Raw genomic sequence first — 144,179 nt, 5'->3', positions numbered from 1 at the left:
ACAAAGGTTACAACTACAACAATAGTGCAAAGATATCAAAGTAAGTAATCAGTTTAAATGACATATCCCTTCAGACAGGATTTCAGCTTAATAAATAAAATGCAAAATGTAGTAAACAAATGATAAAATTTGTATTATATGTTCTAAAATTTAAAATGTTTGCAAAGGCGACTCCTGCAATTGTATTTGAAAGAATAACTGCCAGGTCACAAGGGCTCACGAACATTAATCTTTCTTATACACAACACACTAAGTGTGACAAGTTGGTAGTCATAAAACTTCCATAACATCATAAACAACCAGGAAGAGTCTCCTCATGACGATATAATCCATATACCCATACATTCCTGGAACTTGACATACATATTTGACCTCTTCACATATACTGTATTCAGCATATCCATCAGAATGTATGCAATAGTTTCTTTCACGCCCACATACACACGGTAATCTGTGAACACTCTGAAGTGTAAGAAAAGATACATCGGATAAGCAAAGGTGACACAATGACACACAATCAGCCAGGCAAAAACATTTTAGCAACTTTGTACTCCTTAAAGTCATTTCACCCTGAAAGACTTCTTCTATCCGATAAGCCCAAAAAGGTTCTTGAAGAAAGTTACAAATTTAAAAATATGCCAATTAACCTCCCATTTTCAAATCTATGCCATAGTAAAGCTTGAGATGAACAATAGGAAGGTTTGTGGCTTTTGCCTTGGTTACCAGGGAACAAATCATTTGACAACACTAACCAGACATCTGTTTTAAGTCTTGTTCAGAACTCTGACTAAGTGTGTGTGTCTTCTTGCCACCATAGAAGTCAAGGGTGGCCCAGTTGTTTAAAGCGCCGCAATTCGCTGTGCAGAAACGTTAGATTGTGGGTTCGAATCCCGGTTCATCCCGATTATGTTTCTAGGTTGTCAGCACCATACATGTGCTAGTGGGTGTCACCAAAGTGGTATACATCGAAGACCTGCATTACTTCGGGCGTTCCTCTCACATTAAGCTGACACGCCGTGATGTAACTGGAATACTGTTAAAGGCGACGTTGAACCAAACTCTCTCACTCATTCAGTCGTACCACCTCAATACTGTTTATTAATTTGTCCAGTTTATACTATACATTTCTCGACTAGATGATTAAAAGTTGAATTTATTTTAAATCCATACCAAACTCAAATCCACAATAATACTGCATATCATAAACTATCATAGACATATAGGTAAAATTCAACTTGGAACTTGAACAGGCTTTATTGCCCCCGAGCATATCCTCCTGTATCAACAGAGAAATAGTTTTAAGATATATGTCAGTTGTGGTTTACTTTATTGGCAACAGACATCAAGTTAAGAGGAATCCATAAAAATAGTGCCACAACACTGTAGATCACTTTAAAGGTAGTTTTTAAAATAGCTTCATATGTCAGCAAAGACAACCACATAAAAGCGAGTGAGTGAGTGGGTTTGGGTTTATTGGCTGCTTGGTTAAGTGGGTGGTTGGTTGAGTGCTTGAGCGGCTGGTTGGTTGAGTGGGTGGTTGCCTGAATGGACGGTTGGATGAGTGGGTGGTTGACTGATTGGCTGAGTGGTTGTTTGCGTGGCTTGTTGGTTGGTTGTGTGTGGGGTTGGTAAAGTAGTTGAGTGGGTGGTTAAGTGGTTAAGTGGTTGGGTGGTTGAGTGAGTCGATGGAGCAATATACCAACAATATCATGTTGAGGACACCAATAATGGGCCCACAGATTGTGCCTGTGTCGGGAATCGAACCCGAGCCTTCGGTGTGACGGGCTAATGGTGTAACCACTGGGCTACCTCGCCGTCCCACTGTTGATCTTCCCACTGTTCCCACTCGCCGTCCCACTGTTGATATCAAGTATCACATTTCAACAATACTGCTTCATCTGCAACAATGAATGTCAAATGAAATATCGTGTAACATTGTTGCAATACAGAACAGTTGAATTGCGTTACACGAGGTTTCACTCTGATCCTGCATACATCTTCTCATATATATCTCATGCCACACAATGTTTTCAATTTTTTTAATAAAAAGAAAAACGTTTCATGTCTTCCATGAAAAATCCCACTATGGTTACAAACATGGACATAAAGCATTCAGGTCTGCTGCATCTGAGAACAAGAGTCATCAGTGGATGACATGTCACAGCTTTTCCCCTGGTCCCAAATTGTTCTCTTAGATCAACACAAAATGAAGTTCTAAAGACCAAAAGGTACAGTATTTGCTGGACCTTAAACAATATATGAATGCAGAACTCATTTAGATGTGGTTGTTATTCTCACCGCAAGGGCCAAATCCTATATCTTATATATGTATATAGAAACAGTTCTAAAGGAATAAATAAGTAGAATATGTTTTTGCAAATTTAACACACAAAAAATAATAGCAAAAAATACTTGTACAGATTAATGCATAGATGAAGCAGAATTACAGAGGATCATGTTGATGTCAGAAAGTGATATAATGATATTTTCCATGGTCAAAGGGAAGTAACTCTTTGGATGGGTGCGCTACCACCGCAAGGTCAACTGACTAATTCAGGGCCGTTTGAAATTCTCTCTCTCTCTCTCTCTCTCTCTCTCTCTCTCTCTCTCTCTCTCTCTCTCTTGCCAATATTGTTTTGCTCCAACAAAAAGCAATCAGTTCAGTAAATTGTTTACATCTCAACCAGTAGCCATTAGTATATGGCACCATATGACTCCACACTACTGTAGTGAGTGCGAGAGATTGGTTTTACGCCGCTTTTAGCAATATTGCAGCAATATCACGGCGGGGGACACCAAAAATGGGCTTCATGTATTGTACTCATATCGGGATTCGAACCCGGGTCTTCGGCGTGACGAGCGAACGCTTTGCCCACTAGGCTACCCGACCCACCCCCACACTAATGCCTGTTTGTAAAATAAATAATTAAAAGTATTACAGCTTACACTGTTTTACACTGGAACACAATGCATCTAAAATATCTCCTATTTTTTCCCTTCAAACAGACAGACACAGACACAAACACACAGATATAATGATTCCACTACCTTGGTCACTTGGTTTCTAGAAACAGGTGGTTAAAATATGTGTATTGTTAACTTTTTCTAAATACATTCTTGTGAAAAAAATTAACTTATCAATTGTGTTGATTTAATGATGCTTCTATCTAAAATGTTGACCAGCATCAATGTTGATTATCAGAAAAAAAATGTTTTCATCATTGTTTATGATACCGAGGTTTCACTGTCGGTTGTGATGTATTGAAAGTGTACCAACTTGTAAACAAATGGCCATTTTAGTTCATTAGAAAAAGTGTCAGCTTTCTATGCCCTAAGATTCATGAGATAACACTTTAAACCTATTCTACATAATATGACTTTATAAATATTGTAACAAACAAACTTGAAATAAAATCAAAACGATTTATAAAAAAATAAGTGGTCTTCATCATGAGGAGCACACGTGTCAAATTTCAGCAAGTAAAAGAGAAGATAACTTAGAGCAGGTGTCAGATCACAATTAGATTCCTTCTCTGCAACAGTGACACACCAACCAACAGAGTAGCTATACTGGCCAGCTGTGAAGGTCAACTGGCCATTCACTGTTTTGACCTACCGAAAGAGCTGCCCATTTGTGCTGAAATTTGAGAGAGAGTGAATGAAATTTTAAGTCTAGATGGGGATGTGCATGGTGGAAGGGGTGAAGAGGGGCCTCTGCACCAGTCCATGACATCCTGGGGGGTCCAGGAAGGAGCGCTTAATTGTGCACTTAAAGGGCAAGTTCACACGAACATGAAGATATTTTTCTTGTACTTTTTCAACATGAAAATTATTTACCTAGTTGTTTCATAGCTAAAACAATACAAATATCACAACTAACTTATTTATTTTATTAGTTAAATCGGTTCATATTTTTCACATTTAACGAGAGTTCTATTTCCATCATAAAAACACCATGGCTCATGCCCCTTGCAATATGATATCATTGGTCCCAAATGATACAGGAATGACGTCATAAGACTTTTCACTTGGTGTAGGTACAAGTGTGTATCTCTAGCGTCTCAGATACACAGCATACAGTTTAGTTCGGTGCCGCGCTGTTCAGAATACAACTCTAAGCACAATTACTCTAAATAAAAATATTTCGTTTTCCAAAATCGCGACTGAGAAGACAACAATGCATGGATAACATACTGTAAGATTCGTGATGATATCTGGAAGGGTCCGTTGTATGAATTGGCTTATTCGTTCATTTGTGTACATGTTATCTTGACAAAATTATAAAAGAAATTGCTTTATTTTCAGTTCCCTCAATGATCATATGGAAAAGAATTAAGCGACATAACCCTTTCCATATTCATAAGAAATCTCTGTCAAAAACAGAATTGACTGTACGATTCTGACTTTTTCATGAGCATGTGTTGAATCACAATCAAACAGGTGTGAGCATATCCTGCCCCACCGGTGTCAGAACAAGTTTCTAGTGTTGAGATCCATTTTCATTGTGTGCAAATTATGTTTGTTTATATGCAGAGCCACAATGTATAAAATATGTGTGTCTTGTGAGGCAGTGCTGCAGACACAGAGCGAACTGTACTTCTGAAATAGTCAACCAATGCACTAACAAGTTGCCAATGACCAGTTTGCCAGTGCTTGTGCTATTTTCTTCAGGTCCCCCCTCCACCCCACCAAAAAGCCGTTGACGTCAGGAGACACCAGCCAGTCATAGACTACCTGCCTTGTGCTTGGGACTTACTGCTTTGATCTTTGTCGGTGCCTATTATCTGGCTGGTCGCCATTTTCCCATTGCTATTCCTTTTACCTATCAGTGCTAATTAACCCCGGCTTCCCGTTTGCCCATTGTCAATTACCAATCATGTGATAATTTAGACCTGGCTTCCAGTTGTCCATAACTATCAGCGCTAATTACTGTAAAGCGTTGGCTTCCAGTGCCTATTGCTAATCGCCTATTATCTTTTGGCTTCCCTTGGAAGGTTTCCATCTTTTGTTATCTAAGTTAATTGTGTTGTTCTCACCTGTACATATATATGCTCTCTTCCGCGAGGTATGATAGCAACTCATTTTGGACTAAGCGCCGGCTACAAGCTCCACAGCTCTCGCCGTGAGGGAGAACTCATTTCTCTACTGTAAACCCTAAACTTTTCAATAAAAGAAAAAGGATTGAAGCACAATATCTTCATATTGTAATCGATTTTCTCACACAAACGCAAAGGGTAATAAAAAGTATAGAGTCACGTGTTGTTGGTTTTTATTTGAAACAACTTGAACATGAAACAAACACATATTTATATTTGGGAAATGATAACTATATTTCTGGGACAACATAAGACTCCCCACCACACACACACACACTCTAAATGCATTGCTGCTCAATCCTTTGAATCATATATATTTTAAAGGGGGAATGTCTTGCCGACATGTGATTGTACTCTTTCTTTGCATTTTTTCATCAGGGATTCTGAAAAGCGATAATTGAAATTACCTACTTTTTCCATACGCAGATATTGCTTTGATCTTGCATATGACAAATAACTGTTTCAAAAACTGTTTTCTTGATTAAAGCACCTCCCCCTCCGGGCCCCATCTTGGCTCGCTCGTATATACACGTACAATACAAAGAAGATTTGTGAGCATCTTATGAGTAAGGGTTTTTAAGTGATTCTAACATATGCATGTCATGGCTATAGGCTAATTAGCCTTTTGGATGAAAAGTTCAATCAGACAGAGGTATACCAAAATCGATCGCTGTGACAGAGGCATGGGACTTGATACTTTAACGCTTCCTTGCTTTAGACATATGTCTAGCGTAGATAACAACTATGAAGTGTATAGAATTTTCTTATCAAAGTTTATGGGGGAACACGACTTTCTGTGTTAAAGGTATCGTGCATTAGACACGTGTTACTATAACAATGAAGTGAACTCATTTAATGTTATGGGCAAATAATTTTCTAACTGAGGTAATTGGAGATTTAAGATATTCTTTTTCAAAATGTGTATAGGGCAAAGTTTCCCCAAACTGGAAGTGATATGATTAAGCCACAAGGGCATGTACATTGTTATGAAGGAAACTAGGTCTTACTGCGAGAGATCCAGTAGGGATCAAAGATGTAAAAGAGAGAGATACTGTTGTGGTCAACTGTTACCTGATTTAGTAAAGTCAAAATAGTTCATGATACTCATGAAAATATTCAGGAATCGGTAGGGATAAGGCTGTGTTTGTCTGCATACTCTTTCCGAGTTTACACCTTATCCATAATCTTTTGGAGAAAGATAACCATTACCCAAACTCAGTTTCAAAAGCACTAGTCAGCCAGACCAGCTAGCGATGATCTGTTTCAAGCAAACTTCACAATTAATTGCCAATTTTTCACATCCAAGGAGAAAACTAGTAGTATAGTGAGAATAATTATTTCAGTTTTTAACTGGAATCCCTGCTGTTATGTTACATGTTTTTTGAATATTATGACGGCTCTAGACAAACAAAAGATAACAGGTAAATCAGTTTGTTTGTTGCTTTTAACTATTACAACATGTATGATACATGTACTACAGTTGGCAAGTATAAACAACAAGACTCAACGACTGAGAGAAATATATCCCACTTCAGATGGACACATGTTTCTGGAGATGGGAGCAAGCAGACTGTAGTGTACCTGGTGTTTTCTAGTTTATTTTGTGGGTTTAGTATTGCTTCTAGAATGAGAGCCTTGTTTAGATTGAGGGTGGTTTGTAATGCGGTTCGATGTGTTAGGTAGTGTGTGCAGTGGATGGGTGCGTGTTCTGGGGTTTCTGGTTGTTTGCAGCGTGGGCAGTTACCTGTAGTGTGTTTTTTAATTTTTTGTAGGTGGTTATTTAGGTTGGTGTGTCCTGTTTGGAGTTTAGTGATTACTCTGTCGATATTGTTTGATGGATGGAGAATTTTTGGTTTGGTTAGTGGTTTGCTGAGCACTTTTTTGATTTGGCTATTTGAGTTTAGATATAAGTTATGCCATTTTTTGTTATTCTTTGCTTGTTTACACTTTTAATTTCTGATTTTGAGATTGGTAAGTTTAAGCTTATTTCTGGGATTTTGAGGGATAGTTTAGCTGCTTTGTCGGCGTTTTCATTACCTACGTGGGCGGGTATCCACAAGAAGGTTATTTGTTTGCCTGCCTTAGTTAGGTCGTTGAAGCTTTTAAGTATTTGATTTATTAATTTAGGTCGGTTTTGGGTATTTTTGTTTTGGAGGGCTTGCAGTCCACTTAGGGAGTCGGTAAGTATTAGGATTTTTTTTGGTGGTTTTTGGATTCTTGATTATGGAGGGCTGAGGCCATGCCCATTAGTTCTGCCGTGAATATTGATTGGTTATTTTGGAGTCGGAAGGATTGTGTGGTTTTAGTTGGTTGTGTGGTATGGACTCCGAAACCTGTGTGTTTGGAGGTCGGATCTGAGGATCCGTCTGTGTAAATGTGACACCAATTTGGCCAATTTTCGTGTATGTATGCTAGTGTGGTAGTTTTAGCTATGTTTGGGTCGGTTTGTTTATTTATTTGGCTAGCTAGTGTTGTGTCTATTTTGGGTATTTTAAGTTTAGGGGTGAAGATATTTTATTGTTTGCAGTTTTGTTTAAGATTTTTAATTTGGTGTTCATTTAGGTAGTTTGTTATTCTTTGGGATATTGGGGTAAGTAAGGGGTGTTTACGAGCTAAAGCTTGGTTTTTGGGGCTGATGTTTTGGTTTATTAAGTTTTGGATGAGAGGGTTTGATTGGGACGCGGCCCAGAAATTTATGCTTAGCTGTTCCCTGCGTAGACTTAGTGGCATTTCTCCTGTTAAGGCCTGAAGTGAGGTGTAGGAGGTGCCATGTTGGGTGCGTGTAATTAGTTTGAGAGCCTGATATTGTATTGAGTCAAGTTTTTTAGATAGAGAGTTGTTTAGGGTGTTGTATATGGCGCAGCCGCAGTCTAGTTTTGATCTAATTAGTGATATGTAGAGAGAGAGGAGGGTATCTTTGGAGGCTCCCCAGTTAGAGCCAGTTAGGCATCTTAGGGTGTTTAGGTCTTTACTGCATTTAGTTGTTAGGTTTTGGATGTGAGCATCCCAGGTGAGATGTTTATCGAAAATAAGTCCTAAGAATTTGGTTTGTTTTTGAAATTTGATTGTTTGATTGTTTAGCTGGAGGATTGGGGAGGCGGGTTTCATGTTTTTATGTTTGAATACTATTCCTGTTATTTTTTCTGAGTTAAGGGAGAAGCCCCATTGTCAGCCCATTGTTGTATTTTATTAAGAGGTTTTGGGAGTAAATTTTGGACCATTTTCATGCTTTTAGTGCGGATCAAGATGGCTCCATCATCCGCAAATTTTGATGTGTTTACTTTAGGGGATAGGCCCTCGAATAGATCGTTTATCATTATATTGAAGAGGGTGGGGCTGAGGATACTGCCCTGTGGAGTGCCATTTTCTAGGGGACATTGGTCTGATAGAGTTTATTTTACGATTGTTTAGGGAGTCCTAGATGTAGTTTATTATCTGACCTTTGAGTCCTATTTTTTAAAGTTTTTGTATTAGCCCATCGTGCCATACCATGTCGAAAGCTTTAGAGAAATCTAAGAAGATGCCTGTGGTATATTGTTTATTTAGTTGTCCTGTCTTAATATCTTGTTCTAGTCGGGCGAGGTTATCTAGGGTTGAGCGGCCAGGAGTAAAAACCGGTTTGATCTGGTTTTATGATGTTATTTTGGGTTAAGTAATGTTGTAATCTATTTTTAGCCATTGATTCCATTACTTTACATAAGATTGAAGTTAGGGATATTGGTCTATATGAGTTAGCTTGATTAGCTGGTTTATTAGGTTTAGGTATTGGTATGACTAGGGCCTGTTTCCAGGGAGTAGGAACCTGTCTGTTTAGGTAGATGAGATTGTATATTTTGAGTAGTGCCTGGAGTAGTTTCAGGGGGAGTTTTTTAATTATTTGGCAAGAAGTCTAATCCTGGGGCTGTGCCCTTTTCCTGTTTTGGATTACGTAGAGGAGCTCCTCCATTGTGTAGGGTTGATTTATTTCTAGATTGTTATTGTTAGGTTCTTTTGTGGGTTTGTTTTCTGTTTTAAGTTTATCTTGGAATTTTTGACTGAAGTTGGTGTTACTGCTAACGGCCGAAAAGTGGTTGGCGAGATTATTTGCTTTTTGGGCGGGGTTGGTTGAGTTGTCAATGTAAGTTTTTTTTATGTCGTTTTAAGCCTCTAATGGCGTAGATTTTGCGCCAGACCATTCTGGCATCTGTTCGGTTATTTATACCTTCGCAGAATCTTTTCCAGTCTCTACTTTTGGCTATTTGGACTAGTTTTTGAACCTGGTGGTTTAGTTCGTGGGCTATGTTTAAATATTTGTAGTCGCGTTTTGCTTTATTGAAGGCTGATTTACGTTTTCGTCTAGTCTGTTCTATTTCCTCATTCCACCATGGTACCGTCGGTTTGCCTGTCTTAGATGTTTAGAAGGGGATGGAGGTTTTGGCTGCGTTTATTATATAGTCTGTTAGGTTTTTACAATAGGTTTCTGGATCATTATTTTCTATTTCGTTTATGTTAGCTTCGTTGCAGATATCTTGGAATTGGTCCCAGTTAGCTTAAGTGTAATGGAATTTTGGTTCTTGGTTTTCTGTTTGGATTGGTACGTTTGTATTTCCTATGGTTATGTTTATGGGGAAGTGGTCACTACCTAGCGGGACGTCGTGCACTTCCCATTGAGTACTTTGGGCTAGATCTGCGGTGCATATGGTTAGGTCGATAGCCGACATTTTTTGGTTTATCTTATCGTACCTCGTGGGTTGGTTGCTATTAAGGAGTACTAGGTCGTTTGTTTCTATCCATTCGGAGATTAATTTGCCATGACGGGTATATAAATTCCCAATACATTAATATGACAGTCAACCAATAATGAACAAAAGGCATGGAATGCTCATGTATCATTGGACTAGAGTAATAGGAGGAGTAATTGAGGAAATACTTATAGTAGCCAGTATTGAGAAAACTATGAGGCGGTGACATAACAATGGCGCGCCCCCAACATCAAAGAAAACGTGAGCGAGAATGGCAAACCACTGGAGGCACAGTCGTCGTGTATGCTGAACAATCAATGACCAGTTATGTCGACCTTAATTGGTCGAACACCTTAATTGTCAAAATACGACAAAACTGATATATTTTGAGATTGTAGTTTATGCGACGTTGTAAGATGATCAATCCAAATGTTGTATTATTGATATTATTTATGATGTTTATTATCGATAACTATTTATATCATTTACAGACTGACTCTGTTGCATGTTGAGGTTACAATTCTCGCAGGTTGAGGTGATGGAGACAGCCAAAGTTTTCAATGAGACGGCACTCAATGTTCAGCGAAACCGAAAACTTGTTATGTGAATGCACATACTCACCAGTACCGTCAGTGTGAATTAAATCCAATTATGAATAAAGTCAGTCCCTTATATAAAAAGTTCACGAGAAACCGTTATGCGTTGTCAGACGTTTGACCATGCTCCCAAGTAGTCCGTAGCCCATGTAATAAGTAACCGTCTTCTCGCTATAGAACCGAGGAGTTTACACCCCTAGACCGTGTTTAGACACACGCACGTGGGCTTGTATCTGGCTCTAATAATGAGAGGCGGTGCACTGGTGGGACTTGGTGGGTATTGCCTCCATATGGTGTGCCAGCTAAGGCTGCTGCTTTGGGAGACTTGTTCACGATGTGGGTCAGCCGTGTTGAAAAAATGTTTTATCATTTTGGAAATTTTCGTTTATAAATATCACTGCGGTTTAATATTTCGCATAAAAAAATTCATGTTTGATTAATCCCAATAACATTTTTCACGTAAACAAATAAAGAGATATAGTGTAGTTTCAAGAAATATTTTATCAACATTATTCATACCGTTCTAATTTTCAGTGAAACTATTCCGTCTCATATTATTTTCGATAAAATAAATAAATCCTGACATTACATATGAACTATATTTCATAAATAATTTTTGTACTGAAAATTGATTGTATCAAATTAACGTAGTTAAAATAACAACAACAACAACAACAACAATAACAACAACAACAACAACAACAACAACAATAATAATAATAATAATAATAATAATAATAATAATAATAATAATAATAATAATAATACCCTCGCTCTTCCCTCAATCGAATTATATTTACCAATCATTACGGGAGGACGTGGTTTGATTAACGTTGGTGCTTTTCATGATAGAATTATTTTGTGCACTTTTGCACGCATTTATTTGTCTGATTATCTTCTTGTGAAGCATGTCAAGACTCATGATGAAAACAAGGCATTCCACAGTTTTCTAAAACGGGACATAATCTCAATGTCGGTGTTGATTTTGTTGATGGTTCTGTACTGCTGGACGGTACAGAAATGAGTGTCAGCCAAGCGAAGTGCCATATCAAGCCGGCCCAGACTTTAAAGGAGAGGCTTTCTGAACGACCACTGCATTGAGTTTATGGGTAGTGTGTTGAGAAGATCAACAATCCTGCAGAGTCCTTCGCTTGGAAGACTCTGGCATGAAAAGTGAAACAGAAGGCTTTCTGTTTGCTGCTCGGGACCAGTCACTTCCAACTCGAAACCTTCAATGTGTGATTTTGCATCAAAATGTAAATATGAAATGTAGATTTTTTAATGAATTTAATGAGACTGTCCAACACATTGTCAGTGTTTTTGCACAAACAAAGTATCTTGACATGATGGAGTGGCTCGATTATTTTGTTACCGTCTTCTTCATGCTTGTGGTTTTGACACAGGGGTCCATCCAAGGTACGACCCAGAATATGTAGAGGGCGTCATGGAAAAACATAAATACAAAAGTCTTTGAAATAGCCCAGTATACAGCCTCGGGCGTATCCAGGCCATCAAACCTGATCTTCTCCTTTTTGATAAATCAAATTAAATCTTTCAAAGGATTTGCTGCTCAGGACCAGTCACTTCACACTCGAAACCGTCAATGTGTGATTTTGCATCAAAATATTGATAAGAAATGTCGATTATGTGATAAATATATTAAGACTGTCCATCACATTGTCAGTGAATGCCCTGTTTTGGCACAAACACAGTATATTTCACACCCGTCACACCGGTCTCCGGCCGTTGCAACTGCTATCCCATCAGAAATCGTTTTTATGTAGAAGGATGGCAAAGACTCCTCGAAGTTCTGTCGTTTTGTCGAAGCTCCTTGGGCACTGTTGCACCAGGCAATGGAAGAGAGAATCCCAGACGATATATCTGTATTTGATATGAGCCCTCGTTGTCGGGGAATCTCGGTGGACACACCAAACTTTCCACCGCTCTAGGGCAAGCCGTCCTTGACCTATACATTCTTTTCCAATTATTTAATGTGAAGTGGTATCTCTGTGTTGTGGACATGACTGAAAAGATGATACACCTCTCACAGAATCAGCACACGTCTGTGATGATGTCACAAAGAGAAAAAGTGAGGTGGCACTTTGAGGATGTGTTGAAGGAACTAAACCACGAAGGCATTGTAACTGACTGTCAGCCATAGTTGCATTATAACATTGAGTGTCGTGAGATACACCCTCTGAAATTTGAAGACATTGACTGGTCAATAGAACATTTACTCACATTTGAAAAGAATCAATTTTGGAAATGCTTTAAAAATAATCTACTAAAACGAGACATGTATTTATTTACTATCAATGTTTTTTTAGACAAAAAGCCAAGCCGAATGTGGAAGATGTTGATATGCCCGTATGTGTACACCCAATGAGGGTGGTATTGCATATATAAATAATAATAAAACATGATTTGATATTGTCTGCACGTCAGAGATATAAACCTTTACCTCACTATATAAGCTTTTATCTGCACTCACTCTCAACCTATATATATCTTCATCACGCAGAGGGAGTCTATTGGTGTAAATAAACATACAACTCAGTTTTCACATTAACGGACAAAGGGGAGTAACTCGTCCTCAACTTTTACAGGTTTGTTCACTGTCATACATAAGAGTTGCATGGTCGTGGGAGCGCATTATCTTTAGTGAAGCAGGCATTCTGGTAGTCCAGGGGAGATAATTCGCCTTCAGCGCTTTCATGATTTTCAGAGGTTCAAAGAACAAAAAATAAAAACAAGATGAAGTTCATGATGACTTTAATTGATTCATTTATTAGTCTACAAATGGACATATTTCAATAATCTTCCAGTTGTTTCAATGTCTTTACAACAGCGACTCAAAACTTCAGTTTCTTTTGAACAGCTTTTGAGCTTTGTGCTGTTGAATGTTTTCTCTTCTCTGGAGTAAACAGGATAATCCAAGGAGAATGGATACGTTTGTTCTAGATTATTTGTAAGCCAAAGGCACAGAAGTCGATTCTTCAGTGTTCAGGATAGAGGATCAAACGTGATAGACTCAATTAGATATTCTAAGAACTTTGTTGTGATCATCAGAGAGTCTTTAGCGTTCCACGAGATGGATCCTAATTTTTGTTGATGATTTAGAAATAACCTTAATAAGTGTCCAGTGACTCTACGGGATTTGACATCGTGTAATAGTTCGAGTAGTCTATAGTGGTCGCTCACTTGAATCGTTGTCCATCATCCGGGGATGACTCCGGTCAGTGTCATAGGGGGATTTGCCAATACCGTCATCACGAAAAACATAACAAGGCGAATGAGTGGATGAGTAGGGATTTACGCCATGGTCACTGGGCGGTTGAGTCCTGTTCGCTTCTAAAGGTGATTGATTCTTGTCGTGTTAATGAGATTCATCGGTCGCTGATGGAGCATGGTCATTTGTTGATATTGCGTCGATGTTATCCACGTGATCACACTGACGAGAAGTATCATGACTGAACTGTAACTGGAGGACTGGTGTCATTCTTCCGCATCAAACGTTGATAGGCATTTCGTGATAATAGTATCATTGCGTTCGTCATCTGTCAGGTTCTCTTCAGTACTATTGTTGTCTTGTGAATAGACAAGTAGAGCGCTAGTGCATGGTTTCGGGACGTAATGGTGGGATATGATGAGTCTTCTTTTGTCCTTGTAACTTGTGGCTTTGCTAGTCATTGAACGAATAATATGTCTGTAACGATGTAATCTCTCTTCCTTTGTAGATATATGTAAATGGGCCCGACAATCTGTTGGGCATATCTACCTATTATTTGCCCGTGAAGAGATCACCTGTTTAATAAACATACAGCTGTATTACACATTGTATAATACCAAAGAAGAAGAAGAAGAAGAAGAAGAAAATTATTTTAACATAGTGCCACCTGGTGTTTAAAGACCGAAAAAAAAAATATATTTTACAAAAACATACGTATGATATATAAAAACATCAGCCGACCCCTGAAGGATCTATGAGGCACTTAAAATCATTAAATTATTTATTATATAAAATGGCAAGAATAATATACGAACATACTCGAAAGTACACACGCACGCACGCACGCACGCACGCACGCACGCACGCACACACACACACACAAATATTACACACATTTGATTTTCAATCACACATGGCAGTTCACCACATGCACTCAATATCACGTGCGCATACATCACAACATCACATACAAACACTGCCCACATACTCATCTGTCCATCACAAAAACATACACATTATATACATCACTGCCCGGCACGTGGTCGCCGGAGAAACATTGACGTCACTGTTTCGGCCAGAGGTTTACACAAGCTGACACACTGCATAAGGAAGCGAAGTTGATCACAAGGGTGGAAACTTAGAAACTGTGAATTGGCAATGCAGGCTTTCCTCCATAGGTCGTAGTGGATATCAGAGAAAAGGGTACAGTTGATCAGGAAATGGGTCTCGTCTTCAACTTGATTAAGTGGGGTAATCGGTCGCCGGAATCTGCCGAGCTCAATTTCTAAAGGTAAAGTCGCACATCTCAATTTGCAAGAACACTACGCTGTTGTCTGTTCAGAATATTCCGGACATAAGACTCGACGTGCGCGGATGCCTTGAATAGCCTGTAGGTCCGCAGTTTGTTCCCACTGGCTAATCCCCTGTCATTCCATAGATCCATCCATCAAGAGTCAACGTCGGCGGCAATGATACGGTCCTTAAGAACTTTGAAATCATTTTCAGCAATATTTTACATGTCCAGATTACTTAAATCAAACCTTTTCAACAAAGACACATCAGAATTTACCCATGATTTCCGGAAGCGTTTAGACCAGTTCACTATCACAGTGATCTTTCGATCAGATTCAAGAGATATTATTTTCTTCCACAGTCGTAATGTTTCTAAGTTTTGAAGAGTTATCGACGAAAGCCAGCCCATCTCGCCATGAACAGCTAGGTTGGGAGTTTTATTTCCAACGCCCAAGAAAAATCTGCAGGCGCGGTGTAAAACGTTATTAATGCATCTAAAATCTCTTAAACCCCAGATCACAGAGCCGTAAGATAAAATTGGTTGCACCAAATTACTGTACAATGTGTTGAAGACATCATACGCCATGCCTCCTACCGCTTTGAATTTACAAATGAGAACTCCCAAAGCACTATTAGCCGACTTCGCAAGTTCCTTAGCACAATAATTTAGATCCAAGAGTTCTTGAAACCACAATCCCAAATATTTATAAGCGTGGGCAAAGCTGATCTTTTCCGTGCCAATAACAAACGACGCGCTCGACTTTTCCACAGCTGTTGGTCGGAAGTGAACCACCTTCGTCTTGTCGATGTTTATCAGCAGACGCCACTTCGAGCACCACCTTGCGACGACGTCCATCATACGTTGTAAACTGGCTTCGTTTGGAGCAATCAAAGCAATATCGTCTGCGTAGAGGAGTATACTTAGCATCAAGTCGCCAACACTGACGCCACACTGAAGAGAGTTAATTGCACTGGCCAGGTCGTTAATAAAAACTGCAAAGAGCGTAGGTGACAGGACACAACCTTGTCTCATCTTGTTAACATTAAACAGGTCTGTTAAATATCCATTGACGCGGACTTGTCCTGTAGTGTTTTCATACATGGACGTAACAGCTTCATAGAATTTTCCGTCTATTCCTAGTTTACGGAGTTTGTACCATAGGCAGTTTCTGTTCACTTTGTCGAACGCTTTCATGGCATCTATAAAACAGACGAATGTGGATTGTTTGGACAATTTCCTGTTATGCAAGGATGAATACAGCGTTAATAAATGCTCTTGAGTACCTCTCTTTTTACGGAAGCCATTCTGTTCCTCTGCCAAGACGTTGTTTTCTTCTAACCAACTGGAAAGTCGATTGTTAAGTATATCAGCGTAGATCTTGCATGGTACCGACAAAAGCGAAATACCTCGGTAGCCTAACGGATCCCTGGGATCGTTATTCGGTTTCTTCAACGGCTGAATTATACTACGCTTCCACAGGTCAGGACAGGTTCCATTTTCAAAACAGTACCTGAATAGCTTCAGAAGAATCTCGATGCCACGCCACTCCAATCTTCCCAATAGTTCTCCAGAAATCCCTTGAATTTTTACTGTTGTACTTATCAAGTAGTCGCTGTTGTTCGGTAGCCCGGTAAGAGCGCTTAAGTTTCCGTAGTGTTCGGTCATAAGATTTTCGCGCTGCTACAAATGATTTTTTCAAGTCTTTTTTTCGAACAGGCGATTTACATCTCAACCACTGACGTTGTTAACCGGACTGACAGTGGAGGGCAGTGATATTTGCCAAGTTAAAACAGAATGATCTGGGACAAGATCACAGAGAGGAGGATAGATCACAGAGAGGAGTTTATGCACACTCAATGACCCAAGCAACCTTGTTGCTAGGCTGACGTCACATTGCATTGTTTCGCCGTTGGATCGTGTATGCACTAATTACGTCATCGGGTATTGTGACGGAATTGTAAACTTTGTGGTGCAGGGCCCCGTTCCACAAGGCGATCGTACTGAAGAGCAATGACAGTCGAAAGGTTCTGTTAAAGTATGTGAGTGACGACAACCTAAGCGCTACAATAACTTTGGGGAACTGACGCCTAAAGTCTTAAGGTGGGCGGTTGTAAGGTATTAAATTAATATGTGTAAACGTTTTACTTGTTTGAAGTCTTATTCTGTTAAACTCAATTGGACTACGTTGTGGATCGTGTAGGTGTCTGCCTTTTCATACACGACAGTGAAATTCTAAAAAAGTTACAAATAGCTTGTAATAAATAAAATATTAAATGAGCTCCAAAAAAAGTTAACTATGGCCTTGAGCACCACTGTAACCAATTTTTATGAAACTCGTGAATAGTTCTGGTATCTCGCTTTCGCTCGTCAAATACCTCAACTATTCACTCGTTTCACAAAATTGGTATTACACGGGAGCTCGTTTAGTAATCTATATTGGCAAAAGGCCACTTTTAAAGATGTTATGCACCCTTCTTTTGTAACAAAGTCTTGTTCACTCTCGTTGATAAGTATTTGTTCCTGTGGACAGAGGTGACCCCTGACTTATATTGAATGAGGAACAGAAGCGACTATCTTCCAGAAATAGACTATACTCATCCCGCAGTCGTAACATCACTTCGACGTTGACAGTGACCTTTATCTAAAAACAACAACTGTTCTTCACTCATTAGGTAGATACTCAGTACACATTTCACTGGGAAATAGTCCCGCGCGCAGTCGTCCATACTGAGGGTCGCTGTAGGGACCGACGTCCATGACGACATATCCATATTTCCTACCTTCCACAGCATAGCGTAATGACTCCGAGCAAATATTTGGCTTGTCCTGTAAACATTTGAGAAGCAAAGATTTTATACTCGTACGCTTAACAAGGGTTAGACAATAAAATAAACAGATGAGTGTTTAACGAAATGCTCCTGTTACACTCGCCTTTAGGAAAGGCAGACTGTTGTATGTTGATGACAGTGATGCCAAGATGTTAGGATAAGGTTTTGTATACATTTAGAATGAGACGGTTTTTACATACTTCCATCTTTAAGTCATCCAACACAAGGATCATGTGTATATCAGATTGTTCAAACCACAAGTACAGTTCTGTGTCTGTTTTGAATATGAGGAATAACCTCTGGCATGTCGGCATACATGTCTTGCCATACTGCGTAGCAATACACAACCAAATTCGGAGACTTATTCCTCATCACACTGGCATTCTGCAATAGTCCTTTAGCGAGATAGGTTTTTTCCACTACATGTGCCACTAATCACTTCAATAGTAGCGGGTGTTTGTATGCGTAACAGACATTCTGCTTGGTTGGGAGTGTCACTCGCTGAGCCCCTGTGTTCATATGTCATCGTTCCACTGGACGGTCTGGACATGTTATATATTGAATCATTCGACAAGCACTGAACACACAGGACTCTATGCATACTTATTAAGCCGTAGCACGAGCTAGAAGCCTTGTGCGTCTGATCCCTCATCTCTGACGGCATGGGTGTGGTCTGGTGTTTTGATGAAATGTATGAGAGGCGTATGACGAATTAACAAACGTTTGCGTCTAGGGTCGGATGTACCGACTCAGGACTGATAAATACTGATTGTTGGGATTGCTTTGAAGAAACCTTCGTCTATCATTTCTAGTCACGGCTACCCGGGTCTCTAGTAACCGTCGGACAATGGCTACAATTCCTAACATCTGTTCTCTAGTCATGCATATAATATCTTCTAAAATCTGGCCTCTGTCATCGCAAGATAATATATATGTGTCATAAAAAGTCGAGTCACAGGTTTCTTGATTTTGAGCAAATTGTGGTAATTGTCGCCGACGGACAGGGGCCGAATGTTAAAGACGAACAGAGCGTTGCCGACTTGAAACTCCGTTATTTCAATATCGTTGCCTCTGTACTCGGATTTTGAGTGTAGGAACCGCTCACCCCTTCTCCATTAACAAAGCCTACAACATCTCTGGTCTGGACAGTTGTCTTGAAATAATTGATCGAAGGTGAATCCCATATGTGATGCAATAATACTGGCTTGTCTGATGCTAGTTTGCATGTAAGGATACAGTGCATTGGTCTTCTCAAACTGCTTTGCATGGGCCAGAACCAGAATATTATTCATTCTCAGCTTGCATACTTTCAGGAACACGTCTTGTAGTTCCGACAATGAAAGGTACTCGATTGATGAGACCATCATTTCCTCCAGCCATTAGATCTGTAGAATCAAAGTCAGCAGTAGCGTCACAGGTATCTTTGTAAAACAACTGCGATATGAGTTGACTCGACCTAGCTTCCTCTCTCAATAACTGAGCAAAGTTTGAATCATGGCTTTGTATGGATAATCTCCATTACTTGAAATGACCAGTTGGCCTTGAAAGTACCTTAATACTTGGGACCATAGCGATTGTAGAAACAGATGCACTGGACCTACTTGCTCTTTATCTTCTAAAACACTTCCATCGTCATGAGTGACTCTCGGTTTGACATGGAGACTTGACGTTTTCGATCCAGGTAATCACTGTCACCACTACAGATGAGGACTTCAACGGGGCTGGTATCAATAATGGCTGAGATTGGACGCACGTTCACGTAGTGGTGTTGTAAGATACTCGTCTGGTAGGAAGGCATTAGTAAGGCTGGATAGTAAGGCCTCGCTAAAGTCTTTGTCTGATGGACATGGTTAATTAGTAGGACATAGTCTATCCTTTGACAAATATGTCCCTTGCTAACTGCAGGTGTATCCATGAATAGGAGAGCTGATGGTTCGAACTTACCCTCCCGACACACTTTCTTGGTTGTGACAATCTTGTCACCAGACTTGCGTTTTATGGCCTTAGTTCCGTTTTGTGAGGTCACAGCTCTCTCGACTACATCCTGATTGTGTGACGTCACTTCTAATTTAGCTATATTAGATGTCTGTTGTGATGGGGTCTCCTGTTTGGGAATAAATCGACGAACGATGGAGACCTTTATTTGTGGAGGAATTAAATGGTTTTCTGGTGTGGTTCTCAAAATACTGAATGAATTTTTTAGGGTCCATTTTAGTGTATAATATCCGTTCCATCTTTTGTTAGTCTAGGAATGGGTAGTGACGCAACACAAGTGACACGTTCGTGTTCTCCTTGAGAAATGAAAGAGGAGTCACTGTGGCACACCTGACATAGATTTCGATACAGGCTGTATCTTTCCGAGGCATATACCACATTGGATTAAAGCCATAGTTCGGTCCACCTCTCGCATATACACGTCTTAGTAAAGAAACGTAACCTTCACCCACAAACGAACTATCACAAACGGTGCACATTACGTTTATATGGTGATTATTGACACCTGTTTGCTCGACTCGGTCTGAGCTATCAACCACACTCCATCCAATTTCAACCGTTGTGTTAATTTGACACGACAACGATGAGGCGTATTGGGGAAGTAATCTGCTGCACCTGAACTGTTGAACACCACGTACTTATCCATAGTCACTTGCTTTGAATGTCTTCCTTCTCTACCCAAGAGTTAAAACAAGCTGGTCATCCAGACCATTTTAACAGATGTATTATCTTTCCCTTTCGCGTTTATTCTTCAATAGTTTTTGAATGTTCCAAATATGTCTGAGTCCTCGTTTACTTTCTGAAGCTCTTTGTCGTACACCCATCCCTTTAGTGGCTCATCAAGGACATCTGTCTATGAGTAACTACGTATCCCCTGTCGTCGTGAACAACTCTTCAGTCCAACGTATGCTGTGTTCCTTACTGAAAGTTTTCTTCAACAACATTATTCTCACTACATCTCCAACTTTATAATTAAATTCAGGGGATCGCTTCTTACTTCGCACACAAGCCAGGCCGGGTTTCATATACAAATGTGACCACACTTTCAATTCATTCTTCTTCGTGACGTCAGCAGGGGTCCATCGGGCGAGACTTTCTGTGCAATGTGTGATTATAGTTAGACAACAAATCAAATGTATTTGTCTGTGTTGTTGTGTGTCAGGTATTTAGACATGAGTGATCCCAAAGTCCTGGTGACTCTCTCTCTCTCTCTCTCTCTCTCTCTCTCTCTCTCTCTCTCTCTCTCTCTCTCTCTCTCTCTGTGTGCATAATTGACCTTTATATATTCGTATTTAGTAACAATTAATTATTGATCTTTTGACTGTTCACATACTCTTCAAACCTTGATGCAAACACCTTGGCCTTATCAACTCTGATGTTTTTAGGGATAGGCCCCTCACCAAAGATATGTTTTAGCCCTGCTGTCACAGTTATGGGCGTTTTGTATTTCAGTGGCGTTAGCCACAAATACAGGGATAGAATATCAATGACTACCAGTAAATAACGTACTCCACCGTTTGCCTGCGCATAACGACTTACGTCAGCTAGGTCAATGTCCCACATGTCATCTAGCTCACTCACGCGAACACGCAGCCGTGGGAACTTGTACCTCACAGCTTTATGTAAAGAATAGCCATTAGATGAAATTATTTCACTTTCTTATAAATGATTCTTTTGCCACAAGATTTCAAAACAATCTGAATTTTTTCACACCGTACAACGATCCAGGTTCGCGTGGGTCAAAATACTCTTTTAAACGTTTGCAGTGTTCACCCGTCTCCACCTTTGACATGATGATCATTGAAAACAACATTGTTTGACAAGGAGTTATATTTGTATCAAAACACCACGCACACAGATACCCAAACAGTGATGATATGTTATTCCAAACGCGATTTGCTCCTTAAGATTGACTTTCCATTGTTCTGTCTAGATGTTGGTATTTCAAAAAAATATCACACATTGAAACTGACAACGTAAGAGAGTACTCTGTGTTTCAGTTGTGTGCCGTTGAGCGCTAAGTCACGCGATCCATCAGACACTCCAGTTTCATTCAAACATCACAAAACAATCATAAAGTGATAAAAAGAGGAACTTATTTATCTAAGAACACATGATCTAATTGCATCCTTTTTACTCGTTTCTTTAACTCGTCGATCCACTGACCTGTCTAAAAGTGTGCATCACGATAATCTGTGCATTGATATTGACACAAGGTGTACGCAGACACGTGTATTAGAGAGGTGTTATCTCGAACAAGTTGAATCCACTTTTCAATCACGTGATCATCGTCAAGTACTGATTGACTTTGTCTTGTTCAGACGCGTCACGACAAGTGTGAACTTGTTCGCATTCTCCGTCAAACATACAACCAAACCAGGGGCGGTCGGGTAGCCCCGTGGTTAAAGCGTTTGCTCATCACGCCGAAGACCCGGGTTCGATTCCCGACATGGGTACAATGTGTGAAGCCCATTTCTGCTGTCCCACGCCGTAATATTGCTGGAATATTGCTAAAAGCGGCGTGAAAGCATACTCAATCACTCACTCACTCACAACCAAACCATGTTCAACACTGAGACGTTTTATGATTTTACTTCCAAACTGTTCCAGAGTTCCAAACTGTAACATAATGGCAGCAAGGATTCAATATCCTGGGTCATGTGGACAGTTTCAACTTCATCCACTGTAACCTTCTGTGGGTGTATCTTCTTCACAAAAGGGGCGGTCAGGTAGCCTAGTGGTTTAAGCGTTCGCTCGTCACGCCGAAGACCCGGGTTCGATGCCCCACATGGGTACAATGTGTGAAGCCCATTTCTGGTGTCCCCCGCCGTGATATTGATGGAATATTGCTAAAAGCGGCGTAAAACCATACTCACTCACTCACTCACTCACTCTTCACTCGCTTGTTTTTTTCACAACGTCTTGAAATCTCATGTTTGCATCTTGCACACATTGGTCTCGGTCTTGAAGCCACTGTGGGGATTGTACAACGACTGTTTCGGTGAGATGATCCGCTGCTCGCATTACATATTTCCATCTGTAGAAAGTGGCCCTTTCATCCCTCATCCTTTTGTAAATAGAACAAAAGTCATGTGAATGTCTCTAACTTCCATCAATATTTTCAACATGTCTTTCAAGTAAGCAGACTAACGATATTTAGCAAGTGATGCTTTTCGTACCACATCACAGCTTACGCTGTTCCACTGGTTAAACTGTCTCACACGTTTACCCAATCTTTTCTGCTTTACGGGTGAGAAACATTTTAAAATTTCCTCGGCTGTGTCCCAATCTCCAAATGTCACCGCCTTTCTATATATGTAATATTGTTCAGCATAGTTAAATGTCTTGTCTTCTATGTGAATAACTGTAGGATAATGTTGACTGAATGGTGAGAACCTATCTGTAATCTGTGTTGAAATGGTGGAAGATTCACACGCACAAATGACTTCACAACCTGTCTATCCGAGGAAGCTCGGTTGAATGGACAGGTAAATGGATTTATGTATTCATTATGTCTATAAATATCATTTAAATTCATTGTCTGTTGAAATGGTAAAGGATCAGTGATTGGTAAGCACACCTTTTGTCATCATGTCTATACTTCACACTTAAAATGATTTGCTAGAAACAACAGAGAAGGGCATTTACACATTCTTTCACGAAGACCCGTGAAGATTCCGGGGTAGAATAGGTCTTCAACAACCCATGCTTGTTGTAAAAGGCGACTAACGGGATCGGGTGGTCACTGGATTGTCTATTCCAGACTCGATTATTTACAGACCCCCGTCATATAGCTTCAATATTGCTGAGTGCGGCGTTAAACAACAAACCAACCAACCAATCTTTCACGAAAAGGTGACATTCCATTGGATGATGATCATTGTAGTTTGTATCTGAAGGAATCTACCAGGCTATGTAACTGAGTAATTCAATGACATTCCTAAACAATTCCGAGGCTAAGTTATATTTACGCATTCTTCTAATTGTTGACATTCAAGAAAATGATATAATGATAATTTCCATGGTCAAAGGGAAGTAACTCTTTGGATGGGTGCGCTACCACCGAAAGGTCAATTGGCCAATCAGAATTGCCTGCTTACTTTGGGCTGTTTGCTGTTTGAAATAAACTCTCTCTCTCTCTCTCTCTCTCTCTCTCTCTCTCTCTCTCTCTCTCTCTCTCTCTCTCTCTCTCTCTCGTTGAGCGACGCCTGACGACCTCACCAGAATGGAATCCGGGGGACTTGCTCCTCACGTTTAGCGTATATGACAACTACGCCTCCAGTGGTTGGCCATTATTCTCGCTCACGTTTTCTTTGATGTTGGGGGGCGCACCATTGATATGTCACCATCTCATACTTTTCTCACTACTGGCGACAGGTTTCAATTTTGCAAAATCTCCCTGAATAGGGCTGAATTATTTGAAACAAGTTACAGTTTTTATCTAAATAATTAATCGGGTTAACTGTATGTCTTGATGATTAGAGAGTGGTGAATAATAAACTGACAAAATTTCATGTCTAGATGGTAATATTCTGACACTAATAAAACACATCTGAAGGCATTTGTGTCACTGATGCGTCAAATTTGGAAATTATACTTACTTACTTACTTTGAAGATTTAACGTGCGCTTTCCGACTGATGCGTATAATATTATCGTATTATACATTTATATACCGCAGGTATTCGGGTACTAGTATCTTCTCAATTGCGTTTTTATTTGTTCCCCGATCAGTGGATCCGTTTGCATACCAGTTATCTTCTCAACTCCATGAGGAGTATACAACCCAAGCAGGGTGACACCACACGTTTTGACACTTATGTTTTGGGTGTACGTAGGTATCCGTGTTTCCACGGTCTGGCCATCTACCATCGGACGAGTGGGTTCTTTTGAGTGCATAGGGTGTATAGAAGTAGTGTAAACACTATAAGGACCTGTAAAACTTGTTGGTCGCAAGGCTGAATAAATACCAGGTAACTAGCGGGATACGATCTCACTACCTGGCGCTTTTGACCGTTATAAATCATTTTGAAAGCCATACTGATGCTTGAATGTTGTAACCTTGATCAAACAACTTTTGAGCAAGAGTTGTATGACCCTCTTACTTGACCCTCATGGTGCCTGGCCGTCAGCTGGATTTGTATGCCGCTGTGCCGCACTGTGATGACGTGGTGTCTAGCCGGGAGAGCCACATTTCAGAAATGGCTATTGCCGGTAGAGCCACATTTTCAGCTGAGTGCATTTCACCTATTCTACCGGGTAATTAATTAATCCGATTACCGATACCTGTATATGAGTGTCCCACATTTTAATTATACTCCTAATTTAATACTCCCAGACTGAGGGAGGCGACCAGTTCCTACACCGTGTTAGTGACGACATCCTCATCTTCACTACAGAAAAGAACATTGAACATTTGTGTACTGCAGACATTGTATTTTGTGATTTTGCCTGTCCCAAGTTGTTTGATCAGATTTATTGTTTACATGCTGAGGTATTTGGCCATATGTTTCCATTAGTTTACTGATTGTTGTCCAATCGAACAAAAGAGTATTATGTCAAGATGTTTCAGTACCTATGCGATTTTGCTAGTAGAGGAGGTCTAGAGTTTGCACCACTTACAATTCAGTTGGACTTGGAACGTGCAGCTCACAATGCCGTGACTGATGTATTTCCTGGGACATTAGTTAGAGGGTGTTTCTTTCACTTCACCCAATGTATCTGGAGGAGGGTGCAGAAAGAAGGTCTGGTGATGGACTATAAGGAAGATGAGGAGGTGAAGAAGCTGGTGAGAAGAGCTGCTGCCCTCCCTCTAGTACCTCGTGACAAAGTGGATGGTGTGTGGCTTGATGCCATTGCTGACTCTCCTGCTGGCCCTAAAGTGACTGCCTTCATGGACTACGTGACAACCAGTTGGGTTCAAGGAGGGGCCTTCATGCCAGAGATTTGGAACCATTTCGAAAACCAAGGCCACCGTACCAACAATCCCTTGGAAGGGTGGCACAACAAGATAAAGAAACTTGCCAAGAAGTGCCACCCAAACATCTACGAGGTAGTGAAGCTATTTCAGCGAGAGCTGTCACTCTAAGAGGTTGCAGTCCTGAGACTCTCTCACCAGCGGTGAGAACCTTCACGAAGAAAGAAGTACAAGGCAATCGATGCATGTATTGCAGTAATGCAGTAATGACATTAAATCCATTATGATATTCATATGCTATTCATATTCATCAATGTAAAGTTTTGATGAATATGTTATCCTTGTTGAATAATAAATGAGAAAACAATACTTGTTTTGTTATATACGGTAACCTGTTAGAATCACAAAGCATGTTTTGACAGCATAGCCGCGAGAGCCACATTATACAATCACGCAACCATAACCATTGCCGCGAGAGCCACATCAATTTGGGCTATCTATTTTCGAAATGTGGCTTTGCCGGCCTGTAACCGATGACGTCTAGGATTAAAAACAAAGTGTATTACAACGTTCTTATTTCTGCACACAGTGTAAACAAATTGTCTAACATTCAACCAGAGTTGATGGTCTCTCCAACAGTCATGACAGTATCTACATTCAGCCAGAGTTGATGGTCTCTCCAACAGTCATGACAGTATCTACATTCAGCAAATCCAAAACGTGCTCACTGCCTCGCCCTGGATGAAAGTACCGGTATTCTTAGTTTGCTACTTTTTTATGTTAATTGTAACATTGAAGCAAGTAAAGTCGCGCAAGCACCCTTGTTTGAAATCTAGATCTCGAATAATTCATATCATTGTAGAAAGTACATATCCTAACCTGGACATATGACATTTAGTCAAAGTATACATTCACTGAAAATATCCGTGAGTTTTATTTACCGATAAAAAGTTGAAATTGTTTAGTTTTTTGTTTGTTTCTTTTTTTTATATGTAAAAATAAGATTAGTTCATACGCAAACTGTTTCAAAGATTATGTGATGATACGAATGACATCATGGATGATATATCTTAATGAAAGCCCATTTACGTCCATGTATGTTCAAGTGTCAGTGGGGCGGTCGTGTAGCCTAGTGGTTAAAGCGTTCGCTCGTCACGCCGAATACCCGGGTTCGATTCCCCATTCCCAATTCCCCATTCCCCATTACAATGTGTCAAGCCCCTTTTCTGCCCCCCGCCGTGATAGTGCGGGAATATTGCTAAAACCATACTCACTCACTCCAGTGTCAGTCTCCTTCCATCTGTAATTGTGTTACTTGTTAGACACACACAAGCTTTCTATCTATGTTCACTTTGTATTTGTATTTGATGTAATATGTACAACCATATTATTTAAATAATGTCTATATCGATGACGTCACATCCTTCATTTCAATATGTAATATATGTTGTATGGGAGCTGTGTTAACATAAGCTGTAAAGCTTGTTCACCAATCCCAACTCATTCCAATGAATAAAATTATGTTTAAACCATGTGTAATTTTGTTATGAATGGTATAACCTCTCTTGAAAACTGCATCAATGTTCGCCTCTTTCTTTAAGAGTTTCTTGATTTTGTGGCTAACTGTTCCAAAGTATGGGAGGCTGATCACAAAGGGTACAGATTGTTGAGAGAGAAATTTCTGAGATTTTTTCAATCATTTTACATTTATTTGATAAAATGTGACATTCCAGTACATAGTTGATTAATCATCTAAATAGATGATGGCAAGTTGACAAAAATTTATAGAATAGGCCAATGTCACACTCAATAATCGCTGAACATATAGTAAGGTTGTAGTAGTTTCTTATTTCTTTCTGAAAGACTTGAAATGACGGGAGTCTCTTATTTAACTTACTTTTAGATATAAGGTCGTTTGTTATCAAAAAGATGATATTTAGAGGGTCATTGCGCTTTTCTGGAAAACCAATCATCACATGTTTCTTTGTAATTTCGATTTTGATGTTAGCCTTTTGAAGTAGCCAAACTTCAAGTTGACGCCAGATTTGCTGAACCATATTACAGGACCAAAAAAGATGGATTGGGGTCTCGATATCAACTGAACAAAAACTGCACTTTCGACTTTCAACATAACCTAATTTACACAAGAAAACATTAGTCGGAAGTATATGATGAAGTATTTTGTATTGGAGCCATTACAGTTTAGTGTCTCTCGTACATCGCAAAGGCATTCTATTGTATTGGGACCAGTTATCAATTGAGTCATCCTTTAGAATACTCTTTTCCCATTCCGTACAGTGTACATTTTTTGTAGTGATATCTGAAATTAGTAAGTTGTAGAAGCATTTCGATCCATTTGCAAATTTAAGCACATTTTCGATATTTGGGGGTATAATTGGATTTTGCAACTTGTTCAATTCTTCTAGTTCAACATTACTTGCCTTGAAATAGTGTTTAATGGCCACGATAAGGCCGTTATATAGTAAGAAGTTCGTTTTTATCTCGAAAGATTTTGAAAAGTTGTCAAACGACAGACATTTTCCATCTTTGTCAAGGAGTTCATTTATGAAACGTACCCCCTTTTGATTCCAGGTGCTTTAAAAGACGGGCTTACGCCCAATACATATATTACTGTTAAACCAAATATTATCGGCCTGTAATTGATTTGCGTTATGTTCCAGTTGAGCGTTTAAATCCCACCAGGCAGTCAAAATATCTTTGTAGTAATTGTTAGGGGTAAGTGGTAGTAATTTATTTCTTAAGTAGTTACAGTTATGTTCTAATATATTGCCTGCACCTACCGGTAACTTGGGAAGATTGAGATTAAATAGATAACTCCACTTGGTTTTCGAAGTAAGAAGTATCTTATCATTGATATTTTTTTAGCCTGGATTGTTGCTTTAATGTTAGGGACATTGAACCCTCCATCCTTTTTTTTCACAAATGATTTGGCTTCTCTTAATTTTGTAAGGCTTATTCTTCCAGATAAACTTAAAACAATTTCTTTGAAACACATTAACAACATCAGTGTTTGGATTTGGTTGTGAGCTGAATACATAATGTAGCTTAGGACTAATTAACGATTTTAAAATCGTGTTTCTGCCAAGGGAGTAAGGTTGAGGGCTGACAAAATAGACATTAACCGTTCACCTATTCTAATCTTTTCTTTATAATTTGTTACTATCATATCATCAAGATCCTGTGTAAATATAATTCCTAGAAGGTCAAAGTCACTTTGGTCCCAAATGAGATTAAGTTGGGGGCATAATTTCATTTTTGAGCGTTTTTTTTATCTAATCCATATGAGACGCGTTTTTTCAATGTTGACTTTTAGACCTGAAAATCTGGCAAAGATGTTTAATACATTAAACACAGCAAAGAGACATTGTTCGGAAGCGTCTAAAATACATGTTGTATCGTCTGCAAACTGACTGATTAGAAATTCTACATTGTCTATCGTTACCCCTTTGATATTTTTTGTTGTTGTCATTGTGGCATGAATCTCTGCACAGAGAATAAATATGTATGGAGAGAGTGTTTCACCCTGACGACATCCCCTTTGTATATCAAACATAGGCGAACCATAACCATTTACAAGTACACTGGATTCTATCTCGTTATATAATGTCATGAACCACGAACGTATTGATCGTCCAAAATTGAAAAAAGCTAGTGTCTTATCTATGTAGGACCGGTCAACTGTATTGAATGCCTTTTCAAAGTCGATTAGTAGAAGTAGTCCAGGAATTTGGTGTGATTCTGTGTATTCCATAAGGTCATAAATTAATCTCGTTATCTCGCCGATGTACCTACCAGACATAAAGCCTATTTTGGTCGTCGCTAATTAATATGTGGAACACAGATTTAATTCTCTTGATTCTGAGATTTCTTGGTGATGTTCTGTATTGTCTGTTGTACTAGGTTTTCAGGGTATTGGTTGTAGGGGTGGTTTCGTTCGTTTACAACTGCCGTCACGAACGGACGCCATTTTTTACTTCTTGATTGCTATAACCAAACAAATATCAACAAATTCAATCGCATCAGCCCACATCAACCTACACAGCCAGCCAGCATCAGAAGAGGGATCGAACAAGCACTAGTGTTATTGGACAATTAGTCTGTAGCCGGTGTAGTAGGCTTAAACGACTCCCCCTAAATGTGACTCTAGAGTCATAAGAACCTAGGCTCACATGACTCCCCTAGCCAGGCTTAAAACTCTCCCTCTAGGCTCACATGACTCCCCTAGCCAGGCTTAAAACCCTCCCTCTAGGCTCACATGACTCCTCTAGCCAGGCTTAAAACACTCCCTCTAGGCTCACATGACTCCTCTAGCCAGGCTTAAAACACTCCCTCTAGGCTCACATGACTCTCCTAGCCAGGCTTAAAACTCTCCCTCTAGGCTCAGCTAACTCCCCTAGCCAGGCTTAAAACTCTCCCTCTAGGCTCACATGAATCTCCTAGCCAGGCTTAAAACTCTCCCTCTAGGCTCACATGACTCCTCTAGCCAGGCTTAAATCTCTCCCTCTAGGATCACATGACTCCTCTAGCCAGGCTTAAAACTCTCCCTCTAGGCTCACATGACTCCTCTAGCCAGGCTTAAAACTCTCCCTCTAGGCTCACATGACTCCCCTAGCCGGGCTTAAATCTCTCCCTCTAGGCTCACATGACTCCCCAAGCCAGGCTTAAAACTCTCCCTCTAGGCTCACATGACTCCTCTAGCCAGGCTTAAAACTCTCCCTCTAGGCTCACATGACTCCCCTAGCCAGGCTTAAATCTCTCCCTCTAGGCTCACATGACTCCCCTAGCCAGGCTTAAAACTCTCCCTCTAGGCTCACATGACTCCCCTAGCCAGGCTTAAAACTCTCCCTCTAGGCTCACATGACTCCTCTAGCCAGGCTTAAAACTCTCCCTCTAGGCTGACATGACTCCCCTAGCCAGGCTTAAAACTCTCCCTCTGGGCTCACATGACTACCCTAGGCAGGCTTAAAACCCTCCCTCTAGGCTCACATGACTCCCCTAGCCAGGCTTAAAACTCTCCCTCTAGGCTCACATGACTCCCCTAGCCAGGCTTAAAACTCTCCCTCTAGGCTCAACTAACTCCCCTAGCCAGGTTTAAATCTCTCCCTCTAGGCTCAGCTAACTTCCCTACTGGGCCCAAATGACTCCCATTGTTTTGAATTAAAATGATTACAGAAAAGATCAAACATATCTTGTGTCTTAAGGTTTTCAACCCCTCTTCCTCATTTTCTATTTAGAAATGTCAGGTTAAGAACAATCCCCAATATTGTGTGCCAGATGTTTTAGTACCAGTTATTTTATTACAGTTTTATATTTAACTTTATAAGGGAAAAAGAACTCAAGGTGCCTCTCGTAAATCACTATACTCTTCTTAACCTATAATTTATTTTCAGAATACTACCTGTGACCTACATCCAATTCTTTCATATCGGGCTCAAACTACGTCCCCTATTCTATATCCGATTCTTGAGTATCAGGCTCAAACTACTCCCTCTATTCTATATCAAATTCTTGAGTATCAGGCTCAAACTACTTCCCCTAATCTATATCAAATTCTTGAGTATCAGGCGCAAACTACTCCCTCTATTCTATATCAAATTCTTGAGTATCAGGCTCAAACTACTTCCCCTAATCTATATCAAATTCTTGAGTATCAGGCTCAAACTACTCCCTCTGTTCTACATTCGATTCTGAAACTAGAAGACACTGTTATTAGCTCTACTCTATTCTATTCTCGTGACAGATTTTAGTGTACAGAGCAATTCATCTGTTTGGGGGAGACAGTTAAAACACATGGTACTGCATAGCAATCATAAAATGCTGAATATACTGATTTGTAAAGATATGATTTCTGAGTCGACTTTCGTAAAATCAGTAAGACAACATTGCAGGTCATTATGCGAATTTCCTGCTCCAAATCCCAGTAGACGACCCTACTTGTATATTTAAAACAACATTGGTCGATGAGGCAACATTCGTCTATGCGATCTAGTCAATTACAGGTAAAGGGTTGAGATTGAAAGAACAGGGCAAATGTTTATACAGTGCATAGTGGTTGTGAGATTATGACTGCCATTTGTTAGATTTGTCAAACAGACTATCCACTGACACTTCCTTTTAAAATCATAGACAAGCATGTATTATATGACCTCTTCCGGTCAGGTAAAACACATTCCTTAAATACTTGGTAAATTTTGATTCACAAACAACAAATGCCCCGTTATACAGCTTATTATAAAATAAACCTGGTAGGTAAATATATCTGATTTTATTTACTCACAGATTATAATTCGCAGTTACCGAGATTTAGTGTATTGTAATTGGCGAGTCGCTGCATTAAAAACAATAGGTAACTTTAATAAAACCCATAATATATAATTATAAATTTACAAGACGATTAGTTTTTGTGTATAAAGAGACATAAGTGTATCAACCACCTATTACCTGATAAAACAATGACAGCGCCGACTACATTGCATATCACCATATTACATGAAGAAATAAGATTGAAAAACATGTCATAGTACCAATAGAATTATCTTTCTCAAAAATGTTAATATTTATATTTTCTAAGTTAACAAATATTGCAGTAAAGCATCATATCATGGCCAGCCATTATGTCAGAAAATAAAGTTGCTGATGTGTATGGAGAAAACACCATCATCAGGTTAGCGCATTCGCTACGAGGTGACTGCATCCGAGTCGGACATTGATATCAAGTCCAGACCTGGATATCTCGGACACATCTCTCACAATGCAAGACTCAAGCAGTGACGATATATTTCACGATAAACTACTCAACGTTCTGAAGAGTAAAGACGTTATGTCAGGGATCTGCAGTACAGTTGCCGAGGTTATCAGGCCCAGGTCCTGGCAGGGAATGGTGACGCTAATCTCGAACAGTAAAGAAATGGAAAGTAACATTCAATCACTGAACAATAAACTGGACGAGAAGAACCTAATAATCCAAAATCTAAATGATCGCCTAGATCGAAGCGAACAATACTCCCGCCGCATGTTCTCGCATTACAGGCATCACCGAACAAGAGGGAGAGAGTACTGATGATATCGTAATCGATATCTCGAAATCAATAGCAGTGGATGTATCCCCAGGATATATCGACAACAGTCACAGGTTACCCAGGCGACGGGCTGCCCCCCAGGAGAGACCCCGCCCGATCATCGTCAGGTCGGTGAGTAACGCGACAAAACGCTCGCTTCTTCAATCCAGAGCAAAACTAAAACTTGTGAAACGCGACCCAAATACGCCCAGAATTTTTATCAATGAAGATCTGACGAAACCAAGGGCTGATATTGCCATACAAGCACGACGATTAGTTTCCGAGGTAAGGTTCGAATCTACAAGGGTCACCGGTGGAGTAATCCTCACTAATCTAAGGACAGGAGCGTGAAAAGTTGCTAATAACGCTCAGTTTGAGGAAGTGATCGGAGCAACAGAGCTTAAAATGGTTATCTCCCTTAGCCAAGACAAAATGATTTACCATTCATAGTGAAATATATGTGACAATGGAACTAAAACTATTACATGCACCATTTAACTGTTTCCTTAAGTTGTGATGTACTGAATGTAAGTCTATGTACTGAACTTCACAATTGTTTACTCATCCAGTGGGACTCTATCTATGACGTGATTATAGCCAGTCAAAAACTACTGAGATATCATGTTCCGTTGTGAATTCTTCCTGTGATTTTACCAAATCAGAGGTATTATATCAATGTATTGATAAGGATACATACATTGAAATCTACAATTTCTCACAAAACATTAATGCAATGTGTGTCTTCAGATTATGTCTTCTTATTGTCATGAGTAAATTGTCACGTAAATTCAACAAGTAAAAAAACTTGGAACTATTGAACCATAACTACTCAACATCAATGTATGTGGTTTGATCGTTATCATTTAGTACTTCATGATGTTACCTTCACAAGTGATGTGAGCACACCCAGGGATTAAAGCTTTGAAGTTGTTCAGTCATGCGTGCTCAACATACGTGTATGTTATGTTATGTTTGTTATATTCCATTTAATGTGAATTTAAATGTTGAACCCACTTATTTAGATGTATAACGGACTTAAGTTATTTTGTTTTGTTTGCTGAAGGTTATGCAAACTGAGATATATTTTCTCTTATTCAACTAAGCACTATTTTTGTATGATCTACCTAGAAGTGGATCAGACCAAACAGAGTAGAAGATTTTGCACACACTTGGATTTTGTTTTATTTTTTGTTTATTTAGTTTAATACACTGTGGCTACTCGAATATTATTTCTTAAAAATAAAGATCGATAAAAAAACAAGAGGAAAAAGAAAATGAATTAAAAAAATTGTGCAGGTAAAGGTAAAAGGGGTGCATGTGTGCGCTTGTATAAATATGTGTGTAGGTATGTAGACATGTATGATAGTGGGGCAGGCAATGTGTGTATGTATGCCGTAATTCAACATAGTATTTTAGATCTTCCACATATTCAATGAGTATTATCACCTTAACGAGGGTCAGAAGCCAGTGTGTGTTCGGGGATCCATAGCCCTTGTTCGTATCACGTGTCAACAAGCACATATCCACGCGCTGTCCTGTTGTACCCTCGTCGGTTCATGCACGTGCATCTCGGTATACACGGACGGACCTCAATCATTACCGTCAGGTAACACCTGATCTGTTACCAGTTGGATTGTCCACAAAAGTACTTTAATGCAGATTACCCAATTAATCTTCTTTATTAATTTTTTTTCAATATGATTCTTCAACCGACAATTTCGGTTGATGTATAAAGATTTTGTTTATGTTTCAAATGTTCATTTTGTGTTTGTCATGATTTGTCTGTGAGTGTTGTGACATTCTTTCTCTCTGTAGTGTTCACTCAGTTTTCTGTTGTCAGTATTTGGTTATATCTAGTGCACTTCAGCATTGCAAACTTATACTTCGAGCGTAACCTCCCCGCCTGCCTCTGAAGAAAACAAACATATTCTCTAACAAATGATGCCAGTTGATACAGCGCATTATAGACAGGCGGTGTGGTTATTTGCTTCTAATCTTTACAGCAAAGCACCTTGCAAATTTACTAATTACTTTTCTGTTTCTCTCTTCCTGTTGTATCCATAAGCTAAGGACGTCTATTATAGTAGTTGCAGCGATGTTCACCCAAACCATGGGCCAGTAATATATGGTAATTCAAAGGACAAGGTATATCTACTTTGCACTGAATTTCATTCATACGATATTATTTGCTTAACCGAAACTTGGCTGGATGACGGCATACCTACTGTTGATATTTCAATTTCAGGCTTCCATTCGTCAATTAGAAAAGATGGACAATGTCGAGGCGGGGGTGTAGCTATATATGTAAAAAAACAATTTATATGTTATAAACATGGATCATCTGTGCGCAAATGGACTTGAAGCATTATGGGTACAGGTAAGATGCAAGGCCAGTAAATACGTAGTAGGGACATTCTATATGGCAGACAAAATCAAGGCTTACTGGGAGTTGATAGATCAGTCAATATGTAATGCAATAGATTTGAATATATCAACTATTATAACTGGGGACTGTAATCTAGATATTCTTAGAGAAAGTAAGAACAAATCAGATCACTTACAAGCAATTTTTTTTTACAAGAACATTTTTTCATCCAGAAATGTCGTTATGGCAGAATGTTTTACCCGGACAATTATTGACGTATTTAATAATCATATTCCTAAAAAAATGTGTAACAATTAGACCTAATGATCCACTATGGATCACTAGTGAGATACGTCGACTGATCAGGAAACGTAACAGAAATCATAAGGTTGCTAAAAAGCTAACTTAGATTCTGACTGGACTAATTTTCGTCAAATAAGAAACCGTGTTATCTCCTATGTTCGCACTGTAAAGTGAAATATGTACTCAAGATTGATAGTAAGATTAATGATGCGTACGGTGAAAAAGTATGGTGGCGGCTAGTGAAAAACTATTTAAGGGGCACAAGAAATACACAATTCCCTCCCATTAATTACCACGATATACTATATGATGATACAAGAAATATTGCAAATGTGATGAACAATTATTTCTCTGACCAGTCATCTGTTAAATATCCTGATACAATTCTCCCTAATATTAAGCTTTAAACAGAATAATCGCTCTCTACTATCATTCTAACAACAAAGGAAGTTCAGGACGTTGTTGATGTAACTAAAGCAACAGGGCCCGACGGTATCGGCAGTAGATTATTGAAATTAAGTGATTCGGCGATATCATATCCACTGGTTAAATTGTTTAACGTATCCCTGGATAAGTCTACTTTTCCGGTAAGTTGGAAAGAAGCTTCAGTGGTACCTGTTCAACAGAAAGGTACTGAATGTAGTAAATATAGACCTATAATTGTGTGGCTAAAATATTCGAAAAATGCGTTTTTAAAAAATGTTTTTAATTACTTAAGAGATGATAATTTGCTTACAAATCTTCAATCGGGTTTCATGCCAGGAGATTCTATTGCATTTTATTTTATTTTTAATTGCCAGAGAATTGGATAAAGGCAAAGAAATCAGAGCAGTCTTTTGCATTAGTAGGACCTTTGATAAAGTTTGGCATAAAGGCATTATCCATACACTCAAATCCTAAAGGTATTGAAGGGAAATTGTTGAGATGGTTTGAAAGCTCCTTAAAACATAGATGTCAACAGGTTGTTATCAATGGGTACATTTCAGACTTACGACCAGTTACGGCCGGAGTTCCACAAGGGTCAGTTTTAGGACCGCTACTGTTTCTAATTTTCATAAACTACATTATAGACGGTATTGATAGTAATATTAGATTATTTGCCGATGACACATCCCTATATGTCGTGGTAAATTATCCGAATACAGCAGCACATTGTCAGAATAACGTAAAATATCCTCTTGGATAGAAAACTTACAGGTCGATTTCAACCCTAATAAAACAGTATCTATTCAATCTTCCCGGTAGATTCTTCCTAATGTAAAACCACTTTTGAAAATGAGTAACACTACTGTTCAGGAAGTTCTTTCTCATAAACATCTAGGACTTACTCTTTAAGAAGATTGTATGTGGAACGATCACATTGATAGCCTGGTCAAGAAAGTCAGTCCATTGAGTCACTGTCTCAGGAGTTTCAAGTATCGTTTAAATAGAAAAAGCACTGGAAACTATGTATAAATCTTTCATATTACCGATAGTTGATTATTGTTGCCACATATGGGACAACTTCACAAAAGAACAGGCGTTACTACTTAAAAGACTGAATCTAGATGTACTCAACACTATTTGTGGGGCTGGTCGTGATACGAGTTACGGTAAACTATTTAAAGAAACATATCTTACGTCATTAGAAGAAAGAAGGCAAGTTTAAATCTTTTATAAAATGATTAACAATCTAGTACCAGATTATCTCTCATTCTTAGTTACAAAAAGAGTATCGGATTCAAGTGATTATTACTTGAGAAACTGCTCACAGCTGCGAAACATAAAGTGTAAAACAAATAATTATGCCAAATCATTTATTCCAGATACAGTTAATATTTGGAACTCACTACCTATTGAATACACCAATGCCAGTATCTTAGGAAGTTCTATAAGTTTTATAAAAATCAATGATAAGAAATGTAAAGTATGGATCAAGATTCTGTCAGGTTATACGCTCCCGTCTCAGGCTTGGCTGCAGTGATCTTTACGCTGACAAAGTTGCCACATTTATATCTGACAGATCGAGATGTTGTTGTGGCTATCATATGGAAGATGCACTTCATTTCTTTTTTACGTGTCCCTTAAACAGTACAGTAAGGCAACATATGTAATGATTCGTAAAACGCTACGATTTAAATTCAATTCTAAATGGTAAATAAATTCCCAATTCACAGTAACAAATCTTGAAATTTTGAAATCAGTGCACAGTTTTATTCTATCTTTAGAGATTTTGTCTGAGATGTTGGCTTTGCTATATGAAACTGTGTTATTGTTGTTCTGGATGTAAATAATAACGTAACTGTAATTACGAAAGATAACCGAGTAATTAAAAACTTACAGAACAATACTCATCTTTAGTGCCAATTATACAATGTATGCTATTTCTCATGTCACTTTCAATACATTGTAATTTGTATATGTATCATGTTTAGGAGAGGCATTCAGATAAGCAAAATTGACTTCGGCCAATCCCTATACTTTATGGAGATAAATATGTTTATATCACAGTATTAAAAAGTCTCTGTACAGCAACGAAGAGCGACCTTTCTAGCTAAGTTCATCTACCTATCTCCGCTTACCCCTTAATACATACTTTTTCTCTCATTGGTCAACGCCCCCCCCCCCCCCCCCCCCCCACACACACACATCACCCCACTCACCCACACACACACACACACACACACATCACCCCACTCACCCTCACGCTTCACCAGACCCATCAATAGAAAAAAACACTTCCCAGGTCCCACTCCACACACAATACAAACTCCGACCCCTTGGAATTCGGCAAAGACTTGGAAGACCTCATCTCCCCCCACCCCCCGTTCACAACAACCACCCCCTACAACAACAACAACCAAACCAAAACACATTCTTCTAACCTTCTCTACCACATCCACGCCACTCAATGACACATACTCAACTAATAAATCCACACCCTACAAATACGTAAACAACTGCGGCAGAAGTTTTCCCCTCACAAGACACGCTAAATCATGCACGCAAACACCCAAGCATCGACAGACTCAACATAACATGGCAGACACCAAAATGGCTAACACAGATCCAAGGTGTCCTACATAGAGACCACAGGGACACACAAGAAGGCATGACAGAGTACATCCATGCGCGTTGCAAACAAACTCACAACCCAACCACAGATCACAGATTTCAAGTACATAAACAGCAGAACACCAATCCCAGACAGGCCAACCACACAAACAGTATTCTTAACCTTCAAATCTACCACATTACCAACTCACATAGTTTTCGGTGCATTAGGAAACATCCAACATAATGCAACATATGTCACGCATTTACACACACAACAGCAACATACACACAACCGCCCATGTGCCAGAAATGTGGACCGTTTAGACCTGAAGCCATTGAGTGCACATGGGCCCCATCCTGCATTCACTGCGACTCAGAGGGTCATACTGCTACCCAAAACACCTGCTGAATCAAACCTCGCATAAACAAACATATCAACAAACCAGCCAAACACCATCACGTACAACACCAACCATACCTGAATACGGTGACACATCACATCATCCTGCTCCCACCATCCCCTGACCCCCCCCCCCCCCCCCCACCACCACCACCACCACCCCCAAAAAGCTAGCAACTTTTCTCCATCCCATACCAACTGCAAAACTTATCGTCCAACCCATCCACTACGTGGGGCACTAAAAACTATTCGGAGAAATATGGCAAATTAACAATAATCAGCCTACTAGATGCCCCACTCGCCACATCCAAACACCAACAGCAGTTGACCTATCCATACCAACTACTAATCTATACCAAACACTTAGCTGGGGCGGACATTCAGATACATGGGGCAGCGACCTAAACCCCTCTAAATAATATTACCCAGCAAACAAAATTCAATAAAATTCAATAAATCAACATCCATGACATACACAGTCTTGACAACGACATCTTCAACACAAATTCCACGCATACAACACCTGACAAAGCATCCAAATGCATCCACACAACAACAACAACAAAACTGGCACACACACCTGTACTATAGTTGAGCACAGAGATTATTAAATCAAGAAAACTAAGGGAAAAGGCATTAAATAAAGCTAAACGTGACATCACTAAAATCCCTTTGGCAAGAAAACTTAGAAACTCAACGGAAGAACTCAAAAGAGCAGTCAAAAGTAAACGTTGGGAAACGTTCACCTGCACTTTGAAAATGGGCAAACAAAACACTTAAATGCTATGGAAAAAAATGAAAGCCATCAAAGGATTTTCACAAACATTCTCTGCCCCAAATATTCTGAGCCTCAACACTAATGAGGAAAATGGTAATGCCATGGCTGCTCAATTTTCGGCGTCGAGCAGCTCCGCCAACCACACTAAACATATGCAAAACACAATAAAAAAATCAACCCAATTACACCGCCAGACCACCCCACATCCACCTACCATTCAACACATTTATAAATCTACATGAATTACTGTCTGCATTAAAACACAAGAACACAGCCCCCAGCTACAGGCTCAGACAAAATATGTGACATAATACAAAATCATCCGATAGTCAAAATTCAACAATTACTCCTACAACTATACAATCAGATTTGAACCTCCGGAACAATACCTAAAACCTGGAAATCTGCTTTAACAGTAACGGTTCTTAAACCAGGGACCCCCAATTTACCACCCAAACTTACACTAAAAAATGAAATTATCACTATCCAAGAAGAAGCAAAGTTTCTAGGAATCACTCTTGAACAACAACTCACATGGGCTCCACCACATTGGTAACTTGGTCAACTCATGTCAAAAAGAAATTAACCTTATGAGAGCCGGTGCTATGGTGCTCCGGCCCTCCATTCTGTCACTGGAAAACTTGACAAAAAACTAAATTCTATTCAGTATAAAGCAGTAAAAAGAGCACTGGCTGTCAGAGGCGGTACTTCACTCAACGCATTATTAATACTGTCAGGCATCATATCAACACAACTCAGACGCAATCAAACCACACTCAACTACTGGGCCGGAGCACAACAAACCCCAATCTACAAACACATCAGCTACAAATATCACAACTTAAGACCTGCAATGCTGAAAAAAAATAAGGATAATAAAACCCATTTTTTTCTTATTATTTCTGACTCTTTAGGCTCGATAAAACAAATTCGAAATTAACACTCGAAATAACGCCCAGACATTATAAACAATATCGTAGACATAAATTCCATTCACATCAAACAACAAAACAATAACATTACTATGGATACCCGGTCACACAGGCATACAGGGGAATAACCTTGCAGATCTGGCAGCAAAATCAGTAACCACACACCCATCCCCCATAATAAACTTCAGCACCAGTAAATCCGATATTAAATCACTTACATGTATCACAAAAAAAACCCCACATAGTCAAAAGTCAAAATTTCCAAATTAATACTAAAAATCGTAAATCCACATGGACAAAGTCCCTTTTCAAATAAGCCAGTTACAAAATGCCGCAAGTTTACGAAGTCGGTTCTTTCAGATAAAGTAATAAATAGAATCCATAGCACTATAGCTAGATTCCTTAAATATACTAATCTAGAAGACATGCCAATCCCAAACAATTTACCAGCCTTGACACTAGAGCTATAAATCTTCACTTTTTAAGATTCGGATCAGGATCGAAATTCTAAGCCGCAAAATTGCTCCATACCCATACACGAATAGTAAGACTCTCTTAACCAGCCTCCCAGCCAAGGCCAAGGCCACTGCTAGCCGGCCACCGACACACACACTCACGCCTGACCCCCCGCAACTAGTCCCCAGGTTTGTAAGTTTAGGTTACTCAGTCATCGCCTTTTTCTTTTGCTATAGATTATATATATAGATTAGATTAATCTACATATATAATCTATATAACGACATTACTCCATACTTAGTACTTATGTATTTTATGTTACAGATTAGGCCTCCTCACAGCTCTCCATTGCCTTTAACTCCTCTTATGCCCCAAAATCCTCTTTATTATTTTCATTTTTCTAAACTTTACAGTTTTTGTGGCCAGTTTTCTTCCCATTATTCATGATTAACTTAAAACCCGACTGGCCCTGACTGCCACATAGCCAATGGCTGCAGCGGTCGTAAAATCCCCCAAACCGACGTGTCTATTCAGTATTTCGGCCGTGGCCCAGCAAACAGTTGAATGAACAAAATAATGGTAGTGGTCACGTGACTGACAGGACATTTGCTAAATTAACAACTCTTAGAAATTCTACAGGAAATGTGTTTGATAAAGACAGCTGCTACTACATCGCATCGTAGTATTTACATCATATGAGTAGAGTAAACTGTACATTACTTGGTGATTAACGAGTGTATTGTCTAAATGTGGCATCTATTTCTTTCTTGGGTCAGCTAAGCTTCGCAGATAACAGAACATGGAACTCGCCTTCAATTAACCCATATTAACAACATGTACAAATATGATATGAATAGTCCATGTCTTTGTTCTTTCCTATGTGTATTTTTAAAACAAGGTATAGAGATTCTAAACTTACATTTCACGCGGAGATGGGATTTATCTTTTAATGTTAAATATTTCCCAGGTTCAAACAGATTTAAAGGAAGCATGATGTGAAATAAAGCGAGGAGATTTAATACTTTCCCATCGATCCCAAACGGGAATATCAACGAGTCTTTTTTTTTAAAGGTAGAAACAAATGATAACTCCTCCCCAACATCTTGGGCAATCCAAAGAGGAAAAGCCACAAGAAAATAATAATATTCTGACATCGGATGCACCTGTATCTTTGCCTTTATCATCTAAAGATACCAGCAATAGGCAACTCTGGTACGGATAACGACAATGTGATATACAAGCAAGTTTATTCTTGTAAATTACTTTCATCTAGGTTTCCTCTATTATAGCCTTATTTGAAGCCAACTTTCCAACAGCAAGAAATCTTTAAAACATGAGCAGCAAGCGTTTTACAGGCCACTGACCAATTTAACCGAGAGGAAAACATTAAAGCTACATATTTACGATAGGAAACAACTCTTATATTTACAAATATATACCGACCGACCCGTGAAGATCCGAGATAGAATAGGTCTTCAGCAACCCATGCTAGCTGTAAAAGGCGACTATGCTGGTCGTAAGAGGCGGCTACTGGGATCGGGTGGTCAGGCTCGCTGACTTGGTTGATGCAGGACATCGTATCCCAATGAGGGGATCAATGCTCATGATGTCAATCACTAGATTGTCTGGTCCAAACTCGATTATATACAGACCGCCGTCATATAGCTGGAATAATGCTGGGTGCACCGTTAAAAACAAAACAAAAAAACCCAAAACGATCACTTTTCCTTTTGTGCAACTATACCACCATTTCTAAATACAACTTTATTTTTTAAAAATGACAATGTCTAGGTTAAGATCTAGCCCCAAGTGTCATAAAACTGCTGTAGAGCGCGCAATTTCTTTTGTAGACCAGTCACTGTATAAGAAAACATAACTATATCATCAATAAATAAAAGTAAAAATAGATCCTTAATTCCTTGAATTACAAATATCCCATTACTACATTTGTCGATGACATTCTTTAGCATGTAACATATATAAAAGCGTTTTCCTCTCTAAACGGTCGAATGTCACCTTATCGTCTATTAAGGCCCAGTGAAAACGGCCTACTCACCTACAGAGATATTCAGATCACAGAGCTTTTTAAAACGATTTTCTAAAATGCTTGTAAATAGTTTACCCGAGATATCTATAAAAGAAATGTTTCTGTAGTTAGATTGTTCACTCAATTTACCGGATTTAAACAAAGGAACGACCATACCTATGTTCCATACTGTAGGGGATATATAATGCCGAGTTAAAATAGATCTCTCAAATAATAAGCTAGGAAAGCAGCAAAAAAATCAGGAGGAATACCGCCTTCACCCGCCGCCTGTTCCATTTTAACTCATTACTACACTTTAACACTTCTTCATCAGTAATATCACAAGACAACATCTCCAAGCAGAAGGTTTTGGTTGATTGTTTTGTTGTTTGACGCCGCACTCAACAATTTTCCAACTATATGACGGCGGTCTGTAAATAATCGAGTCTGGACCATACAATCCTGTGATTAATATCGTGAGCATCGATCCACGCAATTGGGGTCGATGACATGCATCAACCAAGTCAGCAGGCCTGACCACCCGATGCCGTTAGTCGCCTCTTACGACAAGCATAGTCGCCTTTTACGGCAAGCATGGGTTGCTGAAGAAATATCTTATCCACTGTTACAGATGTTAGAATTACTATAATTATATACTGTTGTATCGAAGCTGGAAAGTAACATTTTGTCTTTACAAATTAATTCCTTATAGTAACCAGACCATTGTTGAGGCCTTATATAGCATCGTCCCTCCCCTAGATTTTGACATATAGGCTTGAGAGCGCTCCAGAATGATTTGCAGTCTGATTTCATTGCCGCTTCCATAATATCCTCTGCCTCATCAAATTCATAATTTTCACTTTTTAACTGGCAAACGAGGTTTTATTCCCAGGGGAAAGGTTTTAAATATCATAAGACCCCGAGGATAAGTGACTTGTCTAACTTATAAACAGAGAAAAAGAATCTTAAAACAACATTTATCAACAGTTTTATGTTCCAAATATACTTTCCATTTACCTTAGGATACAGGCGTAAAATATCTGTTGCTGGCGTACTGTTCTTGAAAAAGGCCTTGTAAAACGCATTGTGATTTATCGACGCCTCTGTGGCCTGGAGGTACACTCACTGTGCTACAGACACAAGGGCTGCTTGTCCGATCCTCGGGACATGTTATGGGACTCAGAACCCAACCACATAGGTTTTGCTTTTACCGTGTCAATGGAATGGAGGCCTCTGATTGCTCCTTTAAATCCCCTATTTCATATAATCTTCAGATGAAAAACAGAAGATTATGTCTTCCAATGCGATTGCAGAGGGACGTTTGGGTACTCATGTTGACATTATCATACGACTGCGGGAGGTATTTAATTCCCCATAGGACAGTTCTAGTTAGCTTATGGCTAGTTAGAAAGGCATATGTGACGTATTGCCACCAGTCTTTGTATGGCGTGCGTCATCCGTCATCTATTTACAATCTAATACGATTTATTCAAAAATATTTTGAAAGATAGCACTTATAGCTCACCTGGTACGAAGTCCCGCGGTGGGCTCATGGCGCTGCATCCGTCGAAAGTCATCAACATTAACTAAAACAAATATCTCCTCTTATCCTACCCGGTAAGTTCAACCAAACTTGGCAGGAAGTTTCCACAAGGAGTGAGGGATCCAACAGCTGCAAATGGAGTGCCTGGGCTGGCCAAATGGATTTCAATTACTACAAAATATTTACATAACATTTCCACTAATATATGCATTCTATTGTAATAAAAGCTATCGTAGAGCTGGAGTATTGCTGAGTTTACGGCGTTAAACAACACACAAACAAAAATATTGTAATAAAAAATAACTTTTCATCGACACTGTTCTTGTGAAACCGACGGGGTTTTTAAAACAAAAACATCATTGTATTCGAATTCGAGTCGTTTTTAATATCATAACTTAACTGTCATAAGCGTGATACTGCTTCAAAGTTTCCATTATTTTATGCCCAAAACTCTGTTAATGAACTATTCTAACAAACCACCACCATCTACGACTTGGTCTGGCCTGCTCCAAACTGACGCCACCGAAAAGTCGCATCCACCGAAGCAGTTATAGGTTCACGGGCATTGTGGTAGAGTTTCCATAACACATATACATATTAAACGAAATAACTACATCTGAATCAAGCAGAGTCCTCCTTTCCGTCGCTGTGGTATTAGGATAGTAATGGAAATGCGGTTGCCTTGTAAAGTATCGTGAGATAACCAGGAAGTTTGATACAAATCGGTTAAAAAGCTCAGGGGTCATAACTCTTTCATGAATGTCCGATAAGTTGGTTGGTTGGTTGGTTTTTTGTTTAACGCCGCACCCAGCAATATTCCAGCTATAAATAATCGAGTCTGGACCAGACAATCCAGTGATTAATATCATGAGCATCGATCCGCGCAATTGAGATCGATGACATGCATATCAACCAAGTCAGCGAGCCTGACCCCCCGATCCCGTTAGTCGCCTTGTACGACAAGCATAGTCACCTTTTACGGCAAGCATGGGTTGCTGAAGACCTATTCTACCCCGTAATCTTCACGGGTATGTCCGATAAGTATTATTTCATAGTGAATACCCTAAATGTAAAAAACATAGTATCTGTCACTTCAACCCTTAATGTACATTTTTATGCATTAAGAGTAGCGGCATGGGTTTGAGTCCAACGTTTTCAGGGTGTTGTCGATGTGATTTTCGGAATCCCCGACAACATCCTTTTAGAAACATTATTGCATTGTACATACTCAAGCAATTTGTTTACGCCCTAATACTTCACCCGAACATATGACAGGCATTGAAAGCATATAAGCACGGTAGCTTGGTAAGATAACTGTTAGGCACCCCTAAAGAAAACTGGGCAAGCTTTGCAAAACTTTTGTTTTACACAGCACGTCACCATTATGACGTCATATCGCTCGATGTTCTCCCAAAAACTTTAAATACATTGACAATGAAACACGATAGAAATCTGCAAAGGTTGGTTGGTTGGTTTGTTGTTTAACGCCGCCCTAGCAATATTCCAGCTGTATGACGGCGGCCTGTAAATAATCAAGTCTGGACCAGACAATCCAGTGATTAATATCATGAGCATCGATCCACGCAATTTGGATCGATGACATGCATCAACCAAGTCAGCTAGTCTGACCACCCGATCCCGTTAGTCGCCTTTCATGACAAACATAGTCACCTTTTACGGCACGCATGGGTTGCTGAAGACCTATTCTAACCCGGAATCTTCACGGGCTAAATCTACAAAGGGAACGTCATATCGTTCATTGTGACGCAAAATATATGAATAAGCTCTCTGTTGTCCACAAAATCTTAAAATACATTCCCTTTAAATCTACAAAGGGAGTGTATTTTAAGATTTTGTGGACAACAGAGAGCTTTTTTCATATATTTTGCCTCACAATGAACGATATGACGTCATAATAGTGACGTGCGTAAATGGCAACATTTGAAACCTCGCGGTGCGCGTTCGGTTCCAAATTTAATTTAGCGCGGTTAAATCTACAGGTAACCTAGAGGTACACTGAAATCACAGTATGTTTGTCTCCTAATTCTCTCTGTTGATTTCTATCGTGTTTTCTGTATGAAATGTATTGCCACACATCCTTTGAATATTGTAGTAACCGCAACATTGCATTCTGAAACCTATAATTGTAGATATATTTATTTAAATATGCCTACCGACAATGACTAAAAGTACTATTCTATGAATATTAGCTTCCATGGTAATCTGGTCGTCAAATCGTCCGTTTCAATCAGAGGGGGTTCATTGGGATTACATCTGCTTGACCAAACAGAATCGAGTAATTTCCAAATTCATGGTAGAATGATTAATACCCATAGTGTAATTTATTGTGTGGAAAAATATGTGAAACTTAAAACTTAATTCACCTCAAAGAAATTACCAAATATGTAAAGCAATGTTTGGCTTACGTTATGGACATCACCCGGCCTATCGTGACCGACGTTTACAAAATGACGTGTTCACTAACAACAGTACGCGGGGTTCTCAGAGGAAAATTTTCGTTGATTCAGGGTTCGAATATATACACATAAGTGTCAGGTAAATAATCAGAAACCACGACCATTTGTCATTTGATTCTAACATGCCAGAGGAATTCAGGTATTTATGTATCGCATCGGGGCATGAAGATGTATTTTGTAAACACTATCCAATCTGGTGGAAATGAATACACAATGCCATTTAGAAAGTGGTCAAATGTAACAAATGTTATATTTGGGATAACGCTTCCTTAGGAAAGTACAAATTCTAGTACTGTTTATGGTTAAGTCCCAACCGAGATTCGACTCGTAGAGTGAGGCACACGAAGTCAGCGATCTAACCCACTTAGACACCGAGGCTTTCACAAAAAATAAAATATGTAATATGAAAAATGAAGTAATATGTCAATAATGGCGAGATTTCCGATGTACCTAATTTTCAGAGTTCGTGTTCAGTAATTTTGTTTTGTCTAAAAAGGTAAAATATACAATTTACGTTCGATATAACACGTAGTCCAGCCAGCAATGTTCCAGAAAACGGGACAAAAGTTGAAATGTTGTGTACAGGGGAAGACCAGAAGATTACACGATCAGTTCATCAAAACAAAAATAAAAATAAAAAGTCAACCTTTCCTTCTTTCACAAACAGCGAATATCTTACTAAAACAGACACTGTATCCTAACTTGTGCAAACAATTTGAAATATTGAATTTGTTTCAAGTTTAATTTTTAGAAAGCATCAGGAAGCCTTTGGGGCCCATCTCCAGAAAAAGTAAACATCCTGTATATATTCAAAGACAGGAGACGATACATAAGAACATGATCATCGTTTCTTTTATCTTTGAGTATACATCGTTTGGGTTCAGTGGTTGTCGTTGACATGAAACAAAGAATTAATTCTTTTTAAGCATATGCTGCATGAGAATATATCGATCATAATTACAAGCTGCTTTGTTCCAAGTGCAGGAGATGCACAATGTACAATCAAATAATTGTCTAAGTTTCCAATATTACTTGAACGTACTACAGGAAAACGTTTGACGAGTCTTACTTCAGGTTATAACTATAACCGAACTTTAGAAACTGAGAGATGGAGACAAATAGCTTAACACCGAAAGAAAGTGTCCACTTTGCAAACTATCTAACGTAGGTGATGAATTCCATTCTTTCTTTCCTTCTGCATATTTAAAACCCCCGAAAGAAAACAATGTTTTACACATACTTCACTGCATTAGACCAAATATGTATACAATGGACTTGCTTTTCAATAATCCACGACATTGAGAAAAGTTCCCAAATTTGGTAAAATCATCATGCCATTGTTTAAACCTATCAAGTTACTCTCTCCCTATTTAAGTGTTCATATATAGTTACCTCAGTGAATCTGTATATCTATCAGACATTCAGTAGGAAAAACTGTATTAAATACTTCTATCAAAATTAGAGTAGTAGATGCTATCTTATCGATTATGGTCTGAATATATGTGGAGCGATCTGATGGGGGATTAGATTTTTTACATTGTCATCAAATTCCTGTCCTTTTTTTAACAAAGAGGGAGTAACTGTTGTTTTACACAGGCAGCCTCAGGTCCACCAATGGCTGTTGGCCTTTGTTATCATCCAAGCCATCGAAGCAGGGTGGGGACGCAGCCATAAAATGTCACACATCACTCCACAAGAGGATCAATGACCACCAAAGGGTTTCCATAGAGTACACATACACCAAAGTGTCTCCCGGCCCTTCCCCTAAACATCCAAGTGTCTCGCCAGAAACATCCATGAAAACTCATATCAGCGCACTGACTCGTTTATTAATTTATGAACACTGTAACATGCGTAAGGCATTGCAAAGTTTTATTACTGACAAGACCAACATCTGTGTTCATGAGGAGATCCCATCATCTGCTGGAAGCGTCTTTCAGGAATGGGTGTCGTGAAGTCTGTATCAATGAATTATAGGAAAAATTATGTTTCTGTAATCAATTACATGTTGATGAGAAAGTATAACAAAAAACCTCCTCCAGAATTTGTTCATCAACAGTTGCTCAAGTGATCTGTGAAAACCTGTTAAAGGCGCTAGAATCTTTTATGATAAATAAATATGAAATGAATATAATCTTAAACTTTGTGATAATGGCAATCAATTTTTGACTGAGTTAAATTGGAAAAAAATATACATACTGTTTATAGATGTAAACTGAAGCATGTAAAACTTTTTCAATACAGATACATGGAATTATCCACACAAAGAAGGAACTATTAACAATGAATCCTGTAGACGTTATTGTATGTATCTTTTGTAATGCTTTCAATGAGGACATCGGCCATGTCTTTTGGAAATGTAATGAAACTTATTGATCTCGAACTTTGGCTTAATAATTACCTTTCACAAAAAATGAATTGACAAAATATGTAATTTGGCGTGGTTCCAACTACTTTAATACTTTAATCAATGATACACTTTTATTGGGGAAAAAGGCTTGTCTCTGGCTTCAAAGGAATCAAACGGAAAATAGATATACTTAAACATGTATTTTTAATCGAAAAATGTATTGCTATATAAAATTATGACAAAATTAACTTTAACAATAAATGGTCAATTATATTCTCAGCATTTGATTCTTAACTCTCTGTTGATACATGCTATGGCTGGGTCTGATTGTGTGTTATGATTTGACGGAATACTGTATTACTCCACACCTCAGGGAACAAAAACAGATTTTGAAATTAAAAGAAAAATAGAAAACTCGGCCAACAAGGCGGGCGGAAGTAACGAACAGGGTTGAATTTCCCTCCATACACTCTATAGGGAGATAAAAAAGAAGCGCGATGCTCAAACAGATCTGAAAAGAGACATGCATGCTACAACGGAAACCGTTTCAAATAGTCGTTTATCCAGCCTTGAAGGTGAGATGCTAGAGTAATACGAGTTCAAAACCTACATTGAGGACTGCCATAGACGCGGACGGCCATCGACGTCACCTCTAACTAAACCTCGACCTATCATCGCCAGGTTTTATTTAGGTCAAAGAGGCTCCATATGCTAATTGAAGCATGAAAAATTCTGAAGGAAGATCTTTTTGTGTCAGAGAAGATCTTCCAAATAGTACCTCGAGGCCAAAAACACTCCTATGGCACAGGCTTGGCAGGACAAGAAGAAAGTTCGGTTTATCAAGGGTTGTTCACAAACTGGATTCAGTACCGGCCGTAATGGGACAATCCTCGTGACTGCATGGAATAAAGGGCTATACTTGATGGGACCCGTGAAGATCCGGGGAAGAATAGGTCTTCAGCAACCCATGTTTGCCATAAAAGGCGACTATGCTTCTCGTAAAAGGCGACTAACGGGTGGTCAGGCGCACTGACTTGGTTGATGCATGTCATTTCTGAGCTGAAAAAAGTCTGCAATAATCGAGTTTGGACCAGACAATCCAGTGTTTGACATCATGAGCATCGATCCACGCAGTTGGGATAGGATGACATGCATCAACCAAGTCAGCGAGCCTGACCACCCGGCAAGCATTGGTTGCAGAAGACCTATTTTTATGTCTATGTATTTATGTTTTTTCAAAATGATCAATCATTTGTGTGCGTTGCATGTTTGTTGTTTAAAGCCGCACTCAGCAAAATTACAGCTATATGACGGCGGTCTCTAAATAATCGAGTGTGGACCAAACAAGCCAGTGATTGACATCAAGAGCATCGATCTACGCAATTGTGATACGAGTACACGCATCAACCAAGTCAGCGAGCCTGACCACCTAATTCCGTTAGTCGCCTTTTACAGCAATCGTGGGTTGCTAAAGACCTATTCTAACCCGGATCTTCACGGGACCAGAAATTGGGTGCTGGATTATTGACTGTAATATTTTATGGCTGACATGAGCTTTGAGTATAAGCTTTATGCCCCTAATCAGTTAAATACACTCAGCTGAAACGTTCACGTTAGGGTCTTAGAGGAAGAAATGAACTTGCCTAGCTTGTTTCCATTTGTCTGATGCTCTATTTTCGTACACATTTGTGATTAATTTTAGTCCCAAAAATAACAATTATTACATTTGACCACTTTCTAAATGGGACTGTGTGTTCATGTTGCACCTTATTGTTGGAAATGAATAATCAATATTTAGCAGATGGGAAACAAATTTGACATATTTTAAATATGTTTTGTCAAAATTTATGAATAAAGTGTGCCAATCCACATAGAGATTGAGAATATTTATTATTATTGGATTAAATATAATATAATACAGATCACAAAGAATATTCTAAAAAGAGAATTTTGGAGAGTAATAACTATGAACGAGCAATGATTGACAATTTTAGACAGTCAGATGTTGGATAACAGGAATGATAACTTAGAACAGCAATACGGTTTGAGAAGGGGGAAAAGAGAACAAATAAGTTTTACCGTTTAGAAAAAGCACATTCGAGGAGATAAAAAATTAAGGATTGTCACAGCAAATAATGAAGTAATTACCGATGAAAAAAGAATGTTACAACAATTAGAAATGATTATGAAGATTTATATTCACGGAAGATAGGCCCCTAGAATCTGATTTTGATTTTAAAAAATTGGGGGTTGAAGAAAAAATTCAGAAAGAATCATTTGAAGAGGACGTAGCAGCACAAGAACTGTAACCAAGCTTGATGCAAATGACAAGTAACAAAATCTCCTGGGTGTGATGCCATGCCAACAGAGTTCTATCAGCAATTCTGGCATTAAGTGCCTTGTATGAGAAGTTTACAGTATACACTTCAAACAGGAACTATGCCACTATCTCAGTAGCGTGGAATAATGACATTGTTGGATATACAAGGCAATGATCCTTTGCTATTTGAGAACGCCAATAACTGTACGTAATATGAATTACAAGAAAACATTGATGCAGAGCATTAAAGTTCCCCGCCATATGTGATGCCTCACAAACGCATAATTATGATGTTACTGAAAGGCATGATGGAGCATAATTATATTAACCAAAAATAAATAACACAACGCTGTTGTGGAAATTTTATTTTGAGTATATCAACACAGTTGATACATTTGCATAGGGTAGGTCTATTTAAAAATAGTTTCTTGTTTAACGCCGCACTAAGCAGTATTCCAGCCATATAACGGCGGTCTGTAAATAATCAAGTACGGACCAGATCATCCAGTGATTGACACCAAGAGCATCGAACTACGCAATTTCAATATGATGTTATGCATCGACCAAATCGGCGAGCCTGACTACCCAATCCTGCTCGTCGCCTCTTACGGCAAGCATAGGTTGCTGAAGACCTATTCTAACCTCGGACTTTCTTTAAAAAGTAGATCTAAGGAAATGGAAGCAATTTCTGGCACAAATGTAAACATGTGAAAATAGTATCAAAACTGCCAACAACATTGGCAGATGCTTATACTCAAATAATAGACCACATTCTTTTTACACTTGGCATTTGGTTATAATAAAATACTAAGGGCTCCATATGGCAAAAAAGTCATAATAGACTTTTTGTCACAACCACAGATGCACATAATCAAAATATTATCACGTAGTTGGAGAACATTTCAATACCAGGACTAATCAATAACGGAGATTCCTCGTCTCTTGTTTTACGTTTTTTGGTCAGTTTCCTTTTTGTATTTCTTTCTTTCAAAGAATAGTAATTGTGATCATGATGAGTTGAGTTACTTGTTTTTTACTATGTACTGTTTTTTATCCAGTGTCAGTAACTGTTGTGGAATGTGGTTTACTTGTAACAATGACTGGTTTGAGTTCATATGATGATGATTGATTGGTTTGTCGTTTAACGCCGCACTCAGCAATATCCCAGCTATATGACGGCGTTCTGTAAATAATCGAGTCTGGACCAGACAATCCAGTGCCTAATATCATGAGCATCGAATCAACGCAATTGGGATCGATGCCATGCATCAACCAAAGCCTGGCCATCCGATCCCGTTTGTCGCCTCTTACTGTTAGGATGTAACATAACAATTCATCCATACTACTAAACAGAAGTAAAACCGCTTGTCCATTCGGATCAATCTGACCCAAACCATTCCGCTGATGAGAGTCAAATAATGCATACGGATCAAAATCCGTACAAATTGCAATGGAGACATCATTAAAATTTACCAAAAGTGACGGGGATATCAGTATTGCTTTTAGAAACGATTCTATGAAATTTGTTTTCCCTGCATCAATATTTGGAGCACCTGTGACGGAACCATAAAACTGATTATGACCTAAATACCCCTCATAGCCTTCGGTGTTAACTATGTGACTGTAGAGAGCTGTGCCTTCACCGAACAGATTATCGAGGTCAGTTGAACACGGTACAGACGCAAATAGATTTGAGCCATGGGACACAAAATATATGAGTGACCAGAGCTACGGCTGTAAATTGAATTCCATTAAACAGTTGAAAAATACTACAGCCTTGACACACTACTCCGATTTTGCTTTGACTTAGCTACCAAACGTTTCACATGTGGCTATGTGCGGTGCACTGATTAAAACACCGGGGGACTGGTTTAATTCAAAATACGAAATATAACTATTCCAAATATTTCCAGTGAACATGAGCATCCAAACAATCAAAAGTGTGGTATGTAGAATGTGGAATTCAGCCATATTACATTTAAATTGAGATGTCGTTGTTGTTCATGAATAAGCATATTCAGAACATATTTTTTATTATGCTGTTATTTACGATCACCGGAGCACAGTTCTTCTTTTGTATACACCGTGAAAATCAGAAAATTAGTCCTTGATGAAAAAAGGACATCGGTTTACACATGAATGGTTTAATAATGTCAGCTAATGACCAGAAACGGTCAGATGCGTCAATCAACTACATAAAGACGATTTTGAAGTATCTCCTGTTGCTGGAAAAGAACAGCATCAACATTCCACGCACATGATTTGTATGTTTCGTTACCGTAAATGCGTGGCTTGAAATTTCAAATAAACCAACATGTCGACCACATCCATGCTACAAAATTAACGTTTCCCGTATACTTCCCCGCCCTTATCAAGAATAAGATAAAACAAAGGCTATAGCTAATGTATTGAAAAATGTGCTGCCCGATATTATTCACCCTGCCCAGACAGGATTTGTAAAAGGTACATGTAGATATTGGTGAGAATATTAGATTTTTATTGGTCCTGTTAGAGTCGTATGATGATTCAGATATTAGTTTCTCTAGATTTTCAAAAAGCTTTTGACTCCATTGAATGGGATTAAATGCTGTAATGTTTTGAAAAGATATATTTTGGGGTCACAATGTATACATGGGGATAAGGAAGTGAAAGGAGTTTATTTTGCAGGTGATACAAATTTGAGCTCAGAAATTAAAGCAGTTTAATAATTTAATAACTCGCAACGATCTACAGGCTTAAAGATCAATGTGAAAAAGAGTAGTATTACGCCCATTCAGAATCAACAGGAGTAAATGGAATTGAGGTAGTATAACAGTGTGAATGGAATTCAGCTATTTAGAGATAATAGTAGACTGGCAACTGAAAATATTAGACCACAAATTCTAAAAATAAAGAAGATTCCAAATGTGGTCATCAAGAAATTTATCACATTTTGGAAGAATTTTGCTATTCAAAGGGGTAGGTTGCTCAAGAATAGTTTACCAAAGTAGCATGATGCAAGTACCATCAAAATTATGTAAAATATCAATTTTGAATTGTTTAAATTTATTTGGAATTAGAAAAAGGAAAATGTGAAACGAACAACTATAATAAATTCAAAGGAATATGGTGGAGCTTCGGCTTTAGATGTTACATGAAGTGAAGCACTATATTTAGCATGGATACCAAGATTCTATTCTTCAAGCGGCTGTTGAAAAGTTTATACCAGATTTGTGTTTTAATCAAGTAGGAGCAATTCCATTTCTTTCAAGATGTAATAATGATGTGAATATGCTAAATATTTCTTTACCATCTTTTTATAAAGAACATGTCGAATTGCTGGTTGAAATTGCAGAGATAGAAAACGATATTTTCAACCAAATAATATGGAACAATTAATATGTCACAATAAACAAAAATCCATTTGTAATGTGTGTTGGGTAGAATCTGTAATTGATATTGTAAGAGATTTGATGGATGATAGTGGAAGGATAATGACCCAACAGGAACTGCAACACACATATAATCTGAATATTACCAATAGATATGATAATAATATTACAAACTGTTAAAGGAGCAATAGTGTGCAATATATATTACCCTTATAGACAACGAATTCAGTTTTCGTTTGAAGCACCCCCAGGGCTGCAGGAAAAGATCATAAACCAACATATATAAAGTAAAAACAGTTTTATTAATTTTTGATTAAAAGGAAAATGACTGTGCCTTATAAGTTTGTAGACTCATCACAGAAGGGCAAGATATATGCTTTTATTATAGACCTTCCACTACCCAATACGCTGAAGAAATTGTAGTTTAAAATTATACATAACATTGGGCCTTGTAAAAAAGTGCCTTTTAAGCTCAACATAGTAAAACACCAGATTGTGATGTTTGTGAAACAGAAGATGACATAAACCTTTACCTTTGTGGCTGCAGTAATGTTGCTGAAATAGTGAAAAAAATATGAAACATTTCTTAATAAGTAAACAAAACAACCTCTTTCAATCAATTCATTACTGTATGGTTCATTAGATAATACTCACCCTGTATTCATATTTCTGAACCTTTATGTAGAATATTTTATATTTTAGTCTCAATAGGCAAATATTAAGTTGTAGGTAGAAAATAATATTATATATATATATATATATATATATATATATATATATATATATATATATATATATCACTACCTTGCAGTGTTATTAACTGATCTGCACATTTGAACATTGTTTACTGTATAATTTGGAAAAGCGGCGTTAAACCCAACTCACTCACTCTAAATTATTGTCTTCGGCATGTCAGGTACAAGCTATGACATCCTCAATGAATGAAAGCAATCTGAATAATTTCATTTAATTATAGTGATAAGTAAAGACTTACATGTGCCTCAAAACGAAAGGTGTCTGTGATACGTGTATGACTACCTAACTGAATCAGACGTACCCGAATACATTAGTGCCTGTCAATATAGAAGACAAATAACATACCTTAATCTTCCGTTGTCTGCAATGCTGACTGTGCGACGGTAGAACTCCAAGGGTAGGGTGATGAAGTGCCGAGGACTGTATGACGAACCCGAAAGCCACGGAATTGTGTTTTTTACTCCGTTACTCCCGAGCTCGTCATACCGACATCGGCTTTTCGACCCTGCTACGACGGTAGAACTCTGAGAGTAGCCTTCTGTGACATCCTGTGGGTAGGGTGATGAAGTGCCGAGGACTGTATGACGAACCCGAAAGCCACGGAATTGTGTTTTTTACTCCGTTACTCCCGAGCTCGTCATACCGACATCGGCTTTTCGACCCTGCTATGACGGTAGAACTCCAAGAGTAGCCTTCTGTTACATCCTGTGGGTAGGGTGATGAAGTGCCGAGGACTGTATGACGAACCCGGCAGCCACGGAATTGGTTTTCACTCCGTAGCTACCGACCTCGGCATACCGACATCAGCTTTATGACACTGCCGTCTGTTACATCCTGTGGGTAGGGTGTGGAATCGCCGAGACCTGTATGGCCCACCCAGCAGCCACGGAATTGGTTTTCACTCTGCGGCTGGTGTGCAGGCCATACCGACATCGGCATTAAGTCCAACAACGACGGTAGAACTTTCATTAAGAACCTATATAAACTTTCACAGGAAGTACAATTCACCATGAAATTATTCATTTGCTCATGTTTTAGATGAAGTAGAATAAGTACCCAAAGACAGCAGAGATCAGCAATTCAAGATAGATTGTAGTGTCTGTAATTCTGATCAGTTAAAAAGATTTGCATGCTTTAAAATATTCATGAAATACCTGTCTATAGCGGTGTCGGCTGGTGCACTGGACATCCCAGCCTCGGCTATTCAACGTAGTGGTGTGCTGAACTTTTCCCTTTGATCACTGGAACCTTCAGACAGCGGAATGACGCGAGGAGGCCAGTCACTTCGTGGTCCTGTCAACAACTCACATGCAGTAGGCCTTGTGATTGGTCAGCTCTCAACAAGGATTGTCTGGGTATAAGAGGCTCCACCCCCTTTCTCGTGCCACGACAATCTCCAGTGTCAGTGAAAGCGTGTCTTGGTATAAATAGAAACAATCACTGGCCTGGCTTGGCCTGTCTGAAATTGTAGACAAAACATTTCATCATGCTTTTTTTAGAATCAGTCTGCTGAAATTAAAACATATATCTCCTGGATTGTCAGGATGCTCTGCTGCAATAATAATAATAATAATAATAATAATAATAATAATAATAATATCAACAAACACTACCAAAAAAAATACAAAACTTAAGTTTAAGCGTAATATCTAAATAAAAAAAGATTTTAAGAAGCTCTGGGCAACAAAAACATAAACCCGTTTATGAGTATATCATAACTTTACGATTTGTTGAAAAGGCAGATACCATTGTGAATACAAGATGTATTTAAGAGTGATATAAAAAGTAAGAGGATAACAAGAAATTTAGGAAGCACTGGGCAACAAAAACATAAATCTGCATATAATAACTTTACGATTTGTTGAAAAGGGAGATACTAGTTGGGATGAAAGATGTACGAGCTCTTCTAGTTTTTACAACTGGATTTTGGTAGGGGCGGCCTGAAGTCAAAAGTGAAGATACGCTTTAAGTTTGTACAGGTTATACAGTGACATGACCAAACCCCTCACACTTTAGGTTTGAGGATTTTGATAAAGTTTTGGCCGTAAAATGGATTGAACAATTTACTAAACATTGACATAGTTGAGGTCCTGATTTAACTTCTGGATTGTGGCCGCTCACAGTATGCCAGGGCAATGTCTGACGGCGACTGACGGAGAGGTTTGGGCCACATACGACGTGCCGTCCTGCACTGTGACTAGAACAGTCGGGTGTTGTGAATATAACCTGCATACAGCCATTACTGCATGCATTGTTAGCAATACTTTTAGGCGTGTTTTGATGTTCAACGAGCCCTGATTTTATAGTGTTATGCATGTTCGAAATCACCCCTCAGGCTACAAGGCATAAGAAACTGAAACTGTGTATGAATGATATGGTCTCTCTAAAACATACTCACCGAATTCCGTCTCGACTTTAACTATGACTGCCATTATTTCAACAGAGCTTTAGCGCCTTCTTCCAATTGAAATTCCTTGCAAATATGATAAACAAATAATTATTCGTTGTTGCGAAAAAAGTAACATGTTAGGTCCAAAGAAACAAATGTTACAATTGTTAATAGCGTCTGTATTTTTTCATAATGTGCAGAAACTTCGGCATATCGTCTTGGTCAGTGTCTCCGAAGTTACTGTTAATCTCATGTCGCGGCGAAGAATGCATGCCGCACGTGCGACACGAGCAAAGCCCGTTGTAACCCTTCAAGCTTACTGGTTTGATAATTCTCAACAACAGTTACTGTGACCATTTCAATGTATTAATAACTGCACTGTATATTCACTGTGACTTTATGGTTTTTCAAAACGATCAATTATCTGTGTACATAACAACCGTTTGCTAAAACTGATAATTTCGCCTGATGTTGCAGTTTGTTTGTTTGTTTAAGGCCGCACTCAGCAATATTCCAGCTACATGGCGGTGGTCTGTAAGTTATCGAATCTGGACCAGACAACACAGTGATTGACGTCATGAGCATCTATATACGCAATTGTGATACCACCTGATCCCGTTAGTCGCCTCGTACGACAGGAATGGTTCATTGAAGACCAATTCTCACTCGCATAATCACGGGTCTAGTTGGTTGGTTGGTTTGTTGTTTAACGCCGCACTCAGCAATATACCAGCTATATGACGGCGGTCTGTAAATAATCGAGTCTGGACCAGACAATCCAGTGATTGATATCATGAGCATCGATCCACGCACTTGGGATCGGTGACCAAGTCAGCGAGCCTGACCACCCGACCCTGTCTGGCGCTCGGCATTAAGGGGCTAAAACAATGACTGGTCGGCTCGGAGTCAGTATACTGTGTCTGAGTGGGGTATTCATGTTAAACTGCGGCTTGGTATCTCAGTGTGGTAGCAATATAAATCGGCATCAGTCCGGACTAGTGCCAGCAGCTACACACACACACACGTGCATGCACATCGCTATATAAGTGCAATAATCTTGGACGCGACGTTAAACCGCATTTCACCTCACCTCACCTCACCTGCACAACAAGCCACATCCATTTCTCTGGTGGAGCACTGGAATTATGAATGCCAGGAAACTAAGAAAAAAGGCTCTCAATAAATCCAAGAGAGACGGCTCCAAATTACCCTTATTAATAAATTTTAGAAACAAAACTAAACAACTTATCACGACAGCAAAAAAAACAAAAAAACCTGCCAGTCCTTTTGTAATACCTTAAATATTGGCAAAAGAGATACTAGGAAAATGTGGATCAAATTTAAAGCCTTAAAAGGTAATTAAAAAACTGTTTACCCAAACATAAAGAACCTTACCACAAATAAAGAGAAGGCCAATGCTAATGCTGCCCACTTTTCTAAAACCAGTAGCTCCACCAACTACTACATTCATAGAGATCAGTAAAGCATTTGACATGGTTTGGCACAATGGCCTAATTAAAAAAAACTAGAAAATAAAGCCTATAAACGGGTGAATTCTAAATTTCATGCACTATTCTCTAACATACCGAAATATAACAGTAAAATACCACATTACACTCTCTGATACCCACCCATTACAAAATGGCAGCCCACAAGGTAGCATATTCTCGCCGACATTATTTAACTTTATGATCGACAACATTTTCCCACACTCTTTTAAAAGTAATAACATTTCAACAGCAAAAACTGCAGACGATATCTCATTCAACCTAGTAAAAACCAAAATTCAGTCTGCATTGAACAGTATTCAGAAATAGTCTTCCACGAAATAACACGAAAAAAACTATTGGCTTGCTTTTTAAAAACAACACATATGTCAAATTTAACACCCAAACTGCACCTAAATAATGAAGAAATTATATTCCAAAAGAGGCCAAATTTACGGGCGTCACATTTGACCACCCTGGACACCCCTTATTACAAAATTGGTCAACTCTTGTGAAAAAGATTTTAATCTAACGAGGGCCATAAGAGGCACCAATTGGGGTTCAGACAAAGAAACACTTCTTAATATACCTAAAACACTAATACAATCCAAACTGGATAATGCCGCTCCGGTTTTAAATGCCACATCTATCCTAAATAATAACAAATGTAAATCAGTACAATATAAAGCCCTTAAATTAGCCCTAGTACCAGGACTGCTACTGCTCACAACACTCTATCTCTCATGACAGGTATACTGTTAATCACACAAAGGCGCCAACAAATCAGCTGAGCTGGCGCCGAAAACACCTACAAGAAAATGTGACCATAAAAAAATCTACAAAAAAAAACATTCAAAACAAATCGAGAAAAAGCCTCCAAACCTCCAAACCCACAATCGTCAAACATCAAACTCCCTTGGCTCAATAGAACAAATTCAAAACAAAAGTACAAAAACCCGATCCGACTTAATAAACAACATCATACAAACTATTCGTGAATTAAATGCAGTTAATAAAGTATAAGTCTACCTATACTTCGTCACACCAACGGGAAAGACACAGCAGACATTGCAGCAAAGCTTGCGACCGACCACCCCTCACCAGAAATAAACGTTAGTACTTCTGAGGCCGACACTAAATTAAACAATGCATAAAAATTCAAAATTTCCAATCACTTATTCAAAATTCTAATTCCATGTGGATCAAAACTCTTTTTATTTAACCCATTTTTAAATGCCGAAACTTTAACATTTCGGCCCTTTAGGATAGTCGCTACAGCAATCGAAATCTTCAGCGCGGACTGTCTGCTTCCATGTCCGCGCTACTAATTTCTAGTATCCATAACACTGACGAGAACACCAGTTATCCAGCCAGCTCTAAATGAGAAGGGCATATACCCAGCAACACTGGTCCACTGCCATTCAACGGAAACTGGTCTTTTATAGTCAGTTAACTCTCTTGCCTCGGGAAGATGTCAACAGCCGCCTCACTTGGCCACCACGATCCCCAGCCCAGCGCTTTTAGACATAGGCGAGGCTCTTAACCCCTTTTTCTATATTTATTAGGACCCTATATTACACTACAGCTTAACTGTAATCCATGATTTCCAAACAAACTTATTACTATACATAGAATACTACCTAGGTAAGTGTTGGCTATATTTAATGTTCTCTTTAAAAACACAATACAGGTATTATCTACTTACTCTCTACTATATTCCTGGTATATTAATCAACGCTAGTAAGTTATTTTTTAAATTTTATATTATCACTTCCATATTAAGAATCTATAATAATATTAATAATTATATATAATATCTCTAGTTAATATATTATGGGTTTTTTTACTCCCTAAAGTTACAGTTTTATGGGTATAGTGTTTTATCTTTATTAAACATTATTTATATTTACTCAAATATTTGTTTTGATTTTTTTAATTGTGGATGTTTTTATGTTGTTATATTTAGTTGTAAGTGTTTTATATAATGCAGGCTGATTGGTGTCTTCCGTAATTTATAGCTGAGCTGCCTGACATTAATAGTAGTATATAAAGTGCAGCGCCAGTACCCAGGGATGTTGTAGGGGCTTTACATTGCAGTTAGTTTAAGTCATCGTTATTTTTGTGTGTTATGCTGTTAAAGACTGGAGCGGCGTTATCAAGTTTGGATTGAATTAGTCTTTTGTATATGTTGGAAGTGTTTGTTTGTCTGCATCCTAGTTGGTACCACTTTTTCACATGAGTTGACCAGATTTTGAATATGGGGTTCTCATGTTAGATGCTGGTCAAATATGACTCCTAAGAATTTTGCCTCTTTTTGGAAAGTAGTTTCTTCGTTATGTAAGTGCAGTTTGGGTGCATAATTTGCCATATAGAGATTGCTTAAAATCATGCCAATTGTTTTCTTAGTATTGATTTGCAATCCCCATTTGTATAGACCATTTTTGAATGCTGTTTGATATAGAATGTAAGTTAGTTTTAACTTGAATCATTGAGGTGGGGGAAGTCCAGAAGGAAATGTCTTCTGCATATTTTGCTGTTGAAATATTGTGGAGCGGTGGGGGTGAATTCGGAAAAGATGTCGTCGATCATGAAGTGAAAAGAGAGTCGGCGACAGTAAGCAACATTGAGGGGTGCCATTTTGTAATGGGTGGGTGTATGATAGTGTGTCATGTGATTTGACTGTTATATTTTAGTCAGTTAGAAAGAGCGAATGAAATTTAGCCTGCGCCCATTAATGGCTTTATTTTCTAATTTTTGGATGAGGCCATTGTACCAAACCACGTCGAAAGCTTTGATAAAATGTATGAATATGGCAAGTGTGCATTGTTTTTGTGCTTGTGCTGTTCGAATATCTTGTTCTAAATGTAAAATATGGTCTAAATGTTGTCTGTTTGGCTTGAAGCCACTCTGGCCAGGACTAATTAGTTTGTTGAGAAATTATGGATTAATAATGGATTCCGTGATTTTACAAATGTGGGAAGTAAGAGAGATTGGGCGGTATGAATCAGGCTCATTTTGGGGGTTCCCGGTTTGAGGACTGGTACTAAGTTACCATGTTTCCATTGTGTTGGCGTAGTGCCTGTTGTCCATATTTGATTATTAAGTTGTAGCAGTAGTTGTTGTATTTTAATTGGGATTTGTTACAATTAATGTAACTAAAGTTATCTGGTCCTTTGGCTTAGGATGTGTTTTTGTTTTTAATTGCTGTTTGTAACTCAAGTATGTTTATTATTTTGTTTATTGGGAGATGTGGGTGGTTTGGTCTTTTTGTGCATTTTGTATGTTTATAAATGGTGTTTGATTGGTGTTTGTTATAGCTTCTTGTTTTCGAAAAGTGGGCAGCAATTGCAAAAGCTTTTACTTTGTTTGTGGTAAGGTTCCTGATACTTGGATAAAGAGCGTTTTGGAAGTGACCTTTTATGGCTGGAAATTTGTTCCACAGTTTCCTAGTATTTTATTTGCCAGTTTTTAAGGTAATACAGAAATTTTGCAAGTGATTTGTCTTTGCTGCTGTGACTAGTTGTTTAGTTTATTTCTGAGGAAAAAGGTGTTTGGGTAAATGCGGTTAGCTGTAATGTCTAGGTCTTCTTTAGTGAAAGGTTTTGTTTTAGAATGGTATTAATTAATCATAGTAAGTTTATTTTTTTCGATGATGGTGTTTATTGTCAGGACTTCTTGATTAGGTGTGGGTATTTCAATGATGTCATAGTCTGGTAGGTTTTTAATGTATATGCCCTGGTTAGTTGGGCGGGCTTTACCTTTGCGAATGTAGTTGTAGCATGGTATGTGGAAGGCATTTTGGGGGGATAAATGGAGAATCTCACCCAAGTGTCGTTGATATCACATATATCTACACGAGTCGATATAAGTTTAAAACTACGAGGCTTGCCGAGGGGTTGTAAAGTTTTATCAACGAGTGTTGATATATCTGATATCAAACGACACCAGGGTGAGATTCTATGTATCATCCAACATCATTCTTCCAACTTTTTCGGTTTGTAGACAGTAATAAGCAGTGTCTTAAGCGTAAAAAGTACTGCCAACAGCTTCAGTAGCAGAGCCATTGGTGATGTCAATTGATTGTGACGTCATGGTAACAGTGACGTCAAGAAGCTTGACAAATACAAAACAAAAAGTGGAGTGTGGGGAAATGGGGCATATTCCCTTTAGTAGTGGTGACTTCACTACCATAAGTGTACCATCTCAAGGCGACCGAACATCGACAGTTGACAGCTGGTTGTTTACTTGGTTGTTCTCACGACTGCTTTTGTAAAGTTTGCTGAAAACAAAGCATAGGGTCCTTTATGGCTGACTCTCAAAAACTGATTTTCTTTGGTGTTGTATGTAAAACCAGGACATGCCGAAGATTGATTTTGTGCAATAATTGGGTTGGTATCAAGATGTCTAGGTTCGTTAATCAACGGGCCAATTTCTAGTGTACTAGGTGGGCTTTAAACTGCGAGACGGCAGATTTCATAGATAGAATACGTTTTACTTTAAGGTATTCATAGCTTCAATCAAAATCGTTCAAAACCTTTTTCATCGACAGCAAATATGTCCGACAACATTAATTTCGATTGCTCGGGCACCAGAATACAAGCTTCGCTTTCTACTTCGGATGTTATGGAGGGGCGACCCCGTGAACAATGGCTATTGCGCAAGAATGTTTTTTTCTGGCCTGAGGAATCCCGTTCGAGTCTTGCCTGATGACCTAAAGACGATTTTGCTACTAGAAAGTAAAGATGCTCTAGTTCCGTACAGGGGTGGTTCCGACCCCCTTGGGTAGCGGTTTATGATTTGCCGTGAGAATCCCCTAGGGTGTGGCACATGGAAATGAGAGCTTGATGTGCTGTGGATGGAGTGTAAGCTGCCATGTCAATGGACGAGAGAACACCCAGTGGAAGGGTAACAGGGTGGCGTGACATGCGTTCAACAGAAGGTCATTGAATACTATACGACATTTAGTGATATTTGTTATGCATTTTCGTGGAAAATGTATTATGTGTTGTTTTCGTAGAATTTAAATCCGAAGATGTCAAACAGCTCTGATTAAATGCATCTGATAATATAATTCATTAGTGTAGCACTTACTCATTAACTCGCTCTCACTGGTTGACACAGTACTTGGATAGATGACCACTCACTCACTCACCTGACGGTTCACAACACATGTTTGCCTCTTTTTGACTGTTTTTGTTCTGTGTGTAGGGGCATGTTGTCTGACCAATGTTTCACTCACCTGGCGAGTTCCTCTCACATCATTCACCGAACGGTCGTCTATTGTGTAATTAATTACCGTTTGGCTGAGATAAGACATTCGGTTTATTAACTCACTCATCCGTCCATCCCAAGCTCCACGGTCGATAAGTGGAACCTGTGAGGATCCGGGTTAGAATTGGTCTTCAGCAACCTATGCTAGTTGTAATAGGCGACTAACGGGGTCGGGTGGTCATGTTGACTTAGTTGAGGTATGTCATTGTATCCCAATGGCGTAGATCGATGCTCGTGATATGAATCAAGAGGGTGGCTGGTCCAGTGCGACATTAAACAACAAACAAGGAAAACAAACAAACGATAAGTGGCCCACTTGAAGACAGCATCATTGTTATTCTTTGTTTGTACGATCGATGTTTGGATCGAAGTCGTATTTTAATGTGTTTATCAATCAACTCGTTCTGGAGTTGGAACAACATATAACAAATGTTATATTTGGGACACCACTTTCTCAGTAAAGTACAGATTCTAATACTTTTGGGGGTTGAGTTCCCACGGCCAGCGCTCCAACTACCAGGATTGCCTAGGATTTCTCCCCAGACAGTGACGAACCCATTATGCAACAAGCGAACGTCATTATCCAACAAGACATCGCCCAACCTCACACAGCAAGACGTGGGTCATGACAAGGGTGTGTGTAAATTTGGAACAATCGATTACCATCTGTAGATTATTGATATGATATATCAAATACACATCTAAAATACCTGTCCTAGAGTATACATGAGAAGGCAGACACTACGTACATTACAACGACGTCCCTGGTCCGTATAATAGTGGCTTTACATCACGTGCCTGTTCATGTTTACAAACTCCATGCCAGAAATAAACAGGTCACCCAAGATTGTGTTGTTTGCAAACATCAAGGCTGCATCCTTTACGAATGTAAATCTGGACTCTGCATTTTGTATATTGAATGCATATACACCTGAAGAAGTCACTAATATAGAATCTTTATATATCATCAGGCCATAGCCCGCTGGATGCCGAGTGTTTCCGAAGCACATTTTCCTAAGATGTGAACAGTGAAAGTTGTGCGAGAATTTAGTTAGCGCGGCTCTGGATCTACCTCCGGCTATAAAATAAGACAGAGAGGTAGATTACCACATTTACTATCTAATGGTGTAAATTTAACTGCAAATATTAAACCAGTTTGTTTGAAAAAGACACTGCTAAGTGTTGTCCGAGATTCTGCCCTGATTTGAAAAACATCAAAATTCTCCGCTTTTTATTGTAACTTCCTGATAAGTACACCGAGATAAGTTCTATGTGACGATTGTTTTTATTTAGCAGCTTCACCGAAACTGAACGAACAAAATACTACCTAAGACCTGAACGACATAAATGAATATGAAATGGATTTGTATGCCTATGTTTAACGTTATATACATTCGATACAAAAATAGCTTGCCGTAAATGCTGAAAAACTGTTATTCTTCTATGGCGTCAAAAGACGACAGAGAGGTTAGACACGTACGAAGAGAAGGGGGTATAACTCCGCTATTCTTAGGACTAGTTCATTGTAACGCATGTCACTTAGTGAGATTTTTTATGTTGATGAGGACAATATATTTTCGTTATGTTTTGTTCACGAGGAACCAAACTATTCCAACACAAATATCGTGTTCACTCTGTATACGTTAGGTGTAAAACAAAACATAAGAAATGATATCATAAAGTAGTCCTTAGATCTCCCTGATTGTGTTAATATATTTTGACTTATGTTTCACCATTATTAATGGAATACTAGCTTTATCACCAAATGTAATGAATTACTAAAAAATGACACCTTTTTATTCAACGTCATGGCTGGTTTTATGTCTCTTGGCGACGTCAGAGAAATTGGTATTTTGATTAATTTATATCTCATCTATACTGAACAACAAAAGTTCCTGTGACATTGAATAAGATTTTAATGCAAAGTTATTTTTTTTTTACCAAGTCTGAAACAATTACGGGTTGCAACAGATAAAAGACTCCTGTAAGTGTTCAAATGGTGTAATTAGCCATACTGACTTCAGAAAATGCGTGATTACATAAAAAGCATGAACATGCCAAAATGTCGATTTACAAATCAATAGCGTGTGTGTCCACCTCTGGTTGCGATGCAAGCAGCACATCTTCGTCTCATGGAATGGACCAGGCGTCGCACGAAGTCCAGTGGGATATCTGTCTATATCCCCTGGAGCATGTTTCGAAGATCCTGGAGTGTCTGTGGAACACGTGGTTGTCGTCGAAGGCGCCGATCCATCTCATCCCAAATGTGCTCGATTGGTGAGAGATCAGGGGAGGGAGTCGGACAGGGAATGACATTCACGTTGTTTTGTTGAAGAGATTCCTGAACAAGTCGAGCAATATGAGGCCGGGCGTTGTCACGTTGAAAAGTAATGCCTGGGCCATGACGACGCAAAAACGGTAGAACAACAGGGCCGATGATCTCGTCGTGGTAGCGCTGTTCATTCAGATTTCCCTCTACCACTATCAAACGGGTCCTTTCTCTTGCTGTAATCCAACCCCATACCATAACGCTGCCGCCCCCGAACCGATCTTCTTCCATGACACAATGTAACGTTCAGCTCGAAGTCGGTACACTCGTCTCCGTCCATCGCTGTGGCTGAGGTGAAAACGAGACTCGTCAGTGAATAGTACTTGTCCCCACTGCATGGCCGTCCAGCGTAGACGCTGTCTGCACCACTGTAGACGTGCTTGACGGTTGTTTCCTGTCAAAATGGGACGTCTGGCGGGTCTTCTGGCGACAATCCCTGCACATGTGAGGCGACGACGTACGGTTTGTGAGGATATTCGTCGAAGGCCAGGGATGCTTCTTGCAGTCACTGTTGCTGGCTGGAATCAATTTCGTAGGTGTGTTGTTCGAATCCAGTTGTCTTGTCGATTATTGGTTACGCATGGCCTGCCACTCCGAGCATGGTCTCTTACTGCATTCGTATGTTGCCAGCGTTGCCATAAACACCAAATGGTGTTTCTGTGGACGTTAAATTGTCTTGCAACATCACGTTGACTCGATCCTGCTTCAAGCATACCATAGGCTCGCAGACGCTCATTTTCGGACAGGCGTGTCATTTCGTAATGTTGAGCTATTGCGTAATTTTGTTGTTTTTCTGAGTGGTTGTTGTCAGCACGATGCTAAACAATGCATATGGAATCCCGTTAACGCACACGTTTTTATACCCATTCTTGGGTAGTGAAATGCATGGGGCTTGCATAAAAGTCAACTTTTGCATGGAATGCATGCTTTTCTGTAACAGTTGCGTTTTTGTTACCTTGATTCCATACATGTACTACAACATTGAAAACCAAACTTTACTTGTTTGAAAAATACACTAAAATATTGGTGTCACGGGAACTTTTGTTGTTGAGTATAATTTTCGTTAATAGCACGGAAAATCTCTATGTGTAAAACGGAATAGAGCTTTTCCCACACAACATTAAATGACTGCTTTTACCATGTAAATTGTATCTTGAATAGATAAACAATTAGATAGTTTTAGTGTGTATCTTAATTGGACAAGACACGTACGCACCTATTTGGCATCAATTTTATGTAATCAAATACCCAAAAGACTATAAAAAAGAAACAAACATATTTTCAATTTTGGACCTGTATTTGTGCGTTATCATGTGATTATTTCTCTTCATCTCGTCACAGAATAATACAAAAAATATAATTATCAGGATAATAAAAATGTTTCGATAAACAGGGTAGACGGCACAGTTTGTATTGTTCATACTTTATACAATTCTTGGAGAGAGAAAGTAAATAGTATAATATCCTTTGATCACAATATTTCTAAAATGGTGAACCCACTGATTATAAATTAATAATACAAAATGAGAGGAGACATTCGTAAATTGCTTGTGACTAACGCGCACCTGGCGAATCGTTAGACATCACCGTTCTGTCTATCAAACTACATAAACAACTATTCCAAGACAAGATAAATTCTTCTCAGAATGTGTTGATATATTTTTTATCCATTTTGTTAAAGTAATATATTCAGTTTTAGTTTTAATATAAAATGAAAAGGCTATTCAATATCCTTTTTATATGAAATTACAATATTGGAATTACAAACCAACGAAATACGTACACATTGCAGTAACATTTACATTTCATCTTCTAATACTTGTCTAAAGAAAAGAAATATCGTATGCAACACTAAACTTGTCAATTTCTTATGTAAACAATGTTCAAACAAACAGGAGATTATCAAAGGCTCGTATAGTTTGTGGCCCATATCTACGTATGAGATCATAATTGAACACACAAATGTATAAAATGTATGCAAAATCTACATCATTATTGAAACTGTAAACAGGAAGTTACAATGATCGTGTGTACTTTCATTCAAGGACCTTCACCTCAAAGAAATTGCCAAATATGTACAACAATGTTGGCATATGACATAACTAACGGTGACATTGTGGCGTGTTTACTGACATCAGACGCGGGATTTTAGAAGGAAAAATTTCGTTGATTCAGAGATCGCCTCCACATAACTCAAATAAAGTTCTCGTTTCACGTGATTTTGCGTCAGTAACAGCGTCCCGCAGGACGAAACTTTGACAAATTCTATTGAATTTACCTGATCATTGCATTGCATCTAATTTTAATTCCCTGATCCTTGCTACGATTCTCTTCCCGTGCATATTCTGAAAATGTTGAACCAATGTATGCAATGAAAAGATGAATGGATACCCCAAAATGTGAGAAAGTTATACACATCGTAAAATCTTAATTTTGCTTAGTTTACATTTCAAACAAGTGCCGCTTTCAGAGCACAGCGTTCGTTTTCACACTTCATATATTTCACTTGATTTCATCTGGACACTATGTATTGGTGACAAAGACTATTAGTCAATCTTGGGCGACAAATAAGATTGACCATTTGAATTATCTACAGTCATTTCCAACTTCATCTTAAAACAACAAAATCTTGTTTGGTAAGGTGAAATGAGGTTAAACATCGTGTATAATTAAGAGTATTTCACTCCTGTGGAGAGTGCACTTGTCGGAAGTATGCAAACCCACTGAGTTAGCAATGCCGCAGTTTAACACGGATATCCCAGACAGTATCTGACACAGTATGTCGACCCTTTACCTTGATCTGACCCCTAAATGCCAAGGGCCAGGCAGGGAAACAACAAGTACCATCAAGTGCGTCTTTTGTGTATAACGTGACCGGGGCTCGAACCACTGATCTTCCGCTCACCGGAAAGACGTTCTATCCATCTATTTGTTGATTTACTATTACGTTTTCAACAAGTTTCGAAACGTTTCCATATGGTTACATATAAAGTTGTGCAGCTGTTTTTGCTTTTAAAACGTTTCGAAAAACGTTGGCGAGACACATTATCTGAACCTAAATAGAATCTTCATGGTTGACAGCATCTGGCGATTGTGGAGACATCATAAATGGAGGGCATTTGTCATCGTTGTAAGGTTCGTTTGTAAACACGCTGTGTTTGGAATTCATACACACATGCATGTCTATTAGCAAATCATTTCAGTCAGGTTACGGAAGACAATTTCCTATAGGGAATGTCCTCTGAGGTGGTACCTCGAGCTCTCAACGCTACAAACAGCAACAATGTGACGGAGGGGGCAAGTGAGTCTATGACATGCATCAAACGTTTTAGTACATTATTATGGCATGCATGCATGTTGACTAAAATGCTGATCAAAACAAAGAGTATATCACTTGAACTACTTATAAAAAGAAAACGAGAAAAGGTATACATGTCATTGGAAATGTATTTTGGAGTTAAAAATATAATGATACAAGATGCCAAAAGACAATTTCTTGGAACAATGATCGCCGACCTATCTAGTTGTGTCCCAAAAACCGTTCTCCCCGATGCTCGATGTTCAGTGTAGTTATTTCCCCAACTTCCCCACACCACATATACAGATTAATTAACTTGACGTCATATACCTTATATATACCCGATTACTTTTAAATACATTGAAATGTAACAGTTTATAATTTGAATGGTCAAAGGGAAGTAACTCTTTGGATGGGTGCGCTACCACCCAAGGTCAACTGACCAATCAGAATTGCCCGCTTACGATTGTGACCTGACATCTCTCTCTGTAATGGGGTATATTGCTGTGTGGCTAAAACTTCTCTGCTCATTAATTATTAATTATATAAACATTACCGAGAGTATAACTCCTGATTACCCAGATCCAGTCCTTTACCTCTCTATCGATACACCCGTATCCCACCATCAGGGTGGAACAAGTTGAACCTGCTCTCGTCGTTGTTCCCTTGATCTCGTCGAGGCCGACTTTACACAGTTAGAGACCATCGATTTCGCCGATGTTAACGAATCAAGACCATTCCGAGGTAGGGTCTGTTGGTAGGTGTTGACAACATATAGCCAGTGGCAACGTTCGCCGTGTACACGTTGTTACGGGTATGACCAGCGCAGGTTTCACCCATGTCACCTCAGATAATGTATACATATTCTATCCTCCGTGATTTGTAATTCTTACCAAAATTACATACAGTATGTTCGTTATCACTTAATTATCATATTAATATATTTTGTATCTGTGAATTGATGTATTGATGAATTTGTACGGATACGTGTGATGATTTACTGTAAAAGTGATATCTATATTTTAGAAATGCAAAGAGTAATTACAACAGATTGACTATGTATTTATTAGATTCTAAGTTATTTTTGCTTATGTTGATATTTCATCGTTTCAGGCTGACGTACATGCGTCAATATAAATTCACAATAAACATCATCAGCGTCACCCGTGAGCACCGTGTGATACGCAACGCAACTGAGCGTGACAAGAGACTGGGCTACCGTCTGCAAGGACAGCTAAATAAACTTGGAGGCAATATTTGTTTTACGCATTTTTTAACACTGGTTAACCGTATCTTTAAAGATTTCGACAAAGGACGCGTGTTAATTAATTTCTTCAGCCGAAACAAACAGACAATTACTACTCCCTTGTTGTCATCCACTTTTTGATGGTATAAACCCTACATTTGTATATTTGTCGTCATTCACTTGATGCCCAGTTAATGAATTTATTACAGGTATAGTTAGTGGTAGCACCACTCAGATTACCTGACAAAGGTTCCCATTCGGCATTTATATAAAAGATGAATGATCAGTTGATTTACTTTATTGCAATTCAACGGATCGTTCCTAGTCATCAAAGGATTAACAGAAAATACGTTGATTGATTAATCACAGTAGATATGTCAAAAGTGAGTGTTTACATGCCTAGGTTTACTAAAACAAAGGGAATACACTCATATCATGGTGTGAAGTGCCGATGTAAAAACAACATACTTTGTTCAAAGGGTTAACCGATAATACGTTGATTGATTGATTGATCATTGTTATCTAACGCAATGGATTATTTAGGAACCGTGGACGTTAGGAAAAGTTGTCACGTGGGTTTTCTCAGCCGACCTTTGAGACGTGACACCTATATGAAACACCTGAAACAATCTAAGTGAGAGGTTGAGAAACGAACACGGGTTATAATATAACGAAACGATATATATATTTTAAAATATTTGATTGTTACAGAGACACTTGACATCGAATAAGTTTCTTTGTACAGCTGCAGACGTGTGGGATATTGTTCCTTTGTACGGATATTCACGGATTCATTCCTCGAACAAGGAAGCTGCGTAAAATTATACATATAAATTTGGTAGGTTGTAATTATGATTTTTGCATTTTGTTTTCCTTCATTTTCTGTAGCATTGAACAGAATCATTCTTGTTCCTCTACGTCTTTGGTTTGGAAATTCTTCGATGCGCGATAGACGTGGTTTTCATGTCCTTTCCTTTGAAAAACGTGTATATCTATTAAAGTCAATTTGTAAAATGTGATTCTCTCAGGCAATTTATAAAATGTATAAATATTTCAGTCATTTTGACTGAAAAAAATCTGTCCATTTCTTTACCAGACTGACTAAAAGGGTCTAAAAACATCACAATATATTATTATATAGGATTAGAAGCCAAACAATATAGAAATGTACTTTTCATCATAATATTTGCAGTCTCTTGGTGATGATATTAAACATAAAAATGTTTAAAAATCATAATGTTACAGATGAACATATTTTTCAGTCAATTTGTAAAATAACTGAATATTTTGGCGGTTAATACATTTTCTAAGTGAAAAATTTGCACTTTTTGACTGTTAGAATATAAACACGATAAAATAAGCAATGCTCAGGAGAAATTACTTTGCAAGCCAAAAAATGTGAACGAAAATCGCACAATTACCAAGCAAGTGACTTATCAAAACTTCGTCACCATTACCGATGATGCCCACAAAGCTACCTACATTTCCTTATTATTTCAAAAATTGTATTTCATTTTGTTGATCAATGTGACCATACGCCCATACACTATCAATAAATGTGACAAATGCGCTTACAAATTGCACAGGTCGCGAACTAGGCTAGAATTTTTGCTATATCATCCGGGTACTCACTGGAAAAAACGATAACAAAGGCAACAACCAGTCTCGGGGAATTGCTTTAGATTAGTGCCCCTTTAATTACCTCGTCTTATTAAACATGCTCCCAACATGACTTTCTTGGGTGAACGGGTAGTCCAGTTTTGCCTCCGCTGACCACGGTTCTCAGCACCTAACTCGTGCTGTGATCTTCTCCAAACTGGGTGACACGCCAGGCAGGACAATATCTGAAATACTGTTTAAACGTAGTTATTAAATAAACCCTGAAGGTCACACAATGCATATGTAATTGTCTTATCCAGTGGGGAACTCCAGGTTAGATTTGCGTATCATCGGTCCCTACGCATTTTGCTCATTATATCTGTCACCGGCTTGTCTAGTCTGAGGGGTTGTCGGGTAGCCTAGTTGTTCAAGCCTTCCTCCTCAGGCCGAATGTCCGGGTTCGATTGCCCGCATGGGTGCACGAAGCTCATTTCAGGTGTGTCCCTGCTGTGATAGTGCTTGAATATTGCTAAAAAGCGGCGTCAAACAATACTCACTCACAGTATTGTCTGGATTCGTTCATTTTACATGTCGCCGGTTGGGGGGGGGCGATTTCTATAACGTGTAAGGATCTTATTAACGTGACTGTTTATTTTCTTAACGACAAAGCGTATTTATACTGTATTCCTCACCGGTCGCTAATGCACGTTTTAGGATCCGAGAAGAAAAATCACCATGCTCAGATTTATTATCTTCTCGTATGAAAACTGAACAGAAATCCGGAATCCGAAATCGCTAACTAAGGACCCCCATATCGCATAAGCGCGAGTGAGCTAGAAACAAAGCAGGATGTCATGACAAAATGGCGTCCCAGCTGTTAAATTCGGATCTATTTGGCTTCTCCACACGCTCAATCTGTAATTTCGGATTTATAAATGAAATTGCGGATCGTAAAATGAAATTGCGGATCGTAAAGGTACTACCTATTGCCCGGCATGAAGATCAACTGTTGGCAGACATCTATCGTATATGACACCGCTGAGGTTGGGCGATATGCGTGCAGTGTCATTGAACGTTCCGTGTGTATATTTCGCTCGTATATAATCTGATCCGAAGCCATTAAATGAAATGCCGCGTCAGTCGGATCGGATCTGGTTGATATCGTCTTTGTTCGTTTGTGGGCTGGGATTATGTCCATGTAAAATAGTTCTCTGAATGTAGGACCATCTTCCTGAGACAATGATGTTAATCACTGAACTGTCTTGCCGAGACTCGATTATTTTGCTCACCACCGCCATATAGCTGGACTATTGGCGAGCGCGGCGTTAAACAACAAACAAAAACTCACTCACATATCGGGGCCTGCAAGTGCAGCGTTTCAAAACAGTTGACGTGCCCATGGCGTCTCGAGGAAAGTTGGGTGTCGCCATTACACAGTACACAGTAACAAGCAGCGTAAAGGGTGGTGGCACTTGGTCCTGTGCACAGCGCACATATCGCAAATCATATGAAGTAGAGCAACGTTGGTTTCGGATGGTGACCTCGTTTCGGCAGCTCGTCAGAGGTTCTAGAGCTTCGGTTCTGCCCTTAGCTGGGCAAGTGACGTTGTTCGAAACGTGCCTCTGTTCACCCAGCAGTGAATGGGTACCCGGTAGGATGAGATGGTTGATAACCTTCTAGCGCTAACAGGCAGCTTGGGTTGTAACCCCCATCCCCCATCCCCCAACCCCCACCCACCCGTGCTCATGGAGTAACTGTAAAAGTCCAGTTACCTCCCTTTCTGAACTAGCCTGGAATTATGGAGTTTCGTTTTGGCTGGACTAACGAGTCTATGCATAGTCCAATCAATATCTCACAACGTCCGGTTCGTGAACAACATTGATTTTAACGTGCGGATTTCGATCGACTGCAGGGTTTGCAAAGGATTATACTTTCAACTGAGTGTCGACCAAATATTCCCAAACTTTTAATCAAGATACTCAAAATACCCGTTTTATTAGAATACAGATCTTGATTATCGATCAGCTCGTCTTGACTGGGTGCAGTCATTTTGTTTGAAGCAATTAAGAGTGATATATGAAAGGTGGAATCTGATTGGACACTGAAGAGACTGGTGGCGCTACGATCGAGCCCAGTTCAGCAAGTGTGAAAACCTTGACATGTAAGATGTCCGAAACCATTTAATTTGAGGATATACATGCAGAAACAGTTGGGGGCAAAAATGACATTTGGACCGCCGTGGTCGGCATAATTTAAGTTGAATCAGAATTATACCAGCATTTTAGAGACACCATTGCTGGGATTAGTCACGCAAAGATTCAACTTCATTGGCCTTGTAGTTTCATCGGAGATGTCAAAAATGAATTAACACGAGAAAGATTTAGGTACATGACAGTTAAAGGTAGTAGCTTAATCCAAAGTAAACACCAAAATATGTATTATATGTTATTCCACACACCTCAAATAGATGGCATTTCCAATATGGCCGCCATGTCGTCCACATTCATAATATAATCGGTACTATGTGAACAAATTTTAGAGACATCATACCCCCCTAAGGCCCCTAAGGCCTGGAGAATATCGGGAAAAATCCAAAGTTGGACTGCCAACGTGGTGGGAAGGTCCAGGCCGACCCGCCTGTCGAGTGTCAAGACCTTATCACATGTTTGAAATTTCGGCTTACATACGTATTTTGGCTAGTTATGTTGAGAATGGAGAGGGAAAAGAGCATCACTTTGAGCACCTTGTTTTCGTTAAATACCGCGACCTGAGACACTATAAAGTAGTATATAGGTGGATATAACACTAGTCTATAGATGTAAACACATTTGATCATACATCTTTAGTTTAAAATTGATTTTGACAACCCGGGCCAAGTCGGACCTAGCACAGACCAATCATTTCCAATAAAGTACCGGGTAGGGATAGGGGACTCACAGTTTAGGGAGTATATATGTTATAATTTCGTTTAATTAACCTAAATTATCTTACTCTCAGCACAGGTTCAATAGGCATGAGATTTCCTATGTAAACTATGGAGTAGCTTGATTGTCTTACTGTATGATCAGTTGAAGGAGTTGAGTTTAGATTATCTACTCATCAAACAAATAAAAATGATCTTGGGGTACGTATCATTATCAGTATCGATATGGCTGGTTTCAGGAGAGAAGAGTTCCTCACCTCTCGGCGTGGAAGTGAGCAGTTGATATTAGATGTATCGTCAAGACGTGCAATGGGAAATGTACGACTGTCGGTGACTTTCTTTGCAATCAGTCGGAACATAACCATTCGCCTGAAGATGAAACCAGAGTGAACTTTGTCAGCAACCTTTGTAAAAGAGCGCGAGAAGAAACCACACAGATGCAGGCATTGTACGAGAAGCAAGTCACGAGCACGGGTATGGTGCTGACAAACCTAGAAACATAATCGGGGCGAACCGGGATTCGAACCCACAATCATAGGTTTCTGGCGTGCCCAAGGGACACTGAAATATGTATGATCGTGTGGATACGCAATACATACATGTGACTTCAATTCATTCCACGTTAATACATGGACACATATGTATGATCGTGTGGATAGTCAAGATATTGCTGGGATATTGCAAAAGCAGTGTTAAACCATAATCACTCACTCACTCATAATGCCCTGTAGCACATAGGCCGAAGATAAACTAGTAGAATACCAGTAGAATACCAGTACTACATAGAAATATCCCGAAATAAAGCAAGACATTTCCATGCATTTCCAACTAGTTGTATTTCAATAGATTTGTTATACTTTGTGGGTTTACATTGGAGTTATTACAAGCAAAATATTTTGCATTTATAAACTATTACATATTATTCATCAATCTTAAAATATCATTCTTCTTATAAACATTTTCCTTTCGGCTTACAAATCACTCAGCCTCTCTTCTCTTCAAAAATAAATATTTCGATAATACATACATACATACATACATACATACATACATACATACATACATGGGTACAATGAGTGAAGCCCATTTCTATCTGATGTTGCTGGCATATTGCTAAAAGCGGCGTTAAACCTTACTCATTCATATCATTCAAGCGTGAGGCTTTTTTGGTCGCTGGTTCAATGGAACTAAATATATTTTAGGTACGCTTCAGTGATGCGGAAGAAATTATCTCCCTTGACCGGAAATGGGTTTGGACAAAAATGGCTGTCAAATGTTGAGGAAGTGATCGATTATTTGACACAAGGAAGGATATTACCCGTAAACGACGCTCCAAAATGTCGCGAGCAATGATTCCAAGCCAGCAGAAGTTGGCTGAAAAGCTAACTATCCTCAACGATCGAGGGATAGGCATGCTCACACGAATATACAACATAAAAAAGGTAAGAATGATCAAAATGATAATGCCATAATAATTACCGAGTAATCTGCAACTTCTCTAAAACTAGCAGCCTTGTTGACAGCTTGGAACATGCACCAGCAATACTTTGACATGTGATTCATTTCCGGGATTAAAGTAAAAAATAATATTAAGTTCAACTTTGGTAGCATTTGTTATTATTTAATACTGAAGAGAATGGCTGAATGTAGTTTACTAATTGTAATCGGAATCGCTGGACAAATTGTACAGTTTTGCTCACATACGTACATGCATTTGTACAGCATGTATTGCATGAGAACACTCATATATTCTTTACCAGGATCAGTGAAATGCATTTCAATTAGCATGCACAGACGATTAGTCACAGTGTCACCAGGTCACACCCAAACCTGATAATAAGAGAAAAAGGTATATATTAGCCAAATTAACCTGTTTGATTACGTGATTAATTTCAGGCATCCTTCAGCCAAATGGAGGTAAAAATGCAATTTACTGGTTTACTTTCGCAAATTGGCTCAGGCTCTTTATTTCACAGATTTTGCGTGCCTCTTCTATCCTTAGGGCATGTAGGGTTAGGTTATGTTACCCTCAAGTCTATCCTTAGCCTTTGGATCCCTTTTCCAATGAAACACCCCTTCATGATTATTAGGGTTGGGCACCACTTGCCCATCAAACACCTCTTGCCCATCAAACACCTCTTAGTCTTTAGTAAAGGCTTTACCATCCTTACGGTTAGGCACCCCTTTACGATCCTGAAATCTGGAAAAGTACACTACACCCTGAATGTAAACTACATTACTTTAATAATATGCTGATATGTCATAATAATTGCTGCAAAATTAAAGCAGTGTTGTAGTACCAGACTTAGAGCTGCCTCTTGTCATGCTAATTGACTCAATGTTGAGCGTGTTTAGTTTGTTATCGTAGGCCTCATCCTGCTTCCTTTGGACTTCTTGTTGCATTGTGCACATGTTGTCGAAGTTTACATTTTATTTAATCACTATTAAATTTACTATCAGCATGATAAACATGAAAGGAGAGTTATGGTTATTCAAACATCATGAACACACAGTTAGGCCTTGGTGGTTGTTTGAAATATACATGATGAGCCCTGTACACATAGTTATATCAGGTGTTAGGCCCATGTGATGATGTACCCCGGTATGCACTAGTTATATCAGGTGTAATGTCCATGTGATGATGTACCCCGGTATGCACTAGTTATATCAGGTGTAATGTCCATGTGATGATGTACCCCGGTATGCACTAGTTATATCAGGTGTAATGTCCATGTGATGATGTACCCCGGTATGCACTAGTTATATCAGGTGTAATGCCCATGTGATGATGTACCCCGGTATGCACTAGTTATATCAGGTGTAATGTCCATGTGATGATGTACCCCGGTATGCACTAGTTATATCAGGTATAATGTCCATGTGATGATGTACCCCGGTATGCACTAGTTATATCAGGTGTAATGTCCATGTGATGATGTACCACGGTATGCACTAGTTATATCAGGTGTAATGTCCATGTGATGATGTACCCCGGTATGCACTAGTTATATCAGGTATAATGTCCATGTGATGATGTACCCCGGTATGCACTAGTTATATCAGGTGTAATGTCCATGTGATGATGTACCCCGGTATGCACTAGTTATATCAGGTGTAATGTCCATGTGATGATGTACCCCGGTATGCATTAGTTATATCAGGTATAATGTCCATGTGATGATGTACCCCAGTATGCACTAGTTATATCAGGTATAATGTCCATGTGATGATGTACCCCGGTATGCACAAGTTATATCAGGTGTAATGTCCATGTGATGATGTACCCCGGTATGCACAAGTTATATCAGGTGTAATGTCCATGTGATGATGTACCCCGGTATGCACTAGTTATATCAGGTATAATGTCCATGTGATGATGTACCCCGGTATGCACTAGTTATATCAGGTGTAATGTCCATGTGATGATGTACCCCGGTATGCACTAGTTATATCAGGTGTAATGTCCATGTGATGATATACCCCGGTATGCACTAGTGATATCAGGTGTAATGTCCATGTGATGATAAACCCCGGTATGCACTAGTTATATCAGGTGTAATGTCCATGTGATGATGTACCCCGGTATGCACTAGTTATATCAGGTGTAATGTCCATGTGATGATGTACCCCGGTATGCATTAGTTATATCAGGTATAATGTCCATGTGATGATGTACCCCGGGATGCACTAGTTATATCAGGTATAATGTCCATGTGATGATGTACCCCGGTATGCACAAGTTATATCAGGTGTAATGTCCATGTGATGATGTACCCCGGTATGCACTAGTTATATCAGGTATAATGTCCATGTGATGATGTACCCCGGTATGCACTAGTTATATCAGGTGTAATGTCCATGTGATGATGTACCCTGGTATGCACTAGTTATATCAGGTGTAATGTCCATGTGATGATGTACCCCGGTATGCACTAGTTATATCAGGTGTAATGTCCATGTGATTATGTACCCCGGTATGCACTAGTTATATCAGGTATAATGTCCATGTGATGATGTACCCCGGTATGCACTAGTTATATCAGGTATAATGTCCATGTGATTATGTACCCTGGAATGCACTAGTTATATCAGGTGTAATGCCAATGTGATGATATACCCCGGTATGCACTAGTGATATCAGGTGTAATGTCCATGTGATGATGTACCCCGGTATGCACTAGTTATATCAGGTATAATGTCCATGTGATGATGTACCCCGGTATGCACTAGTTATATCAGGTATAATGTCCATGTGATGATGTACCCCGGTATTGACTAGTTATATCAGGTGTAACATCCATGTGATGATGTACCCCGGTATGCACTAGTTATATCAGGTGTAACATCCATGTGATGATGTACCCCGGTATGCACTAATTATATCGGATATAATGTCCATGTGATGATGTACCCCGGTATGCACTAGTTATATCGGATATAATGTCCATGTGATGATGTACCCCGGTATGCATTAGTTATATCAGGTGTAATGTCCATGTGATGATGTACCCCGGTATGCACTAGTTATATCAGGTGTAATGTCCATGTGATGATGTACCCCGGTATGCACTAGTTATATCAGGTGTAATGTCCATGTGATGATGTACCCCGGTATGCACTAGTTATATCAGGTGTAATGTCCATGTGATGATGTACCCTGGAATGCACTAGTTATATCAGGTGTAATGTCCATGTGATGATGTACCCCGGTATGCACTAGTTATATCAGGTATAATGTCCATGTGATGATGTACCCCGGTATGCACTAGTTATATCAGGTGTAATGTCCATGTGATGATGTACCCCGGTATGCACTAGTTATATCAGGTATAATGTCCATGTGATGATGTACCCCGGTATGCACTAGTTATATCAGGTGTAATGTCCATGTGATGATGTACCCCGGTATGCACTAGTTATATCAGGTATAATGTCCATGTGATGATGTACCCCGGTATGCACTAGTTATATCAGGTGTAATGTCCATGTGATGATGTACCCCGGTATGCACTAGTTATATCAGGTGTAATGTCCATGTGATGATGTACCCCGGTATGCACTAGTTTTATCAGGTGTAATGTCTATGTGATGATGTACCCCGGAATGCACTTGTTATATCAGGTGTAATGTCCATGTGATGATGTACCCCGGTATGCACTAGTTATATCAGGTATAATGTCCATGTGATGATGTACCCTGGTATGCATTAGTTATATCAGGTGTAATGTCCATGTGATGATGTACCCTGGTATGCATTAGTTATATCAGGTATAATGTCCATGTGATGATGTACCCCGGTATGCATTAGTTATATCAGGTATAATGTCCATGTGATGATGTACCCCGGTATGCACTAGTTATATCAGGTATAATGTCCATGTGATGATGTACCCCGGTATGCACTAGTTATATCAGGTGTAATGTCCATGTGATGATGTACCACGGTATGCACTAGTTATATCAGGTGTAATGTCCATGTGATGATGTACCCCGGTATGCACTAGTTATATCAGGTGTAATGTCCATGTGATGATGTACCCCGGTATGCACTAGTTATATCAGGTGTTATGTCCATGTGAGCAATGCATCATGATACGTATCAGATCGTGAGCATGGTGAGCAATGTATCATGATACGTATCAGATCGTGAGCATGGTGAGCAATGTATCGTGATACGTATCAGATCGTGAGCATGGTGAGCAATGTATCATGATACGTATCAGATCGTGAGCATGGTGAGCAATGTATCATGATACGTATCAGATCATGAGCATGGTGAGCAATGTATCATGATACGTATCAGATCGTGAGCATGGTGAGCAATGTATCATGATACGTATCAGATCGTGAGCATGGTGAGCAATGTATCATGATACGTATCAGATCGTGAGCATAGTGAGCAATGTATCATGATACGTATCAGATCGTGAGCATGGTGAGCAATGTATCATGATACGTATCAGATCGTGAGCATAGTGAGCGATGTATCATGATACGTATCAGATCGTGAGCATGGTGAGCAATGTATCATGATACGTATCAGATCGTGAGCATGGTGAGCAATGTATCATGATACGTATCAGATCATGAGCATGGTGAGCAATGTATCATGATACGTATCAGATCGTGAGCATGGTGAGCAATGTATCATGATACGTATCAGATCATGAGCATGGTGAGCAATGTATCATGATACGTATCAGATCGTGAGCATGGTGAGCAATGTATCATGATACGTATCAGATCGTGAGCATGGTGAGCAATGCATCATGTTACAGAATGTTAACTTTTGTTCCTTGTGCAGATGCTGGGCAACAATGACAACAAGCCACCGTTCCTGTCTGACAAGACCATGGACTCAGCCATCAAGAGTATTCTGAGGAAGTTCCCCCAGTATGACATCAAACAGGGGCAGGTAACTCTAACACTTGACAATATTCATAATGCTATAACATGTATAAAACTACACCATGGTCTAGTGGTATCCCAGATAGTCAAAGGTAGGTGGTTTGATCCACAGTCGCGTCATACCAAAGACGTGAGTACTTGTTACCCTGCATGGCTCTCAGCATTAGGGCATAAAGCAAGGCCTGGTCGACTCCGAGTCAGTATACTGTGTCTGATTGGGTGATGCATGTTCAACTGCGACATGGGATCTCAGTGGGCTAGTACTAAAATACAAGGTTAGTAGTTTGATACACATGTGTACATTAGTACACGCACAAGTGCATGGACGATGCTATCTACTGATCTAAGTGCAACAACAATATTCATGATATTGGTCCTCAGCAACCTATGCTTGTTGTCCCCCACCGCACGAAAGCGCAAAGCGGGGGATATAGTATTCACGACCCTAGTCCGTACGTCCATCCGTACGTCCCACCTGTTTGTTGCCGCGATATCTCAAGAACTAAACACTGGATTGTCTTCATATTTGAAACTATGGTGTATATACAGATTCCGCAGACACCAGTCGGTTTTGGTGACCTTGACCCCATTTTCAAGGTCACAGCAGGCAAATCTGCTTTTGGAGTTGGAAAACAGTGTTGCCGCGATATCTCAAGAACTAAACACTGGATTGTCTTCATATTTGGAACTATGGTGTATATACAGATTCCGCAGACACCAGTTGGTTTTGGTGACCTTGACCTCATTTTAAAGGTCACAGCAGGCAAATCTGCTTTTGGAGTTGGAAAACAGTGTTGCCGCAATATCTCAAGAACTAAACACTGGATTGTCTTCATATTTGGTACTCTGGGGTATATACAGGCGGGGGACATTTCGTCACTTTGTGACAAATACTTGTTAATGTTATAAGTGGATTGTGTAGCAACCTTATTGGCCTATTCATGACCATTACTCCTCCATTTTTTTATAATATGTTATTTGATTTGGTAAAAAGATTTCGAGATGTGGGTTTCAACTCATTCATACTGGTTTTCTGACCTTATTTTAAACATACTGTGAAATGTTACAAAAATGAATATTGCCTCTGAAAACTTCTTCCTCTGAAATTGCCAGACGGAGGGAGCTGAACTTTAATGTACAATGATGTATGATTTTCCTTATGATGTCATGCTGTGGCTGTCTTTGTTTGTTCACTATTGACATTTTTGCAGTTGAGCTACTGTGCAATGGCACTGTTTGTATCACACTGACACCAATGATGTCTACTGTTGTTGGTTTCAGCTGAATGTCGTCAACACAATGAAAAGTGAGGTGACCAAGTCCCTCTCTCTGTACTACTACACGTTTGTGGACATCCTGGACTTCAAGGTAGGCGACCTTTACACATGGGAGTGAGTCAGTCAGTTTGGTTTTACATCGCTTTCAGCAATATTCCCGCAATATCAAGGCAGGGGACACCAAAAATGGGCTTCACACATTATACCCATGTTGGGAATCGAACCCGGGTCATGGGCGTGACGAGCCAATGCTTTTACCACTAGGCTACCCGACCTCCCCTTTACAAATGGCAGTAGAAGGTATGGCCTTATTAAGGATATAGCGATTGGTATACGAGCATGTGTGTCATACTGATTTAGTAATTGAGTGTCACTATTCTTGTATTTCGTGAACAAGAGCGCTGGTAGAATGCTCACACAAGTTTTGTAAAGTCAGTATGACACACATGTGAGTGGAAACATTTCTTTATTACCCTTTAGTTATTAATATTTTTGAGCTCCCTTTTAGAAAAATGCACTTATCACAACCACTGTCTTTCAAAACCACAGTTGTCGAATGACTTCAATAATCTTCAGCTATGACATTGTTTCTTATCTAGCATGTCTAGTGTGATGTCGTTCCGACCATTTGTCACAATAGCAATCAATTGGCGTCAACAATGCTGTTCGGATTACGTAAACAATACACTGGTGTGTGTGTGAAGTTATAATTGCCCCAGTGCACATACAATTTTTATGTACTCACTTATTTCTAACACTGTGTGTAATAATTAAGAATATTGAACTATGATTTTCTCTTCATTTGGGATGACACTTTGAACACTAACATAACATGTGTGACAGTAACATGTCTTTAAGTGTGTTTTGGTTTCCCTCGCCTGTCTTCCCGAAAGAAGGGCGTTAACTGACTGTGAAACACCACCTTAATTATAGACATAAAAAGATTTTGAAATGATCTGTCAACGCCCAGTTGATGGTACACTTCCTTTGCAAATCCTGCCATTGATCGAAATCATGTTGTTTATGAACAGAATGGCAATTTTGTTTAGCTATTTTGATTGGACTATGCATAGGCTAGTTAGTCCAGCCAAAACATATCTCCACAATTCCAGCCTAGTTCAGCAAGGGTGGAAACTGGACTTTTACAGTCAGTTATCTCCCTTGCCTCTGGAAGATGTTCGTCCCCCAGTTCAATGTTCTGTGACCATGGTAATAAAAAGATATGTTCAAGTATGTTCTGTTTCTCCTAGGACCATGTTGTGGACCTGCTGACCACTATTGATGCCTGTCAAGTACACATGGACATCGTAAGTATCAGCTCACAGGATGTTGGGATGACATGACATCTTCAAATTTGATATGAGAAGGCTTTGCAGTGTGAACTATTCCCAGGCTCTGTTCTAACTGTATCAATATCATTGAGCAACCATCGTGTCTGTCTCTTATGTTGAAAAACTACATAACATGATGATCTGAAGAAGGCACTGGTAGGCTGTGCCAGGGCCTTGTACATGTGTTATACAGATGACATGTTGATTGTTATGGCTTGCCTGCTCCTCTGATTGATGCAAGTCACAGAGCAGAGTTGCTTTCCTTGGCTGTTCAAGGATCCGCTGATCAAGGTTTCAACTCTCAGATTTGTCCCAATTATGATCTGTTTTCTTAACACCATACCCATTCTCTAGGATTTCTCCAAAGGGGAAGCATGTTTTGGTAGTATCACTTTGATCATTAATTATGCTGACATGCAGTGACATCACTGACCCAAACAATGTTAAACCAGTGCCCTTCTTGTCACAGACGTCCAACTTTGACCTGACACGGAACTACCTGGACCTGATATCGACGTACGTGTCAATCATGATCCTGGTGTCCAAGGTGGAGGACCGGAAGACGGTGCTGGGTCTGTTTAATGTGGCGCATGAGTTCCTGCATGGAAAAGGGTGAGATACAGCCTTGATCTCTGTGTTTGGTGTATTAGTAGTCCCTCGTTAAAGACAGACGAAGTTTGTTAACCAGCAAACGCAGTAGATGTCACTCAGGTCAATTATCACTATAGAAGGGTATCGCCTGGTATCTTGCGATACAATTCCTATCACGAGACGAACTGATGAAATCACTGAAATGCAGCTCTAAAACTCCTTTCTTCATACATATTTATTGTTATCTCAAAAACTTTAACAAAGAAAACCACAAGAACAAAACAGTTTTAAATGAGGGAATGGCTATAAAATGTAACAGATAGTCGTCACGTCCTCAGCTACAACATCTTCGTGTTATGCCATGCTTATAGGTGGCGCTATGCTACTTGTGCCATGCTTATAGGTGGCGCTATGCTACTTGTGCCATACTTATAGGTGGCGCTATGCTACTTCTGCCATGCTTATAGGTGGCGCTATGCTACTTCTGCCATGCTTATAGGTGGCGCTATGCTACTTGTGCCATGCTTATAGGTGGCGCTATGGTACTTGTGCCATGCTTATAGGTGGCACTATGCTACTTCTGCCATGCTTATAGGTGGCGCTATGCTACTTGTGCCATGCTTATAGGTGGCGCTATGCTACTTCTGCCATGCTTATAGGTGGCGCTATGCTACTTGTGCCATGCTTATAGGTGGCGCTATGCTACTTCTGCCATGCTTACAGGTGGCGCTATGCTGCTTGTGCCATGCTTATAGGTGGCGCTATGCTACTTCTGACATGCTTATAGGTGGTGCTATGCTACTTGTGCCATGCTTATAGGTGGCGCTATGGTACTTGTGCCATGCTTATAGGTGGCGCTATGGTACTTGTGCCATGCTTATAGGTGGCGCTATGCTACTTGTGCCTTGCTTATAGGTGGCGCTATGCTACTTGTGCCATGCTTATAGGTGGCGCTATGCTACTTGTGCCATACTTATAGGTGGCGCTATGCTACTTGTGCCATGCTTATAGGTGGCGCTATGCTACTCCTGCCATGCTTATAGGTGGCGCTATGCTACTTGTGCCATGCTTATAGGTGGTGCTATGCTACTTGTGCCATGCTTATAGGTGGCGCTATGCTACTTCTGCCATGCTTATAGGTGGCGCTATGCTACTTCTGCCATGCTTATAGGTGGCGCTATGCTACTTGTGCCTTGCTTATAGGTGGCGCTATGCTACTTGTGCCATGCTTATGGGTGGCGCTATGCTACTCCTGCTATGCTTACAGGTGGCGCTATGCTACTTGTGCCATGCTTATAGGTGGCGCTATGCTACTTGTGCCATGATCGGAGGTAACTTTAGTTCATGTTCTATTTATAGCAAATCGCGATCTTACAAACTGACGATTCAAGTATCGTGTGTACCTAAGTATCGATGATATTGTAGGTATCAGTGAATCGTCACAGCCATAATTATCAGTCTTGAATCGACCTGGTTCTTATTCCTGGATGATAATACTATTGTTTACCGGAAGCCACACATGCCCATAGCTGAGCAGTCTACTTGTAGTGGGATGATACACCGATGCATTGGTGGCTCACAATTGTTTACTCCTCGATACAAGCATCGATCACAGTCACACACAAAGTAAAATGTACTGATTCTTACCTTTAAATGTATTCTTTAATAAAGTTACACCAAACACTAATTACTCGTGAAAATGATTATTGAAATTTTTTCATTGCGCCATAACTGACACTGCCAACTGCTAATCATTAGTGGTCCAGGTATTTGGCAGTCCTGTCTGTGAAAAAGATGGCTTACACACCACAGTGCACATGCAAGTATCACAATATGTATCGGATCGTGAGTAAGGTGTCGTGATACATATCGGATCACACACCTGGTGTATCGTAATATGTATTAGATCGCACAGTTGGTGTATCGTGATACATATCAGATCGCACAGTTGGTGTATCGTGATACATATCGGATCACACATTTGGTGTATCGTGATACGTATCAGATTACATAGTTAGTGTATTGTCCCAGCCTTACTGTATACTGTAATGATTTCTTTTAAAGTTTATCATATGTTGGTCCTGGATGCCATACCAGCTAGATTAGAGAGTGTCGTGATTCGTGGGAATTCCCAATTAAAATTAGTCCCCACCCAGCAACTGCAACTACAAGACCCATGAAGACCCGGGGGAGAATAGGTCTTCAGCAACCCATGCTTGCAGTAAAAGGTGACTATGCTTGTCGTAAGAGGCGACTAACGGGATCGGGTGGTCAGACTCACTGACTTGGTTGATGCATGTCATCGTATCCCAATTGCGTGGATCGATGCTCATGATATCAATCACTGGATAGTCTGGTCCAGACTTGACTATTTACAGACCACCATCATATAGCTGGAATTTTGCTGAGTGCGGCGTTAAACAGCAAACCAGCAGCAGCAAGTACGAGGTGACTTAATGGATGAGGATGTCTGGTACTGTGGCCATGGTGATTGCATGTCATTGTTCCCCTATCATCATGTCATCACTGTCTGGTCCATACGGGGATATTTAAAGGCTCTTTGCACATACCCTAAATGTTGCTGAGTGCAGCTTTAAACAAAATCATTCAGTGATGCATATATATTAGCCTTGAAGCGGTCATGTGTCATTTGACAGATATTCATATTGATCTAAAGGGATGACAATTTACGTTAATGACTTGAGCTACTGAAAATAGAATGGGAATTACCCAGAAATTGTATTCCCCAAGCCTAAGCCAATCAGGCTGCTCTTTTCCCCTGCTTATGAATGCTCAATTAACCAGTTGGTGTTTCTTTCAGTGACCTTGCGTACCCGCGTCTAGGTCAGATGTTCCTGGACTACGACATGCCCATGAAGAAGTTATCGGAGGAGTTTGTGCCACATTCCCGGGTGAGTCATACACTGCACATATTGAAGCGCATGTTGTCTGTGTGTTACGTGTGGTGAGGTGAGGTGAGATGGGGTTTATCGTGAGGTGAGTGAGTTGGGTTTAACGCCCTTTTAACATTATTCCAGTTTTATCATGGCTTGAGGCGAAATGGGGTTTACTGTGAGGTGTGGTGAGGTGAAAAAAGGTTTTCTGTGAGGTGAGGTGAAATGGGGTTTACTGTGAGGTGAGGTGAGGTGAAATGGGGTTTACTGTTAGGTGAGGTGAGGTGAAATGAGGTTTACTGTGAGGTGAGGTGAAATGGGGTTTACTGTGAGGTGAGGTGAAATGGGGTTTACTGTGAGGTGAGGTGATGTGAAATGAGGTTTTCTGTGAGGTGAGGTGAAATGAGGTTTTCTGTGAGGTGAGGTGAAATGAGGGTTTATGGTGAGGTGAGGTGAGATGGGGTTTATCATGAGGTGAATGAGGTTTATTGTGAGGTAAGTGAGAAGGGATTTAACTAAATGGGGTTTAATGTGAAGTGAAATGGGGTTTAACATGAAATGAAACAGGGTTTTATGTGAGGTGCGTGAAATGGGGTGGCACATGAGGTGAAGTGTAAAGTGGTTTATCGTGAGATGACATAAGGGTTTACTGTGAGGTGAGGTGAGTTGAAATGAGGTTTAATGTGAGTCAAAGGGAAATGGTGTTTAAGGGGTTTAATGTGAGGTAAAGTGAAATGGGGTTTAAGGTGAGGTGAGGTGAGGTGAAATTGGGTTTAACATAAGTTGAAGTGAAATGTTGTTTAGTGTGAGATGTGTGAAATGCTGTTTTGATGTGAGTTGAAATGTGGTGAATGTGAGGTGAAATGGGGTTTGACATGGGTTGAGGTGAAATGGGGTTTAACTTCAACAAGGACTGCTGACCACTGAAACTCCAAGTAGTGCAGTTATGTATCCTTTAATGTTAATGGCGAATTTTGACAGACCTGTTTAATCTGTTCCTTGCAAAGTTGATATGATGGGACCCATTTATTTTGGCTGATCAGTTCCTGATGCCAGCACTGCTGTCGCTGCACGACGTCTACCCTCGACGGAACCTCCCCGCAGAACAGATGCGGAACCATCAGTTCCTTAGCCTCCTGTCGGAACCTTCAAAGATGTCCACTGTCCCTAACACAGACATGGTGGGTAATCACTGGTTATCACCATTATCATCTAGTTTACCACTATGTTGAGTTGCCTCCCCTGGTTTGGTCAGGATCCACTTGTTTTGGGTTGACTCACAAACTATCCTGATTATAATTTTAGCTTTGTCAGAGTCTAGGATCTTAAACTATGTGCCCAAATATTGTAAGATAATATATTCTTGTATTTAAAGGTATTCTAACACAGCATTAAATGCAATAGTGTTAAACCAAGTCACATGTGCAAAGCTATAAAATATTCAGTTAAGAGTTATGATAGAGTTAGGGTATCTGTAACTGAACTTTAGGGAGTTTTAGCAACATTTACTTCATATTAGGTGCCAAATATTGGCCACTGAGAATGCCAGGTACTCCCGATATGTTCCTTCAGACTTGTCTTGAGTATTAAGCTGACATTCCTTGATTTGTGACTTACATTGTGACAAGCCAGCACTATCATCACAGTTTATTTGCTGGAATAACTACATCAGCTGAGTATGTTTTTATTCCTGTTTGTTGTGTGTTTCAGATTCAGTGTGAATACCATTCGCTGGACATAATGGAGCGATGGATTATATGTGAGTGTGTCTGTAGAAGCATTTAGTCCATTGAACTTGTAGTCCCTGTAAGGTTTAGGGGGGACATGATACTCCGGTGCATCGTGAGTTTCCGACAATACGATGCATGATACAACAGTATCGATGCAAGACTACACACTTGCTAAAATAAATTACCTACTTCTCGTTTAATGACCCCAACATCAGCGTTTTTTTCCGTCAAATACCGCAAAATGTGTTGTAATAAGTTCACAACTAAAAATAGCAGCTTCGAAAATGTGGCTACAGCTAGCTTTATCCTCTTAATCCTGCTCTGATATAATTATTGCCAAGATGTATCCTTGTGATAAGATGTATCGTGATACCAGTGTTCGCGTTAACGCAGAAACCTGCGCTTTCCACGCATTAAAATCATATAAACACGCAAAAAATATTTCGCTTGCGTGTTTTGCATGCACAGATTGTGATATACTTAATTTTGTAATAATACCATAAAATAACAAAACTATTGAAAGCTGATAGCCTGCTTACGATGTTCAGACGAAAATAAATCAAAACCTTGAAATTCCCATTGCAAAAAATAGAATGTGGCCAGATGGCGCTTTGAATCGCGTCCTTTAAATTTCCATATATGGTCTTTGGAAAACGGAATAACTTATCTCAGACACAGGACGTCATTCGTTACTATCGATGGAATTCCCCGGAAGTCGAACGTTTCATCCAATCAGAACCCAGCTTACAAGCAATACATTTATTTATCGATTTATCAAGTATAATTTGCTCTTTAAAAAAACAAACACATCAAATCCCTTCAGGTTAATAAGCAGATATATCTGTAACAAACTTGGTCAATAAAAGTATGAAATTTGATATAAAACATCACTAGACATGATGATATACTATTTAAAATGTATTTCCTGCTCTCAAAGGCATTGTTTTATATGCAGAGTTTAAGATTACCGTGTGTATTTTCTCGTAAACTAAGCCGGAAATGGCAATCAGCTGTGCACACGTTTCCTCCCAATCTACCGGTGATTCAGTTAAAACGTACCCAGTGATACAACTTTAAAGAAATTTGATGCAATGGTCGGAAGAAATTGTATCCGAAATTATTATTTTATCAGGAATAATGTATTCAAAAAACGTGTTATTTTAGTTGCAGCTTCAGCCATATATACTTAAAATTATAGGAACCACAAGCATGGCACTTTGGTACAGATTGTATGCAGGATATATTTTGACGTATTTAACGATTTTTACCAGTCACCGTAGGGGCTTCCCGCGCAACATGTATTTCGATTGCGAAATTGTTATGTTGACATTTAATTGTCAAACTGCCTCAAATATGACTTGAGTACGGTCATGGTACGGCATATATGATATGTGTATCCATTCTCTTGCAACTAAAGTTTGTTTCAAGGCGTCAATAGCAGTAATCTGACCATGGTTGCTGTTAATAACGGTGAGTTGTGCAGTCTACCGATCACTTCGCATACGATTTCGCCAAAATTATTGAATGAAATTTTGAATATAATTAAAAAATATATTGCAAACATTTGTCCAGATAAACAATGAACATTTTTTTATATTACCAGATATTATAATAACAGGATTAAATTGTGTACTTCAGTTCGGATTCGTTGACTGGTATTTCCGGTGTTACGTGATCGTGGTGATCAGCTGATAATGTTTTCTGAGATGGGGGAAAACATCGTGTCATTGGAAAATTTGAGTTTATTGAAAATGTTTGTAAATTTTGGGAGCCATGCTTTACCGCGCGCTATAACCGAGTTAGCGCTATATTGAAGTGCGCAATAACGAGGGAATACTCTAGTCGGTAATACAAACGATCATAAACAGAGCGACGGAAGAAAACTTCGACACATGGGCATGTGCTAACAACAGTCATATTTATTTTATTAATGATTGAACGTTCATTATATCAAAACTGGACCGTAAGTTAGAGCTTGGTCATGATTATTAGCTGTACTGGTACTGATTTTATTGAAATAAAAACTTCACACGTGAAATATTTGAATTGAAAATATATTATTTCATTTCTGCACGCACTGTACAAAAACCTACCGCGAACACTGGATACATATCGTATCATGACCTGTGTATCATGTCATGACCTTGCTGTATTGTTTCACCCCTACTAGCATTGTGTAGGAAGTATTTGTATTTTAAGGAATGAGAGATGGAGTTTCAGTCGGGCTGATGTTGGTTGTGTTTCAGTCGGGCTGATGTTGGTTGTGTTTCAGTCAGGCTGATGTTGGTTGTGTTTCAGTTGGGCTTATGTTGGTTGTGTTTCAGCAGGGCTGATGTCGGTTGTGTTTCAGTCGGGCTGATGTTGGTTGTGTTTCAGTCGGGCTGATGTTGGTTGTGTTTCAGTCGGGCTGATGTTGGTTGTGTTTCAGGCGAGCTGATGTTGGTTGTGTTTCAGTCAGGCTGATGTTGGTTGTGTTTCAGTCAGGCTGATGTTGGTTGTGTTTCAGTCGGGCTGATGTTGGTTGTGTTTCGGGCCAGCTGATGTTGGTTGTGTTTCAGTCAGGCTGATGTTGGTTGTGTTTCAGTCAGGCTGATGTTGGTTTTGTTTCAGTTGGGCTGATGTTGGTTGTGTTTCGGGCCAGCTGATGTTGGTTGTGTCTCAGTCGGGCTGATGTTGGCTGTGTTTCGGGCCAGCTGATGTTGGTTGTGTTTCAGTCAGGCTGATGTTGGTTGTGTTTCAGTCAGGCTGATGTTGGTTGTGTTTCAGTCAGGCTGATGTTGGTTGTGTTTCGGGCCAGCTGATGTTGGTTGTGTTTCAGTCAGGCCTATGTTGGTTGTGTTTCAGTCAGGCTGATGTTGGTTGTGTTTCAGTCGGGCTGATGTTGGTTGTGTTTCGGGCCAGCTGATGTTGGTTGTGTTTCAGTCAGGCCTATGTTGGTTGTGTTTCAGTCGGGCTGATGTTGGTTGTGTTTCAGTTGGGCTGATGTTGGTTGTGTTTCAGTCAGGCCTATGTCGGTTGTGTTTCAGTCGGGCTGATGTTGGTTGTGTTTCAGTCAGGCCTATGTTGGTTGTGTTTCAGTTGGGCTGATGTTGGTTGTGTTTCAGTCGGGCTGATGCTGGTTGTGTTTCAGTTGGGCTGATGTTGGTTGTGTTTCAGTCGGGCTGATGTTGGTTGTGTTTCAGTCGGGCTGATGTTGGTTGTGTTCCGGGCCGGCTGATGTTGGTTGTGTTTCAGTCAGGCTGATGTTGGTTGTGTTTCAGTCAGGCTGATGTTGGTTGTGTTTCGGGCCGGCTGATGTTGGTTGTGTTTCAGTCGGGCCTATGTTGGTTGTGTCTCAGTCAGGCTGATGTTGGTTGTGTCTCAGTCAGGCTGATGTTGGTTGTGTTTCAGTCAGGCTGATATTGGTTGTGTTTCAGTCAGGCTGATGTTGGTTGTGTTTCAGTCGGGCTGATGTCGGTTGTGTTTCAGTCGGGCTGATGTTGGTTGTGTTTCAGTTGGGCTGATGTTGGTTGTTTTTCAGTCAGGCTGATGTTGGTTGTGTTTCAGTCGGGCTGATGTTGGTTGTGTTTCAGTTGGGCTGATGTTGGTTGTTTTTCAGTCAGGCTGATGTCGGTTGTGTTTCAGTCGGGCTGATGTTGGTTGTGTTTCAGTTGGGCTGATGTCGGTTGTGTTTCAGTCGGGCTGATGTTGGTTGTTTTTCAGTCAGGCTGATGTTGGTTGTGTCTCAGTCAGGCCTATGTTGGTTGTGTCTCAGTCAGGCTGATATTGGTTGTGTTTCAGTCAGGCTGATATTGGTTGTGTTTCAGTCAGGCTGATGTTGGTTGTGTTTCAGTCAGGCTGATGTTGGTTGTGTTTCAGTCAGGCCTATGTTGGTTGTGTTTCAGTTTGTTTTATGTCTGTGTTTCAGTTGGGCTGATGTTGTGTTACCAACATGTGTCGGAGGCGAAGGCGTGGGACCTGTGGAAGACGGCTCTCAGCTCCGCCTACATCATCCAGCTGTGCCGGGACGAGGTGCTGCACATACACAGCTACGTCGTCAACTTCTTCGACAGTCTCAAGGGGTACGTCTTGGGGCTGCTTTACAAGAAATCTAGAACATACAGTGAAATTTCATTGACTGAAGTCCCTTTTACAATTTGATATTTGTTGGTTATCAAGACTATTGAGTACTGATATGATAACATTTTGCCACAGGATTCTTGATGGAGGAGCATGGTGCATACAGACACTCCGTATTGACAGTTATCTAACAGGAAGATGTTTATAGTATGATTTATGTTTTATAGCCACAACATCCAGCACAAGCGGGTGACAGAAGTGAAGGAGCTGCAGACCCTGGCTCTACAGACAGCGTGAGTACTGCAACAAGATGCTTGTTTGTTTGTGTAACGCCACACTCAGCAATACTCCAGCTACACGACAGCAATCAGTCAGTCAATTCTACCAGACAGTCCAGTGACTGACATCATTAGCATCGATCTCCAAAATTAACTCCACGTACTGGTACTCTTTAGTCAAATATTTTTGCCACTGAATTCAGAAAGTTGTCAGTCAGCCCCTTCCTGTCAGTCAGACCCGTTTACGCTTTGTGAACAGGGATGCAGTTTGATAAAGGCTGTTTACACAACAAGATGTGAGCTGTGTATCAGGAAAAACATGTAGGAGGACTCGAGGAGTCCATTCTGTAAACAACATGGCAAGACACGACTACAGCTACCTGAACTAGTGTTGCCTGGCAACTGCCTGTTCTATTTATAACTAGTATAGTTTCGGCAGGAACTTGTCAGTTACCATTGGATTAAAAATTGGAAAAAATGCATATAATTCAATTAATAGAATCACATGCTCTACATTTATGTATGATTATATAAATTTGAGATAAATTTGAGAATTTTCACTGAGATATCATAGATTAAGAATTATGCTTACTTATGAAAGCATGGTTCATTTATAATGGCTGAGGTGTTGGCATCAGTGCATCATGCTCAGGGCCCTGTCCACAAAGCGATCTTAGCGCTAAGTTGATAGTAACTCCCATACTTTAACGAAGGCTTACAATCATCGTAGCGTTAAACTCGCTTTGTGGAACGGGCCCCAGGTCATGTTAAACCACAGGACTGAGTGAGTCATGCAAACAGATATTGAAAATATGATCAACCATGACAGTATGTCAATATCGATACAAAACCTTAATTTAGGGAGAATTCGATATTAAAATTTAACCATATGCAAACTGTATGACTTATGTCACAATATCACATGCACAATGCTGGTAACCACAGGTCTTGACTTCCTACTTTGATTTCAGTCCCGCGGTGCACCGTGAGCGGCGGAAGTTCCTGCGGACCATGCTGCGAGAACTGTCCCTGGTGTTTTCAGACCAGCCAGGCTTGCTGGGGCCAAAGGTGAATAATGATACAGTGGAGGCTGTGACTCTAACTATGTCTCAGTTCCATCATTAACGTTCACTATACACCAATGTCTTATTCCCGAACATTAACGTTCACTATCCACCAATGTCTTATTACCGAACATTAACGTTCACTATCTACCATTGTCTTATTACGGAACATTAACGTTCACTATCTACCGATGTCTTATTACCGAACATTAACCTTCACTATCCACCAATGTCTCAGTACCCTCATTAACGTTCACTATCCACCATTGTCTTATTCCCGAACATTAACGTTCACTATACACCAATGTCTTATTCCCGAACATTAACGTTCACTATCCACCAATGTCTTATTCACGAACATTAACGTTCACTATCCACCATTGTCTTATTACGGAACATTAACGTTCACTATCCACCAATGTCTTATTACCGAACATTAACGTTCACTATCCACCAATGTCTTATTACCGAACATTAACGTTCACTATCCACCATTGTCTTATTACCGAACATTAACGTTCACTATCAACCATTGTCTTATTACCGAACATTAACGTTCACTATCCACCATTGTCTTATTACCGAACATTAACGTTCACTATCCACCATTGTCTTATTACCAAACATTAACGTTCACTATCCACCATTGTCATATCACCGAACATTAACGTTCACTATCCACCATTGTCATATCACCGAACATTAACGTTCACTATCCACCGATGTCTTATTCACGAACATTAATGTTCACTATCCACCGATGTCTTATTACTGAACATTAACGTTCACTATCCACCGATGTCTTATTACCTATTACCGAGACAGAGTCTACGGCTGACATGGTGTTTGTGTGTAAGGGAGGTTATAGGTGGAGATAGAGTCTACGGCTGACATGGTGTTTGTGTGTAAGGGAGGTTATAGGGGAGATAGTGTCTATGGCTGACATGGTGTTTGTGTGTAAGGGAGGTTATAGGGAGAGATAGAGTCTATGGCTGACATGGTGTTTTGTTTGTGTGTAAGGGAGGTTATAGGGGAGATAGAGTCTATGGCTGACATGGTGTTTGTGTGTAAGGGAGGTTATAGGGGGAGATGGAGTCTATGGCTGACATGTTTGTGTGTAAGGGAGGTTATAGGGGGAGATAGTCTATGGCTGACATGGTGTTTGTGTTCAGGGCATGTTCGTGGTACAAGGGCTGTCGATGGCCCGGGATGAGATCCACTGGCTGCTGCGACATGTCGTCAACCCGCCGTCAAAACGTCACAACATCAAGCTGTCCCAGGAGGACTTCTACGACAGGTGTGTATTCAGGAGTCAGAACCCAGACATCAAATCTTGGACAATTAAGGCACATTCAGAACACTGGACATAATCTGACAATCCAAACATTATTTGCAATTTCAACATCAGTGATGTGGCAATGTTTGAAATTATGGTTTCTGTCATATTTGTTCTGATTTCTGATGTTTTCCAGACAACTCCCCGAACTGTTGTTCTACATGGAGGAACTGAAAGGTGAGGAGAAGATTCAGTAGATCCAAAACAGTTTGTGACTTTAAAGTTTAATACACCAACTTAAACAACTGCTACCATGTGACATTGTGTGTTTCCACCCTTCCCAAACTAGGCTCAAAGTTGCAAGGCATGTGAACCAACAACTGGGCATCGACAGGTGTTTTCCAAATCTTTCATGATTTTGATCAAGATGCTCAAGTGATTTCACCTTTGACCTTGATTATTGATCAGATCATCTTGACTGGGCGCCGCTATTTAGTTTATAGCAAATTTTGTAGAGACATTTCTCGTAATCGCCACTGCTGGCACTACAACGCAGCCTAGTTCGGCGAGTGTGGAAACTGTTTTTTTGTAGTCAGTTACCTCCCTTGCCTGGAACAGATGCAATCTTTCATGTTGGGTCATCTTGTCCCACCAACTGACAATAACAAATGGCCATTACTAGGCTATCTATCAATCCATAAGGCTGTACTACATGCTGCTTCCTGAAACTACTTACAACAATGCAGTGATTGTAGAAATAGCTGATGGTTATACAACAATATTTCAAAGTTTTCTACACATTGCCAGGGCTGGTGAAGAAATACAACCAGGTGATACAGCGTTACTATGTGCAATACCTGATGGGCTACGATGCGGTCTATCTCAATCAGCTCATCCAGGCAAGTCCTTGTTTACCTCACATAGTGACAGGTCCAGCCATTGATTGAAACTGTTTGTATTACTATGTTCATTAAGTTCAACGTCCATCAGCACATTCTTTAGATGCTTTATCAGCTGGTTTTTTTAAGAAGCTCTTTTTAATCATATTCATTAAATGTGACACACCTCGAGAAAAGAGATCTAATAGGTGCTAGGATGCGATTGTGCTGTGACGTCATAAATCGCCATGTGTGCGAACTGTACACAAATATCTTGTTTTTCCCTCGTTAGTTTGTAATGTAATCAAAACATTGTTTCAAAAATATCAGCTAAAAATGGCAAATTTTTACTGGTCCTTATGCCACGTGAACTATTGGTTAGTTTGGCAATCACTACAGGACTAGTAGCAATTTCTAACGCTTGGTTGTATTTTTGTGATCCGAAGATACTGTAGTTTTAGAATATAATAAGAAGTCAAAATGTGATTTTTCACCCCTAAGGTCCCTTATCTGTTGTGTTCACTGTAATATTTACTGTTAGACACAAGTTCTTATTGTTGCCAAGAAATAGCAATATCATCACATGTTCTGATGTATCTTATATGGATGGGGAAATGCAAACAATAGTATCGTCGTGATAGTAGCCCTTTCATGTAGCTGTTTACTAGCGATACTTGTGTTGGAAGTCTTGTATAGTGTTCATTTTGGTGGCCAATTATTCCCAGTGGTAATTAGTGGATCCGAACCATGAATACCTTCCCCTGTGCACTTAGTCTCAATTTTCTGATTCACATTCACCTCATATTTTGTCTGTAACAGAATCTTGCAATGTGCCCAGAAGATGAATCTGTGATTCTGTCATCTTTCTACAACACAATATCTGCCCTGTCAGTCAAACAAGGTGAGCAAGATCAGGGACACACTCTTCTGTTCGTAACCCAGAAAGAATTAACTTCGTATTTAACATAGATCTTCATTAATTTAAAGCAAATGTGGGTCAAGGATGTTGAAGTGATGCACACTATGCACAACTGACATCGTGAACCACCACACAGGAACCGTGGATGTAAGGTGTCTTGATAGAGAACTGTATTCACCCCACTGGATCCGCTGTGTCGCGAATGTTGATTTTGTATAAATTTTGCATGTTATTAAGTGAAGCTGTCAGTTCTTCTATTTTGTCATTGAAACCCTGTTGGTCTGGGCCCACCTGCCTACTGACCGCCTCCACGGCCTAGTGGTCAGAGCGTCTATCCAGAGACCAGAAGGCTGGTGATTCCATCCCTGTCCACTTCATACCAAAATATGTTAAAAGATGGTACTTGTTGTTACCCTACCTGGTGTTCGGCATTAAGGGGCTAAAACAAGGACTGGTCAGCTCGGAGTCAGTGTTCGAGTGGGGTATCCATGTTAAACTGTGGCATGGTATCTCTATAAAACCACTATAAAACCCCATATTTCACTGTCAGAAATGTTTACATATACTGAACAAAAACAATTAGGACAGATGAATATTATGAGGGATGTTTTTTGTAGTGAAGACTGAGCACACAATTTTATTAAAATATCCACAAAATATTCATGATCCATAACTCTGTAATATGTTGTTATGTATGTTATCAGTTGAAGAAAATGAGCTGTTTGACTTCCGTGGACTTCGTCTGGACTGGTTCCGGCTGCAGGTGAGTTCATCCCTTCAACATGGATGTCTGCAATACTCAGTAACTATCATCCATTATAGATGTAGTCTAGGTCCCCAACAACCTGTGCTGGTCAGACAAGGCGACGTATTAGATCAGGTGGTCCACTCAGTGACTTGGCTGATTGCGTGTCAGCGTACCCCGATGGCATGGATATCGTTGCTCACAATATTGATTGCTAAATAGTCTTGTCCAGATTTCATTATTTACAGGCGGCTGTCATATAGCAGAGTGTGACATTATACAAAGACAGTAACCATTAATGCAAGCATCAGAGTTTCAAACTTTCATCCACTTGTGTTGATATATTTGATATGAACTGACTTATCTTTAAACATATGGAACCAGTGTTTGAAATTAAGCATGATTCATGGGGTCCGCGCTAAAAGAGAAAGATTTTGCATCCCTAGAATAAGTAGAATTCAAACACTATAGGAGAGGACCTAGAACCCCCTTAATTTTAAAACTTTGGAAGAGTCCTCTTGACATGATGAGTATGGCCTGGTTCCAGTCGTACACCAGCATGAGTAAAGCGGGGCTGATCCTGAAGGACCACCGCGACCTGGCCCGCCACCTCAACACCGTCATCTTCCACACCAAGATGGTCGACGCCCTGGACGAGCTGCTCAACGAAACAGGCGACCTCTCTATATATTGGTAAGTGTTGTGTCGTCTTGTTGTGACCCCATGGGGTTCCGGGTTAGATTAGGTCCTCTCTAACTTACTCTGGTTTTGAAAGGGACCAGATGGAATTGTGAAGTCAGGCCTGGTGACTCGGATGATCTATGTCATCATACCCTAGTGACGTGGGTCATTGTTCACAATATCAATCACTGGATTGTCTGGTCCGGATTCCCATTATTTACAGGCCATCGTCAAGTAGCTGGAAAAGTGCAGACTGTGGCATTAAACAGAAGACAAGAACACAAATTTTTCCTATAGGTAGGGGTATGACATCTACTGATGGGTAGGACCTGTTCTAATGGCTGGACATCATTATGAATTGGATGATGAACATGACGATGCGGTAACCAAGACAGGGAGCCCGACAACCCAATCCCGTTAGTAGCCATGGGTTGCTGAAAACCAATATTCTAACTCAGTGCAGTGTTTGCGCTGGGCTTAGAAACTGCCATTTCCAGTATCCACCCATATTTAGTCAGTCCAAATTTCCAACAAATTAATTTTTTTAAAGAAAATTACCTTGTTTTTATTCTTTCAACATCATGTTCAGTGTAGTGTAATTTCATAGCTGACATATTCAATGATGTCAACTCTGAAGTAATTTGGTTGGATCTACCATGTCATTCACACAAAGTTTGGTCATAATTTTCTCTTTTCGTTTTGAATGTTTCACTTTGGTTTGAGACTTAGTTGTTACAAATAGATATTCAACATTGAAGCTAAGTGAAATGTTGTTTCTTGAACTAAAAATAGACAACAGGAAATCATGATGATAACAGACAAGCTGACTTCGTTCCAAAAGTATACTTTATTGATGATCGCCGATGTTTTGTTCAACTTTTTTGTGTAAGGTTAATCATGTTTAAAGAAGTCCCCATGTAAATATTGAACTGAATTCCTCAGACCCGATACTGTGTGTTTCAGCTTCTACACGAACCTGTTCGAGCACCAGTTCAAGCAGTGTATGGAGTTCCCGGCCCAGCACCGCTTCAGCATCATCTTCCCCATGATCTGCGGCCACTTCATGAACGCCACCCACCCGCTGTGTCCCGAGGAGGTCAGTCTCCTCATACGTTCTTACCTCCATGTAGCTTGGCATTAGGGGATAAAAGAAGTACTGCCTTAGTGAGGTATCTATGTTAATCTCCAACATGGTAACTCATTGGGCCGGCACTATAAAATCAACATTAGTCCGGACTAGTACAAGCAGCCACACACACATGTGCATGTATGTCGCTATATAAGTGCAATAATCTTGAATGTGATGTTGAACCCAATCGGCACTCTTTCAGGACGACGAGCGTCCAGTACATGGTATACATGTACAGTTTGTGTTTACAGCGGCACTCTATCGGGATGACAAGTGTCCAGTACATGGTATACATGTCTGGTTTGTGTTTACAGCGGCACTCTATGGGGACGACAAGTGTCCAGTACATAGTATACATGTACAGTTTGTGTTTACAGTGGCACTCTATCGGGACGACGAGCGTCCAGTACATGGTATACATGTACAGTTTGTGTTTACAGCGGCACTCTTTCAGGACGACGAGCGTCCAGTACATGGTATACATGTACAGTTTGTGTTTACAGCGCCGCTCTATCGGGATGACAAGCGTCCAGTACATGGTATACATGTCCGGTTTGTGTTTACAGCGCCGCTCTATCGGGACGACAAGTGTCCAGTACGTGGTATACATGTACAGTTTGTGTTTACAGCGCCGCTCTATCGGGATGACAAGTGTCCAGTACGTGGTATACATGTCCGGTTTGTGTTTACAGCGCCGCTCTATCGGGATGACAAGTGTCCAGTACGTGGTATACATGTACAGTTTGTGTTTACAGTGGCACTCTATCGGGACGACGAGCGTCCAGTACATGGTATACATGTACAGTTTGTGTTTACAGCGGCACTCTTTCAGGACGACGAGCGTCCAGTACATGGTATACATGTACAGTTTGTGTTTACAGCGCCGCTCTATCGGGATGACAAGCGTCCAGTACATGGTATACATGTCCGGTTTGTGTTTACAGCGCCGCTCTATCGGGACGACAAGTGTCCAGTACGTGGTAAACATGTACAGTTTGTGTTTACAGCGCCGCTCTATCGGGATGACAAGTGTCCAGTACGTGGTATACATGTCCGGTTTGTGTTTACAGCGCCGCTCTATCGGGATGACAAGTGTCCAGTACGTGGTATACATGTCCGGTTTGTGTTTACAGCGGCACTCTATCGGGACAACGAGCGTCCAGTACGCCCACTGGTTCCTGCGTGAGATGTCGGAGGAGGTCAACCAGGTCATCACGGCGATCTGTGAGGAACAGTGCATGCTCAGCTACAAGGTGAGTAGCAGACAATGATATGTTAGCTAGTAAGGATGGCTCATTTCTCCTGCACCCATGTGTTTTTTGTTAAATATCAAATAAGATCATATTTTCTTTCAATTAAATGTGCTTTAAAAATACAAATACAAATGTCCTAAGAATAGGTCACAAATGCAAAAATTAAAAGGCATACTTTTTAACATAGCTATCAGTTGAAATTTTCTGATAATATTTACAAATCCTATTGCACATATCTGAACCTAAAAATGATCAGGAAATTTGTTTCACGTCAGTAAATTCTGCTATTGCGTGCATGCCGGTCTTTTATTCTCATTTTGATACCAAACATGTTACCAAGCAACGACAGATGAAGTAAATTGTTACGTATGTTTCTTTCTTTATCATGTTTATATACTGACTCACAATGTAAATGTTTTCAAGCATCTGACATGTTTGCGCTCAAGTCCATCTTGAACCTGAACAATGTCATTGTTGTGTTTAAATACCTCATGCCTTAATACTCAGAGCAGCCTAATTTCATTTTTGTGACCTTTTTACCAAATATTAAAAATATTGGAATATGCTTATTAAAAGTATTTCCTTAGTATATCCATCAACGGTTAATGTACACAGACGTCTCTAACACTTTGTTTACAAATGACTAAACTATGATTAATATAATGCTTCCCTCTGGACGTATATTTAAATTTTCGATGAAAGTCTAAAAATTCCACTTCTCTTCAGTGAAATTGCATTTGTTGTTTGTGCAATAAACTAAATTTGGATAAAAATCTAATAATTATCGATCCCTTGCCTGACTTTGTTGATGTGATTCCCTGATTGAGTTTGTGGTTGTTTGTGCAGCTGCTGCCGAAGCACAGCGCAGCCACCATCCTCCACACCGTGCAGCGCAAGAAGAACAAGGAGAAGAAGAACCGAGAGATCAAGGAGCCAGAGAAACCAGGGCAGGAGAGCATCCGCAAAAACAGGGAGAACTTTACCAGGTGATGTAGTGGCTTGATGAGGAGTTACATTCGTGTACAGACATTGGTCTTTGCAATATTAGTTAATTAGGATTAAAAATAATACAATTGGTTCTCAGGCAATGGCTTTTGAAAATAAAGTGCAGGCGGACAGCTTTTTTTGTTTTGTTCAAACTTCAAACTAATCAACCTGTGAAGGGCCTCCCTACATAAATGTATTCCTAGATGCGTAAAATACTGGAATACAGTCTTTGAATACCAGTGTGTGCATAGTACATGCATACAAGTTTCGATTTTATTTCATAATGCAAAGAAGTTATCGTAAGCACACAACACCGAAAGTAGCATGTCAACAAATGTGTACTGAAGTACGCAAGTTAGTCCTGTTATTACACTATCTGGCTATAAAAGTGTTCATTGTGTATCTGGACTTTGTAATCCACTATGTTACTTTTATCCAAGATTTCACTTAATTTTTACATTAATTTCGGTGAAATCGTGTATGGACTGATTGGCAAATCACATCAACTCACCATGATTTTGCTTTGAAATGAACATTAGTTGTTAGAGATATAAAGTCTTCAGCCTTCTTATCACTGTATTGAAATTTCTTTTCAGTTATGATATTTGCCATGACATTAAGTCTCCCAAAGATTGGGGAGAAAATTCTGGCTTATTTTATGAGACAAAAACACTTGTAACCTTACTCTCTGCCTATGAAACATTGTCTGGCATACAGTACACAAATACCATTGGATTAATAAATCATTATGTGTCGTGATGTATCGTAAATTTCATGTTTTCATTGACGAAATTTGCAAACAGCAAAACAAGCACATAAACTCCTATTGCCACCACGACCATAACACACGAGATGAACAGTAAAGCAGTGAGCATGTAAAGGGAAGTAACTGCACGCTATGTTGGATCGCATTGTTTTTAAGTATTGTAGCATTTTACTGTTGAGGTCGTGTGTGTTCGAGACGTGGAATATGTAAATATTTTCTTGCTTGAAAATGGGAATAAACATGGACTGGGAAACTGCATACTGTAATTTCTTGTGTGTAGTGTGCACAAGCTATTCTTGGGAAAAGGTTTGGGGAGAAAATTGCTGTTTTGTATATAACATGCAATCAAAAACTACATTGTATTGCTTCAGGCGAATGAACAGGAAAACAAACTTAGTCAACACAAATGTGAAGTTTGCTATAAGATATAACAAGACATGATTTACAATTTCAGATGCATTTCCTGTAATGCTAGACATTTTTGTAATATTCAGAGCTTAAGATTATTGCATGTAATTGTCTCGTACAATGTACAATTGTTGTACCGCTGAGATCATCATGAAAACCCCACTCATCAACATGTTCTCTTCAGCTGGCATGCCGAGAAACAACTGAAATATTGTCCAAGAGGCTTAATCCAATGCTTGTCGTTATATGGCTGACATAATGCTGATACGACGTAAAATTATAACTCACTCACTCACTAATCCTACGCTGACTTACTTTTGTCCTTGTGAACATCAGACCCGCCATGATGGTTAGAATCCCTGATTCTCCTCTCCCTAATCATGACCCACAATGCACTGTTTTGGCTTCATAACTGAAACGTGACATGGACCATAAGTCCCTCACTCACTGCTCCTCAGGTGACCCCAGGTGTTAAGTGAGTGCAGTTACCATGGTACCCTGTAGAATTTGTCGTCATGTTTGTTAGTGAATTCATTTCCTGTTTGATCCCCCAAGGATGGACAAGCTACACATGGCGCTGACAGAGCTGTGCTACGCCCTCAACTACTGCAACATCATCACCGTGTGGGAACACGGCTTCGTGCCCAGGGAGTTCTTCCTTCAGCATCTGGAGACGAGATTCAACAAGTAAATACATACATATATGCAATAATGACTGGTTTGGTTTGTGCCCCTCTTGGACCCAAGGCAGATTAGATCCCCACTATGTTTGGCATGGGTCCTAGAGCCGACCAAGTGGTCACAATGGTGATGTGATCGGTCATCAGGCCACAGTGATGTACCCGGAACACTGCTGCCGGCATAGTACAACTACACTCACTCACTCACTCTGTGACATATCATTACTACCTTGTAACCTGCGAAGATCCGGGTTAGAATAAGTCTTCAGCAAACCATGCTTGTCATAAGAGGTGCCCTACGTGATCGAGTAGTCAGGCTCGCTGACTTGGTTGATGCATGTCATTATGTTCCAATTGTGAGGATTGATGCTCATGATATCAATCACTGGATTGTCTGGTCCAGACTCGACTATTTACAGACTGCGTCATATAGCTGGAATATTGCTAAGTGTGTTAAACAGCAAACAAACAAACTACTTTGTATCTGCAGCCATAGGAAGTGGTTCAAATTTAGTTTCCTGCCCTCAATTTGACCAGTAACCATGGTAACAAAGTTCTACATTGCTTGTTTCCCTCCTCACTCACAGAGCCCTTGTTGGGATGATGATGTACAACCCAGAGACCAGTGAGATTGCCAAACCTTCAGAACTCCTGAACGGCGTGCGAGCCTACATGAATGTCCTCCAGAGTATAGAGAACTATGGTGAGGACAAAAATGCATACACAGGATATATATTTCAGTCTTGAAATTCAGCCATTGCATTTGATTTGATGTTGGACATTGGTTTAATGTGATGTACCGTGCTGTGCAGAGTGGCCTCCCTGAGCTTTTCAGTGTCTGCTAATTGTGAGTTCAAGCCAATATTTTCCCAACTTCGACTAATGGATGTTAGTTGTCAGGACAACAGCCAGGCACATGGGTTACACCAAAATAGTAATTGTCTATCACCTACATCACTTTCATCTTTACATGAAGTCACATACAAAACTGTGTTAAACTCACAGATTCACAGACTGGATGATGTCATTTCAGTTCACATCGACATTGCCCGAGTCTTTAACAATGTCCTACCCCAGCAGACGCAGGCCACCGACAGCACGGGGGAGAAGACCGTTACATCCAACTATACAAACTGGTAAATACATGTACCCTGTCACCATTTGTACAGTTGTAGTAGAAATCAGCTGTGCTGGGTTCTCTTCTATTATCACTGCCTGATCACTGTTCGAATTTAGAATGAAATATAAAGGGTACTTACTTCGGAGATAATCATACTGTTTTTCTATTTAGAGCTAGGTTACTTGTATATTTAACCGGGCTAAATTGATTTTCAGAACTCATCACACGGCGTATATAGAAAAATCATGTATAGAGAAGCGCCAAATTCCAAGCTCTCTGTTGTCCCCAAAACATTCTCTTTGTTGATTTCTATCGTGTTTTCTGCAAGAAATGTGTTGCCACACGTCCTATGAATATTGTAGTAACCACAACTTTGTATTTTGTAACCTATAATTGTAGATATTATTATTTAAATATGTCTACTGACACTAACTTAAAAAAGGACTATTCTATGAATATCAGCTTATGTGGCGATCTGGCCTTCAAATCGGCTGTTTCAATCAGAGGTTTTTTTTTGTGATTTAACCACTGCTGATTGACCAATCAGAAACGAGTAATTTCCAAAATCATGGTAGAATGTTAAATTTTGATGTTTCCGAGGGTCCCTAGATTCAAATACAATATGAGGAGACCTCAAGGTCCCATGGAATTCATTAGTTTTGAACACTGTAGTCATAATTTGGGATATAATTCTTTTATTTCATCGGCGTGTCTTATTAATAATACTCTTAAGCCCAAATACATTATTGATTTCATCCAAAACCTTCAAGAATGTAAGACTGGAGTCATTTCCTTTTTAATGTTTATATTTTTTTAACGGATGAGATTACCATGAAGCATGGAAGTTTTGTGGCTCTAGGCTAAAAAAAATAAGTCTTGGTTCTCAGGCTTCGCCCAAATCATCATAAAGTTCGCTGCATATTTTGTTTTTGTTTCCATTATAAAAACAAACAAAAAAATCCTTAAATATTCCAAGTTAAACGGTAGTCAAATACTGTATTCCGGTATTTTACTCATTAGGGAATACATTTATGTAGGGAGGCCCTCTCCCTGGTGGATTGTACACAACTGTTTACTTGATTACACAACTGTTTATTTGATTACACAACTGTTTATTTGATTACACAACTGTTTGCACATCGCTAAATAAGTGCAATAATCATGAATGTGACGTTAAACCCCATATCACCTCACCTTACCTCAAAAGAAAAAAGTGAGTGAGTTTGGTTTTACGCCTCTTTTAGCAACATTCCAACAATATCACGGCAGGGGACATCGGAAATGGGCTTCACACTTTCTACACGTGTACACACACACACACACACACACACACAGGCCACTGCACACACACACAAAGGCCACCGCCCGCACTATATTTTCAAAGGTTATTGCCTGAGAACCAATTCTTATGTTTTGTTTAAGCCCTATAGCTACAGTGTGTGCTTATAGTCAGTGTGGTCTGAAGGTACTCGGGGACAATAATATGATGTGAGGTGTCTTAAGATTTGAATCTATGAATCAATTTCTCGGCCTTGTCCATATGAATGAGGAAGTACTGATATATCCCATGATGCTCTGCAGGTATCTGGAGGTTCTCCTGCGCCGGGTGACGGTCAACATCGGCCAGATTGTCTACTCCCCCAGCCAGAAGGCATTTGTGAGCTTGTCCTCAGATGGAGCGGCGCCATTTGCTGCTGAGGAGTACGCTGATCTGACAGGTACAGGAGCCTGACCCCGGGGTGATTGCATAGGGGTGGGGATCAGGGGTGGGGTGGTGTTAGGGGAGTCACAAGATACGACTCTGATGTAAGAGACTGATTGTTTCGGGAAGGGATCCGGGGAAGAATAGGTCTTTTACAACCCATGCTTGCCATAAAAGGTGACTATACTTGTCGTAGGAGGCGACTAACGGGATTGGGTGGTCAAGTTCACCGACTTGGCTGCTGCATCTCATTGTATCCTAATTGCGTGGATCGATGCTCATGATGTCAATCACTGGATTGTCTGGTCTAGACTTGATTATTGACAAACTGCCATCATATAGCTGGAATATTGCTGATGCAGCACTAAACAAACAAACACATCACTGTCCTCCAGCACCCTCAGCAGGAGGGGTCAGATCGGGCAGATAGAGTGGGCAGTCACGATGTCCAGCGACCACAGTAGGAGGGGTCAGATCGGGCAGATAGATTGGGCAGTCACGATGTCCAGGACCCTCAGCAGGAGGGGTCAGATCAGGCAGATAGAGTGGGCAGTCACGATGTCCAGCACCCTCAGCAGGAGGGGTCAGATCGGGCAGATAGATTGGGCAGTCACGATGTCCAGCACCCTCAGCAGGAGGGGTCAGATCAGGCAGATAGAGTGGGCAGTCACGATGTCCAGCACCCTCAGCAGGATGGGTCAGATCAGGCAGATAGAGTGGGCAGTCACGATGTCCAGGACCCTCAGCAGGAGGGGTCAGATCAGGCAGATAGAGTGGGCAGTCACGATGTCCAGGACCCTCAGCAGGATGGGTCAGATCAGGCAGATAGAGTGGACAGTCACGATGTCCAGCACCCTCAGCAGGAGGGGTCAGATCAGGCAGATAGAGTGGGCAGTCACGATGTCCAGCACCCTCAGCAGGAGGGGTCACTTCAGGCAGATAGAGTGGGCAGTCACGATGTCCAGCACCCTCAGCAGGAGGGGTCAGATCAGGCAGATAGAGTGGGCAGTCACGATGTCCAGCACCCTCAGCAGGAGGGGTTACATCAGGCAGATAGAGTGGGCAGTCACGATGTCCAGCACCCTCAGCAGGAGGGGTTTAGATCAGGCAGATAGAGTGGGCAGTCACGATGAGTACAATCTAGGTATTGTTCTGTCTGGGAGACACCCCATGCAAACCATGGTGCCATGTTCATCCTACATACTGCTGTGGTCAATATGTCACATGATATTTCAGAGCTACGAGCGCTGGCAGAGCTTATTGGGCCGTACGGGATGAAGTACATGGGCGAGAGACTGATGCTAAACATCGCCAGCCAGGTGGACGAACTCAAGGTAACACAATGAAACAGGTTGACTACTGTACCACCGTATGGGGAGAGATACACCTCATGCTTGTCGTGAGAGCAGATTAATGTAGGGTCCCAGCTGGTTGTCAAGTAAACAGTGGGTGAAAGTACACGCTTCTATGGTTGATCCTTGTACTCTATCACCCCGTAGGGATTCCAGGTCAAAGTGGGTCACCAATACCTCATGCTTGTGGTGAGTGCAGATTAAACTGTGGCCAGACTGGGTGCATCTTCCCCAGGCAAGGGAATTAACTGACTGTAGAAGTCCAGTTTCCACATAGAAGGGACATAACTCTTAATAGCCACTGGTGGCACTAAGATCAAGCCAGGAAACTGGACTTTTATAGTCAGTTAACTCCCTTGCCTCAGGGTGATGGACTCAGGGTTATATTAACCAGTCTCTTGCGAGTGTGATCACCTGCAGCACCAGGTGGTACATGTCTAACACCTGCAGGGTTTAGGGCTTCAACTCATTGTCAGAACATACACTGTCAAACAGCGGCGTTAAAACCAACTCACTCACTCACTCACTCATGGGTTGTATTTGGTAAATGCCACTTTGGGCTCTCCTCTCACAATATGCTGACTCACCATGATTGATTTTGTTAACCACGTCTCTGTCAGTTGAATATCTCGTGTTGCAGAAACTTGTGATCATCAACAAGGACGTGCTGATCCAGCTCCGGACCAGCTTTGATAAACCCGAAACGATGAGGGAGCTGTCTAGGAAACTGCAAAGTAAGAGATTCGGCCTGTGCCCTCTGTATATTACAATGTGGTTACCCTACTGCACCTTCACTGTTAAAATACACCTTTGTATCTTGTGATGAAATATGTTTATCTGGACATAGATTAATTAATTAATATTTTAATAGAAATAAATAAAATGTATACTGAATGGAGTTCTGGCATACAATGATATCTCAATTTTTATGTCAAAACTATTTTCAGTTTGCCTCAGCTAAGAAAATAGATAATAAATTAGACCTGTGAAGATCCAGGTAGAAAATAGGTGAGGCGACTAACGGGATCAGTGGTCAGACTCGCTGTCTTGGTTGATGCATGTCATTGTATCCCAATTGTGTAGATTGATGCTCATGATGCCAATCACTGGATTGTCTGGTCCATAATAGATTATTTAGAGACCACCGTCATATAGCTGCAATATTGCTGAGTGTGGTGTTAAACAAACAAAAACATAATAAATTAACAAAATTAATTAGTTAAAATATCAATTTCTGAGATCTCTTGATGCAATAAGCTTGTTGTTTGACAAGATAAGACAAATATCCTCTATGTTAACTTCACATGAATGATAGTACTCAATCTCCAATTCTTCACTTGACCTGAACGCTGTATGTATACAAGTGCACGGTATAGGGGTATGAAGATTTGGATGTATCTATCTACAGATCTATATAAAACATGTTCAGAGAGTAGATGATCAATAGGCCCAGTCAGTGTCAGCTGCAGGACCTTCACTGAGTACTGATGAACACGATGGATGGATTTGTAATATACAGGGATCTCACGATAAGTTTACATCAGGATACTGATATGATAATTTAGAACAGACCAATTTTATTTCTTGTTTTGCATATTTCAATGTTCAGTACATCAAAACGTGCAAGGCAAAATATAAAAGTTGTCCAATTTGAGGTTAAGCTCTTGAGCATAAAAAAGTCTCTTGCAATATTCGTGATAGTAGTTTAAAAACAAATAGAAACAAACAGATGTTGGAAATAAGATTATTTACTATCAGAGCTTTACAAAATTCCCAATTTTGAACAGAATAGCAAAGTATTTTTCAAAATTTGCTGACAAGGTTCACTTGTAAATCACTGACACAGTGAAATTCTGATTATGTCCTTGTATTGGGTTCCGGAGATATGTCTGGCCGAGAGAGAGGTTCCAGATTGATGCTTGTTGTGGTACACGTTGTGACTATGGGAGAACTGATTCAGCACACATGGTGTTGTGAGGACAAGTATCTAGATGAATGATGTAATCGTGACTACATGTAAAGTGCAGGACTTAAGCTGACCAGTAGAGCTATTCCACTTTCAGGACATAACGCTGGTAATTACATGGAGACTGACTGGAGAAACATGTGGCTCTCCTCTCTGTATCCACCCGTTGTCTGTAGCAGGGTTCAGGGACTTGTCTTTATACAATTCTACATTTGGCATCAATTGTCTCAAACCTAGACAGTGCAGAACTAAATTCTGCAACTTGTAACAAAAGCTAGCATTCAATAACTGGAGTAACTAGATCAAGCAGCATTTTCAAATATATATTTTTACATTTGAACCTCACTTATCCAGACTCTTGCATTTTCTCAATATTGTCCGGATAAGTGAATTTCTGGATTACTACCCAATTACTCCTTTACCAAATATTCATTTCACACTGACATTGGCCTAATATATGTTGGTGTATTTGTTAATGAGAGCAATTATTCAATCAACGTTGCTGAAAATAGACCTGTCCCTGGAAAGATGATGAGATGAAAGCCACACACTTACCCCCAAATTAACGAAGTTACTGATGAATGGGAGTAGCTGTGGTCTGCTAGAAGTAACATTTGTAGATGTCTCTCTTGTCAGTGGCTCATGTGTGATTTGTCTTTATGCATCATGTAGAGACGAAGCCCGTTTCAAGTAAGGCTGTGTCATTAATATATCTGTGTAGCTTCAGTGGCAGTGTTGAATATTGGATGTCATTGTCACTCATCATCTCCGAATTGGGAGATGTTACTGTAGAATTCTGACTTCTGTATTGTGATAATTAAACAGTCTGTGCCAAAACCATTTCAGTCCATTAGCCCAAACTTTTAACATAATTTTCAGTACATTTTTGTGCTATCATATGGCATGTATTACCTGATATTCTAGACCGAACAGAATTTTACTAGACTCAGGCTTTGGACTAGTGGCTAAAGTCGCAGACTGAAACATTTTGTGAGTCATTTGTTAGTGAATTGTTTTATTTAAGGTAAAAATGTTTCATCTGTCATATTGCATATTATTATCAAGAATTAGTTTGCGATTTCTTGTTTTGAAAAAGTCAACTGGATGTTGTTTGTGTCAATTTTGAAATATTACTATTCCATAATATGCTGTTCATAGGTTAATAATTTGATATGATCCATTGTAATTAATATTGATAAGATTAACTATATTCTGATTTTGATGATGTAATGAGACTTTCTTTAAAGTAAAATGAATTGTGTCATTCAACTCTTGACAGTGAAAATTGTTGTTCATGTTATCAACCACTGGTACACCGTTCTCACACTCAATTATTCCCTAGCTGCCATAATACAGCTAGAATATTGACTGTGACTTGAGACACCCTTCTCTCCCCTACAAACATCTTAAAAAAGTACAGAAAATTAAAATAACACTGCCACTGAAGCTTGCATTATTTTGTCAGTTTGTCCAATTTGTAGTCATGACAACAGAAAGGTTGATCAATCACGCCAAGAGGCGGGATGTGCATGTGTTCCTGTAAGTCTCTCTGTTGGAGAAGCTGGTTAAGACTTGAATGAGTTCACAGCCTCGACTTCAATGACTGATCAACTCAGATAAAAGCAAACAAATAGCAACACATTTGGATAAAATAATTCATTGATGGAATCCAAACTTGAGATCCTGCATATTTCTTTTATTTGAAGAACAGTATTTATAGTTTCTAAATTTGATGTTTCAAATTTTTCTTGAATTTTACCGTCACTTTCCCTTCTCTCTCTCCTTCCCTTTCTTTCCCTCTTTACATTATTTCTACACTGTTGTGTCTGTGTTCATGTACTGTCATCTTGGTATAAGCCCTGAGCTCATAGTTACGATAAGTAGGAATTATTTACTCTCAGTACAGTCCAAATTGTTTGCAATGTTTCATTCAAGCTCAAGGTCACACTCAAGGTCATTCTGTCCAGAAATTGATTCCCTGTTCAAAGTGTTGTGACTTTTCCCATCATATTTATTGTGGTCAAGCCCAGTGATGAGGGATTGTCTCCCTTAGCCTTGCCAGGATCTGCTATCTAGGTTTCCCCAAGTTCCCCTGAATATGATCCTTGGTCAGAAGGCAACCTGTTTCACCAGTGGCAGATGCCATGAACATGCATTATGTTTGTCTCCCCTTCCATATAAAGCTGACATGTCATCATGATGAAAAACCCATGTTAAGATGCAGGATAGAATTGGACTTCAGCAATCCATGCTTGTCATAAGTTGCGGATAACGGAATGGGATGGTCGGACTCACTGACTTGGGGTGACAAATGACATTGTATCCCACCTGAGTAGATCAAACCTCATTATGTCAATCACTGAATTGTCTGGTCCAAACTCAATTATTTCAAGATCCGTCAATAGCTGAAATATTGCTGAGTGCGGCGTTAAACAACAAACAAACAAACAGGATGATAAAACTGAAATAATGTGGAAATATAATGCCACTCACTTGTTTTCTGTGGAAACCTAAGAGCAGGAGATCTCATCGGAACACAAGATGGCCTGTAGTTTGTCGAAGTGGAGTACACAGATTTAGATTTTATACGTAACCTCTGACCCCATCCAGGAGTTGAGATCCCCCTCTATCACATATGTATGGATGATATTCTGTGATGGCGTGTCCAGATGATTATTGTCCAACACATCCCTGATAATTCATTGCAACTTCTCTCCATCCTATGATGATGCACACGAGCACGTGGACCCATCCGCCATTTTAGCTTCATGACAGACTGATGTCACAATCTCCATCTCTCGTAGCTCTAACTCTCCAGGACCCTGTCAAAACCAGTCAAAACACCTGTCCTGTATGCGAGTTTGGCATAGATTCACATTCAAACTCATGTCCTTGTGAGCATGGCCTGAGAAAGTTAACTTCAATCAGAAGTAAAGACGAAAAGACGTTTCAATGAATATCAAAACAGTGAGAGTGAAGTAAATATTCTGCATGACGTTGCCTAGGAGACAGCTCACATCCCGAGTACTGTGATATCTCAATTACGATCTTTGTAATTTGATTTGATTTTTGTCGTTTCGTCTTTTGAACCAGACTGAAATCAAACTATGTTGGCGAATGGGTCCATAATTTTTCATCATAATAAAGAGACAAAACCATGAGTAACCAAGGATATGTCCACTATTGCATGTGAATACATGTCAAATGGTAAGTGTAGTTTTACATAGAATGGGCTTATATCTGAGATTCCATCTGTCACTGTCTTGTCTCTGTCTGTGTTAGTGATACTGTACATGTAACTTTCACCAGTTAGTTCTGTCACGTTTCATTCTGTATGTTCCACTATGATTATAACAGATTTCTTCCAAAACAAAATTTTCTATCTTTTTTCTCCTTTGAGGTTTAAAGTGGTATTACAGTGCCATCTCATTATTCTAGGTGTAACGATTGCAGTAAAATCATCCAGAACTTCTTGCATTGCAGGGATTTCCTAGACTTGCTCAAAGGCCGATATTAGGCATCTGCAGCAAATGTCAGTACATATTTCCCCTATTCATGTACTAAAGTTATAATTAATGTTAGAGCTTGGTAGAGGAGACTTGTATATCACTGGTAGCAGGACCAATGAGGAGGGACAGGGTTTGATGCTTAGTTTTAGATTGCTGCATTGAAGGCAATGTCAATATATCTTTGTATGGGACAAAATATGAGCCTTGTAAAAGTCACAGGTTTGAGCAGAATAATTATTTGTTGCCAAATGGTCTTTGTTTGGATTCCTAGCTAAATCCCTGCAATGTTCTGGATGAGTCACAAGACCTGATTATGTCCACCTTACAAAACGTAGTGTCCAGTACATCAGGATCTGGACTATAGAGTTTTCATTGTGTACTGGTTAATAGCATGTGAGGCACATACATACAACAAAGTTACTATCAAGCTGCTTTGCTGTGATATGTTTTGTATTGACTTGTTGTTGCGTTATAGAAGACTTACACTGTCCATGTCAACTCTGCCTCCAGTATATCATGTCTTTTCCTTCTGCCCTTTTTTCATTTTCTGTTTTTCTGTTCTCTCTTTCCAACCACCCAGTGAAACCTCTTAACCACCCTCCCTCCCAGCCGATCTCTCATTCAGACAACCACCCTCCCTCCCAGCCAGTCACTCATTCAGACAACCTCCCTCCCTCCCAGCCAATTACTCATTCAGACAACCACCCTTCCTCCCAGCCAATCACTCATTCAGACAACCGACCTCCCTCCCAGCCAATCACTCATTCAGACAACCACCCTCCCTCCCAGCCAGTCACTCATTCAGACAACCACCCTCCGTCCCAGCCAATTTCTCATTCAGACAACCACCCTCCCTCCCAGCCAATTTCTCATTCAGACAACCACCCTCCCTCCCAGCCAATCACTCATTCAGACAACCACCCTCCCTCCCAGCCAGACCTTCATTCAGACAACCACCCTCCCTCCCAGCCAGTCACTCATTCAGACAACCACCCTCCCTCCCAGCCAGTCACTCATTCAGACAACCACCGTCCCTCCCAGCCAGTCACTCACTCACTCACTCACTCACTCTCGTCACGATATGGCTGAAATTTTGCCGATGTGATGTTAAATTTCACTCACTCACTCACTCACTCACTCAGCCACTCACTCACTCACTCATATTTTACTATTTCAACAATCTTTCTAATTTATCTTTTCATTCTCTTTCTTTCTCTATTATTTCCTTATGTTTATCTCCCCTTGTTTTGAAATTCTATGACAATCTATTCTATGAGAATTTGTAAACCATGCAGACCAAGACCCATGTTTGTTTGCTTCCATGCTGTTACCCTGTTGTCTTCTATATCCTCATCTCCATCACATCACGTTTTGCTTTCTCCGTTAGCATCACATAAGAATGCGCCGAGCGGTAAGTCCGACAGCAGGTTTTGGCAGCAAGAACCGTTTGTCATTTGTTTGGTGTTTTTTATTTCCGCCAGCGAACCATCCTTCCTTCCTTGTTTAAAATGTGCATCTTTAAGTTTTCCATTATTTCCTGGTCAGCATTTTAACATGACTCCTTGTGAGTTATCGTCAGACACCGTCAGCACCACCACGGTCAGATTGTACAGTCTCCATTTGGCAAACTCACAACAAACTCTATTGTGTGACTTTCACTGTGTAAAATGTAGTGTTCTGTAAATATTGAGCTGACAGAAACAAGCCATAGTTATTCGAAGATCTGTCACAGTTTTCTTTTCTTCTTACCTGCTTCTAACTGGTTAAAACATACTACCGTTTATTACCGTAGATAAGCCGATCTCATAGATAAGCCACCACCGTATGACCGTAGATAAGCCACCACCGTATATGACCATAGATAAGCCAATCTCATAGATAAGCCACCACCGTATGACCGTAGATAAGCCACCACCGTATATGACCGTAGATAAGCCGACCTCATAGATAAGCCACCACCGTATATGACTGTAGATAATCCGATCTCATAGATAAGCCACCACTGTATATGACCGTAGATAAGCTGTTCTCATAGATAAGCCACCACCGTATATGACCGTAGATAAGCCAATCTCATAGATAAGCCACCACCGTATATGACGGTAGATAAGCCGATCTCATAGATAAGCCACCACCGTATATGACCGTAGATAAGCTGATCTCATAGATAAGCCACCACCGTATATGACCGTAGATAAGCCGATCTCATAGATAAGCCACCACCGTATGACCGTAGATAAGCCACCACCGTATATGACGGTAGATAAGCCGATCTCATAGATAAGCCACCACCGTATATGACCGTAGATAAGCCGATCTCATAGATAAGCCACCACTGTATATGACCGTAGATAAGCCGATCTCATAGATAAGCTGAATATTAACTAAGTCCTTGAAATCTGTATCAAAATGTGAGATAAGCGGATCCCCAACCTAAAACTATGTCTTGTCATGATCTGTCATCGGAAATAGACTATCAACAAATGTGTATTGAATTGCACATGTTAATCGTGTCGTTACACCGTCAGTAATAAGAAGTGTCTACTTGTATATCTGGACTGATGTTTCTAATCTATGTGATCTATTTTTTTAATTTTGATCAAACTTTCATTCAATTATATTTACATTAGTTCCGGTGTCCATCCAGTACTTACAACTTCCGTTTGCCCTCTTCCATAAGATCTGCTTTTCCAACTCACCGTAATTTACAGCAACCATGATCATATTACCGCTACTGACACCTTAATGTTTGTTACCAACAGAAAAAGAGTGTGATGAAAGTGTTACCCATACATAAGCCGACCCCTTTCTACAGAATCCTTTTTCTGGTCTTCAAAATTTGGCTTACGTACGGTCATATACAGAATCAGAAAATATCTTCATCTTGTTAAATATAACAATTGTTTCGCTACATAGAAAAATACAGGCAGGTCATTCAGACAGCAATTTTATTCAGGCCTTAAAATAAGAATTTAAATATGAAACTTCTATGAGATATGTACAGGTGTTCGCGCATGTGACAGTTTCAGCGCTCGTGTGTGAGTTGTGCCACAGTGTGTCCAGACATCTAAATATGCACATTGCTGTGTAGACTCTCCAGCCTGTAGGCTGTGTTCAGGGGGAGCTGGTGTCAGCATGGTTCTCAGCTGTTCAAGTCAACTCTTTCCTTTTGTTTTTAGTCCCAGAATATTTATTATGAATGCCAATTTTTGTTACGAGCATGGCTATGGAATATTATTTATCATTCTTTTTTTTTTATTTTTGTAGCATTGAATAACATTTTCATGACTCAACATATAATCTCCCCGTCCTATTTCCCGTTCTGGTTTCAGGCTGGATTTAGTAACTTGTAGTTATTTATCTCATGAAAATAGACATAAGTAAGAAGCGAGGACACGATGGGGTAAACAATGTTCACTCACTCACTGAACACGTCACTGATAACTGTAGCTGAAATGGGGCCGACCCATTCTTCAGCAACCCATGCTATGCTCGTCATAACAGGCGACTAAACTTGTCATAACAGGCGACTATGCTTGTCATAACAGGTGACTATGCTTGTCATAACAGGCGACTATGCTCGTCATAACAGACGACTATGCTCATCATAACAGGCGACTATGCTCGTCATAACAGACGACTATGCTCGTCATAACAGGCGACTATGCTCGTCATAACAGACGACTATGCTCGTAATAACAGGCGACTATGCTCGTCATAACAGGCAACTATGCTTGTCATATCAGGCGACTATGCTCGTTATAACAGGCGACTATGCTCATCATAACAGGCGACTATGATTGTCATAACAGGCGACTATGCTTGTCATAACAGGCGACTACGGGATCGGGTGGTCAGACTCACTGATTTGGTAGATGCATGTCATTGGCTCCAAATTGCTTAGATCCATGCTCATGATATCAATCACTGGATTGTCTGGACCAGACACGATTATTTACAGACCGCCATCACATAGCTGGAATATTGGTGAGTGTGGCGTTAAACAGCAAACAAACAAACTTTATTTTTCTTAAAAAAACAAGATCTTTTTACAAGATCCGGACTGATCATGTACAGCTATGATATTGTGAAAGGGGATTATTGTTGTAAAATAAGAAATTGATTTACACATATATTTCTTTTCAATACCATTTTAATATTTGATTTCCTCAAATATTTCCATTGGTGTTTCTTATGTTTATAATAAATACACAAGAGATATGTATTGTCAGCTGATAGTGAGTCATGAATAAGTGTTTTCGTGTGTGCCATAATATTCAGGAAAGAAATGTTCTATTTCCGCATGTTTTACTGTTGTAATAATAAGATGTTTAACTTATTAAACCTTGTCTTGAAAATGTGCTACATCCCTCATGACTAATGTCAACCATTTGCATGAACATCTGTTGTCCAATCGTGTCGGTGTCATGTCTGTCCTTGACATTGACACTAGTTACATATATAATTGCATGTATCTTTTTCTTTGGATCAAATGAATATTGAAGTTATTCTAAAGGTTGTGATAAATATAAACTTAATTAAAAAATTGCTATCCTTAAAATCAATTTTGAAGTCTGTATTCAAAATGAAATGTCTAGAATAAAAAAATATTCTTTATTATGCCATATTGTCAATATAAATATACACTTTGTATCAGTTTTCCTTCTTTTCTACAATACAAGGCTTAAAAGTAATTATTTATATGTTATATCAAAGCAATTTAAAATCAGTTTCCTATGTTGGGATCAGTTTCTTGGTTGTAGGTAGTTGTCCTTCTAATAGCATATTTTCAAGAATTGTTTGGTAATGGCTGTGTACCAGTGAAGTGTTTTTGATGACTGATGTGCTTCCCCAGATGTGGACATTGTGTTGATGAGGATGACCATGGTCGGTGTTCTGCTGGCGTTCCGGGGACTGGCGCAGGAGGCTCTCAGAGACGTAAGTGGGCACTGCCGCCACCACTGTGAACATCTGGGTTAGAATTGGTCTTCAACATCCTCTGCTCGTCGTAAGAGGCGACTGTGAGGATTGGGTGGTCAGGCTTGCTCCCAAATGTGTAGATACTCACGATGCACAATAAACGTTTATATGCTGCTCCAACTGTGTATGCTTTATCTAATCTGGAATGCTTTGTTAAAAAGAATTGAACCTATACAATAAGATGTAGATTTGGGTTTTGAAAATCATTTTTTTTATATTCCTGTGATATTGGACTGAAAATTTACTGAAATGTAACATCGTTTTCTTTCTTATTGATGATGGCGTGAAACAATTAGATGACGTCTCTTGCCAAAATGATTTAATTTCGCCTACTTTTGCTTGTGTTTGTGACGGGTGCCACATGTGGGGAAGGGTACACTCACCTTTTCACAAACACCTGGTATCATCACTATTTGATAGTCATTCATAAACATATAACAAATGTTATATTTGGGATAACACTTTCTTAGTAAAGTACAGATTCTAGTACGTTTTTGGTTTTAGTCCCATCAGGGATTCAAACCCACACTGCCAGAGTGAGGCACCTAATCACCATTCATAAACCCATGATATAGTCGAAACCGTACAATTAACACTTTCAGTTGAGAACTCTTATGACTATGGAAAGGGCTTTGTGGCTTTTATTTAAAGATGGCTGATGGGGCATTAAGCAATAGTCTGCTCTCACTCACTGACTGCTGTTGTTCTTCAGGTGTTGGGAGACCGCATCCCCTTCCTGATGGGCTCGGTGAAGGACCTCCACCATTACGTGCCCAACACGAAGGATGCCATGGTAGGTGATCCTTCTCACTCTGTCCTACCTTCAGTGCCTGGAGTTATTGGAACACTTTATCACATTTATTTGGGGCAATTTATTTTGACTCCCTGTCACCTGATTTAACTATGGCTATTATGACAGCTGTCATTTTACGTTCATAGTTTTAGTTCTGTCGCTCCTTGTCTGGAATAGTGAATGATTGTTATGTTGGATTGTTCTGAATAGAAACTTCTGAGAGGAGGATGTTAATCAAATGTTCGTGGCTTTCATCACTGCAGTAGGGGAATAAGGGCTTGATAAGGAACAAATAAGGAGTCAATAGGATTTCCAGGTCACATTGACAGTTCACAAATGAAAGTTATGGTTGTGTTTACTTGCAAAGGTAACTGTAATCATGTAAAAAATGTTTTTGTGTTAAATAAAGGCGTTATTGATACAGACTGAATGGCTTTATAGACTTCAGATCAATCTACAGGGTACCCAATAAGCCCAAACTCAGTCAAATCTGATCTTAGTTCTCGCTATGCTACTGCTACTGAAAGATCTGAAGACATCCCCTTAAAGGTCACTTCAGACCGACCTTTCATGAACTTTGATCAACCAATGAAAATGACTAACAGAAAGCTGCTTTCTCGATCTTTATGACACTAGTTTCAAAATGGCGACTTCCATTCCATGGTAGTGAACTCTAAGACCTGACACCACACCATGTGTATAGTCAGACCAAGGGGGCTTGATGCTGTTATATTGTGTATAAATGTGTCAAACCCCAGACGTTTACCCATATATTTTCAAGGAGGAAAAAACGTAATCATGTATCTTGAGAAGACCCGGCGGTCCCATCTTAATTCAAATTAGACACCAGTAGACTTTAAATCTTCAAAGAAAAACTGAAGTATTGATTAATGTGCTTCTGAAAAAACTGATTAGATCAAAAAAGAAAATGGTTACAGTTACTTTTGCCTTGGATATCTTTTGGTGTTTACTTAAATAACAATTGCGGTTTTATCTGGAGTTTCAAGCCAAGAAACAGATGCCTGGCCGTCTTATATGTCTTTAACACTTCAACAATACGTAATAAGATTTATGAAAATATATATCTTAGTTTTATACCCTGTGAAAGTTTTTTTCTCAAAATAATGGCTAAAACATTTAATATGCCGCAGCAGTTTTACCTCCGTAGCAACAGGGTTATTCCCCCTGACCCAGTAGCCTCCAAGCTCCTTCGCAGTGTGTGACACCTTTGTTACACTCTCGGTAACATCGCTGCCACCAGTGTGGGCGCGACCATTACAAGAATCTTGAAATTTGCCCTCTAACCCCAAATGTAGTAACGGGTATACTTTTGTTTTTGTCCTTGCAAATGCCATCATAGTTATTTTTTAAAAGGTTTACGGCTGACCATATTTCCAAGATGAATTTACCTTTTGGTTTGTTTGATTTTCCATTCGTCTGCAATCTCGACCCAATCTACGGTAATCAAACAGCTTCCCCCTTACACTCTTACTATACCAATTACATGATAGTTGGCATGAAACAGAAATTCAAATTGACAAACAAAGAAAATAATAAAGCAGGGGTAAGAGTATTCGAGTCACGGTAGTCTTCACGGTCAGTCGGTTGTGAGTTCAACTCCGAGCATGGTTGTAGCCACCTATCACAGTGGGAAACTTTTACTGGTGGCAGCGATAGTTTTGAGAGCTCCGCGTACAGGCTATCACTGTGAGGAGCCTGAGTAGCCTCCTGCCTTCCTCCCAGCCAATCAGAAACATCGATTCTTTAAATTTGGGGAAGGTATATTCTAATGTTTAATTCCTTGCTGCAGCCTGCCTCTTTGAAAATCCAGGTTTGTTCAAATCCTACTGAGTGTTTTGGAGTGTGACGTTTGGTTTTTGTATTCTTTGACTCTTCAGTTATCCTCATTGCTCAACCACTGTGCAACATTACTCGACTTTATTCTAGTCGGTTTAAGTGTTTCTTTTTTTAGTTTGATTACAAATTATGATTTCGTATTCTCATTGTCATTTATGAATAACTTGGTTTTCTTCCAGTTTTGCATGACCTTGACCTTGTTACTATCACATGGCTGTTGTATTATGGGTAGACAGATGAATGTATCTAACGGTAGTGACTATCACATGGCTGTTGTGTGATGGGTAGAAACATGAATATGTCTAATGGTATTTAGTCCTGTTGTATATAATATGACGTTAAACCATCTTCTATATCTCCAGAGCTCACATTTTGGTAAAGCTACACTAACCCCAGCATGCATTACCGTGGTCCCCCTGATCTCAAGTTACCTGCCCTTGATTTTCATTTACATTTTACAGACCAATCAATAGTCAAGGTAATGAAAAAGGGCAATGGGTAAGGGAGGTAACTCTTATTGCCTAGAAACCAAAGCCACCACCAGTACTAATGGACATGAAGACGTCTTTCCATCTAAAGTTTTTGAGGCTTTCTTTTGCCTGTGAGTTTTTCAGTGTTGATTTCTTGCAAACTCTATCGTAAATAATGTGACTGCCCTCTGTGGCCAACACCTTTGAGGCTGGTTTGTAACTCGCATTCTGATTGGTCCGTTAGCCTGAGTAGCTTAGCAAATCGAATTGGCAAATGAAAATCAATGGCAGGTAATTTGAGATCGCACTAACCACAGGAATGGATTTAGGGGTTAGTGTAGGTTTACTGCCATGCGAGCCCTGGAGATGTAGAGGATGATAGTAAACTTACAACCCCACATAACTGTTGTTAGCTCACCTGATCTAGGGACCGTCATTTGGTGTTGTTATTTGGATGTCGTGAGTGTCTTCAAGTAGTGTATCAGATAGAAAGATCACAAATTTGCTTAGAGACAGTGGTAAAAGACTGGCTTTGGCTAAATGTACTGCTCTCAAAGTACTTCACTGGCAGGTGACTGACTAACTGTAGTTTTAATGTATTTTGTCATGTTGTTTGCGTATCAATGAATTTGCGTTTTAGAAATGATCTTCAGCAACCCATGCTTGTCATAAGAGGCAACTAACAGGATTGGAGGGACAGGCTCCTTGACTTGGTTGATGCATGTCATTGTATCGCAATGACATAGATCGATGCTCATGTTGTCAGTTACTAGATTGTCTGGTCCAGACTCGATTATTTACAGGCCAGCATCATATAGTTGGAATACTGCAGAGTGCGGCATTTTAACAACTAAATGGATCAGGTGGTCATACTTGGTTGTTTGTGCCTGACAGTGTGGGACGCTTCATATCAATCATTGTTTTGTTCGGTTTATATTCAGGTCTCTGTTACAAAGCTGGAATAATGTAGCTTCAAACAACAAACAAACAAATGTGTGGACATTTGGCTAAATAGATGCCCATCACCATCTGCTCATTGTAAGAAGACTAAATGTATATTTGATGGTAACAATGGTTGACCTGACTATGTGTAACTAGATTAATGATTTGCTGACTACAGTGGTGCGTGTAGTTACTTGTAGTTACGTGTAGGTACTTGTAGCTACTTGTAGTTACTTGTAGGTACTTGTAGCTACTTGTAGTTACTTGTAGTTACTTGTAGGTACTTGTAGTTACTTGTAGTTACTTGTAGTTACATGTTGGTACCAATACTGAATGGATGATACTGAGATGGTCAGACTGTGCATGTATGCCAACAGCAGGTAGACACTAGGATTGTAATCAATACAGCTAACTATGGACCAGTGTTGTGTACAAAACTGCATTTGGTTGGAAACGGACTGTCATTCCTGCTGGGCCAGACAGTAGACTTGGGGCCATGTCTTATCTCGACAGAGCTTCAGTGGCTGCAGTGGCGGTGTCTCCATCTGTATTTTGTCAACTGTTGTCACTAAGGGCTGATGGCTAGGTCAACTGAGGTGCTACAGATGATGACATGCCATGATCCTATCCTACATTGTCCGGAATATAATCATTGATTTGCCAGCACCTGTGCTAATGGTAAACTTCTCAAGCCAGTGTCACATCAGACTCCTTTACACAAAAGCTGACACGCTGTCATAAAACTAAAATACTCGTTTAAGTTCACTATTGGGTCTAGACATCCCCAGGTTAAATATGGGAAGACCACAGCCAACACTAAACTGTGGAGACCAGTAGTCACATGATTAGTCTGTGCAACGTTCATGACACTGTAAGTGACACACCCAACTAACTCACTCTGATTATAGAAACACGACAAAAGCAAGGTATGTGCAGCTATTTTACAACATCGTCATATTCATATCATCCTCTCCTGCTGTGTCCGTCTGCCTCATGTCGTGTCTGCCTCATGTCGCGTCTGCCTCTTGTTCCGTCTGCCTCTTGTTCCGTCTGCCTCATGTCGCGTCTGCCTCTTGTTCCGTCTGCCTCTTGTTCCGTCTGCCTCTACCTTGAGAGTTGATAAAGACCCATTTGTCGAGGAGACTGCAGGTTTTTATGAGCCAGTGTGTAGCAGACATACCATTAAATGTTGCCAGACATCTTTGTAAACTTGTTTCAGGTTAATCATAAATATATTTATTTATATATGTCAGTAGAATGTGTAGTGATTAATCAGTTCTGGGGTTAGTGTCACACTATTACCAAAGGTTACCATGAGACCCGTAAAGATCCAGTTTAGAGATGATCTTCAGCTTCCCAACGGGATTTGGTGGTCAGACTTGTTGACTTGTTTGAAGCATGTGACAGTATCCCAATTGCGTGGATTGATGCTCATGATATAAATCTCTAGGTTCTCTGGTCCAGGCATGATTATTTACAGATCACCATCAAATAGCTGGAATATTGCTGGAGTGGGACGTTTAACAAGAAACAAACAAACGAAATCTCCATCAAAACTTAATTGGCCCCTTGGAAAATATATAGCTTAAATACGTACCTCCATATGTTTTCTGCTGACATAGTCTCTCCTGCTTGTGATCACTCACCATTCTACAACCTGATGCTATCCATGATACTCTGTACTGTACTCTACAGCAATCCCCCTCAGTGTTTGGCTTCTCTCTCACGGCAAGCTGATAGCCGTGCTGTAACTGAAATACTGGTCGAAAAAGAATTGCATCTAACTCACTCACTCAATATTTTTAAATCTCAGTTACTTTTTCCGGCACTGACAAACTCTACTCATGATAATATCCCTCCATGTGATCTTCAAGCTGTATTGCTAGTACTTCCAAACACCTGGTGTCCGACTTGTGTTTCTTTGGAATCAAGGGAGTGATGCTAGAACTTCCAAACACCTGGTGTCCAGCTTGTGTTTTATTGGAATCAAGGGAGTGACCCTCGAACTTCCAAACACCTGGTGTCCGGCTTGTGTTTTATTGGAATCAAGCGAGTGATGCTAGAACTTCCAAACACCTGGTGTCCGGCTTGTGTTTCATTGGAATCAAGCGAGTGATGCTAGAACTTCCAAACACCTGGTGTCCGGCTTGTGTTTCATTGGAATCAAGCGAGTGATGCTAGAACTTCCAAACAGCTGGTGTCCGCCTTGTGTTTTATTTGAATCAACCGAGGAATGCTAGAACTTCCAAACACCTGGTGTCCGGCTTGTGTTTCATAGGAATCAAGCAAGGAATGCTAGAACTTACAAACACTAACAATGACTGATGGTAATGTAGCACTGTGATCGCTTTGTGGAATGGGACTTTGGTGACAAGATTGCTGTATATGTGTGATGTCACAATGTTAAACATCGACACATGGTGTCCAGCATGTGTTTTGTTGGAGTCGAGGGAGCCCATGCTTTGGGGTTTCTGTGAATGCGTTGTGATGAAAATACCACTTAACGCTGTTAACCCCATTGGATATCAACAATATTTTGAGTAATTTGTAGTCATGGTGTTACGATTCATCAAGACCTGTTAAGATCCGGGGTTGAATAGGTCTTCAGCAACCCAAGCTTGCTGTAAATGGCGCCTATGCTTGTCATAAGAGGCGACTAATGGGATTGGGTTGTCAGGCTCGCTGAGTTGGTTGAAGCATGTCATAGTATCCCAATTGCGTGGATCGATGGTCATGTCAATCACTGGATTATTTGGTCCAGATTTGATTATTTTCAGATCACCGTCATATAGCTGGAATATTGCTGAGTGCAGTGTTAAACAACAAACAAACCAAAACAAAACGATTCAACGATGCATAGATGCATTCACAAGAATTTTTTGTACACCGGTACCACAGTCCTGCCATTCCCTCGTCCCAATTGTACCATGATGTCCGGACAGAGTACTGTCACTTGTCTCCGGGTACTAGAAGCAGGATGCACATTCCAGCATTGCATATTACATCGCAGTAACTAGCTCACCGAAACACTACGTAGCTTCATCGCTGTGTATTTCAGTACATTGTCACATTGTTCCACTACATTATCTGCACATCGGAGGGACTATAGAATTATAATGTTTAATAATGTAGCTCAGATGGAGTCGTTCATACTACTTTTTCATATATATTTGTTGTCTTAAAATAACAGCATCTTAAATAACATTAATAGAAGATAAATTTTTTAAACTGTTATTTGAAAATGTAAATAAATTCATTTAGTTTTAGCTCATTTTGATAAAGTCAGTGTGAGCTTATGTATTGGGTCTTTGAACATTTGCGGGCGGTCGTGTAGCCTAGTGGTTAAAGCGATCGCTCGTCACGCCGAAGAACCGGGTTCAATTCCCGACATGGGTACAATGTGTGAAGCCCATTTCTGGTGTCCCCCGCCATGATATTGCTGGAATATTGCTAAAGTGGCGTAAATCCATACTCACTCACTTTCTCTGATCATTCCCCTGTCTGTCCATTTTCACTGACCCAAGAACTCTTCTCAACAAAAGTATTTTCAGGGTCAGTATGAACATTGGACGTTAGTCAAATACTGTATTCCAGTATTTTACTCATCACGGAATACATTTATGTAGGGAGGCCCTCTCACAGGGTGATTGTACACAACTGTTTATTTGGTTACACAGCTGTTTATTTGGTTAAGTACTTGTAGAAAAAATACACCGCCCGCCAGCACTATATTTTCAAAAGCCATTGCCTGAGAACCAATTCTTTTATTTTTTCAAGCCTTAAGGTAAGGGGCTACTTGCATGAAACAGTTGTAGTGCTATAACTATCGTAATGCGCATACTTCACATAGGCATGATAGACTTACAACAGACATAGCAGACATAGCCGACATAGCCTGATAGTTTTGTGGGCCAAGGACAACATACTGCTTAGCACAACAGGAGGATTTCCTTGTGGAGTAGTGTATGAACATCAGCATGATATCACTGACTAATTATACATGTTATACCTAGGTCGTCAACGAGTTGGCGTCTTCTGCTGGCCTGACGTGTGCCGTTGATCCCACCCTCTGCAATGCCCTCCGTACTCTCAAGTCAGGTGAGACTACACTACCTTTGTTGTTTGAGTGTCCATTTTGTTGTAGGCGCCACAATTTTATGTAAAGAGTTACATCCCTTAAGCATGCCAGAATCCTATGATTGTTGTTTGAATTCCAAATTTGCCCTGAATTGAAGTTACAACGCATAGTCATACGAAAGCTTTTAGGTTTCACCAAAGTAGTGAATAGGTGCATCACTTCTGGCCTTCCTCCCATATTAAGCCGCCATGATATAACTGAAATACTGTGTCAAAGTACTTTTGTTCTTTATTGGTTCTACCCGTGAAGAGCCGGGGTGGAACAGATCTAACATTATCTGCAATTCATGCTTGCCGTAAGAAGCGACTATGCTTGTCGTAATTTGCAGCTAACGGGATCGGTGGTCAGGCTTGCTGACTTGGTTGATGCATGTCATATTATCCTAGATCGATGTTCATGATCTCAATCACTGGATTGTCTGGTCCGGACTCGATTATTTGCAGACCGCCTTTCTATAGCTGGAATATTTGCTGTGTGTGGGGTTAAACAACAATCAAACAAAACAAACAAATTTTGTTAATTAATTTGGTAATTACCCAAGGAGGACTTGGTGACTCGCTGACTTGGTTGATACATGTCATCGTATCCCAATTTCACGCATCAATTCTCATGCCCTAATATAACTTGAATATTGGTGATTGCGGCGTTAACAAACAAACAAACGCACTCACTCACTCTCTGTGTTGCAGAGCATGCGGAGGATGAGTACACGCTGGCCTGTCTACTCATGGTGTTTATTGCCGTGTCAATTCCCAAACTGGCCAAGGGAGATGCAGCCAAGTACAGGGCTCACTTAGAAGGTCAGTGAACTCTCACTTCTTGTCTATCGACAACTTTTAGTGGGGGGGGCAGGGATGACCCAGGCATCACAACTTTAACAATCTGTAAATATCCTATCACAAACTATGTGTTAAGATAGAAGACCACTTATGTTGTAACGTCGACTTAAACAATCTTTTATTGGATCACATCTATTGCATTTTCTCTAAATCTGTTTAAAAAAGTTTTAATTTTGCCTGTAGTTGAGGACAACCGGACAGAGATGAGACATATATGTGAGGCCCACGTAATTTTTTTTCAACAGTGTCTAAATGTACTTACCTGTTGTAAGCCTTTCAGGTAGACAGTCATCCTGCATAGCTAAACTGTTAGATATGAACTCTATCTGTCTCTCAGGCCACCGAAACAACAGCCACTGCTTAGCCAAGGGCATCAACTCCCTGGCTGGAGCACTGTTCACCATCTACGGCCCCGGAGACGTTGAGGACAGACTGAAGGAATTCCTTGCAGTAAGTCTCTGTGCACTGTCATCTCATGTTTTGCATCACTTCAGGCAATAGCTGTTTGTTTTATCTGTTTGCAGATCCGCTGACCCTTGTAAGATGAAAATACTTTCTTTTCTTGTCCTACATTGTCTGATAGGATTTGAATCATGTCTGTTGAAGTCAGTGAAAATCTGAATCACCAGTGTGGTGTCTCCCATTGTTACATGGCCCACTCACTCACTCACTCACTCACTCACTCACTCACTCACTCACTCCATGTTGTTGACACTGTGTGATGGCATCACTCTGACGTCTGATTCAGCTGGCATCTTCAAGCCTGCTGCGTCTGGGCCAGGAGCAGGACAAGGAGTCCATCAAACAGAGAGAGTCGGTCTACCTCCTGCTGGACCTGGTATGTACCCTTACCCCTTATATACCCCGTATGCATCTCTCTCAATACTTGGAATCAATGAAACTGACCTAATGTACCAGATTACCCTTGTCATTAGGTCCCCAGCACCCAAGTTTGTCTCCATGTAGGTATTCCTGGTCAGAACAGGTCCCCAGTACCTCATGCTTGACTTCCTGTAGGTATTCCTGGTCAGAACAGGTCCCCAGTACCTCATGCTTGACTTCCTGTAGGTATTCCTGGTCAGAACAGGTCCCCAGTACCTCATGCTTGACTTCCTGTAGATATTCCTGGTCAGAACAGGTCTCCAGTGCCTCATGCTTGACTTCCTGTAGGTATTCAGAGACAGAACAGGTCCCCAGTACCTCATGCTTGACTTCCTGTAGGTATTCCTGGTCAGAACAGGTCCCCAGTACCTCAGGCTTGACTTCCTGTAGGTATTCAGAGACAGAACAGGTCCCCAGTACCTCATGCTTGACGTCCTGTAGGTATTCAGAGACAGAACAGGTCCCCAGTACCTCATGCTTGACTTCCTGTAGGTATTCCTGGTCAGAACAGGTCCTCAGTACCTCATGCTTGACTTCCTTAGGTATTCAGAGACAGAACAGGTCCCGAGTACCTCATGCTTGACGTCCTGTAGGTATTCCTGGTCAGAACTGGTCCCCAGTGCCTCATGCTTGACTTCCTGTAGGTATTCCTGGTCAGAACAGGTCCCCAGTACCTCATGCTTGATTTTTCTGTAGGTATTCCTGGTCAGAACAGGTCCCGAGTACCTCATGCTTGACTTCCTGTAGGTATTCCTGGTCAGAACAGGTCCCCAGTACCTCATGCTTGACTACCTGTAGGTATTCCAGGTCAGAACAGGCCCCCAGTACCTCATGCTTGACTACCTGTAGGTATTCCTGGTCAGAACAGGCCCCCAGTACCTCATGATTGACTTCCTGTAGGTATTCAGAGACAGAACAGGTCCTGAGTACCTCATGCTTGACTTCCTGTAGGTATTCCTGGTCAGAACAGGTCCCCAGTACCTCATGCTTGACTACCTGTAGGTATTCCTGGTCAGAACAGGCCCCCAGTACCTCATGCTTGACTACCTGTAGGTATTCCTGGTAAGAACAGGCCCCCAGTACCTCATGCTTGACTTCCTGTAGGTATTCCTGGTCAGAACAGGTCCTGAGTACCTCATGCTTGACTTCCTGTAGGTATTCCTGGTCAGAACAGGTCCCCAGTACCTCATGCTTGACGTCCTGTAGGTATTCCTGGTCAGAACAGGTCCCCAGTACCTCATGCTTGACTACCTGTAGGTATTCCTGGTCAGAACAGGTCCCCAGTACCTCATGCTTGACTACCTGTAGGTATTCAGAGACAGAACAGGTCCCCAGTACCTCATGCTTGACTTCCTGTAGGTATTCCTGGTCAGAACAGGTCCTGAGTACCTCATGCTTGACGTCCTGTAGGTATTCCTGGTCAGAATAGGTCCCCAGTACCTCATGTTTGACGTCCTGTAGGTATTCCTGGTCAGAACAGGTCCCCAGTACCTCATGCTTGACTACCTGTAGGTATTCCTGGTCAGAACAGGTTCCCAGTACCTCATGCTTGACTTCCTGTAGGTATTCCTGGTATGAACAGGTCCCCAGTACCTCATGCTTGACTACCTGTAGGTATTCCTGGTCAGAATAGGTTCCCAGCAGCCCATGTTGGGATTCAGGGGCAACTAGAATAGTATTTTTTAACCTTTTCATGTGTTGTAACTATGGTTTGTTTTTCTCTTTACTGTAAACTGCTTTAATGAAAATATTTTGTTCCAGATTGTCCAAGAATCACCATTCCTGACAATGGATCTGCTAGAGTCATGCTTCCCCTATGCCTTGTTGAGAAATGCCTATCATTCTGTGTACAAGATGTCTGCCGGCGATAACTGATTTGTTCCACCTACCACTCTGTAAATGAGATTTCAGCAGGAGATACCTCTGCGTACCACTCTGATTACAAGATGTTATCAGGAGATAACTGATTTATTCTACCTACAGCTCTGACTACAAGATGTTATCAGCAGAGAACTGATTTATTCTGCATATCACTCTGTATGCAAGGTGTCTTCAGGAGACAATCAATATAAGATAGATGAATAAAGAAATATTTGAAAAGTGGACCAAGATATATGGGACTGAGAAAAATTCAATAGTTCAGGATAGCAGAACATTTCAGAAATTGTCAGGATAGGTCTTCTCCCCAGCTCAGGAACCAATCAAAATCTGAATGGTGGTAAAATTGTAATTTGGGGTTTAGATCCATATTTCTTTGATTCCATATTTATATTCTATCCAGTGTGGATGGCAGCAGCTTGAATGTATATATGGAATGCTGATAGTGTCTTGAGTGTTGATCCATCCAGTCACAGGTTGGATGACTTGGCCCTTGTCCTGGAGGACAGTCTGTTACCTGGGATGTATGAACAAGCTGTTGAAGACTTTTAATGGGGAGATTACTATCATAGTGACAAATTCTTGTTTATTCTGCAGAAAGTCTGCAACACAGATAGTTAAATTCCAAAGGCGATTTCATGTCAAGAGCTCAGGTGATTTCAGGTCTGGAGCTCAGGTGGTTTCAGGTCTGGAGCTCAGGTGGTTTCACATCGAGCTCAGATTGTTTCATGTCTGGAGCTCAGGTGGTTTCACATCGAGCTCAGATTGTTTCTCGTCTGGAGCTCAGGTGATTTCAGGTCTGGAGCTCAGGTGGTTTCAGGTCTGGAGCTCAGATGGTTTCAGGTCTGGAGCTTAGGTGGTTTCACATCGAGCTCAGATTGTTTCATGTCTGGAGCTCAGGTGGTTATGTCAAGATTAGACCAAGATCAGGGAGTGATTTTAGTTGACAGATGTTAGTGTGAGGTGTTAAGTGTTTGACAAGTACAAGTGTTTGGTAAGAAGCACAGCTTTTGTTTAGAAGAGACTTAACTGATTGACCCCAGTCACACTATTTGTGCTATATAGGAGCTGGACAATTTAGAATATGTTGAAGTAATATGAATAATAATGTTCATAATTGGTCAAAATAATATGAAGGATTTTCACAGTTGTATTATTTCACCAACTCGTGTCATAATGCACTACTTCAGACACAATAGACTTGTCTTGTAAACAAACTTATTTCATGTATTTGTACTTAGTTGTTATTTCTTCATGAGTCAGAGTTGCCTCCCTTGAATTGTGTACTTTATAAAACATGCATGATGCAAAAGTCTGTTAAACAGACACATGCATAACACCTTGCTGTTTGTCATCACACTAAAACATAGCTTTGCATTTTGAAGTCATTTCTTGTCTTAGTTAACATGTGTATGCTTGCATTTATTTATTTTGCGAACAAGCTTGTCCCTGAATAAGTCCACAGCTCTATTTATGTGGAAATGTTTATTTGTAAGGACAGATTATTATTTCTTACAATGGAACAAGAATTTAAGAAAAATCTGCTACAGAACTTTTACCAGCAGATTCTTTCAGGGACTGGAGTTGTTCTCATCACATCTAGGGCTGGGACGAGACCAAACCCACCCACCTATTCCACGACCCTCCCCGGGTACCCACCCACCCATTCCACGACCCTACCCGGGTACCTGCTGTAGGTCACAAGAGATAGGTACAAAATGTCCGATTGGGAATAGTTTGACTGTAACCCTGGACAAAATGTGTTTAAATACTGGTCATGCATACACTGATGTTGACTGAAGTTATATCTTTATTCAAACATATATAAGCCTGGGTGCATAGTCAGAAAGCAATGGGAAAATTAGTGACTTGTAGTGTAACCATATAGTTTAAGAACATTATTGGCATTAAACAAGGTATCACATGACCGACCATGGGTCCGGGAAGATCTGTTGGTACCCAGGTCCTTCTCAGTACCCACCCGACCCGAGTACCTGTCCCAGCCCAAATCACATCCTTCACACCTTTGTCTTGCCAGCCTCTCTGTTATAGATCTGTTTCCCCGCTGTGAAGATAGAGCAACACAATTCAACTCTCGTTTTGCATCATGGCCAAGTTATTTATAATATAGATCCCTTTCTTTATCGTTATTATTTGTGGTAAAGCATTTCTTAGTTTACAGCACAGTTTTGTTAAAAAAATCAGTAAAATATTAATAAATTTGAAATATATTTTTTCAAGTGATCACTTAGAAGTATCTTTGAACTGGTGTTATGAAAGGATTTAAGTGGAACAAAACGTTTTACTTCTCAATTCCTAATGGCTTTTGAATATCACCGTTTTTTTGGTTTTCGGATGCTTAAGAACCATTTGAAATTTTCTTGTTGATCACTAAAACAACTGTAAAACATCTCACTCACTTTTAAAATACGACTTCATTTTAAAAACAGGCCATCATTTGAGTATTTACTCATGTTTACAGTTTAATGTCTGTGTGACGCCACACCCCTTGTTATGGCACGAGTAATTGCAAAAAACATGGCCATCCAAAAACGTGTGATGTCTAAACACCTATGACGCGATGATATTATTTTACAAACTTGATGGAAGGAAAGAATTTTTGTTAACTTTCCTTTTACTTGTTTTTGTAAAAATGTTTTGTAACAAATTTCATATTAAAAATCTCTTGAAACAATTGAAACCCAGTTGTAAGACTGGCATTTAGTTTCCTAATGACAGTGTCGTGTGAATGTTTAACTTCCATACACATGTACCCTGTTCCAGTGTTAGAAACATGTTTATATTACTCTAGTAGCAACTGAAGCCAATTGTAGGTTCCAGTTGCCAGTACCGAGATACCATCAGTTAACATGAAGCTAAATGAGATGCGGTCTCTGTTATTGTACAATAGAGAGATGTTACTTCGGTTGCATAGTAACTTGAACAGCCTTGATTGCCTTTCGGTGTCAATAACAAAGCAACAAGCTTGTTTTGACCATGTAAAAAAATACTCTCAGAAAAGTGTTTGCTTTGAAGCGAGTCCAGTTGAAAATGCATGTGCTTGTCCTAAAGGTGTATTTGTCTGGTGTTGTGCATGCTGAGGGTGAATAGATATCACCTGGACTTTGTCAGATTACTGCATGTTTTGTAGATTTATTGTATGTTCCTTGTACATATGTCATGAACTTTTGTAATAAACACTGAAATCAATCCAATGTTTTCATGGCGTGTATAGCCTGATATGGGCCTACACTGTTTGTTTGCGTGTTTGTTGTTTAACACCGCACTCAGCAATGGCTGGTGAGTATGAACATGGAGTACTTAGGGGAAGACAACTTGGGGAAATACTAGGTTATCATGTCCCATCTTGTCCTTGGTTATCATGTATATGTGGGCTGTCGTGCCCTCACTGAAGCCTGGCCCGTGAAGATCCAGGGTAGAATAGGTCTTCAGCAACACATTCTTGTCGTAAGAGGTGACTATGTTTGTTGCAAGAGACAACTAATGGGTTCGAGTGGTCAGGCTCACAGACTTGGTTGATGCATGTCATCGTATCCCAATTGTGTAGATGCTCATGATGTCAATCACTGGATTTGACTCGTTTACTTACAGACTGCCATCATATAGCTCGATAATTGCTGAGTGCGATGTTAAACAACAAACACTTATAGACAAAGACAACCGAGTTATATAAGGATATGTTTTATTTACAATATCAGTCTATTACCACTGACATTTACATGGGACTTGTACAGATCTAACAAAATGATCGTGAAGGCACGGAATGTGAAAACATGACATGCTACATCGGTATGCAGTGATCATCGTGAATATGATACAATCGATGAAATAGAAACGTTGGTCCCACTACTGAAAAAGAAAGCCAAGGAATAGTGTACTTTACACTTTGGTGAAACAACAGGCATGATGAACATATCTAATTCAGTTATCCCCAGGTGGACGTATGCATATCTGGAATGTGTTCGAAGTATTCATTTGTCTATAAATAACTCAGTGGCCTCGCTCAGTAACACATTTAGCGGTTCACTGCAATGGCAGCACTAAACAATACCTGTACATGCAATTGGTCTGATAGGGAGCATGACCTATTTAACCAGTAAATTACTTTCAATTACCGGGAAAAGGAAACAGTGTAACTGTGCCTTGGACAGTTAATACATCAAGGAAGCTAATCACAGATCTCATAAGACTTTTCTGAGGATGCTTCAGTTAACTTTCAAATCTTAGGGAACCACTAAAGAGCTGTCAGTTACCATGGTTACAGAAGAAATTATCTTCCAATAACACTCACAAATATTGCTTACTTAATTATTTTTAAGTTTTCAAAAAGAAAAGGTATACATTATAATGTGACACATCGTATGATAGAGGACGAATGTGGTATATGATAATGATAACGAAGATTATATCAACACATGGAAATAAAAAGCACTGTGTAAAACTTCATATTGGCTTACAAAAAACTATTACTAAGATGTTTTCTAAATGTAAACATGGCAAATAATATGTATTGATGAAATACATAAAATATACAAGTTGTTAATGTACAATAAGGTGTTTAACATTTTCGCTAATGAACATGATAAATATGCATGCAATTCTGTATTAAACTGCTGGAGGGGTTAGCAAAATGTCATGACAATCTGGAGTTTGGCAAGGTCTTTTAATGATTGAGAGGCTCCAATCTCAAACTAGCCATACCAACTATAGGAAAGATACTTTCTGGTGATCAGTCATGTGAACATGGTGTCAATAAGAAAACTACACAATACATGTTGATAAAAAAACAAATAATACAAAGTATAATAATAAGTTCTACCATGGGCCAGGTGTGGACCAAAGCATCTCCTTGTCTTAGACATGAGTTTGTCAAATTTGGCAGAGTAAAATTAGTGTTTGAATGAAGCTATATCGTTTGTGCCTATACTTCAAGAGCATTTTAAGGATACTGACATTTTCTTGCTTATTTGTTCCCTGCATATTGGCCTTCTGACCAAAGAAAACAGTCCATAATCAGAATTTTCAGGAAACATGTTAGAAGAATACTAAGCAAACAGGCAATTGACAATATTGAAGATACTGATCCCTTTGCTTTTACATTTTGATTAAAAAAAATATTGCAGTAAAAATGGTAACACTCAATTCACGAGTGACATTAAAACTACCAGAACTTTTAAGATGTACACATTTCCTTTGCTACATCCAGCACAGGTTGAAATCAGGAACACCTCAAATGTTCAAATTGTGACCAACTAACAGGTCGAAACAAGCTTTGTCTAGCCTTCCCACATTATCACTTGATGTCACTGTAACCATTCTATTTGCCCCAAACTTAATCAAATCTATCCCCACAAGTCATGTTGAAATGAGCACCATTCAAATTCTTAATTTCATATTTGATAACTTCCAAGTATCTTAATAAAATTACTACAATCTTACACTGTCACAAGATTCCTGAAACTTTCTTCAGCCAATATCTACAGCAAAATATAAATTTTGTCAATATGTTGTCTTTGTCAATATATACACACATATATATGGTTCAAACTCCATCCAGCAATCACAGAGAGTAACTTCCCCTAATGCCTATAGGACTGAGTGCGAACCCGATGGTGATGTATATGAGGACGGACGCCACTATCGTTATCATCCCCATCATGAAGGCGTACTGGGACCACTTGTTGGAGTACTTCAGGTCACCTTGTCCATAAGCTCGGTTTGACATGTCTGAAAGAGAAACAGTTTAATGAACAAGGGTGAATAGTCAGTTAGTTTTGACGCCACTTTGAACAGTATTCAAGATATATCACATCGTCAGCTTACAGCGAAAAGAAAGCCAGATATGATCCAGGTCTCACATGTTTATCACTTTCGTTTTGTTTGTTTATTTGTTGTTTAACGTCGCTCTCTGCTGTATTCCAGACTGCAGTCTGTGAATAATCGAGTCTGGACCAGACAATGCAGTGATTGACATGAGCATCGATCCACGCAATTGGGATACAATTACATGCATCAACCAAGTCAGTGAGCCTGACCACCTGATCCCGTTAGTCGCCTCTCAAGACAAACAGTTGCCTTTTACGGCAAGCATGGGTTGCTGAAGACCTATTCTATGAAATGACTATGAGGTTGATTTCCATTGAACATGTTGAACACAACAATCTAATACCAGGATTATTGTGAACTTCTCTCCTTAGTTATGTCAGGTCAGCTGGTACTTATAGTGATAGTAGTGTAAACACTATCTAAAAAGGCCAAATCATGTCTACCGTGCTTCATTGGCATGCCAAGATATATTCATTGGCAAAAAACTGTCATGATTAACTTTTGAAATATAAACAAAATGATGTTCAAAACATAAAAAAATTGAAACCAAACAGTTTGTCTTTTCAAAATCAAGGCCAGTGAGTGAGTGAGTATGGTTTTATGTCGCTTTTAGCAATATTCCAGCAATATCACGGCGGGGGACACCACAAATGGGCTTCACACATTGTACCCATGTCGGGAATCGAACCCGGGTCTTCGGCGTGACGAGCGAACGCTTTAACCACTAGGCTACCCGACCGCCCCTAAAAAATCAAGGCCAATTTTTACAGTAAAACAACGGCCTGGCCCAAATAGCCCCGCGACGGTGGTGATACTTACATGCAAAGAAGATGGCGAAGGGCCCAATGAGGGGGTTGAGGATGGTCACAACCACGGCAAGCGGCATGTAGGAGTGGGGCTTGGGGCCAATGAAGTGACCCTGGTAGATTGCTGGGTGGGAGAAGACCGGATCACGGGTCACAAGCACCTGCTTCGATGTCGTGCGGTAGATCTCTGCATTGTCTCCGGGCGTTGGGGTAGTCATGCTGAAATGTTTGATTGACTTATTTAGAAGAGTGAGTTCTGTGCAACTGGAATGACGGATATTTTTATCATGTTTATGCTAATATAGGTGAGGTGAAATAGGGTTTGACATTGTGTTTAAAAATTGTTGCACTTACATAGCGATGTGCATACATGTCTGTGCTTGCTTGTACTAGGCTGTACTAATGCCCATTTTATAGTGCTAGCCCAATGAGATACCATGCTGCAGTTTAACATGAATACCCCACTCAGACACAGTATACTGAGTCCGAGCTGACCAGTCCTTGTTTTAGTCCCTTAATAATGCCAAGCACCAGACAGGATAACAACAAGTACCATCATGTATCCTCTTTTGGTATGACGCAGCCGGGGATTGAACCCCCGACCCCCGACCCTCGGGGCTGATGCTCTACCAGTACCACTAGACCATGGAGGCGGTCAGTTGTAGCTATAACAAAGTGAGTCTGTGTGATGTGGGAGGAAAGCAGATGAAAGGTGGAACTCCATACCACTGTTGGGAAAACATTCATTTTGTTCAGCTAATGTTATGGTTTTGTAGAGATGAATTTTCACTGGAGACAGGACCAGTAATAGGGCATTTATGTGCCATTTTCTAAATTATTGCCCGGCATTTGTGTCGCAATATTTCCTGATACATATAGCAATATATTGCCATTGAAAGACAGATTTGTTTTCTTCTACTTTCATACCCCCTTTATTTCTAGAAGACTAAAATCCATGTAGCATCACAGGTAGGTGCTGCATTTGTAACCATGGTAATGCTTACTCAAGGGTTGGGGTGGTGGGTAATAATGGCATGCTTGAAATAGTATTTGTCTGAGATTAGCTGTACCAAGATTATTCTAATTCATTCATTATAGACAAACCACAAAGAAATACACTCACTTATTTCCTCATACTGACACATTTAGACCGCATCACAATATGTTTTGTCAAAGATTGGTATCACAGTTTTCAGGAGTGCTGAAACGCCATGCAGCCTAAGATGTGGTAACCTGTCAGGCTTCCTGCGCCTGTATTGCACCTGCCCAGCCCTCACCGACGTGATGGTGTACAACAAGTTATCTGTCCATAAGGGAGGTGAACCTGCCCAGCCCTCACCCATGTGATGGTGTACAACAAGTTATCTGTCCATAAGGGAGGTGAACCTGCCCAGCCCTCACCCATGTGATGGTGTACAACAAGTTATCTGTCCATAAGGAAAGTGAACCTGTCCAGCCCTCACCCACCTGATGGAGTGCAACAAGTTATCTGTCCATAAGGGAAGTGAACCTGTCCAGCCCTCACCCACGTGATGGTGTGCAACAAGTTATCTGTCCATAAGGGAGGTGAACCTGTCCAGCCCTCACCCACGTGATGGTGTGCAACAAGTTATCTGTCCATAAGGGAAGTGAACCTGTCCAGCCCTCACCCACGTGATGGTGTGCAACAAGTTATCTGTCCATAAGGGAAGTGAACCCTGTCCCTGGGAGGGGTTTGTTTGCAAACATCATTTCAGAGTAGGATTGCCTGTATTTCTTGACTTCCAAGCACTTGTGCCAAAACCTTTTCAAAGGAGATGAGACTGTCAACACCTAGGCTGACTAGACACTCACTGTTTGCTGTTTAACACCTGGACTCAGCAATATTCAAGCTATATGACGGCAGTCTGTAAATAATCGAGTCTGGAACAGGCAATCCAGTGATTGCCATCATGAGCATCGATCCAGGCAAGTGGGATTGATGACATAATATAATTTGTAGAAGTCAGGAAATGGACAATTGTTACTTCACATGCTTCAAGCAAGACTAACATCTATTCTCTGAAATGAGCATATTTCACAGAAAAAAAATATAATAAAAAGGAGCCCAGAGACTTTGTTCATTTTCAGATACTGTAGTAATCTAGACTTGCCAAACATTATAGATTTGCGTGGGCTGTATTGGATATATTTGCTTCAGGGTCTGTATGACTAGATGACAGACTACGTTCAAGCTTAATCACTCTTGTACCAATAAATGCATCCTCGTCATGTTCGTGATCTTGCATACTCCGGCAAAAATGGAAAGTTTCTGGGTAAGAATCCCTTTTGTTCTCACAACCTGTGTTTTTTATCATATTACCTATGTCATGATGTACACAACAGGTTTTAATGAAGGGAAGACAGGTTGGGGCACTAAAGGAATTCTTTCCACTGTGTAAGTGAAGTCATTCATAGACTCGGTTTAAAGACGAGGGCTTGACAATAAAAATAATTATCTGATTATACATACTGAACCTGTTGGTTAAAAAACACACCAAACATTATAAGTATGATGGGTATACCCAAGACAAACTTCCCTCAGCGTTACACTGTAAGTTTGGGCATCGAAAAGGGTTTCATATTGGTTTGTTTTCATTTCCAACTTGTCTACTACTAAACACGCTGATGCTAATCTTCAACATGGAAGAAGCGATTGTATTATGAATTACCAAGATCTAGTATAAACAATTACTATTTCGTCAGAATTGATTATCATCAAGAGAACCGGTTACACTGCAAGAGAATTATATTGATACAGGGAGAGCTGCTTCCCAAATAATACGACATGGCGAACACTGATTATCAAAACACACAAATAGGTCATCGGGGCCAGGTGTAATATAAAGTAAATACAGGTAGATCGTCTTAAACATTAGTACTTACTTACCTTGCTAAAAGGTTGTCTAACGTATGGAAAAGTTGTGTCTGTCGTTACAGTTCCAAGAAGCCCCACCTCAGACGGGAATTTCCTTCCGCAACACTTCAAAAATTCAGGTAATTCAACAACCGCGCATGCGCACAGGTGTGTACAGGTGAGTCACGGATGTTTCTGAACTCGCGACAGCGCTGCGTGTATCTGGTAATGGATTCAGTGGGCAGTCGAATGTGTCAACCGTCGATGTAAAGAGTAGAGGCTTACGTCAATACGATCCTGGATAAGAAGCATATCTTGTTAATTATACTTGGCATTTGGTTTTGGTTCAAAGCTGTAAAGATCACATGAGACAAAGCAGCGTTAATTGACATTGTATATTTAAAGTAAAGAAACGCCAATTATAATATACACAATACAATGTTCCCGGGACAAATTTTACATTTTTTTTACAAATTTCGAATTTAGAAAAACAACATCATCTGGCTATATTGTCCAAATAATTTTAATTTAAACATTTTTTCTTCTACGAATAATACATAATGATAATAAAGACAAATTTATGTTCATATGTTATGACGGCTATGTGTACAGTGTAATCTACAACCACCCAATTCATATCAGGGGCACCAGCAATTTCACGCATATTAAAAACAAATATGCAGCCAACTAAAACCGCACCCACTTTTGTCCTGTGCCACCAGACAGCCCGAGGGGTGAGGCAGCAGGCTGTTGATAAGAAAACTTCAGCGCACCTGAGAAGTGGACGTTATGCAATAAGGTGTTCATGTCTTGGGGCTATTCCACGTGACCCCAAGACGCAAGACGCACACAACAAACAATGAACGTAGCTGAAGTATTTGCCCGGAGCTATTTTGTTTGGTGGGGAGTGTCCTGCGAATGCACATTGTAATGTCAAGTAAGGTGACCGCGCTATAAGGCCCTCTGGAGGTTGCCTGTTGCTTTCCTCAGTCTGTTTGGCTCCAACGGAGAACGATGAACTGCAGAATTACGGGAATCAGGAATAGTCTATTAAATGTCGATACGGTACTCGGCAATGAATTCCCTGTACCCAACAACATCTGCTGTTTGTTATTTTTATTCCCATCGATACAAAAATTGTTCACCAAACTATCATATTGTTCTGTGTACATGTTGACATCTTGAACGGAGGGGTTTTACACGCCCTTATATTTTCTGTAAAGACGCCTGCAACGAGTAATTGCGGGTCCCCTGGAGCCCAGGTTTGTATGTCAACGTAAGACCTTTGTTGGCAAAAAATGACCAGTGCAGACATTCCCAAAATATACTGAAACGCACAAGAGGTAAAAAGGGAAATTGACACCATACCAAATTTGATATGGTGTTGGCTGGTACTACAATCACACTCAGATAACTTACTTCCACGTTGGTAATGACAAGTGTCATGGGAAAGTACACAGTTTTAATGTAGAGGAAATGGAACACACAAGGGGCCCAAAGACATCAGTACCGGGTATGACTGTCCCTGGTTGCAATGCATGCCACACAGCGCCTTCTCATGGACAGTGTCAGTCTCGATAACAGCTTGTGGTCTTACGCCACTCACGTTGCAGGACAAGTGCGAGCTCTCTAACGTTGGCGATTTGAGGTTGACGTGCCATGTGCTGTCCCATGTGCTCCATGGACGATAGATCGGGAGATAATGCTTTGTTTGTTTGTTTGTTTGCTGTTTAACGCCTCACTCAGCAATATTCCCGCTATATGACGGCGGTTTGTAAATAATCGAGTCTGGACCAGACAATCCAGTGATTAACATCATAAGCATCGATCCACGCAATTGGGATACGATGACATACATCAACCAAGTCAGTGAGTCTGACCACCTGATCCCGTTAGTCGCCTCTCACGACAAACATAGTTGCCTTTTACGGCAAACATGGGTTGCTGAAGACCTATTCTATGAAATGACTATGAGGTTGATTTCCATTGAAGATGTTGAACACAACAATCTAATACCAGGATTACTGTGAACTTCTCTCCTTAGTTATGTCAGGTCAGCTGGTACTTATAGTGATAGTTAGTGTAAACACTATCTAAAAGGCCAAATCATGTCTACCATGTTTCATTGGCATGCCAAGATACATTCATAGGCAAATAACTGTCATGATTAACTTCTCAAATATAAACAAAATTATGTTCAAAACATCATATCGCACCAAACCATTACACTTCCGCCGCCCCATCAATCATCAGTCCGCAGAAAACGATGATCGTGACAGCGTTCATCACGGCGACGCCATACCCGTATACGTCCGTCTTCGTTCCTGAGGTGAAATCTGGACTCGCCAGAGAAGAGAACGCCATGCAGGCGTGGAAGTAACCATTGTCTGTGCCATGTAGACGTGTCCGCTGGTTCTTCACAGTCTAACAGCGATCCACAGAATACGACGAACTCCCTGT

The 144,179-nt window shown here is 40.0% G+C and overlaps 2 protein-coding genes and 1 pseudogene across 8 annotated transcripts; 2 read left to right on the top strand and 1 right to left on the bottom strand.

Moving 5' to 3' along the window:
* Positions 1-77,665: 77,665 nt before the first annotated feature.
* On the top strand, positions 77,666-135,384 carry LOC139466851 (nck-associated protein 1-like). 7 transcript variants are annotated; one of them, XR_011653631.1, is made up of 36 exons: positions 77,666-77,851; positions 82,714-82,824; positions 84,099-84,185; positions 85,345-85,401; positions 85,895-86,037; positions 88,838-88,928; positions 89,954-90,091; positions 90,621-90,669; positions 94,548-94,701; positions 94,927-94,992; positions 95,949-96,045; positions 97,214-97,338; positions 97,514-97,554; positions 98,125-98,216; positions 99,015-99,096; positions 99,819-99,877; positions 100,407-100,552; positions 101,504-101,636; positions 102,803-102,922; positions 103,769-103,908; positions 105,639-105,770; positions 106,351-106,466; positions 106,797-106,899; positions 108,465-108,601; positions 109,822-109,919; positions 110,578-110,671; positions 116,800-116,823; positions 120,268-120,350; positions 121,105-121,185; positions 122,996-123,016; positions 128,468-128,552; positions 129,282-129,392; positions 129,769-129,881; positions 130,180-130,269; positions 132,075-132,890; positions 132,935-135,384. XR_011653631.1 is itself a non-coding variant. In XM_071248590.1 (35 exons), the coding sequence occupies exons 1-35, from the start codon at positions 77,747-77,749 to the stop codon at positions 132,186-132,188; spliced, it is 3,435 nt and encodes a 1,144-aa protein (XP_071104691.1). In that variant the 5' UTR covers positions 77,666-77,746; the 3' UTR covers positions 132,189-135,384. The 7 variants fall into 7 exon arrangements, 5 of the variants coding, with proteins under 5 accessions (XP_071104691.1, XP_071104690.1, XP_071104693.1 ...); XR_011653632.1 differs by having other exon boundaries at positions 132,075-133,034; positions 133,135-135,384; XM_071248590.1 differs by lacking the exon at positions 122,996-123,016 and adding an exon at positions 125,363-125,380 and having other exon boundaries at positions 132,075-135,384.
* Positions 130,341-131,866, top strand: LOC139466878 (tetra-peptide repeat homeobox protein 1-like; annotated as a pseudogene).
* Positions 135,385-137,749: 2,365 nt separating the features above from the next.
* LOC139466850 (uncharacterized) lies at positions 137,750-141,896 on the bottom strand. The gene is made up of 3 exons (XM_071248588.1): positions 141,753-141,896; positions 138,858-139,063; positions 137,750-137,939 (listed from the first exon to the last, which is right to left on the bottom strand). Exons 2-3 carry the CDS (start codon positions 139,060-139,062, stop codon positions 137,773-137,775), a joined length of 372 nt encoding a protein of 123 aa, XP_071104689.1. The 5' UTR covers position 139,063; positions 141,753-141,896; the 3' UTR covers positions 137,750-137,772.
* Between the last annotated feature and the right edge of the window lie 2,283 nt (positions 141,897-144,179).

Source organism: Haliotis cracherodii, unplaced genomic scaffold (assembly GCF_022045235.1).
Source record: "Haliotis cracherodii isolate W230 unplaced genomic scaffold, xgHalCrac1.p SCAF_19, whole genome shotgun sequence".
NCBI classification, from domain to species: domain Eukaryota; kingdom Metazoa; phylum Mollusca; class Gastropoda; order Lepetellida; family Haliotidae; genus Haliotis; species Haliotis cracherodii.
Note: the sequence above shows the minus strand (reverse complement) of the source record. Positions and strands in the feature narration are given on the sequence as shown.

Excerpts from the sequence above, each read along its gene's own strand:
- LOC139466851 (XM_071248589.1), top strand. The coding sequence starts at position 77,747 with ATGTCGCGAGCAATGATTCCAAGCCAGCAGAAGTTGGCTGAAAAGCTA. Across the intron at positions 106,900-108,464 it reads ACATCCAACTATACAAACTG|GTATCTGGAGGTTCTCCTGC; the intron begins GTAAATACATGT and ends GATGCTCTGCAG. Across the intron at positions 130,270-132,074 it reads TCTACCTCCTGCTGGACCTG|ATTGTCCAAGAATCACCATT; the intron begins GTATGTACCCTT and ends ATTTTGTTCCAG.
- LOC139466850 (XM_071248588.1), bottom strand. The coding sequence starts at position 139,062 with ATGACTACCCCAACGCCCGGAGACAATGCAGAGATCTACCGCACGACA. Across the intron at positions 137,940-138,857 it reads CTTCGCCATCTTCTTTGCAT|ACATGTCAAACCGAGCTTAT; the intron begins GTAAGTATCACC and ends TTTCTCTTTCAG.